Source organism: Mytilus edulis, chromosome 8, assembly GCF_963676685.1.
Source record: "Mytilus edulis chromosome 8, xbMytEdul2.2, whole genome shotgun sequence".
Lineage (NCBI taxonomy): Eukaryota > Metazoa > Mollusca > Bivalvia > Mytilida > Mytilidae > Mytilus > Mytilus edulis.
In genome coordinates, this window is record NC_092351.1 from 27,199,874 (window position 1) to 27,335,465 (window position 135,592).

At 31.1% G+C, this 135,592-nt stretch overlaps 4 protein-coding genes across 10 annotated transcripts in view; 2 read left to right on the top strand and 2 right to left on the bottom strand.

Moving 5' to 3' along the window:
* Window positions 1–7,503: 7,503 nt before the first annotated feature.
* LOC139485240 (glutamate receptor ionotropic, kainate 3-like) lies at window positions 7,504–74,126 on the top strand. 2 transcript variants are annotated; one of them, XM_071269530.1, is made up of 15 exons: window positions 7,566–7,816; window positions 48,232–48,357; window positions 50,259–50,501; window positions 52,143–52,321; window positions 54,573–54,626; window positions 55,069–55,299; window positions 56,327–56,437; window positions 58,586–58,618; window positions 60,363–60,461; window positions 61,906–62,037; window positions 66,157–66,360; window positions 66,896–67,728; window positions 68,772–68,964; window positions 71,058–73,237; window positions 73,309–74,126. In XM_071269530.1, exons 1-14 carry the CDS (start codon window positions 7,741–7,743, stop codon window positions 71,112–71,114), a joined length of 2,571 nt encoding a protein of 856 aa, XP_071125631.1. In that variant the 5' UTR covers window positions 7,566–7,740; the 3' UTR covers window positions 71,115–73,237; window positions 73,309–74,126. The 2 variants fall into 2 exon arrangements, with proteins under 2 accessions (XP_071125632.1, XP_071125631.1); XM_071269531.1 differs by lacking the exon at window positions 58,586–58,618 and having other exon boundaries at window positions 7,504–7,816.
* A 14,820-nt stretch (window positions 74,127–88,946) lies between these two features.
* LOC139486952 (cell death protein 3-like) lies at window positions 88,947–96,010 on the top strand. 2 transcript variants are annotated; one of them, XM_071271992.1, is made up of 8 exons: window positions 88,947–89,055; window positions 89,711–89,770; window positions 91,018–91,099; window positions 91,684–91,764; window positions 92,723–92,791; window positions 93,837–94,103; window positions 94,574–94,742; window positions 95,868–96,010. In XM_071271992.1, the coding sequence occupies exons 3-8, from the start codon at window positions 91,042–91,044 to the stop codon at window positions 95,980–95,982; spliced, it is 759 nt and encodes a 252-aa protein (XP_071128093.1). In that variant the 5' UTR covers window positions 88,947–89,055; window positions 89,711–89,770; window positions 91,018–91,041; the 3' UTR covers window positions 95,983–96,010. The 2 variants fall into 2 exon arrangements, with proteins under 2 accessions (XP_071128093.1, XP_071128094.1); XM_071271993.1 differs by lacking the exon at window positions 89,711–89,770 and having other exon boundaries at window positions 88,974–89,055.
* A 13,839-nt stretch (window positions 96,011–109,849) lies between these two features.
* The window catches only part of LOC139485244 (armadillo repeat-containing protein 3-like), a 32,562-nt gene continuing 6,819 nt past the window's right edge, over window positions 109,850–135,592 (bottom strand). Inside the window, exons 7-24 of one of the 5 annotated variants that reach the window (XM_071269541.1) lie at window positions 132,720–132,846; window positions 128,436–128,575; window positions 126,715–126,862; window positions 125,920–125,937; window positions 124,339–124,452; window positions 123,653–123,805; window positions 123,165–123,273; window positions 122,217–122,393; window positions 120,651–120,723; window positions 119,943–120,079; window positions 117,513–117,637; window positions 116,933–117,071; window positions 116,506–116,613; window positions 114,711–114,722; window positions 112,240–112,449; window positions 111,688–111,850; window positions 111,076–111,171; window positions 109,850–110,280 (exon numbers count right to left, since the gene is read on the bottom strand). In XM_071269541.1, coding sequence (XP_071125642.1) covers window positions 110,170–110,280; window positions 111,076–111,171; window positions 111,688–111,850; window positions 112,240–112,449; window positions 114,711–114,722; window positions 116,506–116,613; window positions 116,933–117,071; window positions 117,513–117,637; window positions 119,943–120,079; window positions 120,651–120,723; window positions 122,217–122,393; window positions 123,165–123,273; window positions 123,653–123,805; window positions 124,339–124,452; window positions 125,920–125,937; window positions 126,715–126,862; window positions 128,436–128,575; window positions 132,720–132,846 — 2,160 coding nt within the window. In that variant the 3' untranslated portion in view covers window positions 109,850–110,169. Of the gene's footprint in view, window positions 110,281–111,075; window positions 111,172–111,687; window positions 111,851–112,239; window positions 112,450–114,710; window positions 114,723–115,260; window positions 115,282–116,505; window positions 116,614–116,932; window positions 117,072–117,512; window positions 117,638–119,942; window positions 120,080–120,650; window positions 120,724–122,216; window positions 122,394–123,164; window positions 123,274–123,652; window positions 123,806–124,338; window positions 124,453–125,919; window positions 125,938–126,714; window positions 126,863–128,435; window positions 128,576–132,719; window positions 132,847–135,592 lie in introns of all 5 variants that reach the window. The other 4 variants (XM_071269540.1, XM_071269542.1, XM_071269544.1 and 1 more) reach the window with 4 other exon arrangements.
* LOC139485245 (armadillo repeat-containing protein 3-like) lies at window positions 133,171–134,692 on the bottom strand. Its single transcript, XM_071269546.1, has 3 exons — window positions 134,561–134,692; window positions 134,062–134,133; window positions 133,171–133,342 (listed from the first exon to the last, which is right to left on the bottom strand). The coding sequence occupies exons 1-3, from the start codon at window positions 134,586–134,588 to the stop codon at window positions 133,209–133,211; spliced, it is 234 nt and encodes a 77-aa protein (XP_071125647.1). The 5' UTR covers window positions 134,589–134,692; the 3' UTR covers window positions 133,171–133,208.

Here is a 135,592-nt window from a genome sequence, read left to right on the forward strand (position 1 = left end):
GTACGTTTCTTTGTGTAACAAAGTTGGATACAAAAAAATATAAGGAATCAAGAAAATAAAATATTAAAAAATGCAAAACAAATATTACAACAAAAGTATTTTTTCAAAGATTTAAAATGGTTTTTGTCTGTATATCTTTTGTTAAAGTATAATTATGATAAAAAGAACATAACATGTCATTTTTCATATCAGATCCCTTATCAGCCTATGGTCAAAATTATACCTCGAGCCTGTGGCTACTGGACTGATATCATGACCTAGGGCTGATAAGGGGTCTGATATGAAAAATGCTATCATGTTATAATCTATATATATGCATCAACATACTTCACCTATATAAATAAATTCGTTTGATTTTTTTTTTTAGCAGTAAGTTTTATCGAGCACACAGAGAGCCCCAATGTAAAGCGTCAAGTACACAAAACATTTAAGCAAATTCAAGTAAATTCAAATGAAAAGGAACCATATGCTTTCATATTTTGGGTCTCCGGGTTTCAGTCTCTATTGCATAGTCCCTCCGTCTCCTTTTATTTAAAAAAATAAAAAAAAATATAGATTTTCTTGTCCGTTACAACCTGTAAGTGTAAAAATTAAGTTAAATGTTTTTTTTATGTATGAAAATACAGTCTGTTTAAATGGTGATTTGGTATAAGGTGGTAAATGCTCTCTTGAAGAAATAATTCAATTTGAAGAACAAACGAATTCAAACAAACAGAGATTTAAAGGAAACCTGACTTCAGTGAAAGCGAATGATTATTAACGGAGTTTTGATTGATCATGAGGTATTAAAAAATGTATATTTGAAATGTTTTTTTGTTTTTTTCTTCTTCAAAATATCAAAGCAATGCTTCGTTTTCAAACAAAAATGTGTCCTTGTGTAGAAGTCCAAATTAATGTAACTTAAGCATTTTTGACGGTTTCCTTTAAAAAGTATTGTTCGGAAACTAAACAAACAAACAAAAGTCAAAACTACTAAGTAATTCGACAAGTGGCAGTTTATTTAAGAAAAAGCAAAACATTAATCCAGGTGCTCACTTCTTTGAAAATCGAAGGAACTTTTTAGAATTCGATTTTTTAATCTTTTGTATATTCAAAAAGTTGATATTTGCCATAGCAATGGTTTGTTGCTTGAATACAAAATGGCAATTAATGGTACTGACAGTTTTAAACAATTAAAAATTTAAAAATAGACTATGGGATCAGACAATTCAAACAGCTTTTAGCTGTCAATGATATGGCTTCAATTTTTTATTGTCCCTATGAACGGTATAAAAGATCATATATGAGTTGTGACGTCTTTTTCAAAATTAATGACGTTAAGGTAATATCGAATAAAGTAAACTTGAAACCAGGCACGGCATGGGGCTCCATTTTGATTTCTCATCAAATGGTTGAATTTCAAAAACAAACAAGAGATAGTATAGAATTGATTGTGTGTAAACAGCTTAATGGTCCAAAAATGGATAAACGGAATTAAAAAAAATCTATGATAAAAATCTTTTGTTAGAATATTGGTGATTGCGATTTGACCTGGTCAGCATATTTAGTTTTAATGGATCTGATTTTAAATATCGATTTTCGAATGACATAGGAATTAAGAACTATCAAATAGACCTGATTGAATGCTGAAAACCAATTTTAAGTTCATCCCGACATAAAAATGTTTTCAATGATGAACAAAACAAGCTAAATTGCATCGTACGTAAAACGACAATTTCTTAAACAATTGACAGGAAACGAATTGAAGGGAGAAATCTATAGCATTTCAACGCTTTATTAAATTAAACTTTCACATCTTCATGAAGATATTAGAGAAGATAAAAGCAAAGTAAATATTAAAGAAAAGGGAAAGTCAATCATAACAAGTGAATATATTGATTGTTTCATTTTGAAACAACTCCAGTGGTTCATATTCATTTAAGTTTAGCTTGAATTAAAAGAAAAACTAATCTTGTTACTAAAAAAAAATTGCCATGGGGAATTACAGCCTTTTGTTCAGCTCAGAACGATCTTTATTCACTGTATACTGACAAACCAAAAGAGAACAGCTGTTTTCCTTGTATGTATTTCACTCACAAGTTAGAAAAAAGAAAGTTAATTGAGAAATCCTACTGATTTAGATATGAAAGAGTCTTTCAAAGATTCAACAATTTCACAAAAATAATACTATCAAATTGATATTCGGTACTGCATATTGCTGTTACAGATAAACTTTGAAATTTTCGTGTTTTTGAAAAAAATTGCTTTGAAAGACATCGTAAACAAAAATTAATTAACTTGAATCTGAAAGTGAAAATATAGAATACTTAAAAAATACTTCAAATTCATAGAATTATGGACTTGGTTAAAAATTTACAAATTCTATCAAAATTGCTGTCTTATGCATTTTAAACATTTAAAATTAAGTCACAAGTCCGGAAATAGACTAACATGTCGTGAAAGCAATGAAGTAAATATGTGACTCAAATAGTAAATAAACATAGAAGGTCCCTTAGAAAATAATCCTTATGTGATAACAAACTCAGAAAATAGGCGCTTTCTCTTCATCGTTTTGAGTTTTTGTGCTAACATTTTTGTTTTCACCCTTCTTTTTTTCCCCCATACAAACACATTTTTAAATAGAAGAGCAACTAAGGGGTCAATGAAAACCATAAGTAGAAGCATAATACAAATTGACGAAAACTGACTTATTTTCATATTTTTGGTGCAGAAATTAAGATAAGAACAAAACTTTGGCTGGAGATCAGTTTGATTTTACAATTAATTTTTTTTTAAATTTAACATTAGTAACAATTTTTGGCAGAAAACATCAAATATAAGTTTCTCAAAGAAAAATAAAATTATGTTATCATTTTATATGTAGAACAATTACAACTATTGCATCTTTGGAATGAAACAAGCCTGACTTTCCTTATGCATGCAATTCCTTCCTTCTTATAACTCCTCCCTTCTTAGGAAGAGTAAAACTAAGTTGCTTATAAGACACGAGAAACATATATATATTTTATAATTGTTGTTTGCAAAGTCCATAGTATTGGTATTAAGTCCACTGCAATGCGTCGTTACTTTCATGGTATGTGCTCAGGTTTACATATGATAGAAAATTTGAGGAAACTTCCTCGAAATCATGGAATATTGTTAGTTTAAGCATATTTATTGATTGGGAATATTGTTACCACTGTTCAAAAGAAATATGTAAGATTTATCTTATCATTGTAGCAGTTCGCCATACTTAAGAATAATTTAGTTATCATGTGTACTGAAAAGCTATTTGCTGTCTTCTAAGTAACTTTCTTGTGGAATGTATTTTCGCTAGTTTCGCTATTAAAGGGAAAATATCCCGTGGACAAGTTAAAAGCGAAAGTAATCTATCACAAAATTTGATACATCCCGCAATAATTAAACAAATAACAAGCTTTGGTATAAGGTAAATAGATATGACTATCTATGAAATGATTGGCTGAAAGGAATCTAAAGCAATGTAAAATAAAAAAAAAAGTAAAAGAAATTCAGAGGTGCATTAACGTTTTTATTTTAACGAATAGACCACGTAGACCATATTGATAAGAAAGCCATCAACACCAAATCGTTTAATGCGCTAAACTAATACAAATATAACTGCGCTGTCAGATTTTGTCACTCTTGGTATTTTGTTACACTTTCTTGTGGTTTTATACATGTGCACATCAATAATTATCACGGTGTTTATGTATATATACTGCACATTTTTTAAAATTAAATATCCAATCTTTGTGACGTCAGATAAGTTAACCCCAGCATGAATAACTTTGACCAGGACATATTACCGACACCATGATGAAAGAGCCGACGTTGATGAGTTTGAACCGAAATTGTCAAGTCATCTTCCAGTTTGCTGATGAAACAAAGAAAACACTTGTTTCTATCATGCAAACTACACAAATACTGTCCGAATAAATCGATTTTTATTTGATTTGATTTGAACGGCAACCATCGGAAATATTATCAACTTAGAACAGACATATAAAAAATGTGGGTACACTTACAATATTGGCAACTCACTTAGAACAGACACATGTAGAAAGTTGGGAAATCCTCCGATATCATAGGAAAGTTTCGCAATATTATAACAAACTGTGGAACTTGGTTGAAACGACTTGGCTCGTCAGATCGGTACTGGGCATACATAAACTCGAGATAAATTGGCATAGTAGTAATTTTGATTTAAGTGTACTCGTGTATGAAATGGATAAAACGGGAAAAAGCTGACAAAAAATCTTTGGACTCTTTTTTTAATTCAGTAATGAAGATAGTTGATATACGTATTCAACATTTTAAAGAACATTTTACTATAAACAATAACAACAATAAACCTATTTCTCGTATCAAACATAAACTAAAAGAACTAGCCAAGGAATTTGTTTTTGTCCCGGCAGATAAAGCTGCTAATAATATTATTATTGTTTGACGTAAATTTTACATTGAGGTTCTGAAAAAGGAAATCACCAATTCACCAACATTCCAACTGACTCCATTTTCAGAAAACGAAATCTGTAACAAACATAAACTTTTAGGCACCGCTTTACAAGCAGAGCCAAATACAATGAAAGTCCCAACTATTTATTGGCTTCCCAAGCTACACAAAACCCCTTACAAATATAGATTTATTTCGTTTTCAAGCCATTGTTCAACTACTAAATTGTCTATTCTTCTTACCAGCACACTTGGTACAATTAAAAACCTGATAATGAATTGTTCAAATAAGGCCTTCGAAAATAGTGGAATAAATTACTTTTGGAGTGTCAAGAACTCGTTGGAAGTACTTGATAAATGGCATGCTTATATTGGTGATTTTGAATCTGTTCAAAGTTTTGATTTTTCTACCCTGTATACCACATTGCCTCACATTCTCATTAAGAAAAAATTCACACACCTAATTAAATGGGCATTCAAAAAATCAGAATGTGAATATATATGTTCAAACTCTTTTATGTCATTTTTTAGTAGCAATAAACAAAAAAAACTATGTTAATTGGACATGCTTTGATACTATATATGCCCTTGAATTTTTACTAGATAACATTTTTGTTCGCTTTGGGGATTCCGTATATCGTCAGATTATCGGAATTCCAATGGGGACTAACTGTGCACCACTTATTGCGGACCTGTTTTTGTATTGTTATGAGTTACAATTTATGACAAAAATAAGCAAAGACCCATCGAAACAACATCTGATAAACAAATTTAATAATACTTTTAGATATTTGGATGATATTTTGGCTCTCAATAATGACGACTTCAGTATGTATATTAATGAAATTTATCCTGTTAAACTTACTTTAAATAAAGCTAATACTAACAATGACCACTGCCCTTTTCTCGATCTTGATATCTATATCACTAATGGAAAGCTGAATACTAAAATTTATGATAAAAGGGATGATTTTTCATTTCCTATCGTTAATTATCCGTTTTTAGATGGTGACGTTCCCTTGTCACCATCTTACGGTGTTTATATATCTCAACTTGTACGATTCGCTCGTGTATGTAACAGTGTTTTAGATTTTAACGAGAGAAATTTATGTATTACTGAAAAATTATTACACCAGGGTTTTCGATATCAAAAACTAGTCAAAACATTTACTAAATTTTATCATCGGTATAAAGACATCATTCGTAAATATAGCTCAACATGCAGACTTCTAATACGTTCAGGTATTTCACATCCAATTTTTTATGGTAATATTCTTTATAAAGCACAAAGGTGTCAGTATTCACCTCAGAAACTTACAAAACCTTTGAATAGACTTATTAAGAAGGGATATAATTACGATACTGTTGTCAAGTCATTAAAGATTGCATATTTTGGCGTTAATATTGAGTCACTGATAAGGTCTTTGCATCGGAACTAAACACATTTATTCTAAAAACAGTTGTTGGCATGACACGGGTTATGTTCTTCTCATATATGTTATGATGGTATGATACTAAACCCCTAACGGGAAGGATTGTGCCTGATGTTCATATGATGAAATCATAATCTTTCAGTCAGTTTAGTTGAAGTCTGGAGCTGGCATGTCAGTTAACTGCTAGTAGTCTGTTGTTATTTATGTATTATTGTCATTTTGTTTATTTTCTTTGGTTACATCTTCTGACATCAGACTCGGATTTCTCTTGAACTGAATTTTAATGTGCGTATTGTTATGCGTTTACTTTACTACATTGGTTAGAGGTATAGGGGGAGGGTTGAGATCTCACAAACATGTTTAACCCCGCCGCATTTTTGCACCTGTCCCAATTCAGGAGCCTCTGGCCTTTGTTAGTCTTGTATTATTTTAATTTTAGTTTCTTGTGTACAATTTGGAAATTAGTATGGCGTTCATTATCACTGGACTAGTATATATTTGTTTAGGGGCCAGCTGAAGGACGCCTCCGGGTGCGGGAATTTCTCGCTACATTGAAGACCTGTTGGTGACCCTCTGCTGTTGTTTTTTATTTGGGCGGGTTGTTGTCTCTTTGACACATTCCCCATTTCCATTCTCAATTTTATCGTTGTTACTTAAAGTTATGTTTACACTAAAAATAATTTATATTATAAATTATACATGTTTTTGAAATAAAATTTTTTGCCTGTGAACCCTTTATTTTATTTTCATATTGATATATTGTACAGTTTAAAAAAAACATTTTTGAATCTTGTTATTTTTCATAGTTTTAGAACGGGATCCGGAAAAGGTGTCAATATCAAATGCAAGAAAAACGTGCAGAGAATAATTTCCCGTCAAGTTTTCATTTGTTATTTCTCTAAAAACAAGGACACAGACCTGTACTATTTTTCTGCATCTTTAGTTAATTTATTTATATACAATCATTTTATGACAGTCTTTTAAAAGGCTTGGTTTTTTAAACAGAGGAGCGAATATACTTTATTAGACAGACAAGATTTTTTTTGTAGTGGAATTGGTAAATCGCTCGTTTACTGGCAGCCATCAGCATTTCAGATCATTTCATTGTACAATTTGGCTCACATTTTTTCATTCAAGCAGGCTAGTAAGATTTCAAAATAGACAAACGATATTGATAATGATTTTTTTTTTCGTAAACCCTTTTCGCAATCAAGTATGCATTTACAAAAAACAAATATTAACTAAATAAATAAATACGTAACAAAAACAAACATTGAAAAATGCAAATAGAAATAGAAATAGAAAACACGATTTACAAATTAAAAAAAATAATAGTACATTTATTAATTGCATTTGACAAATGACCCAGAAACAATACTTCATTTACGGTAAATACAATGTAATGAACATTCATGATAAAGTAAATATCCCCAGTGCATATTTATTTCACACAGAGAGATAAATTATATAAAATACAGGAAATAAAATCTATAGAATATTTTTTTGAATTATTGATCAACTCGCCACAACTCTAATTACTTAATCCCTGGATAGTGACTGCAGTTGGAAATATAATTTTCTGATTGGTCTTTCATCTTATTTTAACAAATAAAACTTCATTATTATAATCCTAACATTTAACAAGCTGACTATATGTCCGACTGTGTGTTGGTATCGACCATTACATCGACCGTAGAGTAATACAGACTAAATCATCATTACTCTACAGTTAGTACAGATACTACCATGATAAAAACTTGACAATTAACAAATTAACATTTAAATGGAGGAGATGAGGACTGTGTTACTTTCGTTTTTGACAAGATGATTACAGAAGAAATATAATTAACTGAAGATGAAGAGAATAGTGATCTTGTTGACTTTCTGTCATTTTATGACGGCATCAGACCAACACTTTACCTTAAACATAGGTAAGTTGATGACTTTTTTTATTAATTGGCTCGTGCTATTTGATGTTTCTGATTTTTTACCACGTGACCTGTTGCTTTTTAATAGCTGCTGAATACTTAAATAGAAAATTAGTTAGAAATAATATTTATCTTATCTCTATATTTACAAGTTGCATTTATCGATGTGTTTTTTTTTATTTACATATATTTTAAATACGTTACAGACTTCATTTAGAATTGTCATTTCAATTTCAAAATTATAATCGATTTCATGCAGAAGTTCTAAAGAATATAATCATCGGCAAATAGAATTAAATATATGTGTTGACTTTTGTTGTATAGAAAGTACTTTAAGTGTTATTTTTGTCATCATGAATATTTTACAAGTTAGATTTCATAGCTTAATTGATTATCATGGTTTTAGATTATACAAAAATAATCAAAGAAAAAATCCCTGGAGTGTTAATTCCAAGTTATGTGCATTCTAGGTTTGTTTTATGTATACTAGTACACGATAAGCACGTTAACTTGTGAACTATATAAATAAATTGTGCCTAGAGCAAACATTACTGATCTAAGATAATAAATAGTTAGGCTAAAAGTATAAAACCATAATATTTAGATTTTGCAGTATGGACTTGAAGTATTAAATCTGGAAAGTTATGAACAAAGAGATGCTTTCTATATTTTATGAGTTTACGCACACATTTGTATATATTTTTCTTTCTGAAGGAGATTATTTTCATTTATTACTGTAATGGAAGCAGATGGTAAATTTTCATGAGCTTTTAATTAATCCTGTTGTCACTATCTGAATTGTCAGGCATATAAACAAATTTGTCATGGTAAAACTGTAGACGAGAAAAACTTGGTTAGATCATCTCGTGTCACTATAGTGTTTATGATCATTCACTATAGTGTTTATGATCATCTTGTGTCACTATAGTGTTTATGATCATCTAGTGTCACTATAGTGTTTATGATCATCTAGTGTCACTATAGTGTTTATGATCATCTAGTGTCACTATAGTGTTTATGATCATCTAGTGTCACTATAGTGTTTATGATCATCTAGTGTCACTATAGTGTTTATGATCATCTAGTGTCACTATAGTGTTTATGATCATCTCGTGTCACTATAGTGTTTATGATCATCTAGTGTCACTATAGTGTTTATGATCATCTCGTGTCACTATAGTGTTTATGATCATTCACTATAGTGTTTATGATCATCTCGTGTCACTATAGTGTTTATGATCATCTAGTGTCACTATAGTGTTTATGATCATCTCGTGTCACTATAGTGTTTATGATCATTCACTATAGTGTTTATGATCATCTAGTGTCACTATAGTGTTTATGATCATCTAGTGTCACTATAGTGTTTATGATCATCTTGTGTCACTATAGTGTTTATGATCATCTAGTGTCACTATAGTGTTTATGATCATCTAGTGTCACTATAGTGTTTATGATCATCTCGTGTCACTATAGTGTTTATGATCATTCACTATAGTGTTTATGCTCATCTCGTGTCACTATAGTGTTTATGATCATTCACTATAGTGTTTATGATCATCTTGTGTCACTATAGTGTTTATGATCATTCACTATAGTGTTTATGCTCATCTCGTGTCACTATAGTGTTTATGATCATTCACTATAGTGTTTATGATCATCTTGTGTCACTATAGTGTTTATGATCATTCACTATAGTGTTTATGATCATTCACTATAGTGTTTATGCTCATCTCGTGTCACTATAGTGTTTATGATCATTCACTATAGTGTTTATGATCATCTTGTGTCACTATAGTGTTTATGATCATCTAGTGTCACTATAGTGTTTATGATCATCTTGTGTCACTATAGTGTTTATGATCATTCACTATAGTGTTTATGATCATTTACTATAGTGTTTATGATCATTCACTATAGTGTTTATGATCATCTTGTGTCACTATAGTGTTTATGATCATTCACTATAGTGTTTATGATCATCTAGTGTCACTATAGTGTTTATGATCATCTAGTGTCACTATAGTGTTTATGATCATCTAGTGTCACTATAGTGTTTATGATCATCTAGTGTCACTATAGTGTTTATGATCATCTAGTGTCACTATAGTGTTTATGATCATCTCGTGTCACTATAGTGTTTATGATCATTCACTATAGTGTTTATGATCATCTTGTGTCACTATAGTGTTTATGATCATTCACTATAGTGTTTATGATCATCTTGTGTCACTATAGTGTTTATGATCATTCACTATAGTGTTTATGATCATCTTGTGTCACTATAGTTTTTATGATCATCTCGTGTCACTATAGTGTTTATGATCATTCACTATAGTGTTTATGCTCATCTCGTGTCACTATAGTGTTTATGATCATTCACTATAGTGTTTATGATCATCTTGTGTCACTATAGTGTTTATGATCATTCACTATAGTGTTTATGATCATCTTGTGTCACTATAGTTTTTATGATCATCTTGTGTCACTATAGTTTTTATGATCATCTCGTGTCACTATAGTGTTTATGATCATTCACTATAGTGTTTATGATCATTCACTATAGTGTTTATGATCATCTTGTGTCACTATAGTGTTTATGATCATTCACTATAGTGTTTATGATCATCTAGTGTCACTATAGTGTTTATGATCATCTAGTGTCACTATAGTGTTTATGATCATCTAGTGTCACTATAGTGTTTATGATCATCTAGTGTCACTATAGTGTTTATGATCATCTCGTGTCACTATAGTGTTTATGATCATTCACTATAGTGTTTATGATCATCTTGTGTCACTATAGTGTTTATGATCATTCACTATAGTGTTTATGCTCATCTCGTGTCACTATAGTGTTTATGATCATTCACTATAGTGTTTATGATCATCTTGTGTCACTATAGTGTTTATGATCATTCACTATAGTGTTTATGATCATCTTGTGTCACTATAGTTTTTATGATCATCTCGTGTCACTATAGTGTTTATGATCATTCACTATAGTGTTTATGATCATCTCGTGTCACTATAGTGTTTATGATCATCTCGTGTCACTATAGTGTTTATGATCATTCACTATAGTGTTTATGATCATCTTGTGTCACTATAGTGTTTATGATCATCTTGTGTCACTATAGTTTTTATGATCATCTCGTGTCACTATAGTGTTTATGATCATTCACTATAGTTTTTATGCTCATCTCGTGTCACTATAGTGTTTATGATCATTCACTATAGTGTTTATGATCATCTTGTGTCACTATAGTGTTTATGATCTTTTCGTGTCACTATAGTGTTTATGATCTTCTCGTGTCACTATAGTGTTTATGATCATCTCGTGTCACTATAGTGTTTATGATCTTCTCTTGTCACTATAGTGTTTATGCTCATCTCGTGTCACTATAGTGTTTATGATCATTCACTATAGTGTTTATGATCATCTTGTGTCACTATAGTGTTTATGATCTTCTCGTGTCACTATAGTGTTTATGATCATTCACTATAGTGTTTATGCTCATCTCGTGTCACTATAGTGTTTATGATCATTCACTATAGTGTTTATGATCATCTTGTGTCACTATAGTGTTTATGATCTTCTCGTGTCACTATAGTGTTTATGATCATCTTGTGTCACTATAATGTTTATGATCATTCACTATAGTGTTTATGATCATCTTGTGTCACTATAGTGTTTATGATCATTCACTATAGTGTTTATGATCATTCACTATAGTGTTTATGATCATCTCGTGTCACTATAGTGTTTATGATCATTCACTATAGTGTTTATGCTCATCTCGTGTCACTATAGTGTTTATGATCATTCACTATAGTGTTTATGATCATCTTGTGTCACTATAGTGTTTATGATCTTCTCGTGTCACTATAGTGTTTATGATCATCTTGTGTCACTATAATGTTTATGATCATTCACTATAGTGTTTATGATCATCTTGTGTCACTATAGTGTTTATGATCATTCACTATAGTGTTTATGATCATTCACTATAGTGTTTATGATCATCTTGTGTCACTATAGTGTTTATGATCATTCACTATAGTGTTTATGATCATCTTGTGTCACTATAGTGTTTATGATCTTCTCGTGTCACTATAGTGTTTATGATCATTCACTATAGTGTTTATGATCATCTTGTGTCACTATAGTGTTTATGATCATTCACTATAGTGTTTATGATCATTCACTATAGTGTTTATGATCATTCACTATAGTGTTTATGATCATTCACTATAGTGTTTATGATCATCTTGTGTCACTATAATGTTTATGATCATTCACTATAGTGTTTATGATCATCTAGTGTCACTATAGTGTTTATGATCATCTAGTGTCACTATAGTGTTTATGATCATCTAGTGTCACTATAGTGTTTATGATCATCTAGTGTCACTATAGTGTTTATGATCATCTTGTGTCACTATAGTGTTTATGATCATCTTGTGTCACTATAGTGTTTATGATCATTCACTATAGTGTTTACGATCATTCACTATAGTGTTTATGATCATTCACTATAGTGTTTATGATCATCTTGTGTCACTATAATGTTTATGATCATTCACTATAGTGTTTATGATCATCTAGTGTCACTATAGTGTTTATGATCATCTAGTGTCACTATAGTGTTTATGATCATTCACTATAGTGTTTATGATCATCTCGTGTCACTATAGTGTTTATGATCATCTCGTGTCACTATAGTGTTTATGATCATCTTGTGTCACTATAGTGTTTATGATCATCTCGTGTCACTATAGTGTTTATGATCTTCTCTTGTCACTATAGTGTTTATGCTCATCTCGTGTCACTATAGTGTTTATGATCATTCACTATAGTGTTTATGATCATCTAGTGTCACTATAGTGTTTATGATGATTCACTATAGTGTTTATGATCATTCACTATAGTGTTTATGATCATTCACTATAGTGTTTATGCTCATCTCGTGTCACTATAGTGTTTATGATCATTCACTATAGTGTTTATGATCATCTTGTGTCACTATAGTGTTTATGATCATTCACTATAGTGTTTATGATCATTCACTATAGTGTTTATGCTCATCTCGTGTCACTATAGTGTTTATGATCATTCACTATAGTGTTTATGATCATCTTGTGTCACTATAGTGTTTATGATCATCTAGTGTCACTATAGTGTTTATGATCATCTTGTGTCACTATAGTGTTTATGATCATTCACTATAGTGTTTATGATCATTTACTATAGTGTTTATGATCATTCACTATAGTGTTTATGATCATCTTGTGTCACTATAGTGTTTATGATCATTCACTATAGTGTTTATGATCATCTAGTGTCACTATAGTGTTTATGATCATCTAGTGTCACTATAGTGTTTATGATCATCTAGTGTCACTATAGTGTTTATGATCATCTAGTGTCACTATAGTGTTTATGATCATCTAGTGTCACTATAGTGTTTATGATCATCTCGTGTCACTATAGTGTTTATGATCATTCACTATAGTGTTTATGATCATCTTGTGTCACTATAGTGTTTATGATCATTCACTATAGTGTTTATGATCATCTTGTGTCACTATAGTGTTTATGATCATTCACTATAGTGTTTATGATCATCTTGTGTCACTATAGTTTTTATGATCATCTCGTGTCACTATAGTGTTTATGATCATTCACTATAGTGTTTATGCTCATCTCGTGTCACTATAGTGTTTATGATCATTCACTATAGTGTTTATGATCATCTTGTGTCACTATAGTGTTTATGATCATTCACTATAGTGTTTATGATCATCTTGTGTCACTATAGTGTTTATGATCATTCACTATAGTGTTTATGATCATCTTGTGTCACTATAGTTTTTATGATCATCTTGTGTCACTATAGTTTTTATGATCATCTCGTGTCACTATAGTGTTTATGATCATTCACTATAGTGTTTATGATCATTCACTATAGTGTTTATGATCATCTTGTGTCACTATAGTGTTTATGATCATTCACTATAGTGTTTATGATCATCTAGTGTCACTATAGTGTTTATGATCATCTAGTGTCACTATAGTGTTTATGATCATCTAGTGTCACTATAGTGTTTATGATCATCTAGTGTCACTATAGTGTTTATGATCATCTCGTGTCACTATAGTGTTTATGATCATTCACTATAGTGTTTATGATCATCTTGTGTCACTATAGTGTTTATGATCATTCACTATAGTGTTTATGCTCATCTCGTGTCACTATAGTGTTTATGATCATTCACTATAGTGTTTATGATCATCTTGTGTCACTATAGTGTTTATGATCATTCACTATAGTGTTTATGATCATCTTGTGTCACTATAGTTTTTATGATCATCTCGTGTCACTATAGTGTTTATGATCATTCACTATAGTGTTTATGATCATCTCGTGTCACTATAGTGTTTATGATCATCTCGTGTCACTATAGTGTTTATGATCATTCACTATAGTGTTTATGATCATCTTGTGTCACTATAGTGTTTATGATCATCTTGTGTCACTATAGTTTTTATGATCATCTCGTGTCACTATAGTGTTTATGATCATTCACTATAGTTTTTATGCTCATCTCGTGTCACTATAGTGTTTATGATCATTCACTATAGTGTTTATGATCATCTTGTGTCACTATAGTGTTTATGATCTTTTCGTGTCACTATAGTGTTTATGATCTTCTCGTGTCACTATAGTGTTTATGATCATCTCGTGTCACTATAGTGTTTATGATCTTCTCTTGTCACTATAGTGTTTATGCTCATCTCGTGTCACTATAGTGTTTATGATCATTCACTATAGTGTTTATGATCATCTTGTGTCACTATAGTGTTTATGATCTTCTCGTGTCACTATAGTGTTTATGATCATTCACTATAGTGTTTATGCTCATCTCGTGTCACTATAGTGTTTATGATCATTCACTATAGTGTTTATGATCATCTTGTGTCACTATAGTGTTTATGATCTTCTCGTGTCACTATAGTGTTTATGATCATCTTGTGTCACTATAATGTTTATGATCATTCACTATAGTGTTTATGATCATCTTGTGTCACTATAGTGTTTATGATCATTCACTATAGTGTTTATGATCATTCACTATAGTGTTTATGATCATCTTGTGTCACTATAGTGTTTATGATCATTCACTATAGTGTTTATGATCATCTTGTGTCACTATAGTGTTTATGATCTTCTCGTGTCACTATAGTGTTTATGATCATTCACTATAGTGTTTATGATCATCTTGTGTCACTATAGTGTTTATGATCATTCACTATAGTGTTTATGATCATTCACTATAGTGTTTATGATCATTCACTATAGTGTTTATGATCATTCACTATAGTGTTTATGATCATCTTGTGTCACTATAGTGTTTATGATCATCTAGTGTCACTATAGTGTTTATGATCATCTAGTGTCACTATAGTGTTTATGATCATCTAGTGTCACTATAGTGTTTATGATCATTCACTATAGTGTTTATGATCATTCACTATAGTTTTTATGATCATCTCGTGTCACTATAGTGTTTATGATCATTCACTATAGTGTTTATGATCATCTAGTGTCACTATAGTGTTTATGATCATCTAGTGTCACTATAGTGTTTATGATCATCTAGTGTCACTATAGTGTTTATGATCATCTAGTGTCACTATAGTGTTTATGATCATCTTGTGTCACTATAGTGTTTATGATCATCTTGTGTCACTATAGTGTTTATGATCATTCACTATAGTGTTTACGATCATTCACTATAGTGTTTATGATCATTCACTATAGTGTTTATGATCATCTTGTGTCACTATAATGTTTATGATCATTCACTATAGTGTTTATGATCATCTAGTGTCACTATAGTGTTTATGATCATCTAGTGTCACTATAGTGTTTATGATCATTCACTATAGTGTTTATGATCATCTCGTGTCACTATAGTGTTTATGATCATCTCGTGTCACTATAGTGTTTATGATCATCTTGTGTCACTATAGTGTTTATGATCATCTCGTGTCACTATAGTGTTTATGATCTTCTCTTGTCACTATAGTGTTTATGCTCATCTCGTGTCACTATAGTGTTTATGATCATTCACTATAGTGTTTATGATCATCTAGTGTCACTATAGTGTTTATGATCATTCACTATAGTGTTTATGATCATTCACTATAGTGTTTATGATCATTCACTATAGTGTTTATGCTCATCTCGTGTCACTATAGTGTTTATGATCATTCACTATAGTGTTTATGATCATCTTGTGTCACTATAGTGTTTATGATCATTCACTATAGTGTTTATGATCATTCACTATAGTGTTTATGCTCATCTCGTGTCACTATAGTGTTTATGATCATTCACTATAGTGTTTATGATCATCTTGTGTCACTATAGTGTTTATGATCATCTAGTGTCACTATAGTGTTTATGATCATCTTGTGTCACTATAGTGTTTATGATCATTCACTATAGTGTTTATGATCATTTACTATAGTGTTTATGATCATTCACTATAGTGTTTATGATCATCTTGTGTCACTATAGTGTTTATGATCATTCACTATAGTGTTTATGATCATCTAGTGTCACTATAGTGTTTATGATCATCTAGTGTCACTATAGTGTTTATGATCATCTAGTGTCACTATAGTGTTTATGATCATCTAGTGTCACTATAGTGTTTATGATCATCTAGTGTCACTATAGTGTTTATGATCATCTCGTGTCACTATAGTGTTTATGATCATTCACTATAGTGTTTATGATCATCTTGTGTCACTATAGTGTTTATGATCATTCACTATAGTGTTTATGATCATCTTGTGTCACTATAGTGTTTATGATCATTCACTATAGTGTTTATGATCATCTTGTGTCACTATAGTTTTTATGATCATCTCGTGTCACTATAGTGTTTATGATCATTCACTATAGTGTTTATGCTCATCTCGTGTCACTATAGTGTTTATGATCATTCACTATAGTGTTTATGATCATCTTGTGTCACTATAGTGTTTATGATCATTCACTATAGTGTTTATGATCATCTTGTGTCACTATAGTGTTTATGATCATTCACTATAGTGTTTATGATCATCTTGTGTCACTATAGTTTTTATGATCATCTTGTGTCACTATAGTTTTTATGATCATCTCGTGTCACTATAGTGTTTATGATCATTCACTATAGTGTTTATGATCATTCACTATAGTGTTTATGATCATCTTGTGTCACTATAGTGTTTATGATCATTCACTATAGTGTTTATGATCATCTAGTGTCACTATAGTGTTTATGATCATCTAGTGTCACTATAGTGTTTATGATCATCTAGTGTCACTATAGTGTTTATGATCATCTAGTGTCACTATAGTGTTTATGATCATCTCGTGTCACTATAGTGTTTATGATCATTCACTATAGTGTTTATGATCATCTTGTGTCACTATAGTGTTTATGATCATTCACTATAGTGTTTATGCTCATCTCGTGTCACTATAGTGTTTATGATCATTCACTATAGTGTTTATGATCATCTTGTGTCACTATAGTGTTTATGATCATTCACTATAGTGTTTATGATCATCTTGTGTCACTATAGTTTTTATGATCATCTCGTGTCACTATAGTGTTTATGATCATTCACTATAGTGTTTATGATCATCTCGTGTCACTATAGTGTTTATGATCATCTCGTGTCACTATAGTGTTTATGATCATTCACTATAGTGTTTATGATCATCTTGTGTCACTATAGTGTTTATGATCATCTTGTGTCACTATAGTTTTTATGATCATCTCGTGTCACTATAGTGTTTATGATCATTCACTATAGTTTTTATGCTCATCTCGTGTCACTATAGTGTTTATGATCATTCACTATAGTGTTTATGATCATCTTGTGTCACTATAGTGTTTATGATCTTTTCGTGTCACTATAGTGTTTATGATCTTCTCGTGTCACTATAGTGTTTATGATCATCTCGTGTCACTATAGTGTTTATGATCTTCTCTTGTCACTATAGTGTTTATGCTCATCTCGTGTCACTATAGTGTTTATGATCATTCACTATAGTGTTTATGATCATCTTGTGTCACTATAGTGTTTATGATCTTCTCGTGTCACTATAGTGTTTATGATCATTCACTATAGTGTTTATGCTCATCTCGTGTCACTATAGTGTTTATGATCATTCACTATAGTGTTTATGATCATCTTGTGTCACTATAGTGTTTATGATCTTCTCGTGTCACTATAGTGTTTATGATCATCTTGTGTCACTATAATGTTTATGATCATTCACTATAGTGTTTATGATCATCTTGTGTCACTATAGTGTTTATGATCATTCACTATAGTGTTTATGATCATTCACTATAGTGTTTATGATCATCTCGTGTCACTATAGTGTTTATGATCATTCACTATAGTGTTTATGCTCATCTCGTGTCACTATAGTGTTTATGATCATTCACTATAGTGTTTATGATCATCTTGTGTCACTATAGTGTTTATGATCTTCTCGTGTCACTATAGTGTTTATGATCATCTTGTGTCACTATAATGTTTATGATCATTCACTATAGTGTTTATGATCATCTTGTGTCACTATAGTGTTTATGATCATTCACTATAGTGTTTATGATCATTCACTATAGTGTTTATGATCATCTTGTGTCACTATAGTGTTTATGATCATTCACTATAGTGTTTATGATCATCTTGTGTCACTATAGTGTTTATGATCTTCTCGTGTCACTATAGTGTTTATGATCATTCACTATAGTGTTTATGATCATCTTGTGTCACTATAGTGTTTATGATCATTCACTATAGTGTTTATGATCATTCACTATAGTGTTTATGATCATTCACTATAGTGTTTATGATCATTCACTATAGTGTTTATGATCATCTTGTGTCACTATAATGTTTATGATCATTCACTATAGTGTTTATGATCATCTAGTGTCACTATAGTGTTTATGATCATCTAGTGTCACTATAGTGTTTATGATCATCTAGTGTCACTATAGTGTTTATGATCATCTAGTGTCACTATAGTGTTTATGATCATCTTGTGTCACTATAGTGTTTATGATCATCTTGTGTCACTATAGTGTTTATGATCATTCACTATAGTGTTTACGATCATTCACTATAGTGTTTATGATCATTCACTATAGTGTTTATGATCATCTTGTGTCACTATAATGTTTATGATCATTCACTATAGTGTTTATGATCATCTAGTGTCACTATAGTGTTTATGATCATCTAGTGTCACTATAGTGTTTATGATCATTCACTATAGTGTTTATGATCATCTCGTGTCACTATAGTGTTTATGATCATCTCGTGTCACTATAGTGTTTATGATCATCTTGTGTCACTATAGTGTTTATGATCATCTCGTGTCACTATAGTGTTTATGATCTTCTCTTGTCACTATAGTGTTTATGCTCATCTCGTGTCACTATAGTGTTTATGATCATTCACTATAGTGTTTATGATCATCTAGTGTCACTATAGTGTTTATGATCATTCACTATAGTGTTTATGATCATTCACTATAGTGTTTATGATCATTCACTATAGTGTTTATGCTCATCTCGTGTCACTATAGTGTTTATGATCATTCACTATAGTGTTTATGATCATCTTGTGTCACTATAGTGTTTATGATCATTCACTATAGTGTTTATGATCATTCACTATAGTGTTTATGCTCATCTCGTGTCACTATAGTGTTTATGATCATTCACTATAGTGTTTATGATCATCTTGTGTCACTATAGTGTTTATGATCATCTAGTGTCACTATAGTGTTTATGATCATCTTGTGTCACTATAGTGTTTATGATCATTCACTATAGTGTTTATGATCATTTACTATAGTGTTTATGATCATTCACTATAGTGTTTATGATCATCTTGTGTCACTATAGTGTTTATGATCATTCACTATAGTGTTTATGATCATCTAGTGTCACTATAGTGTTTATGATCATCTAGTGTCACTATAGTGTTTATGATCATCTAGTGTCACTATAGTGTTTATGATCATCTAGTGTCACTATAGTGTTTATGATCATCTAGTGTCACTATAGTGTTTATGATCATCTCGTGTCACTATAGTGTTTATGATCATTCACTATAGTGTTTATGATCATCTTGTGTCACTATAGTGTTTATGATCATTCACTATAGTGTTTATGATCATCTTGTGTCACTATAGTTTTTATGATCATCTCGTGTCACTATAGTGTTTATGATCATTCACTATAGTGTTTATGCTCATCTAGTGTCACTATAGTGTTTATGATCATCTCGTGTCACTATAGTGTTTATGATCATTCACTATAGTGTTTATGCTCATCTAGTGTCACTATAGTGTTTATGATCATCTCGTGTCACTATAGTGTTTATGATCATTCACTATAGTGTTTATGATCATCTCGTGTCACTATAGTGTTTATGATCATTCACTATAGTGTTTATGATCATCTTGTGTCACTATAGTGTTTATGATCATTCACTATAGTGTTTATGATCATCTTGTGTCACTATAGTGTTTATGATCATTCACTATAGTGTTTATGATCATCTTGTGTCACTATAGTTTTTATGATCATCTTGTGTCACTATAGTTTTTATGATCATCTCGTGTCACTATAGTGTTTATGATCATTCACTATAGTGTTTATGATCATTCACTATAGTGTTTATGATCATCTTGTGTCACTATAGTGTTTATGATCATTCACTATAGTGTTTATGATCATCTAGTGTCACTATAGTGTTTATGATCATCTAGTGTCACTATAGTGTTTATGATCATCTAGTGTCACTATAGTGTTTATGATCATCTAGTGTCACTATAGTGTTTATGATCATCTCGTGTCACTATAGTGTTTATGATCATTCACTATAGTGTTTATGATCATCTTGTGTCACTATAGTGTTTATGATCATTCACTATAGTGTTTATGCTCATCTCGTGTCACTATAGTGTTTATGATCATTCACTATAGTGTTTATGATCATCTTGTGTCACTATAGTGTTTATGATCATTCACTATAGTGTTTATGATCATCTTGTGTCACTATAGTTTTTATGATCATCTCGTGTCACTATAGTGTTTATGATCATTCACTATAGTGTTTATGATCATCTCGTGTCACTATAGTGTTTATGATCATCTCGTGTCACTATAGTGTTTATGATCATTCACTATAGTGTTTATGATCATCTTGTGTCACTATAGTGTTTATGATCATCTTGTGTCACTATAGTTTTTATGATCATCTCGTGTCACTATAGTGTTTATGATCATCTCGTGTCACTATAGTGTTTATGATCATTCACTATAGTTTTTATGCTCATCTCGTGTCACTATAGTGTTTATGATCATTCACTATAGTGTTTATGATCATCTTGTGTCACTATAGTGTTTATGATCTTTTCGTGTCACTATAGTGTTTATGATCTTCTCGTGTCACTATAGTGTTTATGATCATCTCGTGTCACTATAGTGTTTATGATCTTCTCTTGTCACTATAGTGTTTATGCTCATCTCGTGTCACTATAGTGTTTATGATCATTCACTATAGTGTTTATGATCATCTTGTGTCACTATAGTGTTTATGATCTTCTCGTGTCACTATAGTGTTTATGATCATTCACTATAGTGTTTATGCTCATCTCGTGTCACTATAGTGTTTATGATCATTCACTATAGTGTTTATGATCATTCACTATAGTGTTTATGATCATCTCGTGTCACTATAGTGTTTATGATCATTCACTATAGTGTTTATGCTCATCTCGTGTCACTATAGTGTTTATGATCATTCACTATAGTGTTTATGATCATCTTGTGTCACTATAGTGTTTATGATCTTCTCGTGTCACTATAGTGTTTATGATCATCTTGTGTCACTATAATGTTTATGATCATTCACTATAGTGTTTATGATCATCTTGTGTCACTATAGTGTTTATGATCATTCACTATAGTGTTTATGATCATTCACTATAGTGTTTATGATCATCTCGTGTCACTATAGTGTTTATGATCATTCACTATAGTGTTTATGATCATCTTGTGTCACTATAGTGTTTATGATCTTCTCGTGTCACTATAGTGTTTATGATCATTCACTATAGTGTTTATGATCATCTTGTGTCACTATAGTGTTTATGATCTTCTCGTGTCACTATAGTGTTTATGATCATTCACTATAGTGTTTATGATCATCTTGTGTCACTATAGTGTTTATGATCATTCACTATAGTGTTTATGATCATTCACTATAGTGTTTATGATCATTCACTATAGTGTTTATGATCATTCACTATAGTGTTTATGATCATTCACTATAGTGTTTATGATCATCTTGTGTCACTATAATGTTTATGATCATTCACTATAGTGTTTATGATCATCTAGTGTCACTATAGTGTTTATGATCATCTAGTGTCACTATAGTGTTTATGATCATCTAGTGTCACTATAGTGTTTATGATCATCTAGTGTCACTATAGTGTTTATGATCATCTTGTGTCACTATAGTGTTTATGATCATCTTGTGTCACTATAGTGTTTATGATCATTCACTATAGTGTTTACGATCATTCACTATAGTGTTTATGATCATTCACTATAGTGTTTATGATCATCTTGTGTCACTATAATGTTTATGATCATTCACTATAGTGTTTATGATCATCTAGTGTCACTATAGTGTTTATGATCATCTAGTGTCACTATAGTGTTTATGATCATTCACTATAGTGTTTATGATCATCTCGTGTCACTATAGTGTTTATGATCATCTTGTGTCACTATAGTGTTTATGATCATCTCGTGTCACTATAGTGTTTATGATCATCTAGTGTCACTATAGTGTTTATGATCATCTAGTGTCACTATAGTGTTTATGATCATCTAGTGTCACTATAGTGTTTATGATCATCTAGTGTCACTATAGTGTTTATGATCATCTAGTGTCACTATAGTGTTTATGATCATCTCGTGTCACTATAGTGTTTATGATCATTCACTATAGTGTTTATGATCATCTTGTGTCACTATAGTGTTTATGATCATTCACTATAGTGTTTATGCTCATCTCGTGTCACTATAGTGTTTATGATCATTCACTATAGTGTTTATGATCATCTTGTGTCACTATAGTGTTTATGATCATTCACTATAGTGTTTATGATCATCTTGTGTCACTATAGTTTTTATGATCATCTCGTGTCACTATAGTGTTTATGATCATTCACTATAGTGTTTATGCTCATCTCGTGTCACTATAGTGTTTATGATCATTCACTATAGTGTTTATGATCATCTTGTGTCACTATAGTGTTTATGATCATTCACTATAGTGTTTATGATCATTCACTATAGTGTTTATGATCATCTAGTGTCACTATAGTGTTTATGATCATTCACTATAGTGTTTATGATCATTCACTATAGTGTTTATGATCATCTAGTGTCACTATAGTGTTTATGATCATCTAGTGTCACTATAGTGTTTATGATCATCTAGTGTCACTATAGTGTTTATGATCATCTAGTGTCACTATAGTGTTTATGATCATCTCGTGTCACTATAGTGTTTATGATCATTCACTATAGTGTTTATGATCATCTTGTGTCACTATAGTGTTTATGATCATTCACTATAGTGTTTATGCTCATCTCGTGTCACTATAGTGTTTATGATCATTCACTATAGTGTTTATGATCATCTTGTGTCACTATAGTGTTTATGATCATTCACTATAGTGTTTATGATCATCTTGTGTCACTATAGTTTTTATGATCATCTCGTGTCACTATAGTGTTTATGATCATTCACTATAGTGTTTATGCTCATCTCGTGTCACTATAGTGTTTATGATCATTCACTATAGTGTTTATGATCATCTTGTGTCACTATAGTGTTTATGATCATTCACTATAGTGTTTATGATCATTCACTATAGTGTTTATGATCATCTAGTGTCACTATAGTGTTTATGATCATCTAGTGTCACTATAGTGTTTATGATCATCTAGTGTCACTATAGTGTTTATGATCATCTAGTGTCACTATAGTGTTTATGATCATCTCGTGTCACTATAGTGTTTATGATCATTCACTATAGTGTTTATGATCATCTTGTGTCACTATAGTGTTTATGATCATTCACTATAGTGTTTATGCTCATCTCGTGTCACTATAGTGTTTATGATCATTCACTATAGTGTTTATGATCATCTTGTGTCACTATAGTGTTTATGATCATCTCGTGTCACTATAGTGTTTATGCTCATCTCGTGTCACTATAGTGTTTATGATCATTCACTATAGTGTTTATGCTCATCTCGTGTCACTATAGTGTTTATGATCATTCACTATAGTGTTTATGATCATCTTGTGTCACTATAGTGTTTATGATCATCTTGTGTCACTATAGTTTTTATGATCATCTCGTGTCACTATAGTGTTTATGATCATTCACTATAGTGTTTATGATCATCTCGTGTCACTATAGTGTTTATGATCATTCACTATAGTGTTTATGCTCATCTCGTGTCACTATAGTGTTTATGATCATTCACTATAGTGTTTATGATCATCTTGTGTCACTATAGTGTTTATGATCATTCACTATAGTGTTTATGATCATCTTGTGTCACTATAGTTTTTATGATCATCTCGTGTCACTATAGTGTTTATGATCATTCACTATAGTGTTTATGCTCATCTCGTGTCACTATAGTGTTTATGATCATTCACTATAGTGTTTATGATCATCTTGTGTCACTATAGTGTTTATGATCATTCACTATAGTGTTTATGATCATCTTGTGTCACTATAGTTTTTATGATCATCTCGTGTCACTATAGTGTTTATGATCATTCACTATAGTGTTTATGATCATTCACTATAGTGTTTATGCTCATCTCGTGTCACTATAGTGTTTATGATCATTCACTATAGTGTTTATGATCATCTTGTGTCACTATAGTGTTTATGATCATTCACTATAGTGTTTATGATCATTCACTATAGTGTTTATGATCATTCACTATAGTGTTTATGATCATTCACTATAGTGTTTATGCTCATCTCGTGTCACTATAGTGTTTATGATCATTCACTATAGTTTTTATGATCATCTCGTGTCACTATAGTGTTTATGATCATTCACTATAGTGTTTATGATCATTCACTATAGTGTTTATGATCATCTAGTGTCACTATAGTGTTTATGATCATTCACTATAGTTTTTATGATCATCTTGTGTCACTATAGTGTTTATGATCATTCACTATAGTGTTTATGATCATTCACTATAGTGTTTATGATCATCTTGTGTCACTATAGTGTTTATGATCATTCACTATAGTGTTTATGATCATCTAGTGTCACTATAGTGTTTATGATCATCTAGTGTCACTATAGTGTTTATGATCATCTAGTGTCACTATAGTGTTTATGATCATCTAGTGTCACTATAGTGTTTATGATCATCTAGTGTCACTATAGTGTTTATGATCATCTCGTGTCACTATAGTGTTTATGATCATTCACTATAGTGTTTATGATCATCTTGTGTCACTATAGTGTTTATGATCATTCACTATAGTGTTTATGCTCATCTCGTGTCACTATAGTGTTTATGATCATTCACTATAGTGTTTATGATCATCTTGTGTCACTATAGTGTTTATGATCATTCACTATAGTGTTTATGATCATCTTGTGTCACTATAGTTTTTATGATCATCTCGTGTCACTATAGTGTTTATGATCATTCACTATAGTGTTTATGATCATCTCGTGTCACTATAGTGTTTATGATCATCTTGTGTCACTATAGTGTTTATGATCATTCACTATAGTGTTTATGATCATCTTGTGTCACTATAGTGTTTATGATCATCTTGTGTCACTATAGTGTTTATGATCATTCACTATAGTTTTTATGATCATCTTGTGTCACTATAGTGTTTATGATCATTCACTATAGTGTTTATGATCATCTTGTGTCACTATAGTTTTTATGATCATCTCGTGTCACTATAGTGTTTATGATCATTCACTATAGTGTTTATAATCATCTTGTGTCACTATAGTGTTTATGATCATCTTGTGTCACTATAGTTTTTATGATCATCTCGTGTCACTATAGTGTTTATGATCATTCACTATAGTTTTTATGCTCATCTCGTGTCACTATAGTGTTTATGATCATTCACTATAGTGTTTATGATCATCTTGTGTCACTATAGTGTTTATGATCTTCTCGTGTCACTATAGTGTTTATGATCTTCTCGTGTCACTATAGTGTTTATGATCATCTCGTGTCACTATAGTGTTTATGATCTTCTCTTGTCACTATAGTGTTTATGCTCATCTCGTGTCACTATAGTGTTTATGATCATTCACTATAGTGTTTATGATCATCTTGTGTCACTATAGTGTTTATGATCTTCTCGTGTCACTATAGTGTTTATGATCATCTCGTGTCACTATAGTGTTTATGATCATCTCGTATCACTATAGTGATTATGATCATCTCGTGTCACTATAGTGTTTATGATCATCTTGTGTCACTATAGTGTTTATGCTCATCTCGTGTCACTATAGTGTTTATGATCATCTAGTGTCACTATAGTGTTTATGATCATTCACTATAGTGTTTATGATCATCTCGTGTCACTATAGTGATTATGATCATCTCGTGTCACTATAGTGTTTATGATCATCTTGTGTCACTATAGTGTTTATGCTCATCTCGTGTCACTATAGTGTTTATGATCATTCACTATAGTGTTTATGATCATCTCGTGTCACTATAGTGTTTATGATCATTCACTATAGTGTTTATGATCATCTCGTGTCACTATAGTGTTTATGATCATTCACTATAGTGTTTATGATCATCTCGTGTCACTATAGTGTTTATGATCATCTCGTGTCACTATAGTGTTTATGATCATCTCGTGTCACTATAGTGTTTATGATCATTCACTATAGTGTTTATGATCATCTCGTGTCACTATAGTGTTTATGATCATTCACTATAGTGTTTATGATCATTCACTATAGTGTTTATGATCATCTTGTGTCACTATAGTGTTTATGATCATTCACTATAGTGTTTATGATCATCTAGTGTCACTATAGTGTTTATGATCATTCACTATAGTTTTTATGCTCATCTCGTGTCACTATAGTGTTTATGATCATTCACTATAGTTTTTATGCTCATCTCGTGTCACTATAGTGTTTATGATCATTCACTATAGTGTTTATGATCATCTTGTGTCACTATAGTGTTTATGATCATTCACTATAGTGTTTATGCTCATCTCGTGTCACTATAGTGTTTATGATCATTCACTATAGTGTTTATGATCATCTTGTGTCACTATAGTGTTTATGATCATTCACTATAGTGTTTATGATCATCTTGTGTCACTATAGTTTTTATGATCATCTCGTGTCACTATAGTGTTTATGATCATTCACTATAGTGTTTATGATCATTCACTATAGTGTTTATGATCATCTAGTGTCACTATAGTGTTTATGATCATCTTGTGTCACTATAGTGTTTATGATCATTCACTATAGTGTTTATGATCATTCACTATAGTGTTTATGATCATTCACTATAGTGTTTATGATCATTCACTATAGTGTTTATGATCATCTTGTGTCACTATAGTGTTTATGATCATTCACTATAGTGTTTATGATCATTCACTATAGTGTTTATGATCATTCACTATAGTGTTTATGATCATCTTGTGTCACTATAGTTTTTATGATCATCTTGTGTCACTATAGTTTTTATGATCATCTCGTGTCACTATAGTGTTTATGATCATTCACTATAGTGTTTATGATCATTCACTATAGTGTTTATGATCATTCACTATAGTTTTTATGATCATCTTGTGTCACTATAGTGTTTATGATCATTCACTATAGTTTTTATGATCATCTTGTGTCACTATAGTGTTTATGATCATTCACTATAGTGTTTATGATCATCTTGTGTCACTATAGTGTTTATGCTCATCTCGTGTCACTATAGTGTTTATGATCATCTAGTGTCACTATAGTGTTTATGATCATTCACTATAGTGTTTATGATCATCTCGTGTCACTATAGTGTTTATGATCATCTAGTGTCACTATAGTGTTTATGATCTTCTAGTGTCACTATAGTGTTTATGATCATTCACTATAGTCTTTATGCTCATCTCGTGTCACTATAGTGTTTATGATCATCTTGTGTCACTATAGTGTTTATGATCATCTAGTGTCACTATAGTGTTTATGATCATTCACTATAGTGTTTATGATCATCTTGTGTCACTATAGTTTTTATGATCATCTCGTGTCACTATAGTGTTTATGATCATTCACTATAGTGTTTATGATCATCTCGTGTCACTATAGTGTTTATGCTCCCATCCTTCAAAAAACAATTTTATAGGACGTGATACTCGAGAAAAAAAGTTAGTGGAGTAATCATTATTTTTGGTGTTGGGTAACTGTGTCTTTAACTTTAAATGTGCATTTCATTTTTTTTCACATCTGAATCCTGTCAATGTACAAAATAATGTACATTGCTATGTCTCAAGTCTAGAAAAACTGTCAGTGATTTCCCTGTTTCTGTTCTCAAGGAAAAAAAACTGACCGATCTTTGGTATTCTTCGTTGAATTAAATCAAATTTTCAACATCAAATCATATGAGATTTAAGATTATTTCATTAGCAATCCATCTTCTATGGACACATATCCATTATCAAAGACCATAGACTCAATTCTACTTTCGATTTAACGTTGGGTTGAAGCCAAATATATCCATTTATTCATATATTTTTTTTAAGCAGGTCAACAAAATTATAAATACTAGTATCCTCTTGCTTTCTGTGTAACTTTGAAATGATATGGTAAATGGATGAAAAAAGCGGAATAAATTTATTCCTGAAACTCCTTATAAAACTTTATGACCTCTATGGACTAAACTCATATGTCAGTTCGGAAATAAGATTGTTAATCTCTGCACACATATATTTTGTATACATATATGTATATATATATCTGTATTGGCATACGTGAGGGCCCTCATGGGGTTTTTGATTATGTGATTACTTGGCCGTTTTTTTAATGATTATTTGATTATTAAGCCAAATATTTCATGATTATTTGATTACCTAGGACTGTATTTTTAGTTTATGATTATTTGATTACTAAAGATAAGCAAATATTTAATGATTATGTGATTATATTGGCAAAAAAATGGTGATTATGTGATTACTAGGACCCCCCCCCCCCCCCCATGAGGGGCCTCATACGTCAGATGTCTTATCAGTTTCTCCATCACTAGCTGGTTCTTTCTCTATAGTCCCAGTACATTTATTTAATTATTTCAATGTTTCTAGACTCAATACGATTGAGTATTGCCATGTTGTTTTAAATATGCAGACTGGTTATCGTTAAGTATAAAAAAGAAGATGTAGTATGATTGCCAATGAGACAACTATCCACAAAAGACCAAAATGACACAGACATTAACAACTATAGGTCACCGTACGGCCTTCAACAATGAGCAAAGCCCATACCGCATAGTCAGCTTTAAAAGGCCCCGATAAGACAATGTTTAACAATTCAAACGAGAAAACTAACGGCCTTATTTATGTAAAATAAATTAAGGTCTTTTTTGTAGTTAATGCACATTTTTTGATAAATGGCAATATAGATATATTTCAATCTATCAAACTTGCACATCCAATTTATATACCCGTATGTGGGTTTTAAAGTGACTCATTGACAAAAATTGGATACCATCCTACGTTTATGAGTAAACTCTACAGTAGACCTTTCTGGGATTTGTACCAAGTGGACAAATAATGAAGCTGTCATAGCATCCATCTAGTTTTGACTAGTTTTAACAAAAGAGATCAGCGAGACCAGACGAACCTATCTCTCATTTAGTTTGATAAAATGTGTAGCTCAATTATTTTTTCATGGAGACAAACGAAAGAGGCGACAGCAGTTTGCTGAGATTCATAACTCGTAAACACAGCTCGTTAAAAAAAGGACTACGGACCCCGGAAACATGTCGCTAGCTAGTTCTGACACCGACGCGTCGTTTTGGTCAACCAATTCGTAATAGTGACAGTAAAACTTCTGTAGTGTCGATTACAGCCGTTCTGTCTCATGGTTGAGTGTGTGTAATGTCTTCTCATGTTTTCGCTGTGTGTTTTAGACAAGTATGACAAAATATTTATAAAGTAAATTCTGTCAATAACCTTTTAACAAAACTTATCTGACATTTAACACAATATATTGTTGTTCAACTGATTATAAAGAGATTATTATTTCGGAAGCTGTGATAGAAAATGTCAAGTGCTTTTTATTAAGTTTGTGAATTAATCCTTAAATAAATATATAGAAGCGATTATGGGAGATGCAGTAATTATCGTGTTTGAATTTTTAATAATATAAGAAATCACAAATCTAACGTATGTTACATATTTACCATAAAGCTTGCTTGTATTTCTTAAATATTAACTGAATGCATGATTGCGTGAATGCTCAAAATAATCACTATCACAAGAAATATATGTGTGAAGGTATGATAAGGATTTAAAGTATTTGTTTCGGTAACATATTAAAGCCTTCTTTGAAGCAATGATACAGGATGGTTATTTTTTAATGCAGAAGCGTTACACTCTCAAACATGACCTTTCATTTAGTTGATACATACAGTACAACTGCAGACACCTAATACGAGAACACGGAAGTTGGTGAAGTTCGGTTTTAAATATCTATACCCCTAGGTACTACATGCAAATAGAGGAGTGGTTGTCATAGGGAACAAGTGTAATAAGTTTCAAGTTGATTGAACTTCAACTTCGTCAAAAACTTCCTTAACCAAAACTTTAACCTGGACCAAAAACTTTAACCAGAAGCAGGACAGACAGACGAACGAACGGACGAACGAACGGGCGGACGCACAGACCAGAAAACATAAAGCCCATAAATGTGGCATACAAATTAAGACTGAGCAACAAGAACCACACCAAAAACCGGGTCACGAAAGGGTAAAGCAGATCCTGGTGGCATCAGTGGTGAATAAATCTGTATTCCGATTTTTACATTTTAATATGTCTTTTCGATTGACTCAATACTCGAATGTAGACACAGCCAGTAAACAATGTCGTATTTGGACAGCATGTGAGTAATTAACTGAATCTAATTAATGTTTAACTTGATACCACATTGAAGTTAAAGAATTGGAATCGTAATGAATTTTAACTTTAAACTCAGTAATATGTCTTTTAAGTAATATTTGAAATTGTTCAAACAGCTACAGCAATGTAAGTGATATAATAACAATATATTAACGATTGTGTACTATAAAAAGTAATTGAGACAGTAAGAAATTTAAGTTGAGACACAATGAATAATAGAACATGCAGTAAATTGATATTCGAATAAACAAGTAGGATAGTACTATTGTATTCGCAGCTGTGAACCCAATAAATTAATTGTTTGAGCCAGTATTTAAATTCTATATCAATATGCATGTTCATTCAAATGTCGATTTTAAGTGACTAAAGTTCATTGACGCGTTTTCTATTTGCAACTGTAAAATTTATGCACATAACTGTCAAGTACTTATCTATTTATACTTATTATAATATGTGCCGTCAAAAGGTTGTGTTTACTTATAAAATACAGGTTAGATACGGCGTAGCCGCTAGATGGCAACCATCCACCACTCGAGTTCAATGACGTTAATTGAAGTAGTTAGGTAATTTAAACATATTTATTTATAGTGCATCGGGAAACAAGTTTTGCAACTTGTATTAATCCCTTTCCACTTTGCGGATACGTGTGCTGCCTTGTGCTACCTGCGACTACATGCCATCGTACGCACCTGTTACCCTAACTATACTATACATGTTTGATAAATATGTTGTTCAAAGGGTAAACTTGATTCGTAAAATTAAAATAGAATTGAGAATGGAAATGGGTAATCTGTCAAACAGACAACAACCCGGTCAAAGATCGGAACACATCTACTGTTGTTAAAACAGGGTGACATATGACATTACATGCAGAATCTTGTTTATCGTTTAGAGTCGTATTGTGTTTTATCTTTGATTTTAATGGCACTGTTGTTTTGCTATCTCATTGAGAATTGGTTCGCATTTATTTTTAATTCATCTAGAACAAAATACGATTCTAAACGATAGACAGGATTCTGCATTTTATGTTATATGCCATTCTGTTTTAAATATTACAGAGTACATACAGATTATATGTAAATGAAATAACAAGATATTTCAAGAAATAGCGAGTAAACGCAACAGTAGATGTATACATAACTAAGAACTTTATTAAAGCAACATATATTATATATCAGTAAGACTAACTGATATGATGACGTCTAACTTAAAGTTTCCAGGAATATTTTTTATGTATCTAAATCATTTACAGTTGACCTTCCATACTGAATCTGCTTATTAAAGATTGCATAGATATAAGAAGTCAAAATGTGGTATGAGTGCCCATGAAACCACTCGCCATCCAAGTCACAATTTGTAAAAGTTAACCACTATAGGTCAAAGTACGGATTCAACACGTAGCCTTGGCTCACATCGAACAGGAAGCCATAAAGGGCCCCACAAGTTACAAGTGTTAAAACATTCAACCCATATCTGAAACATCATCGTACATGTACTAGTAATGCAGACATATCCTTTATGGGCCCTTCTAATTTTTTTGAAATGGGATAATGGTTTTATTTTATCTTTATTGCTTTTCGTTATTTTAATTACATCATTAGCTAAGTCAACATTTGAAAAATAAACCCATTGCACATTGAGTCAAAACCATTAACTGGCATTGAAAGTTCCCTATCTTTATCAACATAGAATGTTTGAATTTCATATTTTCATTTTTAATCAATCATCAACTGTTTGAACAGTTAATTTCATATTGTTAAAAGGCTCAATGCATGGAAGCTAAAACAATGCATTCTCAATAGATATTTGTTGAAAAAACTTTAATATTTAACCATGCACACAATTACAATTGTCCACATAACGAATGCTGTAAATGATATTTCACATTGAGTATATAGCCTCTTATATATATGCATGATATACCTCCTGTGTGACTAGACTAAGTTAAATGAAATTACAAAAAAAAAGAACCGATTCTAAATGAAATAACAAAACAACAGTACCAATAAAATCAAAGATAAAACACAAATACGACTCTAAACGATAGACAAGATTCAGAATTTTATAATTATTTGTCTCTTTTTTAAATCGCACAGAGTTTATACAGACAATATGTAAATGAAATAACCTGATACTTTTGGTAAAAGTGAGTAAACGCAAAAGTACTCAATGAAAAAACAACATTTATGATAACCACTAATAAGGAGCATGACATAGAAGTGACCTAAAAAAAAAAAAGGCATATCAAAGATTGACTGGAAGCAGCAACTACAAATTCACAAATTTCACGAATTTGCAACACATGAAAAATAAAATATTAGTTTCTCGTCCTTTGTACCAAATGATTGAAATGGTTCATTGAGTCAACAAACATGCTTAATAGCTTTTGGAATATACACGAAGAAACACAAGAAACTATTCGATAGATTAACTACATGAATGTCTTTATTGACGTATAACCATTAAACCCGTTATTCCTAGCTGTCCGGTTAATCTAGGAAGTTTGCAACTTTACATGATTCTCCTTTTCAATCCTGCAGGTTGATTTTTCTTTGCGTCATTTCGATTCACATATACAGAGATATCGGTTCATATCTTCTATCGTTTTAATTTACACACACACATATATATCTGATCCAATCTTCTAATATTGCCATTACACACACATAGAGATATATGTTCAAACCTTCTATTGTTTTCATTGACAAATACTAAAAGATATCTGTTAAAATCTCCTCCTATCGTTTGCATGTACTACACACAGAGAGATATCTGTTAAAATCTCCTCCTATCGTTTGCATGTACATGTACTACACACAGAGAGATATCTGTTCAAATATTCTCCGCTCATTCCCATTCACATACACAGAGAGAAGTGTGTCCATATCTTCGTTCGTTTTCATTCACACTTAAAGAGATATCTGTTCAAACCTTCTTTCATATCCTTTCATACACATACACACATAGATATTTGTTGAAAATGCTAATATTTTCATGCACTCACACAAAATGATTTCTGTTAACATCGTTTTCGTCGTTTTCATGTACGCATACAGAGTGATATCATAAATATTTACACATACAAAGAGTTATCTATGCAAATTGTTCTCCCTATAATTTCGTTTCCCACACACAGAGAAAGCTGTTTCAATCTTCTATTATATAATATATCATTTTTAATCTTCTCACAAACATAGATTTATATGTCCAAACCTATTTTTCTTATCATAGATATTCACACACACAAAGAGACATTTGTTCAAATCTCCCTCCCCTTGCACACACACTAATTGATGTCAGTTAAAATTTTCCTCTATCGTTTTCATGCACCCATACGGAGAGGTATCTGTTTAACCTTCTCATCCTATCATTTATACTCACACACATAAAAAGAAATCTATTTGAATCTTCTCTACTAATTTTTATTCACACATACAGGGACATATTTTTTAAATCTGTTCCCGTCATCATTTATATTCACACATTCAAAGATAGATCTTATGTTTAAACTAAAAAGTAAGATCACAAAAATACTGAACTCAGAGGAAAATCAATTCGGAAAGTCCATAATCACATGGCAAAATCAAATAACAAAACGCATCAAAAACGAATGGACAAGAACTGTCATATTCCTGACTTGGTACAGGCATTGTCAAATGTAGAAAATGGGGAATTAAACCTGGTTTTATAGCGCCAACTCTCTCACTTTGATGACAGTCTCATCAAATTCCGTTATATTTACATTGGTGCGTTAACTAAACAGACACAATAAATATAATAGTCAAAATATTGGTAGGTAAGATAGATCTGATCAAATATCTCACATTCACACACATATACACAGAAATCTGTGTTCAAATCTTATTTTATATTTCCATTCACCCATAAAGAGCAAAATCTGTTCAAATCTTTTCAGCCTTTTGTTTTATTAGTATGTGAGTGGTAGGTTTTTTCATAGATACATCATTCGGAATCTGTGAACAAATATTGAATAGAAATGGATTATCATATTACATTATTAACGCATCATAAAGTCATTTTGATGGATTCATATTCAGTAACTCGTAGTAGATCGAGAGAGAAGATAACATTTGATGGATAATTGTACCATCAGGAATAACCATCAAATGTATACAGGATTTGCATGAAATAAAATAAACAGTATTTGATTAAATTACTGTAGATTTTGTACTATTGTTTGTTTCTAATGTAAATACAGTCGACATATTGATACCTGCTGATGGCCATAGACCGATTTTTGTCAAATTAAATATTCGATGGGCGAGCCCACGAAAGAAAATAAACCAAACAGAATATGTCCGCGAGTCTAAAAATAAAATAGAAACTGGGAAATGAACATATTACAACGAAGAAAATATACAAAATGAACCTGTAATGCTAAAAAATGCTCTCGCTTTAAATCACTTCTGTCGAGTAAACGCGTCTCGTAGGACATACTTACAATAATTTATACACATTCCTACTACTAAAACTCATGGGAAGGTCATAATAAGGGTAATTGCGACATTTGCATTGTCTATATAGCTATTGGTCTATGAATTAGAAGTTCAACTTATTTGATTGTTACTAGACTGATGAGTGCTGTCCCCTGGCTTGATACCTACACTATTGATATAAGACAGATGTAACAGTCTATGATTTTTGATGTTTATAACATATTGGTTAAAATGACAAAACATTACAAGTAAAACCATTAAATATGCGGAAATAAGAACAGGTAATAGCAGTTTTTCCCTGTGTTTAGTTCAACTTTTTTTGTTTACTAAACGGTACTATTAAATTTTGCAAGCAAAACAACAAGATATAGCTTCTAATGTTTGGACATTTTCTAATAAGGCATTTTATGTTTCAAATATTGGTATTGCTAAGAAAACTTCACATTTTTTTTTTTATCTCAGTCAGAATTTCCCCCGTGCAAAGCAGGTCTGAACTTAGTGTTTTTTTTGTGTAAATACCCTGCGACGTATAATCTGTGTTTCTGTTTGATGTTTGTCTGTTTTATATCGCTGAGATGATTCAGTCCTTTATAACTGAATTTTTATATTTTGTTCTTATTCTGTACTGGAAACTTTGAACAGGGTTTAACATAACAAGTTTGTACTGTTTTACCAAAGGAAAAATGAGAATTAAAATGGTTCTAACAGAAAAATAGAAAACTCTTGTCAATAATAAAATTACAGCTAACGGAATTGCTTGAACAAAAACGATATAGAAAATACTAAGATGTGATGTAACATTTGGGTTCAACTTCCTTAACGGTATTGACACCCAATTATATTTTAGAATGCTTGAAATAATGATGGTGTAACGAAAGGCAATTTGCAATCAAGACAAACTTTGACAGATTATCAATAAAACTTGAGAAATCAAATCAGTTCTATCATTTGTCTTATTGCAATTCGAAAGTCAACAAAATTCCTTAATAACGAAGATTTTGCATTTGTTATAATAACTTTTTTTTTAAATTTTTCCTAATATTGGTTTTTCGATTTTAGGATCTCACAATTAGGAACTACACTGTGGTAGTTGAATGATTTTTTTCAATTGTAAATCGTTCTCTCTCGTTTTACATCAATTATTATTTCATTTGTCTATGGCAAAGCTAATTGGAGTTATAGTTTGCACGTTAGCTATAACTCGTAAACATTTGACATCAAATAATCAAGAAATTATATAATAACGAATGAAACAATGTCTACTGTTTTTTTTAAATAGTATAGAAAGTGAAAATGACGGATTTATTTAATTTTACTGCTTAACACAGGCTTTAACACATAATTTGTAAAGGTCAAGCAGCTATAATACATAGAAGTATAGATTTTTATCTTTATACTGAAGATCCCTTCTCTTCAACAAACCATGCTGTCAAAAGCTTTGTGGTGTTTCATATTTGGGTTTTCACGATTGTTGGTTTTTTTTTTTTATTAAAGATACCTTTGACACGTTTTACAGGCCTTATTTCACGACATACAGGAACATTAGATTATTTTTGAAATATAAACATCAAAACGTTTTCAATTAATAAATATAACTAAAACATACACGAGATTATAAGTTATCGGTAAATAAATGGTGGCAGCCTATCATTTAGTAACCCAGGCGCGCGTTTTTAATACTCTTGCATTTATTTGTACTGTTGTCCTGTCATGTGATGTTGTCATAAAAGCGCGAGGTTGGACTAGCCACACAACCAGTTTCAACCCACCATTTTTCAATAAATGTCCTGGGACAAGTCAGGAAAATGGCAATTGTATCTAATAGCTGAGCTTCGTTCAGTGGGTGTTGCATTGTCCATTTGTTTGTTGTTGTTGTACTCAGTGTTTTTGTTGTTTCGTTGTTTTCCTCTGATAGTTGATGCGTTTCTCCCGGTTTTATTTTATAACCCGGATTTGTTTTCTCTCAACCGATTTATGACTTTCGAACAGCGGTATGCTACTGTTGTCTTTAATTACATTTGAAAGATTTATCAGCGATGTTCGAATAAAAAAAGTTAAAAGTATGCCGTTGAATAACATAGAGATCCCAAGATTCCGAAAGGTTCAGCCAAATATAGCTTATAAGGTAACCTATTCCAGGGTTTTAAATGTCGAGTGCAAGAAGCTATCGCTTTAGTTTTCTGTGTGGTGAGGAAATTCAACTAGTGTGCCGAAGATAGCTTTTATAATTGGATATAGAATGTGAAAATTGGGAAAAATGCATTGAATACAACATTTCCTTGCGATTTAAAACGTCTGTAGATTCAAATCAGTATTGGTAATAACAAAATATTACGTGTTTGTAGGAAAGATTATTAAAACCAATAATGTTTTGTTTTTCTTTATAGATACATGCATACGCAGTCAAGTGTTTGGTATACCAATGAGCAATACAGTTGACGGTCTTATATATCATAGAGTTCTGAAAGGCTTTTTTTGTTAAACCTTTTTAAAATAGGCCCAGGAAAACATCTTTTCATTAATAAACTGTGAATTAACTTTCAGACAACTCTATAAAATGCAATATCGTGGCGAAGAAATCGAGGTTTTTAATACACCACGTTTTATTAAACGGAAAAAATATAGCTTCTTTGTCTTTAAATTCTTACTAAACACAAGAATTCTCACAGTAATCTTGGGACAAAAACGGGTCCCACATCTCCTTTCATTGATTTGACGTCGAATGTCAATTTTCAGTGAATGAAATATTTAAAAAAAATTGCATCTTGAATACAATTTTAGTACATTGATCAATATGTTACTGCATGTTATCATATAAGGTATAATGATGTAATGATAAAGTATAATTCCACTTGCAGAAATTCAATAAAAAGTGACATTTTACATCATTTATATATCATAATCGTTATTTATAAATCGAACTATAATAAAAATAAAAATGGTGTTCAAATTCTTCTTATGGCAAAATACATTTAAGAAATGGTAATGAATAAACAGTTGTAAATCCATTACGTATTGTTGACGGCCGTACGGTAAAAATATAATTGCTTACCTCGAATTTCTGTGGACTCTTGTGGATGGTCGTCTTATTGGTAATCATACCACATCTTCTTATCTTTATATTCAGATTGTATTAGTTTAATCTTATTTATAGTTTGAAACACGACCTTCATGTTTCTTTATTTCCTTTTCTTTATTTGGCTTTTATGATATTATATATACAAATACGAAGATGTGGTATGAATGATAATGAGACAACTTTCCAATGGTTTCCAAATGACGTGGAATTCAGCAATCATATATTATTTGTTTCACCTTCAACAATGATCATAATATTAGTTTTTTGTATTACACAATAGTGTGTCTACCTTTAATGTTTATGACAAATCAAATCTACTCGTAATTGAAGATGAAAATATGAGATTAGAAAAAAATCATGATGTATATGGTCAATGATTAAGTTCTTCAGATTTCTATCAGTTTAATACGGTATATTTATGAAGTATGGTTTACTGGTAATTCTTTACTTTCTGTTAAACCGATTTGATAGAGTTAAATTGGTATAATTTTGTATATAAAGTTCCTCTTAATAACTTTTGAAATTCTACATCTCGAAGTTAATTAAAAAAAAAAGACTTTTTAAAATGGGGAAACTAGTGACAAAAGAGAGGATTTGTTTCCGAAACCGAAATAAATAGCTGTTGAATCTTCTTTGACATTGGATTTTAGGAACAAGCTGTTTATAATAATGATGGACTATATAGTTGTTAGTGAGTGGCATCTTCTGTTTTATAAACATTGCACTTTCATGTTAACTAATGACTTACATAGATGACAAATCTCTATCTATAAATCAAATGGAATAATCTGAATAGCGATTTATCAATATCAGGTTCAATCTATATAGTATCATATTATGTATTAAGGTATATAAGCATTGTGTCTCCATATGATTGTAGTGCGGTCCAAATTTGTCTAAATTTTCTTTATGATCAACTTTATATTTTGATTAAGACTCTAGAAGACAACCAAAGCGACCGCCTTACATAAAATTATTGACGACAAAACTTGAATGACATAATAAGTATATTTTATTATTGACGTTGAATCGATTGAATATTCGAATAACCATACAATTCTTTGAAGTCATAGAAAGAAGAGATTTTCTTTTCAAAAACAGACATGAAAATTGTTCTTAAATATCTACGCTCAAATTGTGTCTGTATGGAAACGTTAACCAATTTAGCTAAACGAGCAGTAAAAACGCAAAGCCTGTAATAACATATCAGGTTTTATTGATTTTTAACACAGATATATTTATCACAAGAAATTGTTATGATACTATAAGTGATTTTCTTGGAATATTATCTAGTATTTGATTACGAATAAAAACAAACTGTAAATTTTGTTTTTGCCCAAAATATTCACTAAAGAAGACTTTTCTTTTTCAAGTTTGTTTTACAATATTTGATAAAATAAAGTAAGTAATTTTTAGATCGAATATACATTGTTTTATTAAGATAATCACTGTTTGTATGTATCTGTAAATCGTTTTGCCCATTACTTTATCAATATCAACAAACAATATAATCATTTAATCTGCAAAAGACAGATAAACCTGCTTTACAATTAAAGCATGTTGATATAAATACAATCAAGGAAATTTCTAATGTCCGATAAGTCCATTCATTTCATTGACACAGCATGTGAAAACAAACAGGCTTACTGAACAAATTAATTTAGCGACCAGCATCGTACTAAAAAGACTTTGAATTTACATTGATCAAAATGGAAAGAAAATAGGATTTGAAGCAGCCTTAGCCTCTTAGTGCAACAAATCATTCCAATTTGACATTTCCGTAACAGCAACATTTGCAAATGCAATGTATAACTCAATCATATCCAGGTTTGTAAAAAGATGCAGAGATTAAAAGTGGTTTGTTGGAAACACAGAAAGAACATTTGTACTAATATGCTGATTTCACTCGAACGGTTTTTTTTCTGGAATGTATAATAATACTTGTATGAAAGGGTTACATAATTCAATGTCATTTTTTAAAACTCTAATGAAGAATAGTAAATCGATACAATCTGTGCATTACATATAATATAGTGAATAATCTAGGCTATTAATCTTAATTTTTAAAAACACTTTAACAGTGCAATGATTATAAACACTTTGCAGATGATATTTATGCCGTTATCAACAGACATCCAAATAGTCCAAATTGTCAGAATAAATTACCCGATTTATCATCAAAACATAATTTTGAAAATCAGCTGACTTTTGTTGTGTAGAACGTCAGTTTCTGCTAAAATATCCATATAAAAAATGAAATCACAAACATACTGGAATCCAAGGAAAATTCAAAACAGAAAGTCCCTTATCAAAATGGTAAAATCAAAGCCCAAACACATCAAACCAATGGTTAACAACAGTCATATTCCTGACTTGGAAGAGGCATTTTATTATGTAGAAAGTGGTGGATTGGACCTGGTGTGATAGCTAGCTAAACCTCTTACTTGTATGACAGTCGCGTCAAATTCCATTATATTGACAACAATAAGTGAACAAAAGAACATTCATCTCTTGTGGAGAGTTGTCTCATTGGCAATCATATCACATCTTCTTTTTTTTATAAAATAGGTAAAAATGTAAAAAATTGAAGTACAGCAGTCACCAATGTGTTATAATCTTTATCGTATAAAAACAAACAAACATTTACCAAGGAAACAAAAAAAAAAAACATGTATAAAATTTATCAGCCTCATTCATTGCTTTTTTCGATTTTATTTATCTAGATTAAATCCACCCATAAATAATTGAAAAATTTAAGTACTTGTACCGAATCCTTACACTGACAGGAACATTGTTAGGTTAACATCAACTTTGACGTAGATTAAACGATGATGACGACTTGTATAAACGGCATTTTAAAACTTTTGATTTTTTTTTAGCATTTAAGATTTTTAAACAATTAGCACAGTTCATGTATCCATAACTTCATATTTTGATTATACTCTTTATGCTGGTGTTGAAGACAAGTTTGATAAATAATATTAAATTTGTCAAAATCTATCAATAATATTGCAGTTAAAACAGAAACGTTTTTCTATCCCACGGCATATATGACCTACACAAGATTTCAATGCTATTCAACTTCCTATATCTATGTGGCCTTTTACAATATTTATTTGGACGGCATAGGTTGGAATGTTATATGTACTTTATTATATGTACTTTATTATAAGTCAGGTATCGTTGAAAAGTGTTTTAATCCTTATTATGCATATTTAAAATAAATCCATTTGTATTTACATGCATTATACTGTTAATATAAGAAACATGCCAATCTTTTTTGAATATGACGCAAGGTGAAATGAATACTGAGAAAAACAGCCTTGCCTTTTTAACAATAAATGGTTGATCATGTGTTAAATTTTCCTTTAATTAAATTATGGCATATTAAGGTATTAACTGTTTTTGTTTCACAACTTTGTATGAAATTGATTTCATTTTTTAATATAATTTGTTTCGTTCACATAAAAAAAAGTGTATAATATCTGTCTGATGAATTAGAACTTTTGTAGAAATTATCTCTAGTTCTAATTATTAAAGCTTCAATGTAAATCATTCTTAATATTGTAATATTAACAGTTTCAACTAGACATAAGTTTAAACAAACTTTCATTTGGCATCAGGCTTATTTGTATTCAGTCATGTTTACTATTACGTAATGACATTTATATTAGAAAAAATAAAAGGAACATTATTGCTGAAATGTCAATGACGAGGAAACAATTTAATACATCTGCTAATTAATAGTTTATTGTGTAGTGCAGAAGTATTGAACAATCTCTATCCTGTGACACTAAAATGTGAAATAGAGTACATAGGATTCTTTTTGCGCAGTTTAAAAAAAGTAAAACCACAAAATTACCGAACTCCGAGGAAAATTCATAACGGAAAGTCCATTATCGAATGGCAAAATCAAAATCTTAAACAAACCAATGGAATGGACAACAACTGTCATATTTAATGAGTAATTTTCTGTGTATTGTTTGCAAATTTTTAAACTGTTGTTTTTTTATTTTATACAGTTTTGGGACTAAGGTCTGATTTTTAATTTTAGGTCCCCTATGAAAATGTTCATAATTTATTGTTTATACTTTTTTCTTAAAATATTTGACTGATTCGACTTTGAAAAACACTCACTGTACAATGGGGGGGGGGGGGGGGGGGGTATTCCTTTCGTCAACTATGTCTCATATCATCACGATCTACATGTATTTGAAGTGTCTGTAGTAATCCAAGTCGTCAGGTGATCATTCTTTTTATTTATTTGGTACATCCGCATTTTGTCAATGAGTTAAAGCTTTGGAGTAATAAAAATTGCGTTGTTTATTCCCTATTTTGTGAAGATTGAATGAAAGAAAAAGGATTGATATTGAAGATGAACTTATGAGTATTATCGACATTACTGATTCTTTCAAATGTTGTGGACATTGAAATGAAATGTTTTGTACTGTTTAAATTCATTGCTGCTTGCATGCGTTTCAACTTTATCTATATCTGTCAAATAGTCTGAACATATTTTAAATAATTTTACATATACTTTCTGTATTTAAATAAATGGCAAATGAGAATCACATTTGATTGAATAATCAAAATATTATATAACCGTACTGGTAGAATAAATAAATGTACAGATAATACATTTTTTTTCTCTTTTTAAAAATAAACTGGAAAGTAGTCACCACTAAAATCGAAGACTTTTATTGAGCCTGTAACTCAGTGGTTATTGTTGGTTGCTGTCTGTCATATTTGTTTTTGTTGGTTTTTGTTTTGTTATAAATCAGGCAATTGGTTTTCTTGCTAGAAATGATTCACATTTTGTAATGTCGGGGCCTTTTATGGTCGACTAAATGGTATCCATTTGCTACTTGTTGAAGGCGGTCGGGGCCTTTGATGGTCGACTAAATGGTATCCATTTGCTACTTGTTGAAGGCGGTCGGGGCCTTTTATGGTCGACTAAATGGTATCCATTTGCTACTTGTTGAAGGCTGTAAGTTGACCTCAAGTTGCATTGCTTATACATCCACTTCATTTGGACTCTAATATATGGTTGTTACGTCGATTATGCCATATCTCCATATTTCAATATCATTGTTGAGTTATATTTATAAGTCATTTGATCATGTTTTTCAGATATTTTTTCAGTGCAAGTTTAACTTATATAATGCAATGACTTTACTCTTGGCTCATTTCGTTGCTTAAAACAAACATGTGGTATGGGTTTGTCTCATTTTGAAGTTCATACGATGACCTTGAACTCGCATTTTGAACGCCATACGATGACCTCAAAGTGCTATCATTTACGTCAGTTGGTCTTCGGTGCATAGTTGTCTCATTGCAAAAATAATACCACATGTTATTTTGAATGCATCTTCTATACATTTAATTAAACTGATAACAACATATGGTGATACATGTTAATATTTAATAAGGATGGTTTGACATGCAACTCGCCTACTTGTATTTCTATCTTTAGTTGTTTTGTTGTACAAATTACTGGTTATATGTTTAATTTGTAGAGCATATGTTATTGACAGAATGTTTGATCATACAAAATCAAGTTATTATTTTGTAAATTTATCTCGCATATCTGATGTTTTATATCAACAGTTGATATGACTGCTTCTGATCAGTTCTAACGGGATATTTTACGAGCATGGCTTATATAAATAATTAGTTTATTAAATGTAACATTAAAAAAAAAAGACAGATAAACATTGTTTTTACATAAGCAAAAATGAGAATAGTACATTTAAAGATTCAAAGCCGGATGTAAAAACTTTGGCAACCATAATTCTGGAATTTTTTATATGTCTTTTCAGACTTTGGGTAATCTCAGTGTTCGTACACCAAAAATTTAAAATAACGCTTCGCCATTGGTTGCATTTTAATTGTTCAGTACATTTTAGTCCAATCTTAACGTTTTTATGTACGTTTTTGAAAATGTTACCCCGAATGCTTTAGTTTATGAAAGGCTAATTATAAATGAATACTATCAATTGACATTCTTTATTTCATCACAAATGCTTTTAAATAGATTAATGTATTTGTTATCATAATTCTTTTAATCGCACCTGTCTAATTCAGACATCACGAGGAGAGTTCTAATTGCATAGAATATCAATTTATATAGTTATAAGTTTGATGCATTATATTTTTCCTTAATACATTTCAGCTCTCAAATCCCATCGGCATTTTATATTTTGTGTGTAGAAATGCATACCAATAATAATAATCGGAGTCTTTCGCTCTCTTTATTTGCGAAGTTTTCGGACAAAAAATGTTTACAGTGCATGCCTTGAAACGAATATTGAATTTGTTTACAGACAGCATTTGAGATGTGATTTTTCTGATAAGAATAATTATAAACCGATGAATCTACATAAAAAGGACAAAGAATGTAGAAAAGGAAATTAAAAACTTAGTACTAGTAGTTCAAATCAAATTCGAGTATAAATCATCTATGATAAAAACTTTTTTAAGCTATCCTGGAATAGTTCATATAGATCTAAAAGTATGTTATTTCCAATAGATGTCACGGATTGAAAATCATGTTTATCAAGTAACCTACATCTGTATTTAAAATTAATGTCTCAAATCTATAAATAACAGAATAATTAATCAATTGACGATTAAGTCCTTTTCCTATTCCCGGTTGTAACATGTTGACTGATTTTAAACTGCAGGTGATACACGTGTAGTAAAAGACAAAGTCGAAAATCCCATTTTGGAGTTCGATCTTTTTGATTCGAGCGTCACTGATAAATAAAGGCAACAGTAGTATACCGCTGTTCAAAACTCATAAATCCATGGACAAAAAACAAAATCGGGGTAACAAACCAAAACCGAGCGAAACGCATTAAATATAAGAGGAGAACAACGACACAACATCGAAACGCAACACACACAGAAACAGACCAATCATCAGACAAAACACCACGAGAATAACAAATGTAACATGAAAACCAAATACATGAATTTGGGATAGACAAGTACCGTGCCACGTCTTATCTCAATATCCCAAAAATAAGAGAAAACACAAACGACTCAACGTTAAAATGCAACACAAAGAGAAACGAACAATATATAACAATGACCATCTTCCTGACTTGGTACAGGACACTTTTAAAGGGGAATAAAAGTGGTGGGTTGAACCTGGTTTTAAGGCATGCCAAACCTCGCACTTTAATGGCAAAGTTAAATATAACATTGAAATGACAGCATAATATTACAGGACTACAATACAAATAAATAGGAGAACATATTAGACACAGAAAAACATGATTAATAGATAACAAAAAGCATCAGGTTTAAAATTCAATACGCCAAAAACGCGCCTTGCCCACACAAGACTCACCAGTGACGCCCAGATATAAAAGATCGAAAGTGAAAAAAGTACAAAGTTGTACAGCACTGAAGATCAAAAGTTGAAAAGGTTTCGCAAAATACGGCATTGTTTTTATGCCCGGGATAAGAACATTCTTATTATATAGAACAATTCATGCTATTGCAAACAGTAAATTTATCAAATGAATATGAAAGAGATATACACAAAGAAACTAAAGTATTAACTAATTACAGAAAACTAAACCTGAATACATAACGCCTAGATATAAAAGATCGAACGTGAAAAAGGTACAAAGTTGTACAGCACTGAAGATTAAAAGTTGAAAAGGTTTTGACAAATACGGCATTGTTTTTATGCACGGGATAAGAACATCCTTATTATATAGAATACTTAATGCTATTGCAAACAGTAAATGTTAACAAATGAATATGAAAGAGATATACATAATGAAACTGAAATATTAACTAATTACAGAAAACTAAACCCAAGTTTATCACAAAATAGACACACATCCGAATCAGTCCAAGCGTCAACGTAATTAAAAAAATTGTGACGTCACATACGATAGCGAAAAGGCAGAAACGTTATGCCACATTTGAATTTATGAAATTTAGAAACAGCATGACGTCACATATGAAAAACTATCATTCAAAAATGAGATAGAATTAGGATTGATTTAGAACTAAATACTGATAATTCATTTAAACAAAATGCATATTGCAATACTTATTAATAGCAATTAACTGTAATATATGTATGTATGATAAGTCTTTTGTAGACGAAACGCGCCTCTGGTGTAAATGAAAAATTTCATTCCTGGTATCTATAATGAGTTTATTTCAATGTCACGCGAGTCCCTGATTTTGTTTAGTTATATTTGATTGTATATGAACGAGAGCTGTACATCAGTAAACTAATGTTGCCTAAAATTTATAGGACTTGAAGTAATAGATCACATGGAATAATTATTATAATTCGAAATTTTCATATTTTATATTAGCGGTTCCATGTGTTGTATCATTATGAGTTTTGAAATTCAATAGATTTACTTAAATCTCTCATAACATAACTTTAAATGAGTTTCATTTCAATGAATTTCTAATGATTCGTTCTTTCTGTAATTTACAAAAGAAACCCCAGAGGCAAATTAATGACTATTCAATATTTCACAAAGTGATACATCGAAGAAATGTATCCGGGTGTAGTGAATCTGACAGATTGATATGATAAACCTTTAAAGGATAGAATCCCAAGTATTTCATGCGATCATAGTCGTAGGTTCAGTCATCACTCAGTATTTCCTCTTTTCAAATGTATATCTATAGAACAGCCTAACAGCTATGTTCTGTCAAAACTGAAGAATAACTGTTCAAAACGTACAAAAAATATTTGAATTCGTTCAACATTCTGTTAACTGTGGATTCATTTATTTTCGTGGATATCAATATTCGTGGATTGGTTTAAAAGTTGTCTTTTCGTGCATATTTGATTTCATTGTTTTGCCAATTTATGGATACAAAGCCTATTGGAAATATGTTATTCGTTGAGTATTTGAGTTCGTGGTTCACCTGTTCACACGAAGCAAACAAAAATTGGTATCCAACTAATAATAATGAATCCACAGTATTCAATTCCCAAATTGAACTTATCTATCTTAGAGTAACGAAACATAAGGTGTTTGAATTAATGAAGCTTTGTATCATCACATTGTATCAAGAATCCATTGTTTGGCATACCATTCCGTAATGCTTTATAAAGGTCTAAAAGATCGTGAAGGGATATTAATTAATCTTTTAAATCTTTATCTAACGAAATTGATGTTTATCATCAGAAACAAACTGTATAGCTCATTTATACCTGTTTGTGTAAATTTCAAGAATGCAGATGTTAACATAATGATTAGTTGTTTTTATATAACGTCTTATCAAATTTGTGTGGATATGATAAATATGCTACCCATTGCTATCTTCTCTCCCCTCTTACACATCCACATTGTATACTTATATATGTATAGTCTACAAACAGTGAAGCAGACAGATGTTTACCTAATAATGATTGGGTTTATATAACGATTCATCAAAATTATGAAGCAAATGATTCCCTGTAACAGTTGTAGATTGTCTGCCTTTTTATACATCAACATAGTATATGTAAATTGTCGTTGAACGTTCACCTGCATCCTTTATTCTATATTATTACAGGTATCGTACCATCGAAGGACAATTCCATAGACAACGTGACATCATACTATCCCCTTACAGTCCCTTATACAGTATTACCCCTAAAAGTGAAGACATACAGATCACAGTACGATAAAATGACAAAATGTAAGTGATTCGAAGAATTTTTCTAGCTTTTCTCATATTGATCTGCAGATTATCTTTATCATCCTGGAAAATAGGATTCACACATGGTCCATTGATATGATTTTTAATAAATAATTCAAATGAAGTTAAGGTATAGGCAAGAAAAGGATGGAATACTTCAAAAACTAATTAAGCTCACTAATTTCGTTTTATTTTGCGAAGGCTTTATCTGTTTTTTCTTCGACTTATTATTTTTATTTACAGTTTTTATCGCCTCTCTCAATGGATTTCGTAAGTAGTTGATGATATAGCTTTTGCTATTTTTCTTTGATAATGATTTCTTATTGCTATACCTGACCAACAGCAAGCATTACCTATGCAAGGTGGCAACCAGCATGTTAAGAATGGCCACGGCTTTATTAAGTTAATAAAGAAAAAAACGGTTTTTTTGTAGAATTTGGTGTTGCAGTCAAGTATTTGTAATTGGTCGCCTCCTTTAGATATAAGAACTTATTTTGTCTAGACCTTGAAGCAATATAAGGCTTTGAGTGGGTACTTATCAATACTTGAAGTCTTTAAAATTAAAGTTGATGTCTGTTTTCCTATATTTGTCATCTTGTTTGGTTTTTTTTGTCATATTGTGATTTACCCAACTGCCATATTTATTCATAAATGCAAAACAGAAACTTCAGTCAAAACTTTATGTGTAAGAAACAAGATAATAAGCACCAATAGTTACAAGAATTTTTAATTTGAGTTTTGATATTCAAACACGAATCGAAGATAGATATACAAAAGCATGTTTATAAAAAATTATGATGTTTTCTAGATACATGCTTCATTATTAACTTTTTGTTAGCGAATTTTATCAGATTCAGACATTAGCTGAAGATAAGATAAGATGAAAGCTATTTCGTGTAATATATAACCTACCATCTTATAGTTCATTGGGAAATCATATATGTGCTGTAGATGCATGTTAATTTATAATCAAGATATGCAGTTTCCGTTGAACTTACAAAAGCTGCTCCAAATTAACTTTTTTCTGTTGTAACAGATCATTCAAAGTTATTCTTATAGTTGGGCATACTGATTTTCTGTTGACATTACAGGTACTGGCATCTCTTGCAGTTTTTCATTAATTCAGAAAGATTAAAGCCTTAAAGCAAACGAATAAGGCAATATGTCAAAGCATGTCAATTAGTTTGCACCAATATTGTATCTTACATACTAATGGCTGGATGATGTTTTAAACTGATTTATGATTTTACATGAACAAGGAAGAGGTTGCCTAAATATATCTTTGTTTTTCTTCAGTAAATTTCCAGTTTTAAATCATATGACTATGATAAATTTAAAGTTGCAAAACCAGATTTGATCTTCAAAGTGTGTTTTGTATCAATCCCTTTCTTCATACTAGCCAACATCTTATTATGTTGACTGTTGATAGTTTTAGTCACAAGTGAACCAGATGAAAGTTAACTCTGAAACAAGTGTTTTCGCATCATACGTTCACTGATATTGGAAGTTTCGTTTCGTTTCGCGGAATATTCCAATCCCAGTAGTCAACATTTTTTACTGACATAATTTAAACTTAATTTAATCGAAACACTTCTGAATATCTATTGCAATGATTTAGCCGTTTTTGGTACAATTTATCGAATCTATCTCCAAACTTCAATTTTATTTGACCTGTACTAGTATACTGTTGTGATGCGAGTACCATTGATGAGTCTTATGTCGACAAAATGTGCATCAATCGTTAACTAATGAACATTATTCCAGTCTTGTGCGTACGAAAATACCTTAGTTTTTCCATTCATTTTAATTAAAGATTGGAATATTCCTATTTATTTTGTATATCTTGAAAGGATTTGTATTAATTAAATGTTTTATTGTATTTGAAATATGACTTATTTCAGTAATGGAACTGTTAATTAAGAACGATATCCACATAGTAATCGGACCCTTTGACGACTCTATCGCTGTTGTGACAGAAAAATTAGAAATTCCTTATTTAGCCTTGACCTCTGACCAACATGGGCGACGACTCCGTTCAACATTCCAGCTTCTTCCTACGTTATCAGACTTTAGTTCAGCCATGTTAGATTTAATAAGCTATTACGAGTGGGATAAAGTTAGCCTGTTCTATGATGATGACCGAGGTAAGCTGTTCACATGTCAAGCAAGTTAAAGAAAAAAGGCTCACAGAAAACACATTGGCTGTATATAAAAAAGAAGATGTGGTACGATTGCCAATGAAACAACTCTCCACAAGAGACCAAACTGACACAGAAATAAACAACTATAGGTCACCGTATGGCCTTACACAATGAGCAAAGCCCATACCGCATAGTCAGCTATAAAAGGCCCCGGAATGACAATGTAAAACAATTCATACTAGAAAACTAACAGCCTTATTTATTTTAAAAAAATGAATGATTGAATTGCTAGAGATTTAAATAAAGAGTAAACCAAAACGTGCTCTATTCTATCACATCATTATTCCCTACAATTATAGTAAATGATGTGGGGTTTTTTTTCTCTCCCCAAAAAAACCAACAATATTTAAGGATATTCTATATCTATATTTGATACATAGTTTAAATAGATAGAATCCTACAATTAGTTAAACTCTTACTGATAAACATAGATTGTTAATTCAATTTAATGAAAGGTATGGTTTAACAAGCTTTGGAAATATGGGAATGATATTGTACATATGTTTTAGATTTTTTTAATTTTCTTTTCTATTTAAACTTAAAATCTTCTTATCTTAATTTCTCTTAAGGGAGGTGTAGATTACGTTTGATTAAGACTTTTTCAAGTTTTTTTATGAATAATTTGATATCCTTAACCGTCAAAGTTGAAAATAAAAATTGCAAATCAATTCCGAATTTCTGAAACTACCATCTCCAGAGGACGATTTATGTGGTAGGGTGACTTTTGGAACTACATATACGATTAATGTATACTCTTTATATGAGTACCAATCCACATGCTGCTTTGGTGAATCCTCTCTAAAATTATAGATACGAATTTGATATCCCATAGACATATTAAAACGATTATAATAAGGTATTCAGTTATCTTCCTAAACTTGCATACGGGACTTTTTACAGTAATGTGTAATTCACTATGATAAATCATACTTTGCACCTCCTTTGTAAGGGTCACAAATGTCATTACTTCTTTACAGCAAGTTGTTATGAAGCTGTGATAATTAGAATACAACTTAAAGTTCCACGACCAATTAGCAAATGGTTTATTTTTCTAATGCATGAAGTACAAACAAATAAATATGGATAGTTAGTGTATGATGCCAGAAAGTAAATATATAGGGATGATAACGATATAAATAAATACAAAATGCATGAAGTTGTGTTTGATGATGTTGTCACAAAGCACAAAGAATGCTACAGGTATGAAGACCCTTAAATTATTGATTTCAGTTTGATGATTAAATTCACTAGCGCTCTGTGTTGATGTCTCATTTATATATATTCCACATGTTACCAGATAACCTTTATTGATTGTACTTATACAATGAAAAACACTAAATTTATCGTTTTGTTGCCGAATGTCAATGCAGCCGTTAATAAGACATTAAATTTTCATAGTTGTGCCTTAAAGTGCTGCATTTCAATGTGTATCAGATATATCATTAAAATAATTTGCGAGGATTTTCATTTTCATCTTTTTTTTAGCGACTACGCCTCTGTTAACGTATTTCCTATATGTCGCATTATGTTTCTTCCTATATTCTATGAGATATCTGTCATGATAATAATTTTGTATATTTTCAGGGGTAGATATGCTCGAAAAATTACTTTCAAATCATGACTTGATGGTAAAATCATGGCGTGTTGATTCCGTAGGTACAGACGAACAGATCCGAGACCATCTTGTTCATATGAGGATTGCATTTGTTCAAACCAGCATTATCTTTTGTAATAGAAATAATACATATCAGATTTTAGAGCAGGTAAACTACCAGCGTCAGTATATAAATTCATAAATAATTTCTTAGAATATATTTTCAGTTAACTACCTAACATATTTATTTCATACTTAAAAGTAGTTGTTTTATTTTTTTCTTATGATATCAAATGTTATCCTTAGATCTTTTTTTTCAACAAAAATTAAAACATACTTCTTAGAAAATAAGATACACTTATTGTACCAAATTTATTTTTTCTTAGCTTGTCAGTTGTAGCTTAAACCTTATGAAAAGTTGGAGCTAATGTTTACCAGTTTTGAACAGATTCCTATTCACCAATCTATTATAATAAGTAACGAATTCCTATCATAATCATTATTAAAAAGATTTTTTTTGTTTTATTATAAAAGATCACGTTTTTTAACTTGATTTATTAATTTTGCAATTAACCGTAGACGTTATCCTATCTTAAACTTTATTAATTGAATGGTCAAAATTTTCATGTTTACTTTTACACTCAATAGTTTTTTTCAAACGTCTATGAAACGTCCTTGAAATATATATTCTAAGCTTCAAATTAGAAATTTTTTGTCATATTTCAGATCACGATTGTCAACTTAATTTATCTTTATTTGCGGTTAACAGTAGACGTTATTCTATATTAAACGTATTTAATTAAATGGTCAACATTTCATTTTTAGTTTTTTTTCTCAATAGTTTCTTTAAACGTCATTGAAAACAACAACAACTGATTGTCTCATATAGTCTTATTTTCAAAATAGCACAACCTTACCTCACTGAAGTCTGGAAAGGTCGTTAATATTCATTTTTAATTTCAAACTTAGAAACTTTGATCAGATTGCTTGGAATTGTTGGTAAAATGCAATAGATAAAGCTGTAGAAGACGTCAAATCCTTTCTTTCAGATGTAAGAACAAATTGCTTTTATGTCTTATTAATTTTATTGACGAACGTAGATTGGCAGATTACCATACTAACAACACAAGCGTTAGCATTTAAGTGTGTTTATGTGTCTTGAACAAATCCTTCCTGTCTCATTTATTTCTTAAATTAAGTTTGAAGCCCCACATTAACGCAGAAAATTTCTGTAATTTGGGTAAATGGATTGCTATATTTTATTGGCCACATGGTACTTTCCTTATATTCTGCCAGTTGTAAGAAGACCAAGCCTGCTGAAGTACAATACCAAGGACAATCAATAGCCTTCTGGCCATTAACTGGAGACATCATATAGTATCATTCAGAATATTTCAGATGGTTTCTTAGTGCATTGTTTATTGGCGTCTATTTTGTTTAATTATACAATTATTCAAGAAAACGAAACGAAAGGATATTCATTCAAGAAAATGAAACGAAAGGAAATGATATCAAATTGTTTACTGTAGTTGGTATTTCAGGGGGTAAACATAGCAGTAGTTTCAATTTAATAAAAAAAAAACATGTAACCCAGACAAACACATGTTGTATGCTTAAACTAGATTATTGATACGACATACTAGGAAATCCTTAAAACCATAACAACAGGAAGGTTAATTGGGTTATTATTTTTAAAAGAGTGCGCATATATGAATATATTTTATTTATAAAATCCTGGTTAAGACAGACCAAGTAAAAAAGAGTTTTATAAATTTTAGATATCTACAGAAGATATAAAATAATTTGATAAAGGCACAGGCTTTTCAATGTGATAACAATAAAAAGATATAGGATGGCGAAGTTTTAACCTTGTTATTTATGTCTCCAATCCTAACAATTAGATAAAAACAACACAGTCCTTATTCCTTTCGAGACTTTTGTAGAGTGTTACCATACATCAATGTATGATTAGTCTCACTAATGTGGTACAATACGTCCATATGAGAATTGTTTCCAGTAACAGCAGCCAATTTACTTTCATTTTAGCGTCCTTCTGAAACATCCTTAAAGAAATTACATCAGCTGATTATTTGTACTACTTAAGGTATTTCCCTGGAATGTGTCACTTAAAATGTGAGAATTGGATTACGATGTATTATATATAATCTTTTGAAGAAATAAATTGCACTTTGTCTAATTTATCTTTGAAAGCGTTTAAAGGTCACATTGCACATAGCTTAATATTGTTTTCTTTTGTGACAGACATTCATTAATATTCTTTCTACTTATTCTGCTTTTTCATTAGATTATATACATATAATGACAATGTCTTTATGTTTCATTCTCAAGGCGAGAAGTTTTGCTATGATGTCAGTATGACTACGTACATATAATGACAATGTATTTTTTTTATTCTTAAGGCGAGAAGTCTTGCTATGATGTCAATACCTTATGAGTGGTTCTTTTACGATCCTGTAAGTCAGATTTTAAAATAACTAATTTTAAATACTTAATTATATTTTCAAAAGCTCTTTTGAACATTGAAATTACATGAAACATGACGGATGCCAACAGTTGGGCAGAAACTGATGTTATTGTATGCATCGTGTTGCTCGTATTTGTTTATGTTTCTGTATAGTATTTTGAGGGGCTTATATATATGTCTTTTTATTTATTTTATTACAAATGATACGAAATCTATAGGACAAAACTCCTTTTTATAAAGATTTTTTATTGTAATTTATTGTTATTAACTAAATTTACTCAAATGATTGAATCATGCAAGCAAAACCATCATATAGGTTTCAAATTATATACATTATGGTTTGGCCTCAAGATTCCTACATTATTTAACTTTGTGTTTTAAGACCTGATTATTTCATTAACAATACTAAAGAATTATCAATCGTATTTCAGGGCGACCAGCTAGTTCATATTTTCAAAGGATTTGAGGATATAACGTTTAATTACACAGTCTTTAGCTTGATGGAATTTAACAGCCATGTGTATGGTGTAAAGCATCCGGAAGAAAAATTAAACGTTGCTCTAACCACTGACGCTTTATATATCATTAACCAAACTGTGCCAAGGTTAGATAATAACACTGTACAAGGAATCAGAAAGGATATGATAAATATCCTCAAACAGGTAAATTAATGACAATTACAAAAAAAAGTCTTTTATCATATAATTTAAGTCGAGGTAATCGACTCCACAATAATAGTTTTGCACTGCATTATTAGAATAAAGTAGTGATTTTACCTGGAAATATACGGAGTTGGTTTCATTTTAAAAGATATATAAAAAACAAACAGGTGTTGTATTAATCCTTCTTAAACATTTATTTTATATGTTCATTGAAATATTGTTGGCTTATGACCATGAGTTGGTATACAAATCTCGCTTATTCTAGTAACATAAACCAATGATGGGTTATCAATTAAAAGAAAATTCACCACAAGTTATCTGTTTAAGGTATGCAGCAATTTGCATTCATACACAATAATCTTAACGTCACTCGCTTCTATATGTTTATACCACGTATTCTGTACTTTTGGAATAGAAGTCTTGATACTGCGACTGAGAGGGAATTTATTTCAAAGAAACCAGGTGTCTAAAATACGCAATAAAGCATGGAATTTTAATTATGTAACGTCTTGGAAACTTTTAGACATGTTGTGAAGATTTTCAAATTAACTTCCATTAAGGACACACCATAGTGATCCAATAGAAGCGGACAATGTACAGAGATAAAACGAACAAATCTAATAAAGATATCAATTTCAGTAATAATTTAATTACACATATTATCAGAAGTGCGTTCCGCATTAAAACTTGTGCAGTTGCTGATGACGATAATTAAGAAACTAAATTACACTTGATAGAAAGTTATGTGAACCTTCAGAAAAGAATACGCATTCTGATAATCAGAATGTACTTCAATCGAGATCTTATCTAAAATAGGGGACTAGCTGAGATTTACACAAGTAACGCTGTCTTATTAAGTCATCACCAGTTGTGCTACACACGAAATTGCAATTTCGAAGCCATGCGGAAGTTAATAAGTTTGTGTCAAAACAGATACTATCCAGGCACGATATATTTGACATGTTAAAACATAAGCCATACATAATTATAATATATGTAGTACTAATCATTTTTATTTTGGTTTAAGGACACATTTGAAGGAATGACAGGACATATTGCATTTGATAATAATGGACAGCGTTTCAATTTTACTATATTACTAACAGAGGTTTCTGTGTATAAGAATCGATTAAAAGAGGTATGTAATTTGATTAGTACAGGATATATTGACTTTCAAATACACACGAACTTAATAAGTTGATCTTTACATTTATTTTGAACATATTATGTCGATTTTATGACATCAAAAAACAAAGAAGTGTTCTCCCTTTTTGTTTTTTTCATAATTTTGTATAATACGACGGAATCGACGTCCTTATACAAATCAACTTACGTCTAACAATTTTTAAACATGAAAGAATCTTTATAAAAAAGTTCTCAAAAATCAACTCATGTGTCTTACCAAATTTTCATATACTGATATTTTAAAAACAAGCGCACAAACATATATTTTCACTAACTTCAATATCTATTTTCAAATGAGTTTCAATAAATAAGAAATATTTTTTAATCTTCTTAGTTTGACACTCACCAGCAATAGTTAAAAAAACAATTAGCCCATGTTACTGCGCATTGCAAAAGTTCATCCTTTTGAACATTTTACAACTATCAGAAAAAAATTCCTTGAAGTTTATGTTTGAATGTGTTTGATTAACTGATCATATCAAAAGGATTTTTTTTCTATTGTTATAAAGATGTTTATTGTTATGGTGTAGTAGAATTGCAATCCTTTCTAACACTAATTTGAAAGGCAATACTTTTTTTCTGAAAATTTATAATTTTTAACTCGTCGTCAACTCCTTAGTAAAGCAACCGTAGATTGTGAATGTTCACAACTACAAAACATAATTAATTATTGCAAAATATTTTAAAAAGATTGATAAATACAATGTTTGTATTGTATAACGACATACTACGATAGTGTTAAGTGCCATTATTTGAAACGCTATTATCCAGATGGTGTTATTCTATGGTATTATTTATTGGACGACGAGCCTCTGGTTAGACTTGTATATGATGTCGATGTGTTTCCTGTTTTTGTGCTGACATAAATTGTCATTGATATGGTTATATTTATAAATTTACTGTTAACAAATTTTTGAATTTTTTCAATTACTAAGGCTTTTCTACCTCAGACATAGATCACCTTAGCTGTATTTGGCAAAAATTTTAGGAATTATGGTTCTCAATGCTCTTCAACTTCGTACTTTATTTGGCATTTTTAACTTTTTTGAATTCGAGCGTCACTGATGAGTCTTTTGTAGACGAAACGCGCGTCTGGCGTATATACTAAATTTAGTCCTGGTATCTATGATGAGTTTACTTATATCAGAATATAATAAACTAAATAAGGCATGCTACTTTTCAAATACTGACTTCATTTGCTTATTTCGTTTTTAATCAAGATACCTACATCTCATTATACTTAATGAGTTACTAATATAGATAAAGCTATCATCATTGAGCAAGTGGTAAATGTTACTTAATTTAGATGTTTTGTTAACGCCAAATATTGTTTCTGTTATCAAGATTTGCACGTATTTTGTTTTAGTTTTACGGAATGCAATTGCTGTTACTTTTTTCTAAAGTTTCCAATTGACGTAATTATTTTGTCCAGAAAAATGGGATATAATATTCAAACAAAACGAACTAGACAAATTAAAAACCATGTGCAAATCAACAAAGGTTGTTAATGATCATGAATAAGTACATTTTAATGACACTTTGCATATAATTATAAACGATCAAGAAAATAATTTGAGATCCGATATTCAAGATTTGTTCAAACTTAATATTTATTTTTATTTAATAATTACTTTTTTGTTATTTAATGTTCCAAGTCGAAAGTAATGTTAATGGAAAATTTGATTTTATCTCTACGACTTCATACTATGGTAATTTTTACATATGCAATTGCAGCAACTAATATGATGTTCAGCCTTTTGTGCTGTTGTTTAAAGTGTTTTCTTTCAAAATTTATATATACATCACACATATCTTTTTGTATCTACGATGAATGCTTTGTGTAATAACAAATATGACAGTCTATGAACATTCTTTCATGGAACAGCTTCATTGATTATTCAAAACTTTTATGGAAAAAAAAGATTTTTGACTGATTCTATTTGTAATATATTATTTTCAATTTCAAACATAAAAAAAGGAACTTCAAATCAATAATTGTACACATCGGACTCGACATTTTTTAAATATCGAATAACGGATCTCAAACATTCTCTGTGGTCTTTCATAGGTTAATCTACGTATATTTTCAAAATAAACAAAGGTATTTAACAGATACGGGTCCATTCAACATCGGGTAACTATAACTAGTTGCACTTAATTTTATTTGCAGTTTGTATTTGTTTCTCCTAATTTTTTAGTAAAGCTTTGGTTGTCTATATAATTTTTTTCTAACTAGAGTAGATACACGGAATTTAGATAACTATTGTAGTATGTTACGAAGTATATATATGTCGTATGGTTTACCCGAAAAACTGAACATCAAAAACCCATCGAAGAAGTAAAAAATTAATTATTTTTAAACAACGACGTCAACACAACTTGAGCTTTGTCACTAAAAACGCAAACAGTGCAAACAAAAGATTTGACATATTTCGGGTTTGGATAGAAATTTGTAAAACTTACTTAATTACAGAAGAAAATTTCAGAAACACAAATCTAAATAAAAGAGATAAAAACGATAAGTAGATAATATTAAGCTTACCGATTCAAATAAAAGGTATGATATGAAAAAAAAATGATGTTCGAATTACTAATACAAAGGTACCGATATCGTAAGAGATATCACAATATTCTTTCTTCACACATGTACCTATATCTAATTCTAACAAAAATATTGTTTTTATATATAAGTTATCGGTTGTGTGTTCAGTCGTCTTTAGTTCTTATTTCTAGCCATTATATGTATTCTTTGTTTTGCTTATTATATTGTGTGGCTAAACATATTTTGAATTGCTGTGGTGTGTTATACCGTTAACATTTTGAAAAATTATATTTTATCAGTCGATTGTGAAGTTGGTTCAACAAATGTATAATTACATCTATAGAAGACTTAAGATTATAAAAACTCTAGATTTTTGTAACAGTAATATCCTTTCACATGCAATTAATTGCTAATGTAAGAGTCAAAAGTTGTAGATGGCAAATATGCCGGTTTATGATCTGTTGATTAACCATAAATATATCTTTTTGTGTGTCAAGAACGAATACTGCTATTCTATTTATCGAGTCAAGAATTTTCAACAGCAGGTGCTAATATCTAATGCATACGACGGCAAAGGACTGATCATACCCTGGAAAAATTCGAGAAAATTTATTAAAATTACACAGTGTTTCATAGTACATCATGCATAATAAATAAAAATAGAAAAAATAACAACCTACTGTGACAACGTTGTAAAGTAGAAGATATCATGGGGTAACTCTTGGTTCTCCAAACAGTACACATTTTTTGCTCAACAGCCTGATTCTTGCTGCTTATACCAAATAAATTTTACTTTTGTTAGCAATTCATCAACAGGAAAGAATGACATAATGCATTGGCGGATTCAGGGGGTCCGTGGGTTGGAACCCCTATTTTTTGGCCGATCAATGCATTTGAATGGGGACATATAGTTGGTACCCTCCCCCCTTTGTCCTGGGTTGGGACCCCCTTTTTTTTAAATGGCTGGATCCGCCCCTGTAATGACTACAACTAATTAGATATACTGGTATGCATCAATTAATACAAAACAGAAGATGCGGAATGATTGAACCAATCACCAACCAAAGTTTATTTAAAGTGAATGTAAGCAATTATAGGACTTAAATCATGAATAAAATCCATAGTCGGCTATAAAACAGGCCCCGACTTGAAAATATGAAACAATAAGTCAATGAAGTAGTTTATGATTGTAATATCGTATAACTATTAAGCAATAATAATATGGTGGTTTTTTTTATTTTCATTTGATGAGTGGTTTTCATTAACAATATTTTTATCAAAGGGTAACCAATTAAAAAATATCTATTTAGTAATATCAATGCTGATTTATTTTAAGTCTTTATTTGGAGATAACGAAGAAGTCAATGTATATACAACTGAAGATACTACTATGCCAGAGTATCGAAAAAAAGACTTGATGTTTGAGACTCTCAAGGTAAAATATAATTGATTTGCAACTAACAAGACTTATAACATTTTTATTTTTAATTATTTGACAATAATTGTATTTATAGAAGCTTATTCTAAATTCAGGATCCAACTCTTCATTACAAAGTCACCCCGAGGGTATCACCAGCCCAGTAGTCAGCACTTCGGTGTTGACATGAATATCAATTATGTGGTCATTTTTATAAATTTCCTGTTTACTTCCTGTTTCCCTCGGTTTTAGTTTGTTACCCCGATTTTGTTTTTTGTCCCTGGATTTATGAGTTTTGAACAGCGGTATACTACTGTTGCCTTTATTTACAAAACTTTGAATTTTTCGAAACACTAAGGATTTTCTTATCCCAGGCATAGATTACCTTAGCCGTATTTGGCACAATTTTTTGGAATTTTGGATCCTCAATGTTCTTCAACTTTGTATTTGTTTAGTTTATAACTATTTTGATATGAGCGTCACTGATGAGTCTTATGTAGACGAAACGCGCGTCTGGCGTACTAAATTATAATCCTGGTACCTTTGATAACTATCATCATATAAGACATTCTTTCATTTCCCATTTAGTCATAGTACTCGTCGGATATTAATACATCACTTGTCCTTAGTTGTTTTTGGGTTTTTATATTTTCCTATAGAAGATAAATCAAATAAAAGGCTTGGGAAGCACATACTTTTTTTAAATGTCTTTTTTTTTTAAATTTATTTCACTATTTTCAGTTGAGAAAATTTAGAAATTTCAATATATCCACTCAATGGAGGCACAAACTTTTAACATTACGTATCATCCATTGAAAAGTATATAAGAACGTCATTCAGTTGATTAATATGTATATACTTGATTCTACATTTATGAGTTTGACTGTCCCTTTTGTAATCTTTCGTCCCTCTTTTTTTCTGTTATTCAAAATCAGCTAATATGATAAGTGTTGATTATGAAAACAGTATAAGTTGTTGTCTTCAACATTCATATAATATTAATAACCTAAACAAAGATATGTTTGAATTCAAAATATACTACTCATAGAAACATTCATAGTTTATTCAAAGACATTATACTACAAAGAACTATATATACGAAGAGAAAGGGACATGTGCTATCCTGGTTACATGATCTCCGAGTATCTGGCACGCACAAAATATTCAAGAATTAACAAAAGTGCATTCTTACTGTATATTTGTATCTTGTGTTGGAGTCTAATTGGTGTATATTCGATGTCTCCTTAGATTTTTTTTTTTTTTTATCTTTATTCAATTATTCAACATTTATATACAATAGATATCTTACAATTTACAAAAAAAAAAGATATCACAATTTATTTTTTTAAAAGTATAATCACATATATTATCAACACAATAATCAAAAATAAAAAAAACACGTTTAAACATAATATACCACAAGTCAAAGTTGATGCTAATTTATCCGGCTATTTTTTATCAGATTGGTCGCTGGGTTTCTTACCAGGATGGAATGTTCATTCCGAGACTTCAAATGACTGAAAATATTGAAAGAGGAAATAAAACGACACAATTTCCTTTGAGGGGAAGAAAAGCAAGAATAGTCATGATTGAGGTGAGTGGGAAGTGTTTAGAGAAATGTATTGTATTTGCATACTGATTATATAAACTACTAGCAAGTGAATATAACATATGAATTGAAATATTAAATTAGTATTGGCACAAATAGTGCGGTGACTGAAGGCAGATTTTTTTGAATTTAATCTCCCCACCGAACACACACCTATATAATATATCATTGGAAAGAGGAAATCGTGTACTATAATAATATGCCTGTCGTCAAGACTTGATATGGTCACATTTTTTTAAAATTGAGGTCAAAGGTCATATGTAAAAATCTGTGAAAATTTGGGAGGGTTTCAAATTTGACATTTTTTTTATATTTCTAAATTCTACCTAAATACAAATGATACAGTTTTGGCTTTAGTAATGTTTGTTATTATACATAAACCTTAATCATTGAGATTTTTTTATCAAAAAAATTCATAAAACGAAGTTTTATAAACAAAACTTCAAAAATCAAGTTTTCAACCTTTAAAATGTTTAGAGCACCTTAACCTCATGACTAATTTCAAATTCAGGTAAACATCAAGTGTCATGCAGGACAATACTTTAAAGTTATTTTTTAAACCATCATATTGGGTGAGGTATGAAACCAAAGCAATAGAACACTACAGTCAAATATGACCTCAAATTGAATTTGCGGATACTTTATTTTTTTTTAAAGACTACTCGTTGCTTTTGTTTTTTTTCACAATTATTACTGCTTCCATAGTATTATCTGTTGTTGTGTATTTTACTCTGGTTAAAATCTATTACATTATAGGTTTTGTACCTATATATCCCCCCTTTTTTCCCTTGCAACGTACCACAAACTTCAAAAGTATTCCATATAAAAAAAAAGAAGATGTGATATGATTGCAAATGAGACATAAATTAACTTACAATTATAGGTCCCGTACGGGCTTCAACAATGAGTAAAAAATTAAATTCATACTGCATAGTCTTCAATTTCCGAAACAAATAATGTAAAACAAACGAAAAATCTAACGGCCCGAGTAATGTACAAAATGAATAAGAAACAAATAGAAACAAACGACAAACACTGCATTACCATCTCGTGACTTGAAACTGACACATACAGAATGTGGCCGGGTTAAACTTTTTTAAGGGCGCACCAATACTCCCCTAACCTGGGTATACCAGTGCAACAAGCTTTATATCAAATCAACCGTTATCTTCATCATCTTCATTTTAATCAACCGTCACAAGACATGTTTTAATATTTCTACTCATTTCACTCATGGCCACATGTCTGCACATGAAAGGTTCTGCTCACAGCAAACACGTTATTTTGAGTTTTTCTTTACAAGTATAGACGAGGTATTGTAGGAAGTCCGACGACATTTGTTCCTAAAAAAAATACCAGCTTCAAACCATCCCTATCAATTCATCCAAGAATTAACAGAGATCTAAAAGGGGGTTTAGGAAGGTGTGATGACATCCATATTCGTGTCTGTAAATATGCTGAGAAAACATTATACGAGATGAACACACTATCTTGAATTCGCTCAATTTCATGGTTTGCAATACATTAGATAGCGTCGCACTTTACTTTAAGAAGCATAACGTCCATTGGCATTCAATGTTTTAACAAGGTGTTTTGAACTAAACTCATGGTACATTTGTAAAGCCAATCCTAAATAAAAAAGAGTAAAACAAAATTGGCCACACACACGATTGACTTAACAATTTCGTAGCATTTACGCAATTTCTCTGGTGCCATTTCCTGAGAATAGTCTTGGCTGTATGCAGTTTCATCGAGTAACTATAAAATGAATTGCAATAAAACGAAGGCATTGACTGAATTGAAGAAGGAAGAGACAATTCATCCGAAGTTGGGTATTCTTCTTTAGAGTTTCGATGTCTTTTCTAAGTATACTTGCAGCTGAATGAAATATCTGTCCGTCATGTGTTTCATGTCTATTACCGTTGACATTGAGATTTTGAGGTCAGTTTTCAATTGCCTAGCAGCTGATATTGCATCTCAAATAGTTATTTTGCCACTATATATTATGTTATATTTGCCTTGAACTTGTTGTTTGACAACTGAATTTCTATAGAAATCAATAAGTTTAGACCGCATGTTAAAAGTAGAATATTTTAAATTAGAGTAGATCTGTATTTATCAAGTAACGGTGTCACGAGGAATGACTATTAAATCGTTGTCAATAGCCAAAACAAAATTAGTAAAAGCAGTATCGTGATCTGAGATATCTGCTTCCACGGGTTTGTATTTTTTTTTGGGTCTTTTCTCGTTTTTAGCAAATGATTTGTAATGCAACCAAAATGACAGAGTGCTTGAAGTTTAAAAGATGGACGGAAAAACTATTTCAATTTTAACTTTGTCTGACACGGATAAAACATTCTTCATACGCTCATCTGATTCAAACTTGCGTAGTTTTTTTGATATTTCTAAAATGTTTTGTTGCAACAAAATGTACAAGCGCTCCAGTTGAACGACTGCATTCTAGAACGCATACAAATACTCGAAACTGTGGGACAACAGTCCGATAATTGTATGTCGTCATTAAATATCAGATAAGAAGCTTCCTCGCTCTAAAAGGGGGCACAAATATGTTAACTTGTGTAACTTTTGTAGCATGAACGATGGTAAACTGCCTGCACGGAGTTCTTCGAATTAACAGCTATCGCATGAAATCATAGACACTTGTTTCTGTCAATATGGGGTTTGCTATCCATACCCGTACGGGTGATTTTTAGTACGGGTATGGATAGTAAACCCATATTGACAGAAACAAGTGCCTTTTCATGAAACATGTTCACCTCATCCAATCTTTTATTCGATGCAGATACAAAAATCGACTTCCCTATATGGTTAAATTGACTCAAAATTCCAGTCGAGTTTTTTTTTTTGCATATTAAGCACTGCATAAAATTGAACGACTTTATTCTTTTCTTTTGGACTTATTGGAGCAAGTTGCAACGGACTTCACATATCACGGAATATTTACTGAAACTATCCGTCAATTATTTTGATTTTACAATAAGACTTTTCTGACAAAGTATATTTGATGTTTTGTAACAAAAAACATAGTATATAAACATATACAAACAAAGTATGTGGCATATATGTGCACTTTAATTGAAAATATGTGTATATAATAGCGAAAAAGGTAGTAATTCCATCTATCAGTTGAGAGCAAATTATTGACTAATACACAAAATGTGACGGAAGGCAAGTGATTAAGTTCCGTGTTGAAATTGAAGTTTTTAGTCCATTCTTTTTCCAATGATTTCTTAAGGTTTTTTTCATATTTTGGTTTCGAAAATTTTATCACTTATTAGTTTTATGAAATACTATATGCTTAAAATATCATGGGATAATTTTTATTACTGCTATGAAGAAGAAACCAAAGTTTATGTCTGAATTTGCAATTAAAATTACCTCAATTTTAAACAGTACAAACTTCGCAAATTTTATAGATTAGAAGAAAATAAAATACTAAATAGAATATTTTGACATATAAAAATGGCTTCAGGAAAAACTATTTCAATTAAATGTGAGAAAACATACACATTTTTTCAATTTGAAAAAGGGGGATTGAAACTCTCCAATATACTACAAGTCATTAAAACGACTTTTTAGAAAAATGTGACCGTACGAAATTCTGACGACAGGGCAAAAACTAAAGAAGACATATTTGTCTTTAAGTTAAGACCATTTTTAGCCGTGTGTTATTTGGGGAGATTAAACTCGCGATCTAGACGACTTTTTTCACTTCTGTCACCGCACTAAAAGGCAACCCACGGAAAAGTCGTATTTAGATATGTATCTGTATTTATCGACTTACTCTTTAGTATTTTTATACTTGTAAAATATTTATCCTGTCAGTTGAATCTTCTTGTATACTATAATTGCTCTTTTTATTGTAAGGTATAGTTTTTTTAAAGTAAGACAAAAGATATGCTTATAAATAAAATAATAGTCTTGTCAAAAGACAGTATTAATGACCACTGTAATTGTTTCACTCGCAAGTAAAAAGTAGGGAGTAAATAGAACCAGCTGTAATTTGAATTATAAAGTTGTAGACATATGAGACATAAAACAAAAACATACAATTGTCCTTTATAATATTTATAATATTTACAGGAAAAACCTTTCACTATGCACAAAAAAGATCATGAAAAATATAGCGGCAATGAAAGATTTGAGGGCTATTCAGTTGACCTTATCACAGAAATAGCCAATATGCTTCACTTTGAATTTGAAATATACCTTGTTCATGATGGCAAGTTTGGAACAAAAGAGAAAAATGGAGAATGGAATGGAATGCTGGGAGAACTTTTGAAAGGAGTATGTATAAAAGATTACTAGTATTGAGTTTGACCGTATGTTATTTGGACTACAGAATCGATGCCTCTCCTTTTGAACTGTCAGTCCTCGAGGGTATTACCAGCCTAGCAGCCAGAACTTGAATTCTGCATAAAATACGGATAGTTTTTATCTGTCTCGTACATCACTGATGAGACAATATGTGTCGAAATGCGTATCTCGAGCAGTCAAATTGATACCGTCCATGTTATATGAGTTCTATACATATATATAATGTTTGTAAAGGATTCTTTTAAAAGTATTTTTATTGGCAATATAAATGAGACCTTGAAGTTTCCGGAAATTAAAAACAGATGTCTTATAAAAAGTTACGAGGACTTTTTTCTCAAAATTTTTAAATTAAGTGTCTACTCGGGGGAAAATAAATCAGTGCCGAGAAGCGAACACCATAAATGCTGAGTCATAAAATATGACATAAAACGATTAAGCCATAATTTACACAACATAAAGATTTACCTTGAAATGACATAAGTAGTAAGGTTTTTTTATATTTCAGAATGCTACAATGTCTGTGGCTCCTCTTAGTATAAACTCTCTGAGGGAAGAAGCTGTCGATTTTACAAAACCATTCATGACTAGATACATCAGTGTGTTAATGAAAGTACCAATGTCAGAAAGATCCTATTTTGAATTTTTAAATCCCTTACATCCCTTAGTATGGTTCTGTACGTTCGGTGCGTTTGTTGTTGTGAGTCTTGTATTGTATATGTTTGAAAAGGTTGGAGCATCACATAGTAAAGACTTACCAGGCATATCATTTAAAGAAAGTTTCTGGTTTGTGTTCGGATCATTACTTCAGGGTAGCACAGAAGCTTCACCCTCAACACTTCCAGGACGAATACTCACAAGTGCTTGGTGGTTTTTTGCTTTGATTTTAATTTCTTCTTATACAGCCAATTTGGCAGCTTTTTTAACTGTGAAAAAAATAAATACTCCCATAAAGTCAGTGACAGATTTAGCATCACAAACTACTATAAGATATGGTACTGTGATAGATAGTGGCATTATGCAATTTTTCAAAAATACAGATATAGAACATTTTGCAAAAATGTGGGCACAGATGAGTGAAATAGACCCTCAAGAATCAATGGTTGCAAATACAAGTGTTGGCTTTAACAAAGTTAAAAAAGGGAATTACGCATTCTTTTGGGATACAGCTGTTAATAAGTATATGACAATTAAAGACTGTGAGTTCATGGAAATTGGACCTCATTTTGATCCAAAGGGATTTGGAATTGGAGTTCCACCAGGAGCAACATACAGAGAAGAGTTATCGATGGCAATATTGAAATTAGGAGATGCAAGTATATTGCATCAACTTGAAAACAAGTAAGACTTAGTCATGTTTTATTCTAGTAGCATTTTATGTTAGAACAGCAACGAAGATAAAAGGAACTAACAAAGTATAAAGCTAATCTATTCCACATGCTGGTGACAAGTAAAAAGCAATGTTACTGGTTATTTGCTGTTATTTTGGGGAATATTGTCCAATGCAATATATCATATTGCACAAATTTTGCGAACACAAATCATTGCAGAAAAAAATATTATACTTCGGTCACTTTCCGCAGCTCTAATGCCTACAGTAAAGACGAAATATCTATTTCCGACATCTTATTTATTATTTTGTGTTTTCACGAAAATATCGTTTCACTCAGAATCTCAAGAATGTGTGCATCAAATTGTACAGAGAAAGCATGGAGTATGAGATTTGTCAAAATGAAATATTTAATATTATATTGTAAACTCGTATATTTTGCTTATTATTGGCAACCATAAACTTCTAGGTTGACACATTGATGGTGATGTATCATGTCCTATTGTTATATCATGTTTCGTCCAAAATATTTATTCAGACAATTTTATTAAGAAATTATAAAATGATTAGAATAAGGAACAGGATATATTTTTTTTTTGTTTATCAATTATTTGTGAAAGTTTGCTGTATTTTATCTATATCTTGGTTTATCAGATACATTCATATTCTCTTAATACAAAATGTATAGGCTTTGGTATAGTTACATACATGCAGTTGCAAAACTATTATACTGGTTGACAGCAAGTTGGTTTGTGAAACATGATACACCCTTGACTTTTTTTACCAACCCAATTGCTGAACTAAATTTATTTTTTTATTTTTTATTGATCTTTTTGGTGTTCAAACTACAGTGCATGAATATATTTTTACAGGACATAAGAGAAAGACATGACATGTATGGCATTGTTATACTATTGACATTATGCAAATAAGACATAGTAAAATTTAAACTAAATGTTTTGAATTGTAAACACCATACTATACATTACATAACGTAAACATATTCTAACAGAGAAAAAAGATGACTTAGAAACAAATAAAATTACATTTTCAGATGGTGGCCTAGACGAACGTGCCCAGATGTAACTAAACCATCTGCAGAAGAAACATCAGAGCTTCAAATTGAAAATGTCGCGGGAGTTTTCTTCATTTTATCGGGAGGTATTGTTTGTGCAGCAATAGCTTGTGTTTTTGAATACTTCTCAAAACGTTGTAAAAATCGAGAACGAGAAGTCCAAAAACGAAAGGTGAGATTTACCCTATAATTTTTTTTACACTAAATGTAATAATGAAAGGTAAACCATCCAATTCCATACATGCATAATCATTTTAATCGACCAACAACTCTTCTTTCAGTGATATTGTTTGCCTTAAATTACTGGAGAATAGAGGCTTTTTTCCCTGGAGAAGAATCCCAAATTTGAAAAAAAATGGCTTAAAATTATTCCCAAAAAGACAACTTTTTTCCCAAACAGTGCAGTCTCAGAAGTAATTGTGCATGAATACAAACTTAAAAACAATCATTTAGACCATTTTCATGCCTAAAATGACTATATGTGCAGATTTGAGGGTCTATTTATGTATCATCACTAACAATAAGGGGTCTTATTTCAAAAAGGGGTTTACCACTTGAAAGGAGGTCTGCAAATTGAAGTTCCAGTCAAATTCATCTGTCATTATAAATTTCCCAATTTGATAAAAATGACGCATATTTTCCCAATAAAAAAGGGTACAGGTAGTTTTGAAAAAAGCCACTGTCTTTTAATTAAAATGGTACAGTATTTAATGAATGCATATTGTGCTGTCAGAGCATTTGAATATTGTAAATTTGGAAATCTGCAAAACAGCATTTAAAAAAGTACTGGTTTTTTCTTCTAATATTTATTCAAAATGTAGAAAATGGAATTAGTTCACATGGGACAACATGCAAGAACAACACTATGGGGAGCAGTAAAGTTCATTTCCCCAGATGTCCCACTTAAACAAGTGAATACATCCGGATAGTTTGCACATTCGAAGCATGGGTTGCATATAATGCGTTTGCAACAAAATAATATTTAAATATTATAACATTTTTCTAACATCTTTTTATTTGTTCCTCCTCTTTTTGACAAGTACAATACCCTTCTTTGCAAACACATACGGGGAAATGTCCTGCTGGAAATATCGTTCCATTTTGATAGAACCAATATCCCATTAGTAATTGACTTTACAAATGAACAATAAACAACTAATATGATACGGCGACAGTAAAAATTGACCTTAAATTCCTGATATAAGACTGGACAATAGAGTAAATAAGACAAAACAATGAAAAACAAATGAAGTGTCGCATTTCATACAATCAATATACAAAGACAATCAGACAATTCATTACTCAAGTGTCATTTGTCGTTCCTTCTGATGTGACTGACCGCAATAAAATACAAATTTACCTTCATTAGTTTCCGCTTTGGGACAGAATGTGAGTTCGTCTTATTATCATCCAAACTGCACACACAGACATATAAATATACAAGTTAGATAAATTTGAAATGTCAGAAAAATATAAACGATGCATTTATTCATATTTGCATTAATGAATTGGTTTGTTGAATGGAACTAAGCTAATTAATACGATGTGACGTATTTATGTACATGAATGAAATCATTCATTAAATTGATGTATCAAAAATGAGATACAGCCATCGCTTCATTAGTATATACATCTATGTATATTAATATATGATGATAATTAAAAATAACATCTGTAAACTTGGTGGGTCTGTGGCGCTTTTCTAGATTTACCATTACCAGAAATGCTCAAACCCAAAAATGTGAAAGCAAATGATGTATATGAACTTGTATACGTGTATAGTACATATATATATATGAACAAAAAGGGAACTGAATATTAAGTTCTTTTTTTACAGTTTCTTTTAGTAATGTTCTTAGATAACGCCTCGTTTGTGTTCGTTCTAATAAACATTGAGTTAAGCTAATACGTAGTGTTCTACTCGATTGTGTCGGGTTTTTTTTTAATGTAAATTCATCTTCAGATGTTTTGGTAGTAACATGCTTTTTGTGAAAGCCAAGTTAGTGGGAAAACCTTTTCAAATGGATAAAATTACTTACCAGTATGAGCATTCAAAAGTATTACACAAGTTTAAAAAGGCAAAGGAAACCTTATCACCATTTAAAAAAGTAGAATGATAAAAGATATACGCATCGAAGTCATAAATATAATATATTTTCTTCATGATCATAATGGATTTCATAATCACATTTTATCATGCCTCTAATGAACAATTACTGCTAGTAGTAGCTATATTAGACATCATGTACATTATATATTTTTCAGGAAAATAATAGTACTCCAAACCATGTAAATCATAAAGAAAGAGAAAGCTTTTTATGACATAATGGAAGTTGTAGCTAGCTATTTTTGTTCATCAGATAATGGCGAAGCTTGTAGAATATGTTTAATATCCTCGAGAGTACATATTACGTTACAGCACATCGTTAAAGCTTACGAACTGAAGACCATTTGTTGATATTATATGGTATTTATGAAACAGTAATTGGAAAGTGTACAGAAATTTATCTTCATGTTTCATAATAAGATGACATTGAGATTCTTTAAAAATATTCCATTTGTGTTTAATTGATTAACATGTTATACCGACTGTAATCTTCTAGATATGTGTGTTTATAATGTAAACCTATTTCTAACACATATTATGTAAATTAATGCCGAGTTCCCACCGGATGTAATGACAGCAAAATATTCCAAAGACGTCAATGACTAAAACTCCAAGTAACAAACATTTTTTTTTATAATGATTAAAAGAAGGAAATCCGTTAAATATTTTTTATTATTTCAAGTCAAATTTGTTCGTCTGACTGGTGAAATTTAATCTGCATTTTTAAGACATTGTACCATTGATTTTTATGATTTTCAACGACAAAAGTTATGCCACATTTGAAATAATGATTACTTTCATCTAAATTATGCATAACCGTCGCGAGCTTAGTCTAATACGTTATGTAAAATAGGTTCAGAAGATTGATTAAAGTAAGACGAGTTAAGTGGCATTGTTTTAAAAAGGGGTACTCTCTTTAAAGCATAGTAATGATATTAAAATAGGTCTATGCAATTAACGGCCCAATATGCAACTCAAAAATTTAAAAACAAAAAGATAAAAAGTTTGAATACGAATGATTAAATGGCGATTCAGCGTTATTTGAGACGGATATACGTGTATATGAAAACGAGCCAGCAGCGAACTTAAATATCTTTAAATAAAAGAACATTACAATATGGTAAAGATGACTTGCAGACTTGTAACATTGTATTTCAACAAAACAACACATGGCATTCGTGTATATAAAATTGTCAGCTCAAAATAGTTTGATCAAATTGGAAAATAAGTACTGCATAAATCACCTATGTTGATATATTTATATAAACATCGATCATAAGACTGCTTCGTTAATATCCAGTTCATTAGTGTAATATATCATACTTTACCATGTATATGGGTTAATATTATACATAAGTTAAATCCAGTATCAGTACCAATGATTATTCAAAGTATTTTGGAAACAGATTATTTATATATTGGCTTCGTATTCCCTTTAACCACGCCCGACAGTTATCAGGACTAGTTAGCTAGAACAATATCATATATACTAAATATTTTCAGGGAACAAATTCAAAATATCATTAGAAATCAGGGATTATCTGCTTTCAGAATTTTTATCATCAGTGTTTATTCAGCCAAAACAAATTTAGTTATAATCAAAAGATTGTTTAATTATCACTCACGTCTTTTTACATGTCATGCGGCATCATAACGATGATCTTAACTAGCTTTCGGAGCATATAAGTAATAACCTACTACTATATGAAGTTCTCACACTGTCAGTTACAAAACCCTTATCTACCATTCGTCTGTTCTCACTCTTCTTGTAGTTGATTGGTTGATATGGTTCCATATCGTACTCTTCTTGTAGTTGATTGGTTGATGTGGTTCAATATTTCACTCTTCTTGTAGTTGATTGGTTGATGTGGTTCCATATTTCACTCTTCTTGTAGTTGATTGGTTGATGTGGTTCCATATTTCACTCTTTTTGTAGTTGATTGGTTGATGTGGTTCCATATTTCATTTTTCTTGTAGTTGATTGGTTGATGTGGTTCCATATTTCACTCTTCTTGTAGTTGATTGATGGATGTAGTTCCATATTTCACTATTCTTGTAGTTGATTGGTTGATGTGGTTCCATATTTCACTCTTCTTAAGCTTGTAGTTGATTGGTTGATGTGGTTCCACATTTCACTCTTCTTGTAGGTGATAAGTTGATGTGGTTCATAAGACGCTTGTATAAAGTGGTGACTTTCGTAACAAACTTATCTTCTATAATATAAATATATAAATATCCTTATGCACCTCTTTAAGCATGGTTTTCTCTCAGTGATAAAATTGCAATTTCTATTGTAATACTATGTGCATTTTTAATCTATTTAGGAGATCACTGTATTGTATTTTAAGCTCTGACGGCATCAATTGGGGATTTGATGGTCGCAAATTAAGTTTACTGGCGACGCGTTAGCGGAGACAGTAAACGGGTATTTGCGACCATCAAATCCCCAGTTGATGCCGTCGGAGCTTAAAATACAATACTGTTATCTCCATTCTAAAGATTCTAATGAAACTGACAGAAAACATCGTTGAAACATGTATTTAAAATCCGTCATATGCCGTTTACGTTTGCACGTACGCCCCATAGCATCAATTATCAATTGATGCCATGTTAGTAAGTGACGTTATCCAATCAAAATGAACGTTACAAACGTTGTTGCATTAGAATACTGAATTGAATTATTTGACTGCATTTTAATCAAACTATTTGACATTCCACATTATATAACTGTTTTTGTACTTAATGCTTGTTTAATTTAGTTTGTATTTGAATGATTATATACAAATTTCTATGAAAACGAATGATATAAGATGACACTGAGTACATATAAAAATCGTCATGCCTTTTAGCATTGTCAGTTGAAAGAGTGGTGATCATTTCAAGTGTAGATTAGTCGCAATTCAACGTGTTATTAAAGTGATTTCTGTGATTTCATCTTTTGTACATGCAAATATATACCGGCATGATGCATCTACCATATACCGATATTATTTATATTCTTAACTAACTTCGAATTGTAGATGTTATTGTTGTTAACAAATATTGTGACGTCATTACAATATGTGTGGAACATGTGATTGAGAATGTTTGATATTTTGGAGTGACGAGTTGTTAGTAGCTTCTTTATAGTTTCACTGTATCTTTTATAGTTTATGTTAATAAAATTTACTGCTGTACTGTTAATGCTGCCTTTGTATATAATTTCAAATAAAGTGATCTTTCGTAAATTGTTTGTTCAACTTGCATCTGTTTGTTAACCAGTATTTTGATATATATATCTGTGCGACAGGTCATGTACATATAACATCTCCGTTGAAGCAAAGTATGAACTACTTACACAATTTTATTTAGGGGGTCAGCTGAGGACCACTTCCGGGTGCGGGGTTTTCTCGCTGTGTTGAAGACCCATTGGTGGCATTCGGCTTTTGTCTGCTCTTTGGGCGAGTTGTTGTCTATTTGACATGTTCCATATTTCCATTCTCAATCTTATTATGCATAATCTTACCGCAATATATCAGTATCTCCCCCTACTAAAGAGGTTAATGTTACTATCGTGGAACAATGGAATATAACTACTGGAAAATTAGGGTTAGCATATTAGTAGATATAACAATCAGTATGATATGGCCACCGAAGTATTATGTTGTCTATAATTCTCCCATGATATGACTAATATAGGATGTGAGATTTTACAACAAACATCAATGAGATAGCATCATAAGGATTTGCATCATGGCCTCTAGGGGTCAACATTCTGTTTCGAACAGCCAGTTGACATGTATGTAGTATCCATACAAAACATATTGAGCTTTAATGAATTTGGCTTTTTCCTTTATGTCATTTGTGGGCATATAGTTAGTCAAACGTCTGTGTCTATACGGTTTCGGCATTGGAGTGTTCCTGGTGAAGGTAAATCTAGAAAATTTCTTCGGACGCATGAGATTTATAACATGTGGAGCAGGATCTGCTTACCCTGAGATCACCCCTAGTTTGTGGTGGGGTTCGTGTTGCTTATTCTTTAGTTTTCTATGTTGTGTAATGTGTACTATTGTCTGTTTGTCTTATTCATAATACATTTTTAGCCATGGCGTTGTCAGTTTATTTTCGATTTATGAGTTTGACTTTCCTCTGGTGTCTTTCGTCCCTCTTTTATAAAGTGTTGCTTTAATTTTGTTCTCCTAATAACTTAATAGATATCTGGAGGATTCTTGTTCAAAACAAGAAATCGTGTGAAATTTTTTTGATAATATTGTTTTAAAGGCCTTACATTTAGATGCGATTCGTTAGATTTTTTAATAAACCTAAGCTTAAAGGATAAAATTTTAAAACCGTAGAAAGTTCTGTGTATATTGTTTTTATTGCCACTAAACTGGTTTTGTTTGTGATTTATATAGCATTAAAGATACTCATGAAGTACTGTTGTAACGTAAATTTTGTGTGTAGGATGTCACATTTCTATTTTAACGATATCGGACTTTCCATTTGCGACAATAAAAAAAACACTTTTAAAACAAATATTATCGCGAGAAAAATAGGTCTTTAAAAAAATAGTGAATATACTTTGGTTTGAGATATCCTATTATATATACAAATAGATAAATAGCAAATACTTTGTAACAATGTACTTCATCGGTACAGTTGGTTTCTATGAACAAGAAATATATCTTAGACAAAAACGCAGACTCTGATTCTTCAAAAGATCGTTTATATGGATGATCTTTACTGTCACGATGTCTTGATTCTAATTAAAAACAATCCCTTTCTAGAATCCCCAGTAGGACTTCATAATTTATACTAACGTGTCTTAGCCAGAGAGATTGCAATGTAACCTAATATAGTGTCTTAGTCTGTATCTAACATGTCTAAACCAGATGATTCAGATATTCACCAGCATTGGTATATCCTAAATCTTCAAAAGTGTGTTTTAATTAGCTTTTTACATGAGAACATTTTTTTTTTTACGGTTATTGGTGATTTCATTTCAAGTTTTGTAATTCCATGTCGTTTAAGGAGACTCTGTCGTTTCCATAACAGTCACATATTTAGTTCGTCTATATCATTTCAGTTGTGTAGTCCGTGTTAATTCTCAATATAATTTCAATTCAGTTCAGTTTCATGTTATTTCTCTTTCAATTCTGTTCAGTCACATGATATTTCTCTCTTTCAATTCAGTTCAGTCACATGTTATTTCTTTCTTTCAATTCAGTTCAGTCACATGTTATTTCTTTCTTTCAATTCAGTTTAGAGACATATTATTTCTCTTTTTCAAATCAGTTCAGTCACATGTTATTTCTCTCTTTCAATTCAGTTCAGTCACATGTTATTTCTTTCTTTTAATTCAGTTCAAGTCACATGTTATTTCTCTCTTTAAATTCAGTTCAGTCACATGTTATTTCTCTCTTTCAATTCAGTTCAGTCACATGTTATTTCTTTCTTTCAATTCAGTTCAGTCACATGTTATATCTCTCTTTCAATTCAGTTCAGTCACATGTTATTTCTTTCTTTCAATTCAGTTTAGTCACATGTTATTTCTTTCTTTCAATTCAGTTCAGTCACATGTTATTTCTCTCTTTCAATTCTGTTCAGTCACATGATATTTCTCTCTTTCAATTCAGTTCAGTCACATGTTATTTCTTTCTTTAAATTCAGTTCAGTCACATGTTATTTCTTTCTTTCAATTCAGTTTAGTCACATGTTATTTCTTTCTTTCAATTCAGTTCAGTCACATGTTATTTCTCTGTTTCAATTCAGTTCAGTGACATGTTATTTCTCTCTTTCAATTCAGTTCAGTCACATGTTATTTCTCTGTTTCAATAGACCACTTTCGAGTTCATCCGTCACCGGAAAAAACTCGTCAATTATACGCGCCTTTATCATTGTCATTTGTGCGTTTAGGGGCGTCGTCACTTCCTTCCAATGTTGAGCGAGTGGTTGGAAAACTATAATTCTATATTGTACGAATTATTCGACAAATTGAATTCTCAAAATTGACAATCAACACTGCTGTCATTAGGGAAATGTCAGTAAGTACCTACAGAGCAACCATTATTTCTAGTTTATCCTGCACAAAGACGATCACTAAGACGCTTGATGAACGTAAATAGTGCAGGGATACAGGCGAGCCCCTCTATCTGGTAAATGACGTCATAAAGGCGTGTATAATTGACGAGTTTTTGCCGGTGACGGATGAACTCGAAAGTGGTCTATTCAGTTCAGTCACATGTTATTTCTCTCTTTCAATTCAGTTCAGTCACATGTTATATCTCTCTTTCAATTCAGTTCAGTCACATGTTATTTCTCTGTTTCAATTCAGTTCAGTCACATGTTATTTCTCTCTTTCAATTCAGTTCAGCTTGTACCCATGTCAGAAAAAGCATTGTCAATCTTGGCTATCACCCTCTCAGCTATGTGTTATTTGTATAATAGTATTTACAGAAATGACATAAAAAAATATTTACGATTTTAATCATAAAAATTATCTCTTTAACTAAGATATTGAAAACACTTAAAATATTTGTGTCTCCAAAATAGAAAGAAAAATTTATAAAAAAAAATTGCAGATAAAAGCCGCTTTTTTATAAAACACGCATTTTTCATCCCATCAAATGACTGCTACTTCGACATTTCTTATACTAAGTTTCTTTAATACAATTAAATTTTAACTATTTCAGTTATCTATACTATTAAACGAGAAGACTTCATTTTGTGAGAAGACTTCATTTTGTGTGTCGCTTCTCTTTTAACTATTTTAGTTATAACTTTTAATTAACGACATTGTCTGATTTTGTTTGCCGCCATATTCAGATATGTAAGCTCCGATGTCTTCATCAACAAGGTCGTATTTGATAGAATTCAAACATTGTTAAGAGGATAGACATCCAATACATAACATCATTGCAATCTCATTTCCTGTATATACATTTCTTTTAAGACTAATTATCATCCCAATACAATCTATATGTTAGTTCGTAGCCTCAGCTTATCATGTGTAACCATTTCAGAAAACATTGGGGAACCATTGCAATTCACTGTCTGTGAAATGGTTAACTTATGAAAAAAATAACGTTAACAATATAGTATATGAATGCAATTCCCAAACTATATTGAATGATTTTTATACTGTTGACTGTCATGGGAAATATCATGTATATTAGTTCAGGATTTTAAATATATACTGGTCATTATACAGTCTTCTACAATGAGCAAAACCAAGACTATTAATCAAGCTATAAAAGGTCCTTGCATAACAAAATAATAAAAACTACCAGTTCATTTTAACTAAGGCCCTTGCATATCCTATCTAACAAAGTTAAAATGAACTGGTAGTTTTTAATATTTTGTTATGCAAGGGTCTATTATAGAAATCATACAACATCTTCATATTTATATCAATGTAAAAATAAACCAAAGGCCAGATTGAAGTTTATAACAATGAACGAAAAACAAGTTTGACTTAAGCGACTAACTACAACTAGGCGAATATAGGCTTCACTTGGCCTATATAAAAAAGAAGATGTGGTATGATTGACAATGAGTCAACGCTTCACAAAAGTCCAAATGCCACAGAAATGAACAACTATAGGTCACCGTTCGGCCTTCAACAAAGAGCAAAGCCCATACCGCGTAGTCAGCTATAAAAGTCTAATCTATGTACAAAAAAAAGGAACGAAAAACAAATATGTGACACATCAAAAAACGACAACAACTGAAATACAGGCTCCTGATTTGGGACAGCCACACGCATACAGATTGTGCCCGGGTTAAACATGTTAGCATGATCCCTCCCCTAACCTGGGATAGTGGAGTAACTGTACAACATAAGAACGAACTATAAAAATCAGTGGAAAAAGGCTTAACTCAACAGATGGTTCAAATTCAAATGCTACACAGAGTGGACGTGGCTGTGTACTTGTATATCCCAACGACAAAAGACACTAAGTACAGATCTGAGAGTACTCACAGTTATTGACAGCAAGTTCAAAGCCACTAACAACAAAAAAAAGCATGCCTTTAAGACTAGATTATCAATCAGTTCACATCCAACATCCAATGGATTTAGTGTAAAGACGTCATAAACAGTCAGAGAAAAGCATGACCATGTGCAGTGCCAAGGTACAGGTATCGACAGATTGAAGATCCATGAATGTATACATGTATATAACAATAATATTTTGTTTGATTTTAATTTATTGATAACAAAATCAATATTAATACCAATTAAACAATATTCAATGATCTAATTACAGTGTTGAATTAGTAACCTTTTAGAATAAGTTTGTTTAAAGGATCGAAATGTTTACCAGGATCGTTTCTGTAAAAATGAGTATGTCCCGTTTAAAATAAGTTTTCTTCAGGTACAACCAAACTTCAAAACCAAATCTTAATACCAGTAATACATAGATTACGTTCGTTAAAATCGAAAATGGCACAACAGACACGCACATAAAGGCGGAAATCCAGTTGAAATAGAACAAAAGAATCGAAGCTCTTTGTTAGAGAAGGCGATAAATGCTCACTGTAATATTTACTATATGAAAAATAAATGTTTATACTCAGTCGGAAACCCGGTTGAAATAGAACAAAAGAATCGAAGCTCTTTGTTAGAGAAGGCGAAATGCTTACTATAGTGACAAAAAATTTAAAAGTTAATAGAAACAAACAAAATTACAATTTTCTTCTCAATTACGAAGTGTTTTATTTTAAAAACACCATTTGCATAAGTTTTCAATTTATCTATTACATAGTTAAGCAGAACAATTAGATATCAATCGACGACATGGGTATCTATCAAGTTGGATGTAGAAAATGCATAACCTCCGATATTTTTGAAAAAATTACCACGGACTGAGAACATATCAATCTATAAGTTCAGTAATTTTCGTGTCTGCCCTTCCATTATGTGACTCAAGAAGAAAATCTAAAAAATGAGTAACAATTGTATCGAAAATAGAAAATCGAGTGCACCTGTTTGTGTTTCAGATGAATATTTTGTCTTGAAAACGTACAAAGCAAGAATAATTGATACATCATCTCGCTTCAGATTTTATCATTTTTATATATCAAGCTAGAGGTTGACTTTATAACATAACAAAATCACAGTACTAAAAGATGAAATATATGGGTCAAGTGAAATACCTATCTAATGAATCATAAAAACAAGAGTAGATGTGTTCGAATAGCTATTTTTCACTAAAAGTACTTGACAACAGTCTTTCAAGTTGGATGTTGAAAATGCATATCTTCAAAAAAAAAAATTTTTTTTTTTGTGTGTGATAACTAAGGTTTATAGTCTCCAACCACTAAAAAATCTAGTCTGCCCTTCCACGAAATATTTAATTAATTACATTTTTTTAAAATGTTTATGAATTTTCAAAAATTCCACCTGACAACCGATTAGACATTAGTCTTACGTTGAATCAATGCAGACAAGATCATTAACTGATGCTCATTAGCTAGTAGAAACATTTGTCTTTTAAAATACAACTGACATATAAGGATCGTAATGGTGCTATGCGAATAAATTTGTCGGTTTTCAAGGGCAAAATTGACAGCGCGTCATCCCTACAATGGCTTTCATTTCTACGATTGTGAAATTTAACTGACGTAATGGGGAGATAATTTTGACGAAGTAGAACCCTGGCTGCATAGCGAACGAGTTGTTAAATATAAACAAAGGAACACCACCATCCAAAACGGGAAAATTAGCTATAGTGAACGAAAAATCGTCCCTTTTGTAGTAAAATTTGGTATGGAGTTTCCAGTGTAAAATCGAAATATCTATATCTAGGAAAGGACAGTTATTATAGTTTTTAATTTGCTTTATTAAAAGTAAGTTCCTTTGTGTAAATTTCGGCAGTATATTTAGAAAATTCTTGATTATTTAACGAAAAAAATAACATCAAGATAACGGTAAGCGTTGTTGAAATGATCAATTAAATGCAATTCTGACGGGTCTCTACTGAGTTTGGTTATAAACTGTGATTCATAACAGTACAAAAAGCAAGTCTTCTATTAACGGGGCACAATTGTGCCCACCGAATGGAATACCTACCTGTCGATAAAGTTTGTTTCAGAAACGTCCATAAATATTATCAAGGAGAAAATGATTAGATTCAATCATCTCATCATACCTCCAGTAAGTGTATCTAGCATATTTCCTTTCTCATTAGAGAAGAAGGCTTTAAATGCGTTGCAGCAAATATGTTTGCATTCAGATTTACCAAACGGCCATTTAAATAAATGGGAAAACTTTTGTTTGATAAGATTGTGTGGAAGTGTAGTGTAAAGAGTAGAAAATCAAAACTGTCAACAGAATCAAGAGGACTATCAAAAGCACGTAACTTATCAAAAACATTCAGAGAATTTTTAACACTCCAAAATAGTTAATTCCACTGTAGTTCAATAAGAATGTAGCAAGATAAAACACTCTTGTTTTTTATCGCTCAACCTCGTTCCTTACAGAGGACCGCTACATGTTACATTAATTTCGTAAATCAATAGGCCATTCATGTTTCCCTTATACACAATATCTGTATTGAAATTCTAATTTTGCAGAGATGTTATTTATAGGGTCTATATATTTACATTTGATCTTTGCAAATGTAACGATCTTTTCGACAAAGTTATTAGAATAGGTAATCAATTAAACACTGTAATAATTAGCACGTTTGAAAATTGTTTTTGTCAGCACTGCATGTGATTGTGTAACAAATAAATTAAAACTATGTTTTTGTGTGCTTTATGTTAATATGATGAGTGACGCTTTTCAACTGATTTTAATAGTTTGATCTTGTGTAATGTTTTTTTTCACCAGTGGGTCGAGTTAGAGGAGAGTTGACTGCAAACATATTAGACCCCGCTCTATTCTGTATTTGCCTCTCCGAAGCCTGGATCTTGTAATTCTGTTGTTATCGCTTATTGCTGTATGTCCAATTTGTTTTTCGAGTACAGTTTTGAACATACAGTATGGCTTTAGTTTTAATTTTCCGTTATTTTGTTCTCTGGTGGAATTGTCTCATTTGCTATCATACCATATCTTCTTTCATTTATATTTATGAAAAAGGTAATAAAAATTCATAAAATTTACCGGTGTTTACATAACCACTCAACACATTTATTTTGTGATATGTTACAAGGCAAATTTTCTTACCATTAAAACCACATTTTCCAGTGGACATCAATTTTTCGCCATTCCTTCTGATCGACTTAATTTACAGAACCTATCTTGTTTTAATTGATTAATTCGTCCTCGTCCTGAATATACATGAGATATTTGCTATAGAGATATATATTTTTTTTCATATTCTAAAGAGATTAACTCTTTCATAGTTTTTCAGTGATTCATTGGTATACGATATTGCCAAATGACACTTGATATATCTGTTCTTTTGACACTGTATAGAATGACAACCATTATCACCATTCAAATATAACTAATTGGCAGTCATCAGTTTTGAGCATACAAAAAGAACATATATAATTTGATCAAGTAAAGAAACGCTTCATCCAATACATTGCCTTTAATGTAACAAATAGTATTTCTAAACAATCTCCATGTACACTGCTACTTTAGTTTAAACATATTAATTTATAGTGGATTGGGAAACAAGTTTTTGAAACTTATATTAATCCCTTTCCACTTTGCGGGTGCGAGTGCTGCCTTGTAGCGGCATTAGCCTGTTCTTTTTCGAAATCTACAAGGGTGTCTTTAACGTGCAAGAGATGTGGCTCGCTCTCAACACGTGTCACTCAGTCATGTATCGTCCCCTTCCGACGGACTTTCGTCGTTTCCTCGAGACCATACTCAAATGGTGTCAAAGGAGAGCCTAAAATTCAGTCCCTGAAATGTTCATCCCGGACCGGGAATTGAACCAGGAACCTTTGTGTTAGCAGTCCGATGCACTAACCACTACACCACGAACCTGGCATTAACTTAACACTGCTACTTTTGCATAGCACAATAGTACTATATATTTAAAGTAACTACAGTTTTTTTTGTACAGAAATAGTACCTATGTAAAAGTAGCAGTGTAAGGTTAATGCCAGGTTGATGAATGTTCCTATTTTTCTCTTAATCATGTTCATATTTTGTTAACAACTCAGGCTTTTTAAAGGAAATTCACTATTTTATTTTAACAACAACTCACGTATTTTTCTCAATATAAAAAAAACGGAAAAAATATAAAATAAATTTCATGAATTAAATACTTTATATTTCAAAACAATTTCAGACCTGATATATTTCATAAGTTTGAAATCTTCCCGTACATTTGAATAAAAAATTGTAATACAACAATTTTTTTAAAGTAAGTATATGAAGAAATCCCGTACACGGACCAATCGTGATTTTTTCCTAATTTTCATTTGATCATTCTTTCTCTTTCTAAAGACGTGTTGATGTGTTACATTAACTTTCAGTCTCGAGCATCCTCAAGAACTGTTGTCCTTTGAGTTCCATTAGTGTTCTGAACCTATCTATACTCAGTCAATAAACGTGAAGATTAGAATAAACAGGCTCTCAAAGCAAATCCATACAACTATATGGAATCTTAAGATATTTTTTCCGTAACAAGAAGACAAAGCTCTACAAATTACCAGTCAAGCCTACGCGTCCTTCAGATGTAACAGTTTTCATTGATATGCTAATCTCGTTTATTTAGCAGCTTTGGCATGCAAATCAACAAAACAAATTACGCTTTTGCAGCTGTTTTACTGGCCTTTGTGTAATGTGGAACAATTTCGCTCCTACCATAAAATCCAATTGTTATTAAAACCAATCTGAGGAATTCAAGAATCTGGAAATGACGGTTAATTTACAAGTATAAAAGTACTCCCTCGTGGGCAGTTGAAAGGACATATAGGATAAAGCTAACTGAATCAAATCTATTGATTGTGCTGCTTCACTCTTCAGACTTTTGCGTTTGACATTAAAAAATGAGGAAAAAAATCTAACGAACATTTATGATATTTCTACTAGACTTAGTGTTCTTATTTGCAGAGTGCTTTAATGGCAAGCTAAAAATTTCCATCAGAATTTTGCAAAATGTATAAATAACACAATAAAGCATATATTGATTTAGCGTCTTTGTCTTTACAGCATGTTTTTTTTACTTTTTAGTTACTCGCATTAAAAAGCTGAAATCCATTGTTGTCCTCCAAGTGTATTTTTTACAATGATTCTTAAAATGTGTTGTTTTTTTTTTAATGCGATTGATGTTATTTAAATTTTAAATATGACTATGTGTCTTAAACTTAGCTTTTCGAGATATAGGCTAAATACAATAAAATTTGAGTCTTATTTAATTTTTAGCCCCAAACCTTAACCATTTTGGAGAGCAGTTTTTAATTAATAAAATTGAGAATGGAAATGGGGAATGTGCCAAAGAGATAAAAACCCGACCATAGAGCAGACAACAGCAGAAGGTCACCAACAGGTCTTCAATGCAACGAGAAATTCTCGCACCCGGAGCCGTCCTTCAGCTGCCCCCCAAACAAATATATACTGGTTCAGTGATAATGAACACCATACTAAACTCCAAATTGTGCACAAGAAAATAAAAGTTAAAATAATACAAGACTAACAAAGGCCAGAGGCTCCTGACTTGGGACAGGCGCAAAAATGCGGCGGGGTTAAACATGTTTGTGAGATCTCAACCCTCCCCTATACCTTTAGCCAATGAAAAGTAAACGCATAACAATACGCATTAAAATTCAGTTCAAGAGAAGTCACAGATTATGTCACAATTCCTCATCTGTATATTGTATATGCAAACAATTTTCAAGATAAACAAATTTCTATCTACCCTTGTTTTCCTGTATAAAGAAGCGATAACATATATGTAAACTCAGTAATACTTGATCGATAATTTTATTCAAATTTCCTTAAGAGCTAGTGGAAAATTAGTCCCTGGTGGAATCATCAGCCCAGGCATCACGGTCATAAAACTTTCGAGCATGATTTTTGTACTCAGACTCGAACATCAACCAATCAAATTACTGGATTTCATGTTTCGAGCATGATTTTTGTGCTCCGAGCACTGAGCAAAGTTTTATGCCTTCAAGGCCAGAAGGAAACACTTTGGTGTTGGCATGATTTATAACTTACTTTTTCCCCGTTCGTGAAGCAAGAAATCATTAGAAATTACAGTCCTTAATCCCTTGGCAAAGTAGGTACCAAATGATCTGCCAATGTTTTTATTTTTGTTTTGGTCACATAGCTCTTAACGTTGCGACGTATTTTACAAAGGACAAGGTTCAAGCGTTATGGACGAAATAAAGGTACAATATGTTATTTTGATTTACTTTGTTAAGGGACCGTTCAATATTTATCAGATGGATGGGCCGGTGCAAAATGGGGAGGGGCAAGCACTTTTTTTGTGGAAATATTTGGATGGGCGAGAACTTTTTTTAATATATATAGTGGATGGGCTAGAACTTATTTTATTTGAAAAAAATTTGCTTTCAATTTTATCGGTGTGGAGGAAATTCCTATTGCAGGCACAAAAAACATAAGGGACATGGTCTCAACAATAATTTTCAGTTTAGGCCAAATCCAGATAGTCATCTTTAAATTGTTTTATAACTTTTTCAAATCAACATGGATTTTCATAAAACTTTACAATTATTTCATTTATATATTGATCTTATAAAATACCAGGTTGTTTGGTAGTTTGGTTTATTGCTGTCATTCTATGGATTTAATAAATAGGTTAAAAAAAAGCTAAAATTTTCAGTTTTGGCTAAATCCAGATAGTCATCTTCAATTTTTTTTATAACTTTTTCAAATCAACATGGATTTTCATAAAACTCTACAATTATTTCATTTATATATTGATCTTACAGAATACCAGGTTGTTTGGTAGTTTGGTGAACTGCTGTCATTCTATGGATTTAATAAATAGGTTAAAAAAAAGCTAAAATTTTCAGTTTTGGCTAAATCCAGATAGTCATCTTTAATTTTTTTCATAACTTTTTCAGATCAACTGGCATTTTCATAAAACTCTACAATTATTTCATTTATATATTGATCTTATAAAATACCAGGTTGTTTGGTAGTTTGGTTTATTGCTGTCATTCTATGGATTTAATAAATAGGTTAAAAAAAGCTAAAATTTTCAGTTTTGGCTAAATCCAGATAGTCATCTTTAATTTTTTTTATAACTTTTTCAAATCAACATGGATTTTCATAAAACTCTACAATTATTTCATTTATATATTGATCTTACAGAATACCAGGTTGTTTGGTAGTTTGGTGAATTGCTGTCATTCTATGGATTTAATAGAAAGGTTAAAAAAGCTAAAATTTTCAGTCTAGGCTAAATCCAGAAAGTCATCTTTAATTTTTTTTATAACTTTTTCAAATTAACATGGATTTCCATGAAACTCTATAGTTATTTCATTTATATATTGATCTTACAGAATACCAGGTTGTTTGGTAGTTTGGTGAATTGGTGTCATTCTTATGGATTTAATAAAAAGGTTAAAAAAAGCTTAAATTTTCAGTTTAGGCCAAATCATTGGATAGTCATCTTAAAACTTTTTTATTACTTTTTCAAATCAATTTAGATCTTCATATAACTCTACAGCTATCTCATTTATATATTAATCTTACAGAATGCCAGGTTGTTTGGTGTTTTACTGTCAAATGTACGGAATTAATTAATAGGTGAAAAAGGGTGCATTAAAGTCAAAAATATGTCTGCCTAAATTGCTTAAAAAGACCATAATTTCTTTTTTGAAAGATTAGATAAAGGGACATTGGTATTTGAACTATATTTAACATGCTGTGCTATTAAGACAATAATTAGTAATTCAGCATATGATAATATTTTTACTAGTCCAAGAGTTATTGTCCCTTAGTTTAAATTATTTCCTTTATTTTAAATCAATATTTATCTGAGGCTGAAAATATAAAATCAAATATATACATGTATATTCATGCTGGTTTTAAAAACAATAAAATGTATGGTTCTGATACACACTTAAATATTTATATATAAATGGAATTAACTAGCACATTTTAAATTTTGTATTTACACCAAAGTCTATTCTTTGATTTCAAGACATAAACCTGCAAACTTTCAAATAGAAAAAGAACTTTAATATTTTTTTATTGTTTTAAGCTTTAGAGGGGCAAGGACTTTTTTGATAGATTTTTTTAGATGGGCGAGGACTTTTTTTCAGAATTTAAAAGGATGGGCATTAACTTTTTTAATGTATCAATATTAAGAATGCACCGGCCCATCCATCTGATAAATATTGAACGGTCCCTAAAATAGTATACTGGTTAGAAAGGTACGGAATAACTGGAGTTCCATGCAAAATAAAATTACAACTCGTCCGCACGAGTTACTCTCAACTTCAAAGAAGTCGAACAAAAAAATCTTATCCATGGAAGTATTATATGTCGTCTAGTATTTTGTCCATGCTTCACCCAACTATTTCCCCTGTCCAATATGGCCCGATTTATACTTTAGACAAACTCGGACATAATCAGCGTTAAACGTTTAACGGTAGGACACACTGTCGACTATGATTTCAAGCTTTCTTGTATAATTACCCATTATGTCCATCATGCTATATGGTAATTGTGGTCAATGGTGTGTTAGTAATAAAATGATAGACAAAAAGTACACGACAAAAAATCTCGGTCTGACAGTAATTATGGGGAACTTGTTTGTTCTACATAATCATTGATTTTCACTTTGAACTTACAAAGTTCAGAAAGGTTATGCATTATATTTAACACCATTGGAAATAGACGCCTCATAGTAAAATGGATGTACAGAAGAAAATTAACACAAAACCGTCTTATGCACTTTTATTACACTATTTTATTATTAAAACAATTGACAAATACGCATTTTAATAGTAAAATGAAACCGAAACTCCTCATCAATGTTTCGTGACACCAGGTTAAAGCTGATTGAACGATTGAAACATTTGAAATCATCAAAATTATTCAAAATTTACAAGCCTTGCATAAAGGATGTTATCCGAACCCTGCTTACCACAAAAGCTGGTATTGAGTAACTGGGTTCATTGGCTATTCAAATCTTCTTTGGTCACTTGCAAGGTAAATATCAGAAAATAAGGAGATTTAGTATGATTGGCAAAGAGACAACTATCACAAACGACCATAGGATATAGGGTTGTGAACAGGTTATCTGACCATACTATGTGCAACATTTATCAAATCTCATTTCGTATTTTGCTGCAAAGGGCAGTGGGAAGACAAAACGTGGAACAATTTAAAAGAAAAAAACATGACCTGTTCATTTCTACAGCAATAACGGTAGAAATAATTATCAAAGTACAGGGTTTAGCGCTCACAACTATGTTTAACCCCACCACGTTCTTTATGTGTCAGTCTCAAGCCAGGAGCCTGTATGTGTACCCCCAATAACAGAAAACCTAGCGCAACACTTAAATTGCGAAAATATGTAAATAAAACATGAATTTTTCACAATATATCATTATGCAATCTAATAAAATACCATTTCTGAAAAGAAGTTCCATGGTTTATCATTTAACCAAAATTTAATGACACTCACCATGAAGTTCTTTTGGATGGTTTTTTGAAAGTTTCATTATTTTGTTTTTCCATTTGGATATTTTCAATGTCGTAGGAATCCTTGTTTTATATCATAATTAACGAAAGTATGAAAAGGTTTGCCCTAGGCAACAGACGACGGACACCAAGTTATTACAAATCTCACCACAACAAACATCTCAAACAGCCTTTTTATCACGAATAGTTGTCAAAATTTTAGGTGAAAACTTAAATCTATTTTCAGGCTACATGTGTGAGTCGAAAATGACTATTTCCTGATACAAGTCATGTTTAAAATATCGTACGTGTGTATGATAATGCTGCTGGTAGGCGTTTATTTTTGTTTTCAATTGGCAGTGGGCTAACAAGTAGTTTTAATAAATTCCTCATCTTCACATGTACATTTTTTTTATTAATGATGCGGTGAAACTAGGGGCAATACATATATAAGATATCCAACTATGATACAAAAATTCATGTTTAAATATTATACAGAAACTGTTGTAACATTATCCTTAGGGGGAGTGTGAATCATTTTCTTGATCACAATACATGTGCACTTATTCACTATTTTAACTTTTTTAACAAGAATTCAACGCAACCTGGTAAGTAAATATCTTTAGTGAACTAAACAAGATTACTACTCTACGGGACGACATCAAAAGATCAATGTAGGATAAGAAAAACTTAAATCAAATAGTTTGGAAAGAGGGGGGGGGGGGGGGGGGGGTTACAATTGCTGAAGGTTTATTTATCCAACATCGATTTTACATATATCCATACTGGTCAATCAAATTTCCTCAAATTAAGTTAAGAGATGGTGGGGTTGGGGGAAACTATGTGAGTTAAGTTTTATTTTATCCTAGTATATTGAACTTTTGATGTCGTCCCTAATATAGCAGAGTATAGAACCCTGTTGAATATAGGTCATTACATGGGAGGAAAATATACAAGAATTAAGTGATGCTTACACTCTTTACTTTTTGCTTAAAATGCAAGACCAATTTTTACATTGTTTACCGCGAAAAATTCTAATCATTCAAATCATTTGTGTGCGGAAAAAAAAAGAGAAAACGTGATCAATATTATTGTATACTGAAGAGTAAAAGTTTGGAGTTGGTTTTGGGAGAATTCTTTAATGTTACTCAAAAAATGAAGTAATAGTGTTGTGTCAAGTTTTAAGTTTTGAAAATATATCTGAGGCGGGTTGAGAAGTCGAAAATAACAAAATGTAAATGTGTGATTTCTATTTTTCATTAGTTTTTGTTATAAAAAGTGTTGGTCTTTGGACAAAGCGGCATAACCGGAAATTCCAAACTGGTATGTGCTTTTCTGATATTTTCTAATATAAGGTTGTGCTCTTTGTTACTGGTAACAATTTGAAACAATATCTTTAGTATTTTGAGAATTTTTATGCAGATAGCCTTAATGTTAATTAAACAAAATGACACCAGAACAAAATAATGTACGAACACCAAAAACTTTTTATTTGGACAAACAGTGTTTTTAAAAGCATATACCAGAACTTAAATTTAAAAGAAATCGTTAAATAAGTCTTACATTTTGAATGCCTAAGTTTTACTATAAAACTAGTGTACTAGATGGACTTTCTTGTAAAAGATGATACTTTTTCTATCAAAATCTTTAGAAATATACTGCCATTGAATATACTGTAATTCTATACTCTATTTCGTCGATACCTTTTCCGTATGCAGTGACCTCATCTATGAGACCTCTGTTGCGAACTTCGGAATGCTCAAGTGCGGGGTAAAACTCGTGATTATTTAAAACTGAAAGGTCAATAGTGTTTATTGATTTGATTTGATTTGTTGTGTTTTAACGCCACTTTTAAGCACCGCATTTAGGCTATTTCGTGGCGGCAGTTTTTATTGGTGGAAGAAGCCGGAGTGTCGCGCTGACATTCCTAGTCAATAAAGATTGGAGTCGACTTCATCCGCATGATCGGGGTTCGAACTCACAACCCCAGTGTTGACTGGCTAGTACTTACAGTAGTAACTACTTAGACCACTCGGCCAGCGAGGCCCCCCTAGAGTTTATTGATACTGAATGTGTAGTTTAATACACCAAACCATGGTAAAGTTAACACATGGAAACGCGTGGAAAGTATTTAAATAAATCAAGGTCACAGTCATGTAAACTTCAGCAACAAAACCGAAAATTAATAAGTTTGCGATTAACAATCACTGAATGAAATATTTTTTGTTGATTTTGCGTTATGAGTTCGTTATAAATGTTAAAAATAATCGTGCATACGGGACGTAAAAAGAACATGTGGTTTGATTGCCTGTGAGACAACTCTCCACAAGAGACCAAATGACACTGAAAGTTTAGTAATATGGACATGCAAAAGTTCAGTTATTTTCGTATCATTTTATTTGCAAGACACTCGTTTCGTATGACTTTAATTTGTTTTCCATGCATGACGAATTTCTCTTAGACGCATTAAAATGACTTACAAAAAAAAATAATTGTACACAGTTAATAAGTGCAGATGGACCTCTAGATTTCTATGCATTTTAATAAGTATTATCATTTCTTTTTGTAAGTGACATCATATATTTTCAAATGGAATGGGTATGGGATGGAGTTATGACAGCTGCTGTAATTATGACAACAAAAGATCACATGGTAGGCTGTTATACATTTTCTCACTTTTTTGGTTATTAAGATTACCAAATTAAGAAAATATTTCTCTTAAGCAAGTGCTATCGGTATCGGTTCTGGATTATGCATCCTGCATGACTACTGTAATAGAATGACTTGTAATTGTATCTCTGAATAAAGTTTTTTTTTTAAATAAAGCCTACAATTGGACTTTTATTTTTTGTCGCATAACTTAAGTTTGTTTTATATATTTCAAGTAAAAACAATCACAAACGGGAAGATAGTATATTCATTACATTAATGCCAACACTTTGCAATCATGTGTTTCTCCATTAAGCAAGGACTGTTTATTTTTTGTTTTGTTTTTGAAAGATAAATGCCAATTTATGGAATTTTTACGAAAATTTTGTTGGTTGATATTTGCCAAGCCTTCGATTGAAGACGAAATATGGTGTGCCTACATCTATACATACATGTAAATATGGTGTGCCTACATTTATACATACATGTAAAAATGCAGTCCCTTACTGTGATGAATTAGATTTAAAAAGTTAGGTCTAACCAAAGTGTTCTTTTTATTTAAAAATCAAAATGGTTTTTTTTTCTAGGGCAGAGATCATATATCCAACAAAGCGGATTTCAAGTAGAGAGTTACCCGTTGACACAATGCACTAGGAACCAAACAAGAGGTAAATAAAGGCAACAGTAGTATACCGCTATTCAAAAGTCATAAATTTGATTGAGAGAAAACAAATCCGGATTACAAACTATAAGAGGATAACAACGAAACAACAGAAACATTGAAGTGAACAAAAAACAAACGACAATGCCACGCACACAGAAACGAACCATAAGATAACATCTACCATTTTCCTGGCTTGGTTAAGGACATTTAAAGAATAAATGGTGGTTTGAACCTGGTTTTGTGGCTAGCCAAACCTCGCGCTTGTATGCCCATGTTAGATACATGTATAACACTAAAATGACAACATTACCTGACATGATTACAGTTCAAATAAATGAAAGAACATTCAGTACTTACTAGTACTAGTAAATTATACTTACAAGTAACATACTGTTGGCTCTAAGAATTATTACATATTGTGTTCAATTTTACTCAATTCAATCGTTCACTTAGTTAATTCATACTTAAGGTCTTTTCGGTTTTATCAGCTATGCAACGCTTGTAAAATGGTTTTTTTTATCTGCAAATTCAGTGAAAAAAACATTAATTGTCGAAAGTCGTATCTGGTGCAATAAAGGAAGTTATTATGTTTATGTTATCATTATCATTATATTCAGTCAGCAAAAACGTGAAATTTGAGGGAAAAACAAATTGGTTATCATAAGGTGCCTGTTGAAAAGGCACGTTTGCAATTACGATTATGATCAAATTCCTTGTTACTGTAAATTTTATATAAGATCAAAGTCTTAGTTACAGGAAGGGGGCGTCTCAATCTATACGCAATAACTCAGTTGTATACACATCGACTGCTTATTTGACAAGAATCAAAATATGGCAATTTTAAGGAAAAAAACTGTATAATATTATCTTATTTTTTTATGCTTTACAAAAATGATATCCACCCTTGCTTTATATGAATAGACTAATCTATCTAATAAGATGTATATAATTTATAACTGTAGGATATGTTCTAATATTCATGAACACAAAATTCCGGACATTGGGAACGTTGAATTCTGGAGGACAACACGGTAAGATCGACTTATAGAGGTTTTATATGTTAAGTTTATAAATGCACTATTGTTTAACACCGCACATGCTAAACGGAAAAAAAAGTTGCATATATATTCAAATAGTATATCACTGTTTGTATTAATTTCATATACAAATACAAACAGATATGCATGTCAATAGAAAGTAACGGAAACAATTGATTAGACGCAAGCAAACAACATATTACAAACAGCTTAGGTCGGTCGGTCACCAGAGCATAACACTGGCTGGGTACACGTATACCTTTTGTTTACGGCAGTGACGGATCCAGAAATAATAAGTGGGACCCACTGACAGCCTAAGAGGGGGTCCACTCCCATCATGCGTCATTAATTCCCTATATAATCAACCAAATTTTTCCCAGAAAAGGGTGACCGGCTCCCCTCCCCCTAAATCCTAAAACAGGACAAATAATCCCATCTCTATAAAGGTACAACCGTTACAATGTTACGGCTTCAATTTTAAAGAAATTTAATTAAAGAAAACAAGGAAACAATCGAAACTTTTTGATAAAAATGGACATTCAAGAACTCGACAAAGAACAATTATAGACAATAAAAAAATACTAGTAATACGAACTTCGATTTCAGCATAAAAAAAACTTATGACTACTGAAATGTTACGTGGTGTTTGCTCCTCTTGGTAAAAGTTGTGAACCAAATGTTTTCGTCTGTAACACTGAACAACTATCTATTACAATCAATATGTTCTCGTGTTGCATGGAGGACGTAAAAGTCTCAATGTTATAATTTGAATTGCATCCTTACAAATTTTTCATTTTCGAATTTCGACATTGTTTTTCGTGGTCTCAATATGTTATCAATATAGAATTTAACAGATCTCTCGTTATTTGGACATAACATAATACATCTAGATAACACAGGAATATACCATACGTTGTTTCAAAACAGTTTGTTATGATCTAAATATTATAGTTATAATGTTGCCTTTAATATTTATCATGGTTCCATTGCTTAATTTCATGTAAAAAAAATCAGTCGTTTATACCCATTTTATTTTCAGACAAACTTTGTGAATTGTTTGAAGGAGTTCATTTTTCTGTACGAGTTTATGGGAACGCCAAAGCTAGAGACATTGAGAAACATATATCAGAGTATGCTAACAGGACGGGAAGTTGTTTTATTGTCTTTCTTTCAAGTCACGGAAGTAATGGGAACATATGTGGCAGTGACGACAAGTTAGTTAAATTAGAAGATCTTTTTCGCGCTGCCAACACTTTGAAGTTGAAAGGCAAACCCAAGTTATTCTTCATTGATGCTTGTCGAACGGGTAACAATTAATATGACATATCTATCAATATTTTATCGAATAATGTTGTATATAAATATTCGATCCATCTTTTAAATACTTTTTAAACTGTTGACTTAAAGTTTTTTTAGTTGTTTTTTTTTTAATTAAAGTTGGAACAATATGTTTACTAAACGTTATTGGATAAGTCATTTAGAATCATTTAGTGTGTTCTTGTTCTCTATGTTTCGCTAAATTGAACTATGAACAGTTTAAAGTTTAAGAAGAAATTGGGCATTTGTTATTTTTTAAATTTTATTCTCTAAAAAGGCAATCTTGGTCATGTATTATTCGGTCTATATTGTCTTTGTTTGTTCATTTTGGGATTTCCCTTCTCTTGAAGAGTCGATCGTTGGTGAATAATATGCTAAATATAAACTTTATTTTAGATAAATCATTAGAATGTGATATTTTCCCGCCATATTACTCATTCATCTTGTTTCGTTTCATAGGAAGAAGAGATTCTCGAGTTCCAGAACTTTTACATTCAGACTTTTTTGTTGGATATTCGTGTCTCAGCAGGCAAACAAGTTATGACAAAGGCGGAGGACTATATTTCAAACTAATGATAGATGTTTACAAGGACGGACTGAAGTATCCAGCAAAGGATCATAGCAAAGAGTAAATTAATTTGATTTTTTATATAAAAGGAGATGTGGTATGATTACCAATGAGACAACTATAATTCACAGTTCAAATAAGGGGGATGTAAGCAAATATTAGGCAATCATACGGCTTTCGACAATGGGAAAACTACATATTGTTCAGCCAAAAGACCTCGACATGAAATATGTAAAACAATTCAAACAACAACAAAAAACGGCATACCTTTTATCAAAACAATTTACGAAAATACAAAATGTTATATATGACAGACACAAATCAACGACAAACCATGCACTGGAATTCAGGGCTCTGAATGGAGGCAGGCACTTACAGAATGTCACGGGATTTCAAACCTTCCATTAACTTGGACAGTGGTGTAACAGAATAGCACAAGAACAAATGGTTAAAATAGGATGCAAATGACTTAACTCAAAAGATCAGCGAGACACAAAAAAAACTTTTTTTTATTATTCAATAATAAAATTGCACATGTTGTTGACAAATTTCTTTTCAAAGAAGACATTTACCATAAAAAGTCAAACGATTGAAATAGAGTACGGAAATAAGCGTTTTCGCAGTTAATGAAAGTTTTTAAATAAAATTACATGAAATACAAAGTAAGTCGGTTTTTTTCGCCATTCATAAGGGATCAGTGGTGAATAAAACAGCGTTGTGCCAAATATTTATGAATCTGTCTAATCAACATTAAATTGCTTAATTTTATATACTTTATACAATTGTGAGATTTAGTTAGCTATAAAACCAATTTTAATCCACCATAGTCTACATTATTAGATGCCTGTACCAAGTCAGGAATATAACAGTTGTAAACTATTCGTTTGATGTGTTTGACCTTTTGATTTTGACATTTGATTAGAGACTTCCCGTTTTCAATTTTCCTTGGATTTAGGTATTTTTGTTATTTTACTTTTTGTCAGTTATGTTTCGAATGTCGGATGATTTACCCCGGTCGGAGCTCCTAATCCATTACACTGATGACCATCAACTTTAATATTTTAAGGACGTGAATTAAAATTTCAAATCCCACAACTGTTGATTTTGATTAGAATCAAAACAAATGTACCGATGCAATTATTTTGCACTTTAAAAAATTATTCATTTTAGCTTTATATTTTCCAGGCGGACCGTTCTCCATTGGCAAGATAAAATCAGTGCCCTGTTATGCAGAGATGGACAACAGCAATGTATGTCAAAATCTAGCTTGACAAAGAAGTTGTTTTTACACAACAGATAGTGATAAAAAAGAAAGAACTTTAACAGTGTTATATTACTTATAATGAGTTTTGAGCGTTCCTTGTGAAGGTAAATCCAGCAATATGGATCGGACGCACCAAATTCATAAAGTGTGAAGTACAGATGACAGATAATTTAAATAATAGTCTTTGGCGAATTCCTTTCACAAATAAACCCTCGAATACGATGGAAAAATAATAGAAACAAAAGTAAAAAAAAGATACTTAAATTATTTTTTTATTGGAAAGATTTCAATTTTGGACAATTTAAAAAAAAAAGTTGGTTCCATATATACATGTAGTAGGGATACAGGTGAAAACTGTAGATGACGATTCTGAAAAAAATAGAATAAGCCCGATGTCACTATAAACAGAATACTGTACATGTACATTCTAAATTATTTTCAACAATGTCTATTTACATTAAATGAATTCGATACAATTGAGAATGGGTATGGGGAATGTGTCAAAGTGAAACAACCCGACTAGAAATAGGAGGGGACTGGATCGAAACCATTGGCTAGCGAAAATGACTATAGGCACAGTTGAAGCCAGCTTATACATAGGAGAAACCATCAGTAACTACATAATCAGGGAAAACACATCAGAGATACAATTTGCAGATTTGCTTATCCCAGGCATAGATTACCTTAGCCGTATTTGGCACAACGTTTTGGAAATGTGGGTCCTCAATGCTCTTCAACTTTATACTTGTTTGTCTTTCAAACTAGTTTGATCTGGGCGTCAATGGTGAGTCTTATAAAGTCTTGCGTATCAAATTATAAGCCTGATACCTTTGATAACTATTTACACCACTGGGTCGTCCCCGAGTGTATCACCAGTACACTAGTCAGCACTTAAGTGTTGACATGAATATCAATTATATGGTCATTTTTATAAATTGACCGTTTGCAAAAGTACGAATTATTCAAAATACTAGTACTAAGGATTTTTTTTATCCAATGCATAGGCTACCTTAGCCGAATTTGGCACTACGTTTAGGAATTTTGGTTCCTCAATTCTCTTCGACTTTATACTTGTTTGGCTTTCTAGCTATTTTGGTCTGAGCGTCACTGATGCGTCTTATAATGACTAAACGCGGGTCTGGCTTAACAAATCATAAACGTGGTACCTTTGATAACTAATTACAGAGGAAATAAAACAATAGGATGTACCAAAAGTAAAATAAAAAAGATACTGAACTCCGGAGAACATTCAAAAAGGAGTCACTAATCAAATGGCATAATCAAAAGCTCAAACACATCAAACGAATGAGCAACAACTGTCCTATTCCTGACTTGGTACAGGCCTTTTCTTATGTAGAAAAGGCTCAACAAAACATGTTAAGGCGGCTACATATGTATCCATGGTAAGACATGTAGTGGAATATTAATGCACAGTATGGGATCAAACTTACCGAAATAAGATAAATACGATGGAGTAGGTATAGAAAATATCAGCAAACATTGTACACACTACAAATTCACAAACCGAAAACCTTGTTGTGTCACAAATATGGTTAAAACGTTACAATGGGAAAGTTTTTAAGAACATATGAAAACAATATCTCTGATCCCACAATGATATCCGGACCAAAGCTAAATAGTGCTTCTATTAAGAAAGAACCAATACATATGCCTTCGGCCAATCTTTCTTACACAGATGACAACCAAGATGATTGTTGTGTAGCACGTTTTTTATTTATGAAAGATTTGTATGGACGTTGCATGCACTCTTTTAATTAAAGAACCAATATAATGTTATATTTTTTCCAGCAGATAATTGTGTGAAAATATGTTATTGACTTCATTTCAATATTCTTTTTTAATGTATCAATGTATACTTTAACGAGCTATATATACTACTTCCAATTCCGGGTTCATACCACTCACATGACATACTTACTTCATGGTGATGATGGAAGTATTTCAAATTGTATTCTTCTATTGTATGTTACTCACCACTTTTTCAAGAGATCCGACTGAAAATGTATGAAGATTAGTTGTATTGTACTTATAAGGAATGTATTTTATTGTTGATTTCCTTACATTTTATCCTCTTTAGATAAATGAGTGTCGTTTAAGTAGAAGCTGGGTGTTTCCTTTACATCACTCATAAATAGATATTTTTAACATTTATGAATTTATAGAAAATCCAAACTGTTCGTGACATAAAATTTAAGGAGTTTCCTTAATAAATATTTAGTCAAAATTATTTAAGACAATTTTGTCTCCTAGTTTTTGCAATTGGATGCACTCGATCAACTGTCTCTGTGAAGTGTAATAGAGTATTTGCCATGTGATAGAGTAAATTATCTTCTTCGTATTCAAAAGTCAAAATCTGGCTTTTTGACATGAAATGTATGAGATTTACTAGTATTTGTTTGTACTTATAAGGAATATATTTTATTATCAATTTCCTGTCATTGTATCGTCTTCAGTTGAATGAGTTAAAGTGAAAGTGATTTCCTTATACATTATTCATCAACAATACTAATATAACGTTATAAATGAAGATCACAACTATTTGTGTCTTCAAGTTACAGGAATTCCCTAAGAATGTTGTTTGTGAAAATTATATAAGACAATTCTATATCTAGTTTTTGGAGAAGTAAACTGGCTTTAACCAAAATGTCTTAAAACCGTCAATGTAGTTTTACTATCATTGTGTCTTGTGACCGGAGTTTTAGATAACACAATTGTATTATTTGTATACAAGCTAAAAATGAAAGACACCTCGGAAGAACGTTACTTTATCCCTGTTTTAGCTTTTTCAGATCTTGTTTCGTCAATAAACTTAGAGTACCCAAAATAGATTAAAAGAACTGATAAAAAGCAAACAAATCTTGTAATTATTTTTTTCACTTACTTGCAATTGAAAATGAAAGACAAAGGGACGAAATTTTACTTTTTAATCAAATGGTATCATAATATTTTTGCTTTGTTAATTTTTTGTCATATAACTCTGCAGCTGTTTCGGTTCTTGTTCATTCTCCGTCGTGTTAAAATAAAGACATCGAGTGGACTAATATGCTCTTGATTATTTAGACACCGAGTGAATTAATATGCTCTGAAACATTATAGACAGAGGGTGGAATGATAAACTATTGATGATAAAGACAGAGGTTGGACTAATATGCTCTGGATGATAAAGACAGAGGTTGGACTAATATGCTCTGGATGATAAAGACAGAGAACGGACTAATATGATCTTTATGCTAAATACAGCAAGCAGACTAATATGCTCATCCATCATTTGAAATAAAGATTCAAGCCTTTACCATAAACAGCAATTCTAATATGACGCTCTTCTTTCGATTTGTGAATAAACCCATGCTCTAAATCCAATGAAATTTGTTTGCACATGCGTATATTGACTACTGCAGAATAATTGCCATGCATTTAATATATTTCCTCAACTTAAAACACTTCCAAACTCTTAAATGATGCACATGTTTTAGCGAATTAATTTATTATGACTGTGCACAGTATTTGACCTAGATACAACATCCGTTCATGCTGGCAACTCAAAACTTCCCTCTGAAAATCACATTGCAAGTCGTTTGCTTGTTTACAAACCAAAAAAGGAAGCTCATGGTAGAGCCTACACAAATGCTCTTCACTTATACACATCGGATATAGAAATCACCTTAATTGTCCTAGTGTGCTATAAACAGTTTCGTATATAAAAAAACTAGGGGTTATTCCCCAACTAAAAATAGACATGGAGGGAAGTCCCTTTTTATCAACATAATTGGTGAAAAAGTATCATGTTTTTTGTATTTGGTTGTAAAGATATGTTAATTAACTACAATTAAAGCAGGTTGAATGATTAAAATAATTTAAAAAAATAGATTAAATATACATGTTTTGAGGGGAGACAACACTGTAAACAGTCTGTTTTTTTGGCAGTGAAAGTTGAAAACTTATTTGCAGCCACTGTAGCTCTTTTCGGAGCAGGCGAACGTACCCTGAAGTATGAATTTTTTGAAAGACCAGGTAAAAATCTATGAAATTCATACAATTTTGTTTATGAAAAATGTGCAGGTATCATGTCTCCAGGGGTGTGCACATGACCTGATTTCAGGTTTTTTAAGCTTAAATAAGGCAATGTTTTCCCCAGTTTCTCTGGATAAAACTTTTTTATACTATTAAAAGTACACTTTTTTTTATTCCATTATAAACTAGAGAACATTCTGATTTCAGTGATATCTAGTTTTATACAAGTATCTTTATTAATCAGTCCACCACTAAGGGTCACTTATACATGGTCCCTTAAAATATGACGTCATAGAAAAAAACTGTTGATTGCACCCCTAATCAGAATCGAAATAGTTGATGCAAGCTATACTTTATTGTAGTTTTAACATGGGGAGGTATCATATTCGTGTAATTTAGCCCTCACTATCGAGAGGGCAAAAATAATTATATTTATCAAAGTTGTACATATATCGATGCTAGTTTGTTTTGTTTGCCTGTTTGGTAAGGAACATGTGTTTATGCTATTTATAGATAGGTCTGTTTGATTGGATATATAAAGTATGCGGGAAGAATTTCATGCACGGGTGGTTTGATAGTAGTTAAAGTCATTCGAGTCATTGCAGTCAAGTGCTCTAGATGCTTTTTCCAAATAAATAATTATGAAAATTATTTATTTACAGGTTGATAGTCCAAGAAGAGTCGCAAATATTGATGTTGCAGTGCTAGTTAGAGACAGACAATTTTCATAATTCTCATTGATATAAAATGAATTACGTGTTTTTATTACCTGAATAAAAATGCACTTGACTTTTGCAATTGGCTACTCCGAAAATGCACTTGACTTTTGCAAGTGGCTACTCCCATGTGAGAGTTTTGTATATTATATTGATAAATGTTTTATGTTCGGTTGAGGTTACGAATTAGAACATAATCACGAAAATAATGCCTACCCATGTTAAAACTACAACAAAGTATAGCTTGCATCAATTATTTCTTAAACAGCAACCATTGCATTGTCATACTACCTACTATATATGGCATGTAAACCACTTAAACTAGTCAGAGGGGAAATATTCATATGGAAACAACTGATATACATAAAATAAAGATAGGTCTTCAACAATTCATAATAACATTCAAAAACATCAGACACAGCCATGTCAATTTTTTGTGGCAGGCATTAACAACGGCCATACAAACCACGATAGAGATTAGAGTACAAACAAAAAGGCTTCAAGGAAGATACACCTATTTATGAATAAATACAACTAAAAGACGCAAAATAATCCAGAAACAAAAAGCCAACAAAAGAGAAGTAAACACAAAAATGATTAAAGTCAGGAATATGCTAAAGAGACTACAACAAGTAGTACAGTGGGAAATCAGTTGCAAACGAATAAGATGTACATGGAAGTAAACTATAAATATAAAGACAACGCAAAAAAAGCCTGGTTGTACGTCAAGAGCAAAGCACAAGAACGTATACAGGATTTACGCCTTTGGGAAATAAACTAGGATTTTTTTAAAGTATCAACAAGAGCAAAGCTAAAATTCTAGATGATCAACTTTAGACAGTAATTACCAAAGAAAACCTTAAAGAAAGGGAAAAATAAATATTTTGCCATGAAAGATGTGAAAATTAGCCCTAACGGAGTCCACACACTATTGGAAAAAAAAACTAAACCGTAACTGACCCCTATTCGATTGAAACAATCTTCTAATCTGAAAGCAGAAGTCTTACTTCCGATCTTACAGACCTTTGTAAAAACTAACTGAAAACTGCAGTAGTACCACAATATAAGAGAGACGCACATGTACTACCACTTTTCTTATTAACTTTGAAAAAATAAAATTCTTTCTAATGCACTGTGCTACACGAATTTCGCAAAAGACTATATTTGAAATCCCAAATTATCATAACCATTAACGGTCTAACATCAAATTAAATGAAGTCTGACAAGTAGATATCATCTTTCTATAATTTGACATGATGCCACATCACCACCTACTAAACAAGTTGGAATATTGAAAGAAAATCATAATACCAACCTTACATGAAACATAGCGTTATACATGAAGACCTGCCTCCGCACAAAATCTTGCACTCCCTGATGTATCATAATGCACAGTATTTTTTGCAGATTACTGTTCCTGTCCTTGAATGACATGACAGAAACAGCAATTACATTAGAGACCAAGGACAGCCTTCTCTCCCGAAATTTCTCTACCCAAGCAGATAATGACCTTCTACAGGAAGGGTACCGATCCATGAATAGCGAATATGACTTTAGACACAGATGAAGCCACATGACAATCAATTCTTAAGTATCTCCACACACACAAAACAACAATAAAAATACACATCGGTAATAAAGTTGGTAGAGGAAATAAAACATTATGATTTCTTAACATCTGAACAAAACATTTAAGGGAAGCTGCAAATATATTCATTGTAACAACTGTAGTGGAATATGAATAGACAGTATTGGATCTAACACACAGAAATAAGACATATGAAATAGAGTGAGAAGGTACAGACAGGATCAGCGAGATATTTTGCCTACACAACTATACATACCAAATATCTGGCTTACTGGCTTTTAAAAATATGCTTAAAACATCAATGAAAAAGTCCTTAAGAACATACGAAAACACAAAGGATGCGTGCTATTCAAAACCCGGTATAATGTAAACGGCATAGATCGTCAATATTACTTACCTCAAATGATAACTTGACCAGGGGTAAATACTGCTTCTACGCGAAAAAGAACCAGTATATATACCTAAAGCTAATCTTTTTTTCCGATGACCATATAGAGGTTATTAACCCAGTTGTTTGTAGATTTCACGTTTTTAGATACGAAAGATTTGTACGGCTGTTGCATGCTATCATTTATTCAAACAAGCAATATAATATTATATTGTATAAGCAGCAACACAACTGCGTGAGCATATTCTTCACTTCTTTCAACTGTGTTTTTATTGTGAAGATACTACATTCACATATAATCCCAATTCCGGGTTCGTTTAGTTAACATGATGAAGGCATTTTAAATTGTATTCTTAAATTTTATGTACATTTCCGTCCTTTCGTAAAAGTTTCTGACTGGAAATAAAATTGAGAATGGAAATGGAGAATGTGTCAAAGAGACAACAACCCGACCAAATAAAAAACAACAGCAGAGGGTCACCAACAGGTCTTCAATTTAGCGAGAAATTCCCGCACCCGGAGGCGTCCCTCAGCTGGCCCCTAAACAATTATATACTAGTCCAGTGATAATGAACGCCATACTAATTTCCAAATTGTACACAAGAAACTAAAATTAAAATAATACAAGACTAACAAAGGCCAGAGGCTCCTGACTTGGGACAGGCGCAAAAATGCGGCGGGGTTAAACATGTTTGTGAGATCTCAACCCTCCCCCTATACCTCTAACCAATGTAGAAAAGTAAACGCATAACAATACGCACATTAAAATTCAGTTCAAGAGAAGTCCGAGTCTGATGTCAGAAGATGTAACCAAAGAAAATAAACAAAATGACAATAATACATAAATAACAACAGACTACTAGCAGTTAACTGACATGCCAGCTCCAGACTTCAATTAAACTGACTGAAAGATTATGATTTCATCATATGAACATCAGGCACAATCCTTCCCGTTAGGGGTTTAGTATCATACCATCATAACATATATGAGAAGAACATAACCCGTGTCATGCCAATAACTGTTTTTAGAATAAATGTGTTTAGTTCCGATGCAAAGACCTTATCAGTGACTCAATATTAACGCCAAAATATGCAATCTTTAATGACTTGACAACAGTATCGTAATTATATCCTTTCTTAATAAGTCTATTCAAAGGTTTTGTAAGTTTCTGAGGTGAATACTGACAACTTTGTGCTTTATAAAGAATATTTCCATAAAAAATTGGATGTGAAATACCTGAACGTATTAGAAGTCTGCATGTTGAGCTATATTTACGAATGATGTCTTTATACCGATGATAAAATTTAGTAAATGTTTTGACTAGTTTGTGATATCGAAAACCCTGGTGTAATAATTTTTCAGTAATACATAAATTTCTCTCGTTAAAATCTAAAACATTGTTACATACACGAGCGAATCGTACAAGTTGAGATATATAAACACCGTAAGATGGTGACAAGGGAACGTCACCATCTAAAAACGGATAATTAACGATAGGAAATGAAAAATCATCCCTTTTATCATAAATTTTAGTATTCAGCTTTCCATTAGTGATATATATATCAAGATCGAGAAAAGGGCAGTGGTCATTGTTATGTTAGTATGTATGATACTTACTTATTTTGTACTTATAAGGAATGTGTTTCATAATCAATTTCCTCATTTTATCATCTTCAGATGAACGAGTACTGTTAAGTGTCTTCTAAGAACACATTGTTTCCCTTTTCATTACTCATCAAACATATGTATATCACATTTATGATTTTGTGTCATAAAATTACAGTTTCCTTAACATATGTTTAGTGAAAATTATCTAAGATAATTCTATATCTTGTTTTAAACGAAGTAAGCTGGCTTCAATCAAAATGCCTAGTCTAATGCAAAATAGTTCGAGTGAGGAATTACTACAGAAGTATAATCAACATATAACTGTCAACGTAGTTATGATATGCCTGTATCTTGTGATCGGAGTTGTAGGTAACACAATGGTATTACTAGTATACAATCTAAAACTGAAAGACACCTCGGAAGAACGTTACTTTATTCCTATTCTAGCTGTGTCGGATCTGGTATCATCAATCGTGTGTTCTGTGTATGGGATCATTATCAACTATTTCCAATTCACTTTAAAGAGTGAGCTAGCATGGGACTTTTTGCTTTACATTAATGGATGTGTATCTTTTATGTCAATACAGCTTTTGTTGTGTATTGCTTTGCAAAGATACTTAAAAATATGCAAACAGAAAACATTGTGTCTGAAGAAAAGACGAATCATGGCCGGTCTCTCATGCATGTTTGCTGTTACATTTGCACTACCGTTAGCATTCTCGTATCACATAGACAATTTTTCAATAGAAGGAAAATTTATTGGAACTAATCCCAGCAAAATTAAATTCGAATCGAAAGCAGGATATATTGCATACGGAGTAGCAGCCTCCTCGGTATTTGTAATAGTGTTATACTCTTCATTTATGTTTTTGTACGGCAAAATAGGATGTACTTTGTATGGGCATATAAAGGCGCAAAATATCAGACGAAAAATTCACCGATTATCAAAGAGAATTCGTTCAACGAGAAGTTTGAAAAAATCTAAAGAATACCACGTTAAAGCAGAAAGTGTGACTAATGCAAATAAAACTTGCCAAGAAAAGATGATTAAAATCCAAACAACTTTAAACTCACTTGATGAGCGAAACGACAACGGGCAAAACGACACCGAACAAAAGGATGCAGAAAGTAGCGATAACAAATGTGAATATGATATAAACATATCTGAACCAAATTGTGTTTCTGATAATAAAATACAAGTTATGAATTCGCAACCAAAAATGAAAACAAAGAATACACATAACGACCCCCGGATAAAAAGAAACCAACAAATGAAAAACAAGTTTACATTAATGTTTATGCTAATTACTTTTGTATTTCTGCTTTGCTATTCACCAGTTGCAGTCGTCCTTACATTGGAAGGAATATATACCGACTTTTGGGAAAATTTATCGATGTCCGAGTTTTTAGCAATGTTGTTGGTTTGTCAAATATACGTTATTAACAATATTGTGAACCCTTTCATCTATGCTTTCCTGGATTCCGAATTCCGAGTAGCAGCACGACAATTTTTTCAGAGTTTAAATTGCAAGTGCAGTTATTAAATGGATTTTCAACATTGTTTGCTTTATATCGTAAAGATATAACTTTTATGTTGAAGTTACTTCATCATATATCTTCCCCCTTTGTTGATTTTTGCTTCCTTGATAGTAATCGTTCATCTTTGTCTTCAATGGGTGTTAAACATGTCTTGAAATATTGATTCAATGCTATTTCCCCTTTCCTTCAAGTTGCACTACTGGGTCGATGCCACTGCTGGTGGACGTTTTGTCCCCGTGGGTATCACCAGCCCAGTAGTCAACACTTCGGTGTTTACATGAATATCAATAATGTGGTCATTTTTATAAATTTCCTGTTTACTAAACTTTGAATTTTTCGAAAAACTAAGGATTTTGTTATCCCAGGCATAGATTACCTTAGAAGTATTTGGCATATTTTTTTTGAATTATGCATCATCAATGCTCTTCAACTTTAAACTTGTTTGGCTTTATAAATATTTTGATATGAGCGTCACTGATGAGTCTTGTGTATCCGAAACGTGCGTCTGGCGTACTAAGTTATAATCCTGGTACCTTTGATAACTATTATTTTAGAAAATTATATATAAAAGTTATAATTTTTTTTAAATACCTTCCTTTTATTGTGGGAGAATTGTACAAGATTTAAAGGGATTGTAATTTATAAGTTAATGTGAGCATTCTTTAAACACACAGTAGTGTGTGTAATTGTTGTGTATTTGATTTGTTAGATACAGTTGCATCATTGTTGTGTATGAAACTGGTTGGAAAAAGTTAAGTCCAATTTCCCCCTTGATTTTCGATGTAACTTTATCAAAAAGTAAAATAACAAAAAATACTCCAAAGAAAATTCCTTACCAAATGGCAAAATCAAAACTTAACCCATATAAAACACATGAAAAACAATTGTCATGCACCTGATTTGCTACAGGCTTTTCCTTGTATAGAAAATGGTGGATTAAACCTGGTTTATAGCTAGCTTTATCTATCACTTGTATGAAAATCGCATAAAATTCTAGAATATTGAAAGCAAAGTGTTAACAAAACAAACGGATTTAACAGTTACAAATGTAAAAAAAAAAAAAATAATGATACATCAGTCAACATTGTTCTAATCTTAATAACTATAAAACTGGTTTGATACAGTTCAGCCCTATTTTTTTGAAAATTAGACTGGCATGGTACATTTAGTTCTATTTATCATCTTTACTTTTAATGTAATGATGTATTATATAACTGGTTTGATAAATATATTATTGTTGTCCCTGTATTAAACTGGTTTGATACAGTTAAGGTGGTATGATTGTCTTTCACCATCTTTAATTGTAAAAAAACAGAGAACCCAAGGTCAATTTTTTCAATGAAGTTAGCAAAACATTGATCCAGGAATGCAGTAAACTAATGTGAATTTCAATTTTAAATAATTTAATTTTGGATGTAACGCGTCTTCTGATTGGCTGACGTTATTTTGTTATGAGACCATAGACATAATTCAGTCATGTGACCGTGATCATCGACGTTTTTTCAAGGTTTTCTACAGTTAAAAATGGAATTTAAAATTAAATTATATGAAATGACAGTAATATTTTTTCTGTGTATTCGAAACAACATAAAAAATATGGTGCACACTGTTAAATAACCCGCTACGTGCGTTATTCAGTGTGCACCAATTTTTTTATGCTATTTCTTCATAGACAGAAAAAATATTACAGTCATTTCTTAAAGAACAAATTCAGAAGAATTCCTCAGAACATAATTGAAATTAGGTATAAAAAATTTATGTCAGGAACCTGGTTAATAGTTTGTTCTATTGCCAATAAGGTGTACATAGTCTATATTATATAGTCTGTGTTTAGTAGTTCTAAATGTCCAGATCAGGAAAGGGCAAACACAAAATGATCTCATTTTACCTTCTCTATTAAATAGTCAATCAATATGATAATCTATAAAGCAGAAATAATTATAGCATAGTGCTACCAATTTCATACTAGTTTCTAATGCCAAAATTACCTAGTGCTGTTATACTAGCATAACGATTTTAAGCATTCATGCTTATAAATTATATTGGTTTGTTGGTCTAAAGTGAACCTGACAAAAATGATTTCAGAGCCAAGTTGAAGAACCATATTGGCATTGGCTGAAAGTGTTACCCAAGTCTGCCAATCCATCCTTCAGAAATGTTTTTCAAGGTTTTGGTCTGAAGAGATTGATCTGATAAATGGTGCATAAGGGTATAATGATGAGTTAAAGATTAAGTTTGTGCTTCACTACAGGTGACAGTGGCAGATCAAGAACATTTGTAAAAAGGGGGTACTAACTGACCTATGGGGGTCCCACTCCAGTCATGCTTCAGTGATTTCCTATATAATCAATCGGAACACCCCTCTTCTTCCTGGATCTGCCTATGGGTAACTAATTTTTCAAAAAATATAATTTTGGTTTAAATTCAATCTATGTCATCAGCATTTTTTGTCTTATAAACTAGTTTTTCAACTCAATAAAGTAAATAATATCTAAGTTTCACTACACAACCAATACCATTTTTTTCCTGGTTTTTGAGAGAGAAAAAAAATGCTAATGATAAATTTAGAGAAATTCATTTCAAGTAAATTTTCAATGTTTTTTTTCTTAAAAAAAACCAAAAGGGACCTTTCTATATACATTTGATTTACAACAGGCTTTTATTGTGAGCCCAGTGTTTATTCACTGGGACCTCTAAATTTCTTCTAAGAGAAATCTATCACTCATTGATTAATCTCCCTAAGTAAAAGAAATATCTGCTAAATTGATAGAAATAACATGCTTACAATTAAAAACTGCATTTGATTTTGTGTTTATAAAACATTAATAATATTTTTTTTCAATCTGTTCAAAATAAATACTAATTTAATCATGACAAGTTTGTTTAAAAAAAAAAAAGTATTGTTCCTATCAAAATTAGCATTTTTTAGTTTTTGTTTAGATATAGAATACTTTTTAGAGGGCCTTAAGATATGACATCACCATTTTTTAGGTTTTTTTTGTCAAATTTATTTTTAAAATTGGAATAATGTTTCAGAAATGAACTTTTATTAATGTTTTAGAGTGGGGTGCTCATTTTCGCCGGGGACACAATTTCGCCGTTTAAGGATTTTGAGGTGTAAAAATTTCAAAAGATGGCTGAAATGAAAGAAATGTACCCGTAAATTATATTTTTATAACAAATATAATATTTTTTTAAACTGAGACAAAATTGCGGCTCCTACCGAAAATGACCGAAAAACGGACGATTTTCAGATAATTTCCTGAATAAAAAACACGATTTCAAAGAAGTGTTTCTAAGTAAATATTTGACTGAATGCCCTAATTTTGAATTCTTTATACCTTTGAAATGTCTGCTATTCATCTATAATGCAATTGATTTGATAAAAATTGTTAAAAGCTGCGGTTATTTGGTTTTAAATAGATGTGTAAAAACGGCGAATATGTGTCCCCCATTGACAAAACATTCAAGCTTAAGTATATTTTGCATTTGAAGTTATCTTCATATAGAAATATCAGTATACTTCAAAAACATTTAGACCTGAACATAAACTGTAAAAAACATGGAAAGATGTGGCGAAAATGAGCACCCCACTCTAATCAGTATTTTACAGAATGAAAATATAATAAATTCAAACTCATATGCAGTTTTTTTTATTAATAGTAAGCATGTTATTTCCATCAATTTAGCAGATAATTTTTTTACTCAGGTAAATTAATCAATGAGTGATAGATTTCTATTAGAAGAAATATAAAGGTCCCAGTGAATAAATTATACAGAGAACAAACTCAAGACTTTCAAAACTTTTGGTCTTCAGCATACTGAATAAAAGTTATTCCAGAAAGGTATCAAGTTTTTCTATTTTTACATCATTAACTAAAACAAATATGAACACTATGATAATAATTACATATACACCTTAATCTAGGTCGAAGAAAAATTAAAAAGATTAACTGAAAATGTGAGAAACTGTGGCTCTATGCTTGTTTGCTTTTGTCAATTTTATGAAAACTAATGAAAGAACTAGGGTATGTATAAATAAAAACATTTATTAAGAATTAAAATATAAATAACAAAATCCATATCACATTTTTTTCTCTTTGTATATAAGTAAAAACAGTTGTAAAAAGTCATATAGGTTAGAGGACGGAATGTAGATCTCTTCGTATACTCTCTGTTGACGTTGTATAAAAATCCCACTAAATGCTGAAGAATAGATTTTTTCCATGTGATTCAATGCCATCATTTGTATCTTAGAGCAGAGGCATAACTTAGTCAAGTTTATTAAATCTAAAACTTCATGATCTTTCATTATAATTTTTGGCTTGCACTTTTTATGATGACTGTCTGATTAGAGTTGTTGGTATTGTGCAGCTTCAGGAGAATCAGCTCTCAATAATTTACCTGGACAATGGACTAAATCTACAACAAAGGTTCTGGGTGGGAACTTTGGTGCTCCAGGCTGAAAGTACAAACATATGTATCATTTAAATAGTTTGATTGATAAATTGCTGTTAAATGTCCAGTGACAAATATAATGAGCATATTCAGTATAAGATTATTATCTAAGATATGAAAATACCATTTTTTACTAGACAGACACACTAAGTCAGATTTTCAATGTACTAACTCATAATGTAAAATGTCTGCAGAAAGATATATCACCATACTCAAACAAAGTTCTGTCTCAGGGTCGACCAGTCTTTGCATTTTTTTTCTAAATGCTGCATGCTTGATAGAGAAACAGTAAATGATATTTGGAAAGAAGTTAGTTTTGTCCAATCTGGTACAAAACACACCATTTATCACACATGTGGCAAGTATGCTATCACAGAATGACTACAGAAATTTAAACTCAAAAATCAACTATAACTTCTGAAAATTCAAGGAAATGAAATCAGATTACATAACAAGAATGAGAGTAATACATGTTCTTCTAAGAAACATAAGATTGTTGATCATGGTTTTGGGATCCTGATTTACTTTTAAACCTGTTATGACATTTAAGGATGCTGAAAATTGCTTATTTTGCCCTTTAAATTGTGTTGTTTTTACAGTTAAATGTTTGAAATTTAACTGTAAATATGAACCCCTTTTTTTAAACTAACTCAAATTCCAATGTTTTTTATTCACTACATTGATTTATACTGTGTAAAATAACTGTTTTTTCCTACTACAGTGACTTATGCTGTGAAAACTGTTTTTTCTTACTAAATAATAGATTAATAATTTTACAAGGTATAAACCCCAAACTTACAGTGTCATCAGAATCTGGTAACATGACCTCATTCCATGCCAGGTTATATTCCCCTCTGTTCAATGTACATCCCACTGCTATCCTGTCAGCCAACACCTAAAACAAACACCACAAATTTTAACAGAATTGTGAAAGTATAATATATAAATATCATTATTACATTGGTTGCAATGAATTACATTGATTTCCCAGTTAAATAAAAACAGATAATTTCACATGTGAAATAAACGTGGTTATTTCACTCTCTGACGTCATACAACAATAGTCGTTGTCAAGACGTCGATAACGGCGGATCAAAACAAATTGTGAATGGGTAGAAAGAAGATATAGTTCCTTACATGTTTTACATTAATTTCTTTAAAAAAGCCATTTGCCAATGTAATAAAAAGAATAACTAATTAAAGAATTCAAATATCGAAAAATATTCTACTCGTGACCGAACAACACTGATAATTAACTCTGTCCCTCGTTGAATATTTCTCTCTGTTTGAATTCTTAGATTAGTTATTCTATAAATATTGTGAATTGCTCCTTTCCCACTTTTTATCACTAAGTATATAATGAAAATTAAAATCAAATACAACAGCATTATCTCCTAATAAAGCTGTATACCTTGAAGAGTAAAGCTCTGTGTATATGTATCCCTGTCTTGATCTTGCCAATAGGTACTACATTAGATTTCATTTCATATCTAATCTGACTGATTGGTAGTTCATAGCTGAAGTTGGCTAGTTCTCCCTTCTCTATTGGGCCGCCCATATGGTCACTAACATATCTAAATATGGATAATAAGGCTTCATGAACATACTTTATAGAGCAATTTGTAACAAGCTGAAAATGAAATAATTCATGTTTCAACAAAGTAAAAAAAATCAAAAAAATCTTACTAAACCTTTGTTCTTTTTTTAATTTTTAAACCTCAAAGATAGAAATATTTTGAGTGAAGAATATATTTTGTGTATTTATTTTGATAATCATGATTTGAGAATCATAATTAAAGTGAAAGTCAGATCTAAACCTAGTACTTCATCCCATTGTAATAAAAGTAGATAATGTATACTGGATAAAAATTGATTCACAACATAGTTATGAGCATTTGGTTCTTATCTTAAAGTAATTAAGTCATTTGTCAGAAAAAGGGAGACAACTGCATCAGATACTAACTGGGCTAATGCTATAACTTGTTCTCTGGTCGTCTGTAATGGTTGAATTTTCTCTGTGATTTCCTCCAGGTATTGACAAAGATTGGAATCACATGGCATCTCAAATGGTTTATTGTCTGTGGTAGATTGGTTCTCAGCCTCTCTCTGGAGCTGTGCTTGAATCTCTTCCTCTCTCTGCTTTTCTTCCTTCTCTTTCTGTGCTTTGGATTTCCTGTTATGAATTGAGAGAGAATAATAGTTAGATACAGAGGTTTTATAACATTCCTACTGACATGGCCAAACCTTTCATTTTGACGATTGAATTGAAGATTTATATAAATATGAGATGCACATAGTTCTGGGTTTTTTTTTTAAATATAAAATGCAATGTAACCTATTTCTATTTGTTTAATCTTCTTTAGTTATTGGGTTTCTACTGTTTATTAAATGTTTTCTACATCCACATCATAATTTTTTTTCTCACTCAGATTAAAATCTTCAAACATCTACATTAAGCATGCATATTTTTAATGTTGTTAACAAGAACAATAACTCAACTCTGAAAAAATAGCATTATGACACAAAATTTAAAGGTTGAGCAACATTACAACATTGCTAAAACATAAACTAGCAACAATACAATTAAACAAAACAGGATATATTCTCACACAACATCTGGAGTTTAAAGTTTTTATACATTGTGTATCTTCAGACACTGATCCTCATTCATAAATATTAAAAATTATTTTTATCGTTTAGAGATTACTTAGGAGACATCAAATATAAAAAGTTCCTCAAAATATGGCATAGCTGTAGGTACAGTGGTGTAAAGCATGACAGAAAAATAAGCTTCTCATGGGATTGTTTTTCTTGACATTGAAGATCAGCTTCTGTCCAAGTTTCATAACAATCTATGAAGATTTACAAATTTGTCTTGTCATAAAAATTTAATCACAGGCTGTAAATGAAAACTGCCAAAAAATGTAAGTACAATCAGCCAAAATAATGTAAAAATAACTTGGATGGACCAACTTGAATGAGGTCAAGCTAGGACAGAAAAAGTTTGTTGAGACACCATAGTTGGACAATAGACTCGCTTACAAATCTATTTTTATTTCTTTTCACTTACATTGGTAATATCTTAAACAGTTTAGTTATTAAACAATGCAAAGACAATACAAACATACAAAACAATGCAAAGACAACACAAACATACCAAGAACACATCACACAATTCACTGCAAAGTACTGGGAACTAATTCTCAAACAATTTCAGTTGAATAACAGAAAGATCAACAATTCAGATATCTTATCAACATATGAACAGCTTTAAAAAATGGACTGAACCCTTATTTGTGCTATTTACAATATAAATCAAAGAAGAATTATCAATTTTGTGCAACTTCTACAACTGTCATGTTTATGAAAATAAAATTTACAAATGCTAAGGGTAGAAAAAACATAAAAGCCTGAACCGTTTTAATCATGTTAAGATTGAGTTTAATGGCGATTAAATTGAACATACATACATGTAAGTTTAAATATATGAATACCAAACAAAAAGCAAGATAATGAGGATTTTAATTTTTTATAAGGATTGATTATCATGTGCTTAATGTTCAGTGGCAAATACTTCAAGAACATCTTAAACAACTACCAAATATAAAACAAACCAATAAGTAAGGGTAGACTAAGAGGGTGGTCAGAACAATTTGACTGCCACTTTACATGATGATAGCTGATTTTCCTCAAAAAAAAACCAAAAACACCTGATTCCTCCAGATTTTTGAAAGCCTACTAAGTGTATGGCCCTCTCCAATTTAATCATTACAAACAGTAACACATACTTTTTATTGTCTCGATAGAGATATGTAAAGCAGATTTAAAAACAGTTTAAACTGACCAGTACTATACATATACAGATGAACATACATAGGTTACACAGGATTGTGCTTTTTTTCATTGTGTGGATAGAGATAAGTAATGCCATAAATCAGAAAAGACTATGACACGACCAGAAATATACATATATAGGTTACATGGGATTTTGCTTTTTATATTAGTTTTTAAAAAGAGGTATTTATTAAGTTACACAGAAAGCAGATTATAAAAGTAAAGTGAGTTGGGGGATAAATATATAGACTTTAGTTTGGAATTCTTTATACATTTAGCAGAATATATAATGTCATTTTAATATAAATATTCATTTTTTGTAATTGATGCAACCAAATCACCCCTGTGCATGAATATCTTGACAGCAATGAAGAATGGAAGTTTTTAAAAAGAAGACAATCAGAAATTCAGATGTCTCTTAAACACATAATCTTTTTTAAAACACATTTTATTTTATGAAATGTTAAAATGCCAAGCTGACAAAAATCTTTAACTATAAAATTACATTTTGACAAAAGTACAACACTATTACACCATTAAACCATGCATACATCTTCCTTTAGGCTGTGTGAGAATACAATAAATCAGCAAAATACTTACGGTGGTGAAGGACTGCAAAAGGGAAACAACTCTACAGTTAATAAAGACAGACAGACAGTCTAGGTATAGTGATAGCTATATAGGTTCAAGTGAAGTCAAATTAAAAAGGTTAAAGTTGGAGAGGTTAGTAAGTTTAAAATAGAAACAGGGTATAAACAAAGATTTGGAGATTAGTTAAAAAATAGGTAAAAACAGAAAAGCATTGGCTAATCATATATTTAAAAAAAGGTAGCAACTCCCTTTTCACTTTATCAAAACATACTGACTGTTTTAAAAAATGTTAATGACTTTTCCTTCATGGTTTTTTTTTATGACAGGAAATGAAAAAAAGTCTGCATCATGACACACTGGGAATACTAGTATTTGTACATTCTTTTCTAACAAACTAAAGAAATGTTTATAACTATTAGAATAGAAAAAACAAAGAATTTTCTAATTTTTTTTTAGTCCAAATTAAATCTTTTACTGTAGTATTAGTTGGAGGAGTAATGTTATTTGTTCTGACTTGTTAAGTTATTACATCTATAGGGCTACACATTACTGATTGTACCTTTCACCTGATCCTTTACGGCTAAATTAAAAACATCCAATTTATTAATATCCATGGGAAACTTATAGCAGAACCTTAAAAAATAGACTATTATAACTATGCAGTTCCATAAATTTGTCATAAATAACTAGGGCAGATCGAGAAATTTGAAAGGGGTGTATTCAATAGAGGTGTTTTTATACCATAGAGTGCAAGGCTAACAATTTTTTTCAAGACTTTCTGCTAAAAAATAAAATATTTTCCAATCAAATAGGGCCTCTACACCCTACTAATTCTACCACTGCATAAAATTTAAAAAGTTAGAGTTTAGGGCAATCACCATTTTAGAATCTGATTCAATCACTATCAATGGCTTATATATCAAGATAAAAAAAAAACATTACCATTACCATTGTTAGGATGTCATGCTTTGATGTATGATTATACTAAAAAAAAAGCCTTAGATTCTAGAAATTTTCAATTTTTATATCGTGAATAATGTCTTAACCCATCATAAGGCCATCATAAAAGCTTCAAATTGCATAGTTCAATCATACAATTGCATATCAATCATATGGTTCTGAAAGGTAAGACTAATAAGAAATGACTGACCAAGCCTTTAAACACTGTGATGTTCCTTATTGTCAGAATATTACTAGATTTGTAGTTTTTGTCATATGCCACCTATTCTAGGACCAATGCAATCAAAGTGATGTCCCTTCGAAAAATTGACAATCCTTACTCTTAATTGCAAGTACTCATTATCATTTTTTTTTAATTTGAATATAATAGGGATTTGGTATTGTTAAATAAGAATAATGAAGATAATATTGTGACATTGATAAATGGGAAAGCTTTGAAGGTAATTCAAATAGGAGATTCTGACCACTAGCCATTGATATACATGGGACATATAAGGAAATCAAAAAATATAATGCGAGAATTTACTTTAAACATTATCCAAAAATGGTATGGTAGAATATATATTTCATGCTTCATGCAAAAATGAAATTAATAAAATGCTATAACCAACATTAAGTAAATTCATTGATATATATTTATTATTATTGTATAAATCATAAATAAGTAGTTTAAAAAAGATAGCAATAACCCATCTTAAAATGTATGTGTACTATGCATTCTTTACATATTTACAATCTATTTCATACATTTGCTGTAGTTGTGAAAGCACTAGTTCCTATGATCATATTGACTACTTTCTGTCATAAGTGCAGTATGTGTGTATACAAGGGAGATAATACATACGCCTTAGTTTCCCTGCCAGTACGGGAAGATTTCCCAGATACACTGGTCTTTGAACTGTCTTTTGCCATTTCAGCATCTGCTTGTGACTGAGATTCCTTGGGTGCTGACCTACAATAAAAATAAATGGTAAACTTAAAAATGTCTTATGACTTTTATAGACAGAAACTTAAGACTCTAGTAAGGATATAATAGTTTTTCTTTATAGTCTTGATTATAGGCATTTTTGTTTTTATTATTTATCTAGACTGTCATATATTTTTTCAATGAATATGAAAACAACAGCAATTTGGTACAGATAGAAAAACAAACAAATACCACATGGTATTAGAAAATATTAATTCACTATGGGATTCATTTAGAAGGAAATGCTCACAATCAAGTATTTCATTAAAACAGCTAAAGTACATGAATAGTAAGTAATATTTACTCTGGTTTAGCATTAACTAGAAGTACTGGTCGTTTGTCGTGCAGTTCCTGTTTACAGTAATCCTCCAGTGACAAGAACTGACTGCCAGGTCTCAACTGTCCAGCATCATAGAATCCATCTAATATTATGTTTGTGGAACCTGTAAATAAGATTTCAAATAATAACAGTTGTGACTTGGATGGAGCTTTGTCTTCATTTTATATTTATCTGTTGTTAATTTTCCTTCAACTCTAAGCTACTGCTACTAATGATACCCCTGCTTAGTGTAAGCTGAAGAGAAGAATGTGAAAAAGTTTCACACAATATACCACTCTAACATTAAACTTGATTAGAAGTTGCAGAGAGTTCAGATTTGTATTCCTGTTAATTATGCAATAAAAATGTACATACATGGACAGACAAAAGGAATGAAGGGCAAACAGACACAGGTAAACCAGTATACACCTCCTTTAGAACGGAGATATGAAAAGAACACAAAGCCTTCCTATTTATTTCAATCATAGTTCTTTTGAAGGTACTATAGTTATATGTATCAATGCTATTATCTTGTGTGTTGATAAGTTATATAATCTCAACTTACTAAGTGCTCCAGTGAGTGAATATTTAGCTGACAGGTTACTGTTGAGTAAGTTCTGCAGTGCCACATCAGCAAAGGGATTTCTTCTTGTTCCTGATACCTGTATCTCTTGTAAAACTGACATTCCTCTGAAAATATAACATTTATTGACTTCATTTTAAAAATAAACAAAGTGAGATTTTTTTCCCATTTCAGTTAAATATTGACAATATAATTTTTTTTAGCCTCACACTTCACAGAACAAGAAAAAACAATCAAAACTTGATTTAAAGCATATTAAACATACATGTATAGAACAGGGCTTCCAAAAAATATTTGAGCCAGCAGGACATTTCATATCTGATCCCGATTGCAATCCCTTAAGACTTAGTCACAAAAGGCAATTATGGTAATCAGATGGCCATTCCAATGATTGACATTACATTAAAAAAAAAACGATTTTAAACTTTACTTTGATATGATATGAATTTGATGTTAGTATGTTACTGTTAAATTGGCAGTGCATCATTCAAAGTGTGCACATCAGCGTGCTCATATCTGCCGTAGACTTTTTATTTGTGCAAAATGACATTGTCAAAAACTTTACTTTCGTTTTCAACCGGAAGTTGACTTGACAATGGTAAAACATGGACCATAAACGGATACGTAAAATCCGTGTACGTTTTACAAAGCACGACTGAGAGAAGAAGCTCTTTCAACAAAATACTTGATTTGAACGTTAGATACAGGTCTCATTGATAATTTTAGCATTTTTAAAGAAATGTAGGATGCATTATTAAATTTCCCACCTGTGCACATGCGCACACGTGTTCTAGTTCATACGATATAGTTCTGACGAATTTTTTTATTTAAAACCTTTTTAAATTTTTCATCAAATCATATTAATATACTAATTTCTAATAGTTTTAATCTTTTGGACTAAATCAATTAGATAAAAACCTCTGAAATCTATAATACTAAAATTACGAGGTCCAATTTGTCAGCCGTCATCGGGTAAAAACGACAAATCAAAGAATTCAACTCTATATATAACTAATATAGGACAATGGTGTAGATAAAAAATTACACCACTCCAGACCCTTTTGTTTTCCACATAATTAATATTGCCAATAATTAACAAGTTCCGGGTCTAATCCGATACCGATACCAATAGTATATTCACCTGTTAGCTATTACCTTATCTGTACGTTCCGCATTTGACAGGCGCACCACCAAACGGTGTATTTAGGATTTTGCTATATACACGGGTCATAATCAAAGGGCTGATACTACTAAATTCAATCATTGTCAAATTGTTCCCTTTTGTAGCTTTATTCAGCAATCAGCAAGACTTTCTAAGATAACTAATATAGGACAATGCTGTTGATTAAAAAATGCCCCATTCCTGGATTGCCTGGACCTTTTGTTTTCCAAATAATTAATATTTCCAATAATTGATAAGTTCCATGTCGACGGGTTCAAACAGAAAGAATTGAAAGCAGAGAAAACTGTGTATCTTATAATCGACATGACTTTATCAGATGGCAATACCAATTACTAAAATAAGGCTTAGGCATAGTTATATACTTTAATTCAGTCACGGACCCGCGATATCACGGGTGTGTACTTGTGTAAGAAAATAATTGTGAATAAACCAATCAATTTATACGATGTCCGGTACTGAACATAGTTCACCTGTCACCTGAACAGGTAGATTTCAGCTGTCCAACTATTAATTAGCCTTGATTAAATTTAGAAAGTATTGAAGTAGGTGTTGTTTTGATAGTAATTAATCATCTTGTCACATTTATGACCGGAAATGTGTTGATGTTAAAGGCAAAAGGTTAGGTCAAAAAGATCGTGAATTATGTAAAAATGACCGAAAAAGCATTGGAAACTAAAAAGTATATGACCGTTTCATGCTTTGCCAAGCCGGACTTTTACCGGACATTATACAAATGACCGGAATATATGACCGTTTTGGAAGCCCTGGTATAGAATGCATTATTCACCTTTCATATCGTTATAATCAAAACTACCAAAAACAGGTCTACATGAGTGCTTAATTTGCTTATGGAATCGTCTTTTTTAGTTTGTATTGTCACCGCTATATTGGTGCACCTCAAAGTGGGTAAAAGTTCATTAATAAAATGTATAGTCACATTAAGGGATAATCTTATCAATAACTATTTACATAGAATAATTTAATGATAACATTTGAATTCAGGGCCTAAGAAATTATGTGCACCCTTGATGTCTCTGAGTTAATAGTCAATGTTCTGCGTTTCTAATCAATGTTCTGCGTTTATAATCAATGATCTTCCACAATGAAGGGAGAAGCACAGTAAATTTTGTAAAAACATTTAAAGAATTATTTTTTTAAATCTGAACTTAAGCAATTGTAAAATTGTGACAAAAGTAATTTCTTGTTAATCTTTCTTGATCCTTACTTACCCTAACTTGCAGACTTCTGAAGCAGTCTGTTCATCTACAGCACAAACAGCAATGGCCCAAGAAGAATTCCTCCTGACTTCATCATTTCCAGAATGTAACAATGTTATTAAATACTCAATACCGCCATTATTTCTGAACTGGAAAAAAAAGACATTATGATTCAAAAATATTCTACAAAAAACAAAGTTATCTCTCTTTAGACTATTATGTATTACGATTTACCAAACTGCATCAATGCAGCTTTGAAAAAGTAATCTTGTTTTGATTTTGATTTGATATAACTATGTTCAAGTGGTTTCCATTTTATATATGGCATGATTCAAAAGTTAAAATCCTGTCTGTCATAATGCATTATAAAACATTTTATCATAAATAGTCCTGTTTTTATAGTAATAGTGTAGTTTGTATGCTTTCACACTCTCACAAACTCACATGAAATAACAGTAAATAATACACTATTCTGACAACTAAATTTTAATACTATAAAAACTTTGCTTTTTGTTTAATAAAAACCCTCCTGGAATGAATCTTTCAAAATCTTTTTTTATAAGTTTTGACTAAGTCCTCCCTGGTACAAAAGTAGTCCTTGATACACCAAATCTAGTATTATGATTGGTTGCTTTCTGACTCGGATAACAATCATAGTATTCAAAACTATTCTTCCAGAAGCTGCAAACCAACGTACACATATTCTCTCATGACACTTACATCAGATCTGGAGTCAACATCACATACAAAAGCTGCTACTGCTAAAGAACATTTCGACTGTACATTTGTATTCCTAAAATTAGAAAATATACATATCCTGAACAACATGTTCCAAACATTGATAACTTTTTAAAAGGAGAGGCCATGTTTATACAAAAATTAATTTTTGACTGTGGTCATCAAGTGTAAAACACTTCCACATGATCATTTTGATTATTTTCTTCATTATCTATGTTTTATGCTGATACCATATCTGTCTAACACCTTTCTACTTTCTATCTAAAACTTATTATGTTTGTATGGCATAAAACTAGAAACAATTTTTAATCTAAGCCACGTTTTGAGGCTCCGTAAGTTTGTCTATTGTATTCATGTTCTTTTTAAAAGTTCACTACAATGTTCATGCACTGAGCCTTATGACTGATTCTCAGTTTGATTTCTTAGGCATTTAAGTTTGATAACAATATTTTTGTTCTGAGCCTTTTGACTAATACTCACTTAGATTTTAAAGGCTCTATAAGTTTGACTTCAATATTTTTGTTCAGAGCCTTTTGACTGATACTCACTTAGATTTTAAAGGCTCTATAAGTTTGACTTCAATATTTTTGTTCTGAGCTTTTTGACTGATCCTCACTTTGATTTTAAAGGCTCTATAAGTTTGACTACAATATGTTTGTTCTGAGCTTTTTGACTGATCCTCACTTTGATTTTAAAGGCTCTATAAGTTTGACTACAATATTTTTGTTCAGAGCCTTTTGACTGATACTCACTTAGATTTTAAAGGCTCTATAAGTTTGACTACAATATGTTTGTTCTGAGCTTTTTGACTGATCCTCACTTTGATTTTAAAGGCTCTATAAGTTTGACTACATTATTTTTGTTCTGAGTCTATTGACTTATACTCACTTTGATTTTAAAGGCTCTATAAGTTTGACTACAACATTTTTGTTCAGAGCCTTGTGACTGATACTCACTTTGATTTTAAAGGCTCTATAAGTTTGACTACAATATGTTTTTTCTGAGCATTTTAACTGATACTCACTTTGATTTTAAAGGCTCTATAAGTTTGACTACAATATGTTTGTTCTGAGCCTTTTGACTGATACTCACTTAGATTTTAAAGGCTCTATAAGTTTGACTACAATATGTTTTTTCTGAGCATTTTAACTGATACTCACTTTGATTTTAAAGGCTCTATAAGTTTGACTACAATATGTTTTTTCTGAGCATTTTAACTGATACTCACTTTGATTTTAAAGGCTCTATAAGTTTGACTACAATATGTTTTTTCTGAGCATTTTAACTGATACTCACTTTGATTTTAAAGGCTCTATAAGTTTGACTACAATATGTTTGTTCTGAGCCTTTTGATTGATACTCATTTTGATTTTAAAGGCTCTATAAGTTTGACTACAATATTTTTGTTCTGAGCCTTTTGACTTAGATTTTAAAGGCTCTATAAGTTTGACTACAATATTTTTGTTCTGAGCCTTTTGACTTAGATTTTAAAGGCTCTATAAGTTTGACTACAATATGTTTTTTCTGAGCATTTTAACTGATACTCACTTTGATTTTAAAGGCTCTATAAGTTTGACTACAATATGTTTGTTCTGAGCATCACTCCTCAAAGCTTCCTCAGTGGCCATGTTAGTCAGGCAGCATGCAGCATTGGCTACGGCCTCCTCTCTAGCATCAGCTAATGTATGGATTAAGGCATCAATTCCACCAAAGTTACTGATATCACTTAAACACAAATAGTAAAGTAAAGTAATGAATATTTAAAACCTTCAATAAGAGGAAGGGGTTAGCTTTAATTATATCACACAAATTCAGCCTCAACTCATCATTAAAAATTGTCAAGCGTTTTGAGCTCTATGGGTAAAATAAAAATTCAATGTGTTGTCAAATAAGAAGTGACTGTCTGGCAGATAAAAAAAATAACTTGTACAGTACTTCTCAACATTGTAGAAAATATTGATCATTCCTGTATACATGTAACCAAAAAATACAATAACAAGAGTGCACATGCTGAAATGTCTCGTCTTCTTTACTGATCATTGATATTATGTTGATAGTCCTAAATATAAAGCTTTATTACAACTGTCACATAAACTCAACATTAACCAAGAAAACTTAACATTGATCGATGAACCATGAAAAAGAGGTCGAAATGTCGAGCTTTCTGTGACAAAAGTTGCAGGCTCGACAAAAAAACATCAATGTTCAACGAGTATCATAAAGAAAGTGGAAGATTTGAAAATATCTATCATGTTACATCTTACATTATCAAGGTCCAGAATATGTACTCAGTTATCCCTTTCTATACAGGTAAAGAAAGGTGGAATGAAGAAATTCATGCTAAGTGGGTATCATATGAAACTATTGTGATAATTATAATGTGTAGATCTTTATTTGTAGTGGATGGGATTTTACAATTTGTTTCATGCTGACTAATATTAAGGCTGCTGATGTATTCTCCATGAAACACGAACATGACATGCATCCACTACTTACTGACAATTAGTACTGTTGTTGGCAGTCAGATTAGCTAGTGCCAAAGAAGCTGCTTCTTTAACATCACCATTGTCTGAATTCAGTAACTTCACCAAAGGCTGAACACCCTCTGAAAAATAAAACGGAAAATTGATGCATATTCTTTATGTCAAATAGCTTGGTGAGATAATATGAATCAAATGTTCTCATCAGATTTTTGTTTCGTTTCATTCCGTAAAGTTAATAAAACTATCTATGCTAAATAAATGGACAACATATCAAGCCTATCATTGGTTCTAATCCCTAGCGTCCCTTCTTTAAAAGGACAAACTCTTCTACTGATCATGCAGGTGATTCACAGATGAACTGCTAAGCTCTTTTACCTTTGTTCAATGGAGATAATAAATTCTATGGAGTGCACAGTATCCACTTAAATGGAGATAACTAAAAAACAATTTGTAACAAAGCTATTTTTCAGGATGCATCATTGCCCATCCAATCTTACTTACCCCACTCTCGTATTGAGTCTTTAGTCAGAAGATTCTCTGACATAATACCCAGAGCCTGAGCTGCAGCTGTTTGAACTTCTGTAGACTCATGAGCCAATAAGTGGATCAACATTTTCTCTGCTTCTTGTTCATGTAGAATCTTTCTGTTTTCAGCTAAAAACAAAATGTTTACATTAAGCAGTGATAAGAGTAGGAACAATTTAGGAAAGTTAAGACACTTTTTAGTTGTTTCTATAGTTTGGACATCCATATTTTTTTCTAATGGTTTTTACTGTTTTGGTTTCACTTCAAGTAGTTTCAATTTGACTAATTTTAGAGTCAATTTCCTAATGCAACAGAGTTGCCGTGCTTGCTTTGATTATATTAATGTTTGCTCAAGAATTGTAATTAATATTGACATCTGCAAACAATATAAATAGGCAGAGTTAAACCTTTAGATAAAGTAAATTTGATTATTTGATAATGTGCAATCAAATTTAAGTATAAAGTATACAAGTTTAACTTCACCTATTTATATTGTTTATCAAATGTCAATCTCAATAACAATACATGGGCAATGTTAATACAAACAAAAGAAGCAAGATAGGCAAGCCAACCAAACTCTTACTCTACATGCATTAGGAAACTGACTCTAAATCATGTAGAATTTCTTGTTGCATAGTAAGTTTAGGTGTAAGAAAACTTACCACTTCTGGCTGATCTAGCTATAGCTTTAGCTGCACACATTTTAACATCAGGTAGAGTAGGTATGATGGCCTCTCCTGGTACAGATTCCTCTTTTTCTTCTGAGGACTTTTTACCTGAAAAAAAATACAGTCAGTATCAGGGTTTATCCTTTTATATCTTTCATAGCCAAAGACAAAAAGGACACCTTGATAAGCCTATCATTATGGAAATACGATAGTATTAAAAACATTGTTTCAATATACTATTAATTACAGATGAGAAAACCAATGCTTATATTTTTACAAAGGGATTGGGACCTTTTTTTATTTTTTATGTCTTCAGTTGCAGCATCAAATGAAATTTCATATTTGCTAAGAAAATGTGACCAGAAAAAGACCTGAACAGTTTATTGTGAGCTCTTCATTTAAAATTTAAAGCCATAAAATACCGATACATTATTAGCAAATGCATAAATGTGATCAAAATTGTGCAACTATAAAATTCCAGCAAAATAAAGTGTGCTGGCCAAAAAACAAACGCTTGCCAAGAGCCACTATGCAAATAGCCACCAAACACATTTATCTTTTAACAAAAAGTGTGAAAAATGCCAGTTCAGACCAAATATGCAAAATCATTTTAATCAATATATCCCAGCTTAAGCTGTTATTTCTGATTTTGTCAATTGATATGGTGATATTATCTGCTAAAAACTAAATATGCAAATTTGTTAAATGCTGTTATTTGGTCCTAACTAGAAGCAAGATTTGATTGAACTCTTTCTGCTGAAAGAGGGCAAAGTTGAAATATTCAATAAAAATAATGAATTAATGATGCCAATTAAATTTAAATTAGATAGATACTGAGAGTAAATATAAATAAAGAAAAGTGGTGCATGAAAATTCAACAAAACTGAAGTGCAATAATTTAAAGAAAAATGAAATATAACATTAGATGAAAAAGTCGTAGAGAAAATAAATTAAAGAATTTTTGTGCATTAAAAGATAATAAAAAATATGTAAATAAAAGTTAATGCAAAAGATTTATATAGAAACCTTATATATTTGGCTTTGTTATTGTTAAAACAAGAATGGTTTACACTGAATATGTATAAAGAATTTATGTTTTGTTCATTTAAGAAAATATAAAAAGGATCAGATACCAAACCCATGTTAACTCTCCATACACAAGGCAACAGCAAAACAAAGTTCAAGGGAAATAACTCATAATAATATTTTGTAAAATTTGATTCGTTGCTTTCCTTTTTGATTGTCCTTTTTTAAAGAATACATAAATTTGTAAAAGATGTCATATCATTATCAACCTGACACTAACAAAAATTAAATTAGCAAACTATTGTAAAGCACAATTCAATTTTCAATCAAATAAATTTTATTTCTGCATTTGTTCTATGTCACAAATATAACAACAACATATTATCTCTCCAGGTTTCATGTTAAAAGATACCCTATGTTTGTAGTTAAGGTGAATGAAAGTAAAGACTGTTTTCTACTGGTGTTGAAGGCATATTGATATATATATATATAAAGTATATAAGCATGGTGCTGTTTCCTGCATATAAAAGACTAGGGTACTTTGTTTACCTCTGCTAGTTTTACCCCCTAAAGTCAAATATAAATATTTGTTAAAATATTGCTATCATAACTGGCTTGCAAACATTCAAAGCAAGTCCTTCTTTTCTTTATATACTGTGAATTCATTTATTTTCACGGATATCAATTTTCTAGGATTTAGAACAAATTGTAATTTAGTGCTTTTGACGAATACTGGCTACATGAAAATTTGATATTTCTTTGAAAACTTGTAAACAAGGTTTTTATATTACTGAGACTGCCATATCTCTTTATCATTCCAGTTATGCTTCTTAATGCCATAATGCAATTTCTGAGTGTGCAGTTGATCCAATGGTATGATAAAACATTTGGCTTGATTATTTACTTATCTTAATGCATTAAACAAATATCAAATATTGCATTAGATATCAAAATGAAGGTTAAACGATGGACACCATCTTCTCATTTTATTCTCACTTCAATAGTTATGTCAATATGCAGCTGAATAAAATGTATATTGTAGCAGGAACATGAAAAAACAAGCAAATTCATTTTCAAATCAACAGTTTCATTTAGCAAAACAAAATTTTATACATGCAAAGCAGCTTGCAGTAATTAGACAATTTATACATTTATAAACTCATGGGGTGTTAATAAAATCATGCATACTCATACATTGCAACAAAATGGACATACAATGGTGACAGACATGCCAACATTTGCCTTGTTTATATATACATATAGAAAAGCTTTTAACAATACAATATTGAATTTTCATGTTAAGTTAGGGCAAATCTCTTAGACATAACTCATGATGAAGCCTACCATCTTTGGCACTCTTTTTAGCTGCCCTTGACCCTCCTTTCTCTGCCTTTCCTCCCTTTCCTCCTCCACCCTTGGCCTCCTCCTCTGGTGGAGGTTGATCTGTTATCAGAGCAACTAGTCTCTTCAGTGTGCCGGTCTCTTTTACTAACTGTAAAAACAAAATATCTTTTCTCTAAAATTTCTAGGACAATTTCAACTAAAAATTTATTATATCCAAATTATGGTGCTTCAAACAAATAATTGGATTTTAAATTTGTCAGATATATTATAACTGAGAGATAACAAACCTATTCAAAATTGTAATGGTACATACTATGAAGACTTTCTGACTAGAAAAGTTTGGTGAAGAGACATAAAAAGCAATAAAACTGAATGAAGGACCTGCCATAACATAGAGACCCTTCTACTATGTGTATTTGATCCCTTTTATCTCTGGTCAGACCATACAACAAACAGGGGAGATACCCTGGACAAATTTAAACAGTTTGTTTGATGAGCTATTCACAATAAAACAATATCTGATAATAATGTCTCCATCGTATCTAACATGTAAGAATTAACGTATTGTAAACACACGGACTATCTCAATCCTCAAGTGTCATAAATTCTATTTAAGATATTGTTTAGTCAATTTATGGTTAATAAAGTACAAAAATATAACCTTATCAGAACCTGTATTGTGACCTGTGACCTCAATCTACAACTATAAAGGTATCAATATCTGAAGGTTTTTTTTTTTTTTTTTTTTTTTAAACAATTCAATGTAAAAGAGATAAAGCATGATGAGTAAGACAGGAACCGAACCTGGTTGATATGAGGCTATGACATCATTTCAAACTAGTGATGTTAACACTATATATTGGTACATTTTAATAGTTCTGATATATTTAAACCAATTTAAATTATCCAGTTTATACAGTTCATTTTTTTCAAATTCAGTCTTCAGTATTAATTATATATTACTTCTTGACAGCAAAGCAGATAATGTCAATCATTTATCATAATTTTCAAAGATAAAACCTAAAATTAAGGAGGACGGATGTGTTTCCGGTATCTTCATCTACTATAATATTTCGGTGCAACTTTAAAAATAAAAAATATACATCTTGATGCCCTTGTAGAAATCTTTAAACATGAGAGTTTACAACATGTTAATTTTTATGAAAATGAAATTTTAGAGTGCAAAGAAATTATAAACTTTTTCGTTTTTATGAAAAGGAAATTTATAAGTGCAAAGAAATGATCAAATCATCAATCTTCTTCACACTAAAGTTTTGAACTACAAGAATTTATTGTTTGTTTATTTTAAGGTCGTAGATCAAACAATTTCTATTAACTTGATATTAACAACATTTAGAACAGGCTATTATCTAATCATTAGAACTGCATTTGAAACTAGACCAAGTTTCTAATACATGCACTTTAGCATTGCTATACCAATATATACTAATTTTGATTCCATTAAAATAAATTTAACTCTTTGAGCTAAGGGTTGTTCTATCAAAAAGTGAAGGTACTTTGAAAAATTGCCATATTAATAGGCAATTTAAGAACACCCACTTTTAGTTGAGATTTTGAACTGCCTTTCCTGGGTCCTATATAGATTTTTATTTGAAAAAAAAGCCCAAAAGAAAATAACCTTGGATTTTTACCATATCATATTCATTTTTCATTACTAAATTATATGCTAGTTAAACAAACTTCTAATTAAAAAATCCCACCTCTAAGCTTTCATGGTCTTCTAACAGGTTGGCTAGAACCATTACAGCCATGACATGTAAGTCATTCCATTCAGGATGGGCTACAAAATCTACCAGTTTAGACATAGCTTCTAATTCTCTCAGAGCACCTCGGTTGTCAGCTGCAAAAAGAAACAACAATGTCTATGTCTATCAATTATGAATATCAAATAAATAATTTTTTGATTCAAATCAGATTGATGCCATTTCAATGTTTTTTGTATGAAAGTTAAGTTGAAAATATTTTATCTTATACTTTGATTGGAGGATGATTAACTTTTAAAAGTTTATTAACTCCCTAAGATGTGAGTTGAAGAAGTTGAATTAAACAAAACTGTGCCTTTGTCAGGTCATGTATCTCGACTGGACAATGGTTTAATTTAGATTGTACATTGTTCCCTATTCCCTACATAACTTTCATCAGCAGTATTGTTTACAATGATAGATCACATTTTTATTATTTATCCAAAATACTAGTACAAATCAGAATTTATAGATATTGAAAATTCTGATTTGTACTGCAACATATAAATGCATATCAATTCTTTTTCCTTATTAAACAGCTGAAAATGACATCATAGTAAATAATAAAATATACATAAGTGACAAAAACTCTGTGAAGAAATGTTGCATAACATCACAGTTAAAATGCCACACCAGTTATGTAAATGTAAATAATGCAAAGGGAACTGCTAAAGTAATTGAATCAGACATTTACACTGTTTTCACATTTTTCAATTTATATTAGAATTTGAGGAAATGTAAGTTTTAATGTTATCTTTGATTACAATGTATGATAATATACTTGTGACTAAACAACACAGATAACTTATAATGTTTACCCATCAAGTCTGAGATCTAATTTTGGTGATAATCTAGTTATTTGCCGGGTAAACGTACAAAATTCTAAGGAATAATCCTATTTCCTAAAATTTTACCAATTTTCTAAAGTTTAACAAATTCTATGGAAACGTGCAAATTTTCCTAAAGTTAAAGGTAGAGTTCATTGATATTGCTCAGTATTGAGTTGTCTGTGTGTTGTCTATGTTAACTTTTGTTATCTTTCAGTCATGTTTTTTTGCCATGAATTGTCTTTTTTTTCTACCTACAACTTTTTTATTGTCTCTATGATATATCTTGTACACCCCTAAAATTGTGTTAGACAATCCCTTTACAAAACTTATTATAAAAAAATATTTATGTAAATGATATACTGTATTGGTTAATTTGACAAAACTATTTCCTTTGCAGAATTACATATAAAAATAGTTGTGAATTGTATCTTTTTGATAAATCACTGGCTTACTTATTAATGTTCAAAATTACAATATTTTAAGTCCTAAAAATCTTGTGAATATGAATTAAGTTTGATATATTGCTACATATATCCCCATCTTTATCTTAATGGACCTTATTACAGCATGGAGGGTTGTAAATAACAAATTGCCTTCTCTATTCTCTAAACAGATAAAAGGAGGATCTCTATAAAAGCCAGTTAAAATATTTATGAGATCCATCTCACATTAACATTTTTCAAATATAATTTCATAACACATCTAATAATGATTGCATGGCTTGAATATAGACCATCATTGTTAAACAAAATGGGCATCTTTAGATTGTAATCTTTATGAATTTGAGAATTAAGGTTTTAATGATATTGGTAAATTAGAAGTTGCATTATGATTCAGTTTAGGCTATGATATATTTTTTTGAGTCCATTTGATTTATTATATCTACATAACAGGTGCCCCCTACAATTATGATGTTTTACTTTCCTTCACGTTTATTAAGGGTGTATGACTAGGAGTTTATACATTCTAGAGAAATTTAATAACATTATTAGTCTTTTATCAGATGTAATGATCTGCTCTCTGGATTCTATGGTTTTAAATTTTCATGAGGATTTTGTTCTTTAAAACAAGTCAAACTTGGTCATTTAGTATACATTAAATTTTGAACAAAACTGGTCCTATCCATAAAAACAGAAAAATTAATGGATTGAAGAATTGACACTTAAAAAAACCCAATATTAATGTGCATTATTTAGAAAGCTTAGCAAGCACAATAAAATTTCCATTAAGACAAGAAAGTTTAATGCTTCTAACCATGTTTACTTTAAAAAAAAGCATTGTAGTAAAATGACATATATATTGAAACTGAATGTATACTAAGACCACTTTATTTTTATGAGATTTTTTTTTCAAAATACAACCAGTTACACCTGAGCAAGAAGTTTTAATTTAAGGTAGATAGGGTGTCTTCCTCCATCTTGGATTTTGAAATACTAGAAAACAAGGTCTAGATCTTTGATGAAAAGTGCAAATTTTTATAGTAGTAGGTAATTCATGTGTAAGAATTTTCATTGTAATATAGAAAATGCCATGTTTGATCATATTTTTGATTGTATTTTACAAAAATAGGAATTCTTTTGTTTGATTCATTTTTTTCCAACTTTGTCAAATAAGGGGAGGCAACTCAAATGCAAGGGCAGATAATCCAGATAGTGTTACTTTTACAATAGAATGTGTTAGGAATTTACCCATTTTTACATGTAGCAAGAAAACGAAATCGGTGACCCCATTTTTTCTTTTTCTTATCTGAAAGCATAATATTGAAGCTATCTTCTCATATTTTATCTCAAAATTCTATGGTGTGGTTTGCGTTTTATGGCGGAAAAATGGGTTTTCCATGCATAATCTATACAAAATCTTGACAATTTTGAACAACCTGTAGCGTGAAAATAAGTCCGGTGACCCATTCTTTTTATTAATGTTTTTAAACAAGCAGGATATGAACTACATTTTGGCAAATTATTAAAAGATTCTATGGATTATAATTTAGACACCCCATCTACCTTAATACTACAATTTTGCCAACTTTTGCCACTTCTGTTCTACCTGAAAATCTTACAAGCTTTTTTTTAATTCTTAAAACAAGACTTTTACAGGATAAATATACATTAGTATACATGTATGTATTTAACATTTTAAAAATTAATGTAAAGTACAGAACACTTGGTTAAGATTATTCCTATAATTTTGAATGTATATATTGTTTGTAGGAGACAAGGTTATATGCACTGAGACATAATACTATCTGTAAAAGTCATACTCGAAACTGACAAGAAATAACAATACAATTATTACATAATTCAATCAGCTAAAAACAAAATAAAAAGTGAAACTCCCAAAGTTTAATGTTCCAACTACTATAATGAGGGAATGTTTTGAGAGAAAATCATATGCTTAATAATTTACAAATGTTGTCTGAGGTTTAAAACTGCCTCATTGGTTTGGTAATTATACCAGAAGTCTTCAGAACTAATTACTTTTACATCACAGTTATATAATAAACACTTTATCTTTAAAAATCGCTTTACCATATTTTCACAAGAAAAGTATGATAAGGACAAAATAATGTGGCTTGTTATAAAAGTAAAAGTTTTTCAAAAGAATGGAGACTTTGAAGTTTGAGATAAGATGAAAACCAGGAAAATTAATAAAAATATCAAACATCAAGATTAAATATATTTTCAGCTTTCAAAGGCTTCACACTAATTTATGTGTTTTTTAGCTAACATGTATATATATAACATGCTATAATCTTCTAGTATTTATAATTAAGAAAACACAAACCACCTTTTAATAAAAAAAAAACCAAATAATCAAAATGTGTATCAATCTGATATAAAAAGGTCTAAATATACTCTTCTACAATTTATTCAATATTTCAATGACAATGCTTTAGAGCAAATTTCTAATTGTTCACATTGGGTACTACACCTCATGCAGTAAGTTTGTTCATATTCAAGGCAGGTACAAATTGAGCAATATTATATAGCTGCTGCAATAAAGATACATTTTAAAGGAAGGCAAACTCTTAAATGAGGTAAAGGTCAAATGAAACCTGTCAGGTGCATGTGCTCAATACAGACACGTTGCTAATATTGAAACCTATCTACTGGTGCACAAAAATGAGCCAATCTGTTCTTTATACATAATAAGTCAAATTTGTTTGGTACGTAGGTTATTTGTGTTAGGAGTATATACTGTGTGGTATATGTCGTGTGGCACTTTACATTTAGCCTCCCTTTTTGTGGATTGAAATAATCAGAAAAGGTACCATTATATATATATGATTGTATTACCATCTTGTGATGCCCTGTCTAATGCCAGTAAGCATTATATATATATATGATTGTATTACCATCTTGTGATGCCCTGTCTAATGCCAGTAAGCATTATATATATATGATTGTATTACCATCTTGTGATGCCCTGTCTAATGCCAGTAAAGCTAACTTCTGTATTATGGAAAACTCTGACTTTAGTAATTCTAACATGGGAGATAATCCATCAGCATCTTTGATTGCTGCCCTTGTCTGGTAGTCCTGTCAAAAACAAAAATATAATTGATATTTTATGAACTGAAAAAAAAATAATCTGAAAAAGGAGAACAACTTTCCCTGCATTAGATAATGGATAAAGCAAACATTTCTTATTCCGATTCCTTGAACATTTTACAACGCATTTAACCTACAAATCTGTCAATTATAAATTATACCTGTATATGGTGTTAACAAGTAATTATTTAAGTTTAAAGAAAAGAGTTTCCATTAAGATATTATGTTTAGTTGCCATTATCAATAAAGTATCAGGTGGTGGCACCATTTTGAACCAAAAACTCAGTTTAATACCACAAAAGCATACCAGAAGTAGTTGTGCCAAAGTTTCAATAGCATTTTTCTGTACATCAGGGGTCGGATGAGCTCAGACATTTCACCAATGGTTCTATTCCGTTATTCTCAAATATCACTGCTTTACTGCTGAACTCTATGGCCATCTGTGATAAACCAAGGGCACAGAACTCATGTACAACAGTGTCCTCTGAAAAAAAATAATAATAATGAAACATGGTAAAAAACATATCTTAAATAATTTTTTTTTACAAAAATATGTTTACACGTCAACTCCAATACAAGTGTAAAGACAAAGCCCAATCAGTCAAATACATACAGGTCTTCAGCGTGTTACTTAAATTGTAAATTTTGTTATTCTAAAGCTAAATTATCAACAAGTAAGACTGAAAAGGATTTAAAAGCTTGTAAGAATCTTTGACTTGAAAGCACTAACATCTTAGTGAAAACTCAATCATCTGAATATGTTCCACATGCAGCTGTCTAAGTTTTTAAAATGAAAATAAACAAAATTGATAACAATGCAAGCTGGAATATGTCTGCAAACAAAGATATCATAAGTGAAACAAAAGATTGTACAAATGATGGATGTAAATGCAAATAGTGATAAACTTTCAAATGGCAGATTCTCAATTCAAGGCTTTATGGGGACAAGGAATTTCAAAATTCCAAGAATGTAAGAATTGATGTGTTGTTATAACATGTAAATTCTTAAACAATAAGCATGTAGACAATTAAGGCGTTGAAAGGTGGTGCATGACTATTTCACTTTTAAAAACAATCTTATTACAGAATTCAAACACCGGTACATAAAAACATATATCAATCTGTTTATTTTTGTAAGTCTGTGAAATAAGGTTGCACCAAAATATACAATATTAAAGATGACAGAACTAATATAATACAAACCTTCGGGTGCTAACAATGTTATCATAGCAGGTATGGCTTCTTCGTTCTTTCTCAACTTTTTCCTTACTTCAGCTGAAGTTTTACAAAAGCATTATAAGTGTTTTAATAAATGAGTAAAACGTTTCAGTTTTTAACCATATAACTAGAACTGTATATAACCTGACTTTACATCTATACAAGAAATAAACAACTTTATATATTCCATTGTTGAATTTACAAAGTCTGTACATGAATGCTCAAGACACCAATATAGAATAGATGGATGAAAAATAAATCACTTTTGGACTGTGTTCAGGTTATTTCAGTGACTTACTATTTTAAGGTTTAATGTAATATTTGTTTTGTTCATCAAGAGTCTCGAATCAACTAGAGTTTTGATGTCACATTGCAACATGTAATGAATCCAGTAAAAAGTGTCTTTTTTTATTTATTGTCCATGTCAAATTCTTTTATGTACAATGGCTGAATTATTTTTAAATTTTTAAAACAATGTACTTACGATGTGCTGTCATAACACTGACAGCCATACAAGCATTCCTTCTAACAATTCTATCTTCACTTTGTAAGAGTGGAAGTAAAGCCTCTATTGCATTTAAATCAAGTAGCTGTTTCTTATTTTCATCACCTATAAAAAAAAGATTACAATTTTACTGCAAAATTTTAAAACTTTTCTTTTCAGTAACTTTACTGATAATATGTCATATAATTTTTAGTAGCTTTAAAGTCAGATAAGAAAATAATGTAAATAACAAAACAAAAAATTTATAAGGGTTCCGCGGAACCCAGTGTCTCCCTTACCTTTGCTGTAAATCGCAGGCTCAACAAAAACTAGAGGCTCTAAAGAGCCTGTGTCGCTCACCTTGGTCTATGTGAATATTAAACAAAGGAAGCAGATGGATTCATGACAAAATTGTGTTTTGGTGATTGTGATGTGTTTGTACATCTTACTTTACTAAACAGTCTTGCTGCTTACAATTATCTCTATCTATAATGAACTTGGCCCAGTAGTTTAATCACAGAGTGAATGTAATGTTCCCCCGCAGAAAAACTAAGTCCATTTATAAGTAAAATACGGAAAAAATGGAATTTTATTTTTACAAAATTAACTTCTAGATACTCTCCTACGATCATAAACAAGCTTCTGTCCATGTTTGGTAGAAATCCAGTATTATTAAGAATTAAAGTTATTAAAATTTCAAAAACTTTAACCACAGATTTGTGGACGCCGCCGCCGACGAAATGTAGGATCGCTTAGTCTTGCTTCTTTGACTAAAGTCGAAGGCTCGACAAAAACAAACAAATTCAATATATCTTTTTCAACATACTAATTTTCTATATCTGATCAGTGGTGGATCCAAAACTTTTCGTAAGGGGGGGGGGGGGGGGGGGGGGGGGGGGGGGGGGGGGGGGTGGGGGGGGGGGGGGGGGGGCTCCAGTCATGCTTCAGTGATTCCTTATATAATCAACCAAATTTTTCCCATGAAAAGGGAGGGGGAGGGGGGGCCTGGATTTGCCTATGCTGATGTAACAC

Coding starts and splice junctions, on each gene's coding strand:
- LOC139485245 (XM_071269546.1), bottom strand. CDS start 134,588: ATGGCTGTCAGTGTTATGACAGCACATC. Junction 134,134..134,560: donor CAGTGTTATGACAGCACATC/GTAAGTACATTG, acceptor GTAAAACTTCAG/CTGAAGTAAGGAAAAAGTTG. Junction 133,343..134,061: donor AACATTGTTAGCACCCGAAG/GTTTGTATTATA, acceptor ATTTTTTTTCAG/AGGACACTGTTGTACATGAG.
- LOC139485240 (XM_071269530.1), top strand. CDS start 7,741: ATGAAGAGAATAGTGATCTTGTTGACTTTCTGTCATTTTATGACGGCA. Junction 58,619..60,362: donor ACGGGTCCATTCAACATCGG/GTAACTATAACT, acceptor ATTTATTTTAAG/TCTTTATTTGGAGATAACGA. Junction 60,462..61,905: donor TGATGTTTGAGACTCTCAAG/GTAAAATATAAT, acceptor ATTTTTTATCAG/ATTGGTCGCTGGGTTTCTTA.
- LOC139486952 (XM_071271992.1), top strand. CDS start 91,042: ATGGGTATGGGATGGAGTTATGACAGCTGCTGTAATTATGACAACAAA. Junction 91,100..91,683: donor TGACAACAAAAGATCACATG/GTAGGCTGTTAT, acceptor TTTTTTTTCTAG/GGCAGAGATCATATATCCAA. Junction 92,792..93,836: donor GAATTCTGGAGGACAACACG/GTAAGATCGACT, acceptor TTTTATTTTCAG/ACAAACTTTGTGAATTGTTT.